Below are 144,179 nucleotides of genomic sequence, written 5' to 3' on the forward strand. Positions count from 1 at the left end.
GGCCTGGATGGAGATCCTAGCCGAGTAGTAAAGACCTGTGCTGATCAACTTGTAGAAGTATTCACAGATAACTTCAATATTTCACTCCGGCAGGGCATGATGTTTCAGGCGTCCATCATACTGGTGCCCAAGGAGAGTGCAGTTACCTGCCTTAACGACCAGTAGCACTTCTATCAACAGGGATGAAGTGTTTGGAAAGGCAGGTGATGAAGCCTATCAGCTCCTGTCTGAGCGGTGACATTGGTATATTCCAGTTCTCCTATCGTGACAACAAGTCTATGACAGATGCTATCTCCCTGGCCCTACACAAAGACCTGGAACACCTGGACAGCAAAGATACATACATCAGGATGCTTTTTATCAACTACAGTTCAGCATTTAATGCCATCATCCCCTCAAAACTGATCAGCAAACTCCAAGACCTGGGACTCCACACCTCACTGTGTCATTGGATCCTGGATTTCCTCACCTCCAGACCACAATCAGTGAGGATTGATAAGAACTTCTCCTCCACAATCTCCAGCAGTACTGGAGCACCACAGGGCTGCGTTCTTAGCCTCCTGCTCTACTCACTTTACACCTACGACTGTGTAGTTCTGTATGACAATAACACCATCTCCAAATTTGCTGACAATACTACAAAGGTGGGTTGTATAAAGGAAGGGGATGAATCAGCATACTGGATGGAGAGTTGAAACTTGGCTGAATGGCACACCCACAATAACCTTGCATTCAATGTCATTACATCTAAGGAACTGATTGTTGACTTCAGGAAAGGAAAGCTCCAGTGATCATTGGGGATCAGAAGTGAAGAGGGTGAGCACATTCAAGTTCATGGGAGTCACTCTCTCACAGGATCTTTCCTGGACCCAACACACCAATAGCATCGTGAAGAAAGCGCATCAGCTCCTCTACTGCCTCAGGTATAACATCAGAAACCCTGGCAAATTTCTACAGATGTGCAGTGGGAAGTGTGCTGACTGGATGCATCACGGTCTGGTATGGGGACACTAACATCCCTTAGTGTAAAGCCCTCCTAAAGGTAGTAGACACATCCCAGGACATCACAGGCAAAACCCTCCCCACCATCAAGAACATCCACAGGGAACGCTGTTGTCAGAGAACAAATCAACAAAGACTCACACCATCCAAGCACACGCTCTATTCTCCTGCCATCAAGAATAAGGTCTAGGTGCCCAAAGACTCGCACCACCAGGTTCAGGAGCATCTGTTACCCCTTTACCATCAGACTCCTCAACAACAAACTCAATCAGGGACTCATTTAAGAATATGCACTTTATTGATTTTCTTTGCTTTCTCTGCATTGAACCGTCAGTTTGTTTTGCATTCATTATCTGTTTACAGTTCTTTTGATTGCTTACACGTTCATGCTGTGTACAGTTTATTTTCTGCTGGACCCACAGGAAAAAGGAATCTCAGAGATGTGCGTGGCTTCATGTAAATACCCTGCCAATAAATCTGAAATCTGAAGATAGAGTCTCACCAGATGAACTTCCATTCATGTATGTTGGAGTTGATTATTTTGGACCTTTGGAAGTAAAATGTAGAAGATGTGTTGAAAACCAATATGGTGTTACTTTGACCTTTTTGGCTATAAGAGCAATTCACATCGAAGTGGTATTTTCACTTAATACGGAATCTTTTATTAGTGCTCTACGATGTTTTATGGCCAGACGTGGTCAAGTGAGAGAATTACGTTCTGACAATGATACTAATTTTGTAGGAGCTCAACGTGAGTTGAAGAAGGCAATAGAAGACCAGAATCAAAGTCAAATTTATAATGCCGTGCTCCAGAAATGAGTTAATTGGATGTTTAATCCACCAGTCAGATCATACCATGGAGGTATTTGGGAAATACTGATTAGATCAGTCCTGAAGATTCTAAGTTCTATCTTGAATGGACAGATTCTTAATTATGAAAGTCTTCAGACAATTTTGTGTGAGGTTGAAGCTATTCTTAATAGTCTTCCTATCACCGGGTCTTCTGCAGATTTGAATGACCTCAATGCACTTAACCAAACGATCTTTTACTTCTTAAGACTAAACCTTTGATCCCACCGGGGCAGTTTCAGAAAGAAGATATTTATGCTCGATGTATTTTGGATTTGTGCTGGTAGAGATGGGTGAAAGGAACATCTTCCCTTGTTGCAGGAGGGACAAAAATGGTCTGAGATCGGACGGAATTTCACGCCCGGGGATGTTATGATCATCGTATACGATTCGGCACCTTGGAATTCCTGGTTGATTGGGAGACTTGTTGATGCCATTCAAGTCAAAGGAGGACATGTACATCAGGTTCAGATTAAGATGAAAACTGGCTTTCTGAACGGACCAATGACCAAAATCTGTCTTTTTCAAGAAGCTGACAGTTTTGATAATGGACTTTTCCTTTGTTTGCATCTCGTTTATTATGGTGGCATATTCTGTGTATTTGTTTTTATTTATGATAGTAATTATTATAATTGTAGCCATAATGTCTTATTATAATAATTAGGGGCCGATGTAAGAGCTAAAGGCTTGCTTTTTACCTGTTATTTGGCTGCAGGTGTCGGCGGTGTCCTGGGGTCTGTACACCTCTTCCCATTGGCTGCATGTACGAGGGCTGGCACCATTTACAGAGCCAGAGCGTGGCAGGGCAAGCACTGTTGGCTCGGCCCTGGTGGCGAGTGGTTGGAGCCAGGGCCAGCACACTCTTCAGTTCTGTTTAACGTCCTCTTTAATTCTCCAAAAGGCTTGCGATTTGGAAAATGACATCATCCAGCGCCCTCTTGCTAAAGAAGATGTTGCCTCTGGAAGTGTGTATCAAACATCCAGCTTGACTCCAATCTGCCATGAAGCCTAAAGACGTGCACATAATGGCACAAGGACAGCTTCTTCCCCACTGCCATCAGATTCCTGAACAGTCAATGAACCAAAGGCACTGCTTTACTTTTCATGTACTATTATTTGTCTTGTATAGTAATGTTGTAAGATGATCATAATATGAATGCTTGCACTGTGACGCTACGGCAAAACATTGAATTTCATGATTTGTTCTTGACAATAACGTCTGATTCTGAACAGTTATGATTGCATTTTGCCCAAGTAAACCATCTTCAGTCACACCACATGAAGAGCGTGATGTGATTTAATTTTGAGTTCCCCTTGTCCTAGTCCATCGTAGGAGTGTGTGCATTGAGGTACCAAAGGGATTGGGCATTCATGCGTGTTTGGTGATTAGTCAATGTGATGTGCATTGAGTGATGCACAGGGCTGAAAATAGCAGACTTGCTGCTTGCTCAATCAATTGCAAATCGCACTCTGCTTTCTCTCTCTCTCTACCAAGTTTAGTCAAAGCACAGAATTAACCCAAAATCATCTAAAATGGATACAACTAAATCAATGATTCTTAATCACATTTTCCATACTGGTACCCACATAGATCAGTCTGAATACTCATAGGTATGGTCACCTCTGCACTCTACTTGAGCAGCACATTGTGTGCCAGGACCCTAGTGTGACCTCGTGACCTCCTGGTTGTGCCAGGATCCTGGTGTGACTCTGTGACCTCATGGCTGTGCTATGATCTTGGTGTGACCCCCGCCCTCCCCGAACCTCGTGATAGGAACCTGGTGTGATTCCATGACCTCCCAACTGTGCCAGGACCTTGGTCTGACCCCAGTGACCTCTAGGTGTGACTTACCTGACCCCCAGGATCCTGGTGTGAATCTGCATCCATCCTCTTATCTTTTCTGTAGCAATGAGATGGTGATACCTTCACTGTGATGGAGGGGGGTGGGGGGGAGGGGTCGGTGAGGCAGCCGCTGTGGACCGGAGTTGAGTGAGTGGGTTGGGGAGCATTCCTGAGATGCAGGGTTCAGGTCTGCCCGATGCCCAACACAATGAATATGGCTCATGGTCAGGCCAGTGATGACAGTCACTAGCTCCCAAACAGAAATCACCAACTGGAGAGACGTAAACAACAAAAGGAAGTGTGGAGGAGACGGCCATTTCCATCACAGCCAGCTGGAGGTGATGGCGTGACAGTCAACCATGTCATCTGCCAGTTCATGGATCAGGTGTAGTCAGTTCTCAGCAATGAAGGAGGGATTCTTGAGTGAGCGGCATAATTCACATGCAGAGACAAGCTGAGAGACAAGCAGGGGCTCAACACCACAGCAACACAGGTGTCCCCAAAAGAGTAAAATGCTTTGTGTCTCTCCAGTAAGGCTAATTTTGAAATGGTGTGTCCATGAATTGAGCCTTAACACAGAGAAATAAGAAAACATAATGATTTTTACTTAAAATATTGATTTGCTTATTTTTATGTTTTGATGCAATGAAAATGGGGAACTTAACATCTTGTTTCTGAATGGAAACTCTGCAACCCATTGATCTGGGTTTACATCCTCTTAGAAAATGTGAATTATGAAGGCCATAATGAGGTTCGATAGAGAGAAATCTGTCCCATGAGTTTATGTTTATTTGTCACTAAATAGTGAGAACAGTGAGAAAAGTGCTCCTGTGAGCAGACTAATCGCCAACATTCTTACAGCAATGTAAATTGCATAATTAATGAGTTCTGCGTTACCATGAAAGATCAATTAATACGAAGCAGTGTTATGGGGTTCATTCAAAAGGCTGAAGGCAACAGGGAGGAGATTGTCTTTGTCCTTGTTGGTATGTGTTTTCACTCTGATGGGAAGAGGGAGAGGTGGTGTGTTAGGTCCTTCGTTATGTTGGCCACCTTTCCTAAGCAGGGGGAGATATTCCTGGCGTCTAAGGAGGAGAAAGAAGGAAGTTCAGGTTATGAGCAGAGCAGCTCCTGCCCCCTGACTGTGATGCATCCAGCAAGTTGCTTTCGATTGTGCATCTGTGGATGTTATTGAGGGATGGGGGGAGGGGGAAGGGGGGGAAACATGCCAAATATTCTTGTTCTTCCAAGAAAGTAAAGACATTGATGAGCTTTCCTGACCATGTTTGTCCCAGGTCAGGTAGTTGGAGATATTTATTCCTGAGAACTTGAAGCTATCTACTCTTTCGACTTCAATACCATTAATGTGGAGAGGGATGTTGACCCTGGTCCAGAAGTGACCAGAGTGCAGATATTTAAGATGAAAGAGGAGATATGGCATGGTTAGAGTGGCATTTAGCATAACACTATAACACTGCAACCGTGTCTGCCTGTCCCGCATTGGACTTGTCAGCCACCAACGAGCCTGCAGCTGACGTGGACATTTACCCCCTCCATAAATCTTCGTCCGCGAAGCCAAGCCAAAGAAGAAGAAAAAGATAACACCACCAGATTCGAATCTGTTGCTGTCTGTAAGTTTGTCCATTCTCCCTGTGAGTGCTCTGGTTTCCTCCTCCCTTCCAGAAATGTATGAGGATTGTAGGTTAATTAGTGTATTGGGGAGGCATACATTCATGGGCCGGAAGGGCCTGTTATGATGCTTCATGTCTAAATTTAGAGGTGGTTTGAAGAAGGAAAGTTGAGAGAATCATCCAGAGGGTAGTTGAAATCTGGAATACGTTGGCTGGGGAGGCAGAGAGTCTCACAATTGAATAGTTGGACAAATACCTGAAGTGCCATAATGTAGCAGGCACGAGATAAATCCTGGAAACTGCTATTGGTGGTTACTTGATAACCAGCACAATCTCAGTAGGCGACCTTAAGACTATTTTTCAGAGGTGATTGAAAAGTAAACCATATATTGCTCATGGGTCTTTCCTCTTTATTTCTCACCCCTTTGTCTGTCGCACCTCCCTGTCTCCCATGCTTCCCCCATTCTGCTTGCAGATATCTCTGTCAGCTTGCTTGCAGTGATACTTATTCTCTGCGGACTGGCCCTGGCGGTGGTCTTTCTCGTTGTGTTCTGGAAACTCTGCTGGGTGCCCTGGAAGACCAAAGTCCTCTTTCACACCTCCGTTCCAGGAGACACGGTCAACATTACTGCCACCGACCACAGCAAGGAAATGGCAGACAAAACGAAAGAGTCACCATCCATGAGCATCCTGGAGGCAGCCATGAAGATCAGCCACACGTCGCCCGACATTCCAGCGGATGTCCAGATGTCAATGAAGGATCACATCCTGCGCCACACCCGGATACAGAGACAGACGACAGAGCCAGCCTCATCGTCCAGGTCAGTTCTTCACTTTTAGTCCATGATGTAGATGATACACACAATTTATTGTCAGTTTAATCAGCATTCCAGTTTAAAAGGGATGTCAAATCTTTGGGTGAAGTGCTTATTATCCTTCCTCGGCTGAGACTGATGCCAATCAAGTGACTTGATCGACATGATGGCCCTAAGCTGGGCCTTCATAGATGTTGACACCCAGTAATTTAACATTTGTTACCCTCTCCCCTGCTGACCCCTCGATTAGGACTGGTTTGTATTCTCCTGGTTCCCCCTTTCCTGAAGTCTAAAATCAATTCTTTAATTTTGTTGACAGAGAGTCAACTAGCTCAACTCAACTAGCTAACCTATATCGCTCCTGTACGCTTCCTCATTACTATCTGTGACTTTTCCGTCAACTGTGGTGTCATTGGCAAATTTGCTGATGGCATTTGAATTGTTGAGCAGCAGTTCTCAACCTTTTACTTTCTATCCACATACCACCTTAAGCCATCTCTTACTAATCACAGAGCACCTATGAGCCCAGTGAATACTTAAAGGGGTAGGTGAGTGGAAAGAAAAAGGCTGAGAACCACTGGAGTAGAGAGTGTAAACCAGTGGGCTATGCGCTTATCCTTAAGGTGTGCTTGTGTTGATGGTCAGTGAGGAGGAGATATTGTTACTGATCCGCATTGACTGTGGTCTTCCCATGAGGAAGTCAAGGATGCAGTTTTACATGGAGGTAGAGAGACCCAGGCTTTGAAGCTTACTGACTAGTACTGAGGGGGTGAAAGCTGAGCCATAATTATCTATGACTTCAAATCGAAGGCTTGTTTTGGGAAGGGACATCTGAAATAAAAACACAATGCTGGAGAAACTCAGCAGGTCAAGAAGTGTCCTTTATATCGGAAAGATGAAGATACATAACCAATGTTTAGGGTATACACAAAATGTATACAGGTGTTTGAATAAAATGCTGGGGCACAGGCTGACAGACAAAAGGTAATACATGGATAAGGGAGAGAGGGCACAACAGTAAATGGTGAGGGGAGGGGGAAATAACTGTGAATGAAGAGGTAAGGGGTTGGAGAACTGGAGAAAAAGGAGACAGAGGTGGGGAGGCTTTTTCCTTTAAGAAAGGGGGAGATACAAACGAGATGACTTGAGTTGAGAGTTAGGGGACAAAAGTTTAGAGGAAACAGGAGGGGAGGACTTCTTTACTCAGAGACTGGTGGGTGGGAGGGACGAGCTTCTAGATGAAGTGGCAGAGGCAGGCGTGATATGAGCACTTAAGGAGAAGTTAGATATACATATGGACGAGAAAGGAATAGAGGGTTTTGGGTTGAGTGTCGGTCACTGGGGATAGTTGGGAGAAAGTGTTCAGCATAGACTAGAAGGACCTAATTGGCTTGTTTCTATGATGTAATTGTTATATAGCTATCTATGGGATAGGGAAGAGATGGAGAATGGTCTAGCAGAAAATGGAGAAGTCACTGTTAAATGCCATCCATTTGGAGAGTACAAGATAATATTAGGAATACAATGCTGGAGAAACTCAGCTGGAGAAATGGGATGTGGAGTGGAGTGACTTTCACTTTTACCAAAAAAAAGCTTCTTCAGAAATGTCATGGGAGGTTCCAGTTTTAACCTGGCGCTCCTGATTAATATCCATGTCAGGTGTCCACAGGATGTCCTAGATACCTTTTGGGTTGAACTCAGAAAAATGTCCAGGGAGCAACCATCACTGGGTTCCCACCGTGCAGGATTGTAAATGGCACAAGATGAGTCCCTGGGGCTCACACATCCCCACACCTCAGTGCCTCTAACCCCATATGCCACTGATCTTCCAGCATTCCCTGTTCCTAACCACTGTTCTCCCTCCCAGCCCATCCATCTCTGTGATCTCCTACCTGACATCCTAGAACACATCCTGATCCTTCTATCACGTGCCAGCCAACGGTGGTGATGAAGGTAACGACCTTTGCCTTTGCACAGTTCTCAACCTATCTGATCGCCTCACCTCTGCTGGCCATCTCCAGACCCATCCCATCACCTGATGCTATTTTTTGTGGGACAGTGACCTCAGCCCCCACACCACCTCCTACTGCCTTGGGTGTGATCAAAATGTACAGTGGAGACTGGCTCAGCACATCACAACTTTAAGCTTTGCCCTGCACTAGAACCTGCAGGGCCTATGGGAGGGGTCATGGGTTAAGGATGAAAGTTGAAATGTTAAGGGAAACATTAGGGGGGGGGGACTTCTCTCAGAGGGTAGTGAGAGTGTGAAACAAGCTGCCAGTGAAAGTGCATTTTATTTGGATAAGTACATAAGAACATAAGAAAGAGGACCAGGAAGAGGCCACCTGGCCTGTTAAGTCTTCTCCATCATTCACTGAGATCATGGCTGATCTGATGATAGGCTTATTTCCACCTACCTGCCTTTTTCTCATATCCATTAATTCCTTTACTATGTAAAACTCTATCCAACTTTGTCATAAAAATACTTACAGAGGTTGTCTCCTCTGCTTCAATGGGGAGTGAATTCCATAGATTCACCACCCTCTGGGAAAAGCAGTTCCTCCTCATCTCCATCCTAAATCTGCTACCCTATGTCCTCTAGTTCTGATCTCCCCTACCAATGGAAACAATTTACCTACCTCTATCTTATCTATGCCTTTCATAATTTTTAATATATTTCTATAAGATCTCCTCTTATTCTTCTAAATTCCAATGAGCACAGTCCCAAACGATTCAATCTCTTAATGGATGGGAAGGGTATGGAGAGTCATGGTCTGGGTGCAGGTCGATGGGACCAGGTGGGCTAAATATTCATTGTGCTTCTTATAGATTTTACAGTACAGTACCAGGCCCTTCTGGCCCCAAGCCCATGCTGCCCAAATACAGATATACCCCGTTTTATGAATACTCGCTTGACAAAAAAAATCACTTTTACAAAGAAACTTGTGTTCGCTTTTACGAAAATAGCCTCCAATAATGGTAACTGGATCTTCATTTTATGCCATTACGGTTTATAAAAGGTTTCCAAGGAATGGTCTAGTTTCATAATGCGGGGTATACCTGTATCCCAATTAACCAACAACCCCGATACATTTTGAAGGGTGGGAAATTGGATCACTTGGAGAAAACCCAGGCTGACATGGGAAGAATGTACAAACTCCTTAAAGATAGTGCCAGTTGTTCATAGAGCTCATATGTCTAAAGATAAACTCCATCGCTTTTATTCTCAAATCGATCCTATATGTGATAAATGTCCATTGGAAATAGCTTCCCTTACACATATGTTTTGGTCCTGTCCCTCTTTACAGAATTATTGGAAGGAAATTTTTTCCATTATATCTACTGTTTTGAATATTGATTTACAACCACATCCCATTACTGCAATTTTTGGATTACCTATGATAGATTTGACTTATTTATCTCTTCCTGCGGATCGTATGATTGCTTTTCTTACACTAATGGCTAGAAGATCTATACTATTGAATTGGAAAGAGGTTAATCCTCCCACTGTTTTCCAATGGTTTACCCAAACTATACTATGTTTAAATTTAGAGAAAATTAGAAACTCTGTCTATGAATCCCCTTCTAAGTTTGAGTTAACCTGGTGACCATTTATTCAATATTTTCATTTGTGGTGAGTTGATCTGGCTCTGTTTTCTTTCTATAATTATGTATGATAATTGGGCTGTAAGATGAGATCGGAGTGATCGGCGTGGTTTAGCTATATCTGTAGGTTTTTTTTTAAAGTTTTTTTTTAAGTTTTTTTTAATTCAGATTTGTTTTTTCTTCTTTTTTGGGTTTTTTTTTCTCTTTTTTCATATATTGTTATTAATTATATCTTTTTTTTTAGAGATAGTTCACACCCTAAACTGATCTAAAATTTTTTATGATATATTTTTATTCTGTAATATTATTGTTTAATATCTCTGTATTAATTCATTACTAACTATGTATTCTTTATATCTCTTTGAACTGTATGTGTTTATAAATTATAATAATAATAAAAAGATTGAAAAAGAAAAAGAAAAGATAGTGCCGAATTCGTGTCCGGGACTCTGGGACTGTAAGAGTGTTGCACTCACTGCTACGCTGACCAATTAAAATTAGTCTGAACTAGATGGGCCAAAAAACCTGTTTCTATGCTGTAATGTTTTATGGCTAAAGGGCTTGTCCTGTTTCTCATTCTCCAATGCATCATTTGGCATGAGCTGGAGTTTCTGGGCCATTGGATCCATTGATGATGTTCATTCTCAACTTCCCTGTGAGGGGAAGATCTAGGGCAAGCGGTGACACAATTCTTTTTTTATTAAAGCAGGCTTAGTTTCATTTAATGCACTAATATTTTCAAAAAACCCATTGGATTTCAAGTATTACTCCCTCGATTATTGTGTGGGGGAGGGGGGGTTTACATAAGTTCTGAAGTTATGTAGAAGATTAGTTATTTAATAACAAGATGTAGGAATTAAAATGTAAGATAAATGTATAAGATGTATCAGATAGGATGTAGAAGATGCACAAGATGTATATGTATAAGAAAAGATGTAAGATTAGGATGACATGGTTGGCGTTAGGTTTATTTATTGGTTTATTTATTCAAAGATGAAAAATAAAGGCCGAGAACAAAAGAGATTTCAAATTTTTCCAATTTTCTGTGGACAAACAAATTGGGTTTTTTTTTGTTAAACTCTGGCAGTATCTTTCCTTTGGGACACTTAGACTTTGGAGACAAGCATCCATGTTTTTATTTTAACTTTCTAAAGAATAAGATTGGAATTTCTTACATCTTCCACCGCAACCACATTTTTTAAAAAAAGATATTGTCCAGACTATTCACTCAAAAACGAGCCAGGATCAACTGCATCAACACTGCCATCTCTGGGCACATCGTCAAATAGCAGACAGTAGGTCATAGAGACAGGGGCAGATTCATATGGAAACACTTATTGGCCTGACAAACTCATTTACATAAACCCAATTTATTTTAAATTCTTCCAACATTAATCTCTGTGGTGGTACACCACCGGCCTACTGCAGGAGGCAACCTGCAGGAGTGTAAGGGGACAGGACAACACCTGGCCGGGTGTCAACCAGTCGGCCTGAATGGATCAAGCCCCACCCGGACGGGTGTCAATCACCCTCCGGGATATAAGCCTGCAACGGCCTCCCGAGGCCTCACTCAGAGTTGCTGCAGCCACAGCCAGCCTGGCTCTGTGGAAATCTTTGTGGATTAAAGCCTGTTGTACAGTCTTTACTTTTGTGTGTGTCTGATTCTGGCTAACAGCGCACCACAATTTAATCCACAAAATTTTCCTATGGCTGCCATGGAAAAACTCCTGTGTGCAGGGAGCCTCAAAGTCAACTCACACCTCTCGGAAGCCCAGACACGCTTCGAGATCTGGCAGCATGCGGTCGAGGCAATCGTCGAGGTACATGAGGGCAGCATCCTGGACTCAGATAGGAAGAGGTTGGTCCTACTCCAGTCTAAACTGGGTTCCCATGCCTTCCAGGCAACCAAAGGTGGCACCACATACAAGAGAGCAATGGACACTCTCAAGAATTTGTACAAGCCCCCCATGAATGCGGTCTGTGCAAGGTACCTCCTCAACACCCGAGCCCAGCAACCTGGGGAAGCGGCTGAGTCTTACCTGGGACACTTGCGAGAGTTGACCCAACCGTGTCTGGCTGAACCCGGGGTAGGTGTAGAGGAGGTCAAGAGGCTGATCTGGGATGCCTTCATCCAAGGCCTACACTCAAGGGCCATCCGGCAAAAGCTGCTGGAAGACAACATCTATGCCCTAAACAAAACTGTGGAAGTGGTCCAAACTCTGGAAGCAGCAGCCCTGGACATCAAAGCCTTCAATTCCAGGTTCCCCCAGGCTCCCTCATGGCCCTCTCACACTGCAGCTGCAGCTCCAGACCGAGCTGGGGAGGAGAATGTTGCTGTGGCAGGCGCCCGGTGCCCCTGTAAGTACTGTGAGTCCTGGTGTGGGTCAGATCGACGATCGTGCCAAAATTGCCCAGCTAGGAACCAGTATTGTTCTCGATGCGGCAAGAAAGGCTACTTTCCAAAAGTGTGCCTCTCATAACTTGCTGGCAGCTCAGCGGCCCACTATGACCTCCCCTCCTCCCCCGCAGACCACCCCACCCACACATGCCATTGTCCCCGCGACGACTTCCGCCTTCCCTGACTTCGACCATGCAACATCCAGCCCCGCCAGCAACTGTCGCAGTGTGTGCCCCAAGCTCCTTCACCAGTTCCCGCCCTCGGCAGCGCCGCTTGCCGAGAACTGCAGCAACGTCACTTCCGGCTGACGTTATGTCACTGCCGCCGGCCGTAGTGACGTCACTTTTCCCCGGCGCAATGGACACGGCTGGGGATGGAGGCCAGCCACACAGCGGGCCCCCACGTGCCGCCAGCACCACAATCTTTTGTTCAGTTACACATTAGGTACAACTTGCAGTGGCCAATTAACCTGTCAACCTGCTTGTCTTTGCGAAGTTTGATGAAATCGGAGCACCCAGAGGAAATCCATGTTATCGCAGGGAGATGGAGCAAAGTCCAAACAGACAGTATCAGGGATCAGAATTGAACCTGGTTCTCTTGCACTGTGAGGCAGTGCCTCTACTAGCTGTGCCACTGTGTATCCTGAAATGTCCAGTGTTTGGAGGTTTTAGAAGGACTTCCCCACTGAGAAATAGTTCTAAAACAATGATCATTTTTGAGCGTGGATCAATGCACCAGAGGAAACGTAAAGGGGTTCCTTTATAATACATAATACTATATTTAGAATGTATTTATACATGAAATTCTTCAACTTTGTCTACCGTAAGGAAGACAGAGAGTCACCACTTTGTCCAGCGCCCCTCACAGAAATGAGGCCGCAGGGAAGAACGAACTCGCAACTCCTGGTTTACAAGATCACTGAGCTACCAGATCCTACTGAACATGATGCCATATTGATCTAAATCGCTGCTGCACGTGTTCCCTGCATAATCATGTGTCGGTTCAGAAGCCCCTTTAATGGTCAATGTTTTGGGTCGAAACCTTTCGTTAATACCACCCAGAACATTCACCTTTCAATTTCTAGGCCTGACGCTGCTGGACCTGCTGAGTTTCTCCAGCAGGTAGTTTTTTTTAAAACATAACACATCAATCACTTGTCACTGCAGCTGTGAAATGAAAAGAAAAGGAACGATCCTTGCCACACATCCATGCTGTGTTCTGCAAACATAAAACAGCCCAAACAGAGTTGTTCCAGCTTTCTGATCTGCAGGCACAATATCTTCCGGCTGGGGCGTTTGGTTTGATGTGACCTCAGACAGGTTTTCTGCAGGAAGATCCTGTGTCTCTCTTCATTCGGTGGTCCTTTTAAGTTGTCATTTAAGTTATCAGTTATTTTGCGGATGCCAAAACCAGTTCCTTATGATCTGTACAAATGGAAGTAAAATGCAGAAAATTGCCTTAACTTTAAAAATCTCATGCTGAGATTTCAGGTACCATATACCTTTATGTAAGAACATGAGCGTGTGAGCTGCAGGCTCTTTATTTTGGGTTGCACTCAATGCTGAATTTGAATAAGAGGGATGTCGCAACAGGACAGAACAACATCTCTTGCATTCCGTTCCCTCTGATACACCAAGATAGCCTTCAAGTTTGTTTTTATCCCTCTTGTTTGGATGTAGCATTAATTGGCTCGTGTAAATTATTCCTTAGCACGTTTTGTTTTAATTTTAACGATGCAACACTCAGGCTGTCATGGAGAAAAGAGAGATTGGAGAGGGCATAGAAAGAGCCTGAGATTCTCTGAGAGGGTCAGTGAATGAGATAGCTGCCAGGAAGGCGAACTGACCTGCAGAATATCATCAAATCACTGGGGATGTCAATGCGAACTCTGCAGCTCTATAAAGTCGACTCTCCAAAGCTGACGCTTTTGGGCATAAACACACACACACACACACACACACCTTTATATAACCTGTACTGCATATATGTATACCCAACTTTACGAAAGTAGAGCATTCCTATGATAACTTTCGTAAGCCAAATAACTGTAAAGCATAGACCCATTCAGTACAATTGGAAGCTATTTTCATGAAAGTGAAAAGCCATTCAAATCCTTTCATAAAAGCGAACTCAAGTTTCTTTGTAAAAGTGAATTTTCTTAAAGCAAGTATTCATAAAATGGGGTATACCTGATTTTGGGCGACACAGGTTTGAGCCAGAAGGACCTGTTACCATACTGTGTGTTTCATTTTTTTTTAAATCAAGTATTACTCCGTCAACTAGTGCAGCAAGTAAGTCATAAGTTATGAATATATGTAGAACTCCGAGGTTAGAGGATTAGTATGGGGGGGGGGGGGGGGGGGGCGTTTCCTTTTCCTTTTATCCTTTTTTTTCTCCTTTATCTTTTTCAATTTCTTTTTTTCCATTTCCCTTTTTTCACTACACGTAGAAGAGATTGCTTTATTTAGTTATCTTATCATAAATTTATTCCACGAATAGAATGTGAACCAAAGTTCTGCCAAATGAACTTCTTTTATACATGGTTACTGCATATATTGTATTGTATAATCTGCTTAAGATTCATATTCTGTACTAAGATTGACGATTATTTTTTGTTCAGTAGATGACATATTTCTTTTTCAAATTAATAATAATATATTAAAAAGAGAAAATCCATTCAAATCCTTTTAAAGTGAACGCGTTACTTCATAAAAATGTATTTTCGTTCAGTGAGTATTTGTAAAATGGCGTATACCTGTGTATTTTACACACACACACACACACACACACACACACACACACACACACACACACACACACACACACACACACACACACACACACACACACACAAGTCCCCCCTTATCCACACAAGATATGTTCCAAGACCCCCCCCAGTAGATATCTGGAATCACAGATAGTACTGAACCATATATGTACTATGCTTTTTTTTTCTCCCTATACATACCCACCTATACCAAAATTTAATTTATAAATTGGGCATAATAACTAATAATAAAATAGAGCAATTATAACTATATTAAAGAAAGGGGTTACTTGAGCACGTGTACTGTGATACCACAACAGTCGATCTGAATACTACCTGAATATGATCTGTAATGTATTTTCAGACTGCGGGAAACTGAAACCACGGAAAGATAAAGGAGGACCACTGTGTGTGTGTGTGTGTGTGTGTGTGTGTGTGTGTGTGTGTGTGTTTGTGTGTGTGTGTGTGTGTATATACATATATATATATATAGAAAGGTGAGAAACCAGTGGTCAACATCCATGTTGGTTCCAATTATTTAGATAAAAAAAGGAGATAGGGTCCTGCAAAGAGAATTTAGGGAGTGAGATTAAAAAGTTGAAGCCCTGGAATGTTATAACCTCAGGATTAAGCCCAGTGCCAATAGTTAATGAATATAGGAACAGGTAGATATTTGGAATAAGCTGTCAGAGGAGGTTATGGAGGCAGATACAATGACAATCTTTAAAAGGCACTTCAACATGTACAGGGATAGAAAAGGAATAGAGGAATATCAGCCTAATGCAGGCAAATGGAATTCACCTAAATCGGCAATGTGGTCGGCATAGAAGAGATGGGCTGAAAGGCCTACTATGCTATACAATTCTGTGATTACATAAAATTCCTCTTCAGTGGAAGGGAAAATGCCTGAACTAAGGTCATTCTACAATTTTCATCATGACCAAATCCAGATGAATTAATTAAACTAAGCACTACAGTGAGCACCTGGCATATGATCATGAGTATGGGTTCAGTGAAGTTTGTCCATTTTGTCACTTTTAAAACAAATCAGAATGAATTTCTCTCCTGTAGATTTTGGTCTGTATGGGCAAAGCTTCAGATTGGCTTTCAATTATACAAGGAACTCTGCCGATGATGAGGTCCAGTGCAATGCACCAAAGTGGTGGAGAAACTCAACACGTCATGCCTCAGGCCCAAAATGTTTATGGCCTTTTACTTCCTGCGGATGCTGTATGACCTGTTGAGTTTCTCCAGCACATTTCCGTATTGGCCCACGTCCTGATTACCATTGCGTCGGGAACTCTCTGACAGCAAAACAAAGCACTTTGTGCTGTTAACTGGTGGACAGAGGTAAAATTACATTTTTTTAAATAAAGTTTTAAATATTTACAAAAATGAAATATAAGCCCTTGGGCACACATTCCAAGGGCCTCCTTATCGCAGAGTGTGTTACAACATAGAGTGAAACACGAAAGTCTGCAGATGCTGTGATTGCAGTAAAAACACAGAAATGCTGGAGGATCTCAGCAGGTCTCACAGCCTCCAAAGGAGGTAAAGATATATAACCAACGTTTCTGGCCTGATCCCTTCTTCTAGGTATGGAAAGTGTGTCTAAATAAACATTCTTTCCACTTCCTCACCCCATCCATGACCATCTGACAGATAAAGGAACAAAGTAGGCCATTCGGCCCATTGAGTCTGCTCAATATGAGATAAACTATTCTCACATCTAGTTCCAAATTCCGGCCTTCTCCCTTGATATCCAGATTAATTAGATACCTATCAATCTCCTTCTTGAACTTCCCCCAATGATCGGACCTCCACAACTGTATGTGGCAACTAATTCCACAGATCCACAACCCTCTAGCTAAAGAAATTTCTCCTCATCTCTGTTTTAAATGAGTACCTTCTAATTCTAAGACTATGCCCTCTTGTCATGGATTTACCCACCAAGGGAAACATCTTATTCACATCTACTCCGTCCAATCCTTTCAGCATTCCAAATGTTTCTATGAGATCCCCTCTCATTCTTCTATACTCCAATGAATACAGTCCAAGAGCTGTTAGTCCTTGCATTCCAGGAATCATCCTGGTAAATCTTCTCTGTACTCTCTCCAACATCATTACATCCCTTCTAAGATAAGGGGCCCAAATCTGCACGCAGTCCTCCAAATAAGCTCTCATCAGTGCCCCATAGCGCCTCATCAACACCTCTTTATTCTTATATGCTATTCCTCTTGAGATTAATGCCAATGTAGCATTCATTTTCTTTACTGCCTTTAGCTTATTATTGCCGAGTGCCTCTCTCTCATCCCAGAGTCCAGATTTTGACTTTATTTCTTGTCCTAGCCCAGATCAAATCTGCTTTGACCAGGAATCTTCTGTTCTCTTCCCTCTGGTTCCTCTATCCAATGGAGGATTTCATGATGGAACATTGAAAACCTATTGGCCCTCACTCTTGCTGACAACTTCGATTGACATAAACCAACCTCATGAAAAGTGAATCTGTGCCATTTATTAAAGTCTTCCCTTCCTCTTTTGGTTGTTAAAGACTTTGCAAAGGTACTTCAAGATCTTAGTCCACGCTTATCAGAGAAACATACAGCCCAGAAACAGACCCTTTCAGCCTACCTAATCCATGTCATACACATCAAGTCTCTCTGCTTCACTTCCTTTCCTATTCAAACACCTTTCAAACATTGTATTTGTATCTGTTTCTACCACCTCCTCTGGCAGATCTCTCATTATATTTCACCACCCTTTGTATGAAAAAATTATCTCTTGGATCTCCATGACATCATCCCTCTCATCTTAATCCAGTTCCCTCTAGTTCTAGACTCCTCTGCCGTCCTATTTAGTACACAAAAGTGCTGGACACAATCAGTAAATTTCTCCAACAATTTAGCCTATTGCACTGGACCCCAGCAACTGCAGATTTTCTTGTTTACCAACTATCCTATTTATGCCCCTCCTACCATCATGAGCCTCTATAAAATGACCCCTCACCTTCCTGCTTTCCAGTGAGAATAAATCCAGCCTATCCAATCTCTCCTTCTACCTATAGCCTTCCAATCCATGCAGTCTTCTGAGAATCACTTCTGCTCTCTCCCTCTCTCTCTCTCTCTCTTTCTCTCTCTCTCTCTCTCTCAGACTATTCTGTTTTATAAGTGCCCAGTACGCAAATGTTCCGGAGAAACTCGGCAGGTCATACAGCATCCATAGGAAGTGAAGGGTAACTAATGTCTCGGGCACCATCCTAATGTGTGGTGGAAGTTGTTTCACCATTATGTTTCAGAAAGGAAGTTGAGAGGTGATGGGAACAATCGAAGAGTAGTTGGACTAACTGACACTTTCAAAAGACGAGCAATGGTCTGAATGTTGACCTTGTGGCATAATTATATGATTATATTACACATTTTGTTTTTGGCTTTCCTTCTGTAAAATTCTTGATGTGTTGGCCTTCGCAATCCCATAGCAACTTCCAACATTATTCTAGGTGATGTACTTGGAGATCTTTTCAATCAGGTCAAATGACAGGAGAATTGAGAGGGGGTGTTATCAAGAGTGACAATTCTGTTTTAACCAATGCTCCATCCACTGCCCATTCATCTAACACCCACCAGTGGTTGGGATGCTGCTACGGCTACAACACATGTTGATGTAAAACTTCCTGAACTTGGAAGTAACTAATTACGCATGCAGAAATTTAAAATGCTTCAATGTGGCAAGGTGCCATGTACATCTAAAAGTGTTTATGATTGACCAGGTTTGTTTTCTTCTGCAGTGTTCTTGGAATGAATTATTCATGAATGCAGGAGAGGAATTGGCATGACCTGCTGCACATCTCTATAGAGGCTACACAGTTCAGTTATTTAATGACATCCCTCTGATTACATTTTGTGGAATATTATTGAGCATTCTTCCAATAGATTCAAGGAATCAAAAGCACTTCTGCAGGTTAATTTAACAACAATAATGTGTTCATGGAGTAAGATTAATGCCCTGAAAATTTCAAAATGTTACACAGAGACATACATTGAAAATTTGACTTTGAGCCATCAAGTGAAAGACATTTGATCAAAACTTTGATCAACAAGTTAAGTGTAAAGGACTGCCTTGAAGAAAAGAGTAATCTGGAGAAGCTGAATGGTTCAGGAAAGGAGGGCCGAATTGAAACACAGCTGACAATAAGAACAGGTGTTTCCCAGAGACATAAGTGTTAGAATCTGGGGTTACTTGATCAGACTGTGCAATTAATGGAAATAGGTGGTCGGTAGTCAGAGCAGACTCGATGGGCTGAAGTACATATTTCCGTTCTATATCTCTCTGTGATTCTATGACCAGACTTAGGCGGGCACAGGGATTTTGTAAGGGAGGTAGAATTGATTATTGGAACACGGATAACGAGAGGAAAAATCATGGAGGAGGCTGAAAATGAGGATGTGAATTTAAAATTTAAAGTATTTCCAGATAAGTATCCCATGCAAACAACCCCTGAATTCCGAGATTAGTGAAGCCCACTATCGATAACCGATGTTGTGACAGTAACATTGAGCAGTTGCGGGGATGTTTTGTTGGGTTTGGCCTGTTCTCTAATGGCAGTTGACAAATCAAATGTGCCACCACAAGGATATTGCCATTCACTTTAGATATCAGCAGTAACTAAACGGTGGAGTCTTTACCTTGGAGTTACTGGTTTGTGAGGTTAAATCTGGTTCCAGAGAGTGGCACCCTGCAGTGAACTGGGAGAGAGCTGTATTGATGACTGGCCTCGCCTCCTGGCTCCACCCCCATTTACCCATATATAAACCTGGTTTACCGCCTAAACCCAGGACCCATCTGAAGCCTACTAGTGAACCCTGCCTGTTGTTGAAAGCTAATAAAAGCTTTTGTTCTCCCCCCAGCTGTGTGAGCTTTTATCTATGCTACACAAGACAGACCCTCCAATGCAAAGCCGAGGAAAGAGCTCCGACTTAGAGATGCTGGGTTCAAAATTTGTTCTCAATCATGTTATACCACTCGCCCAAAATGTGGTTCCATTGCAAAACAAGTCAAAATTGGGAGTCCACGCACGTCCTTTGTTTTCTTAGGTGTTTAGTGCATGCCAAGAAGGAGAAATCCATTCCCTGCTGCTTTTTTTTCTGTCTCTCAGATGAGATATTATTCTATTCATTATCTATGGCTGCATCATTAAGAAAACCCAGAAATTTTCCCCAAATTCTTGGCCAATATTTTTCCATGAACAAAAATCAGTAAAAAATCTATTATTTTTACATTGACCTCTTCATTGCAATTTATGGGGTTTCTCTATGCTAGTCTTTGTTGCTAAATTTCTGAGAAGGCGATGGTGACTTTAATTCAAAATTGCTCCATTTCTTGAAGAGTCCTTGAGCTCGTGTAAAGATTGATACAAGTGTGATTCCACTGAGTGATTTCTTTTTGATTTATTTGCTCCAGGCACAGCTCTTTCAAGAGGCACTTACCAAGACAGCTGCATGTGTCGAGTGTTGACTTCAGCACGGACTCCCTTCCCTACAAGGAACAAGCCACAAGTATTGGACGCATCAAGCCTGAGCTCTACAAGCAGAAATCCATGGACTCTGAAGATACAATGAAGGAAGCTGGGAAAACCTGCGGGAAAATCAACTTCACGCTAAAATACGACTATGAGAATGAAATGCTGATTGTGACAATCCTCAAGGCTTTTGACCTTCCGGCGAAGGACTTTTGCGGAAGCTCGGACCCTTACGTCAAAATCTACCTGCTACCTGACCGGAAAAGGAAGTTCCAGACACGAGTACACAGAAAGACCCTCAATCCTACCTTTGATGAAAGTTTCCAGTTTCCTGTGTCATATGATGAACTAACCAGCAGAAAACTGCACTTGAGCGTGTATGACTTTGACAGGTTCTCTAGACATGACATGATTGGGGAGGTGATTCTAGAGAACCTGTTTGAGGCTTCGGATCTCTCCAGGGATACCTCGATTTGGAAGGATATTCAGTATGCCACAACCGTGAGTCTTGCTTTCTACACTGTATACAGAAATAGTGTCCGAACACGATTTATCTTGAAAATGTAGTACCTTAATACATAAAACATTTGTGCAGTGCTTGGCGTTGGAGATAAAGGTAGAAGTGACAAACCGATAGCTCATTTTATGGCCATCCTGACTTTATTTGCCATTGCGAACATCTTGAATTATGATCAAGATTATGAGAGACATAGATAGGGTGGACAGCCAGCACTTTTTTTCCAGGGAAAACAGTAGCATATACCAGATGGCATCTGTATAACGTGAGGGGAGGGAAGTTTAGGGGAGACAGAAGGGGTACATTTTTTTTACACAGAGAGTAGGGGGACTGGAATGCGTTGCCAAGGGTTTTGGGGGAAGTTGGCATAATAGGGACATTTAAAAGACTCTTAGACAATCACAAAAAAAATAGTGTGTTATGGGTATGAGGTATGGAAGGTTTAGATCAGTGGTTCTCAAACCTTTTCTTTCCACTTACATACCACTATAAGTAATCCCGATGCCATCAGTGCTCTGTGATGAGTAAGGGATTGCTTAAGGTGGTATGTGAGTGGGAAGGGAAAGTTCAGAATCACTGCTCTAGACCAATTTTTACTGAAATATTTTGCTTGAGAAAAATTGTCATTGGCCCATTTCTTTTGGAGTTATGAAAACGCGCCCATAACGAGTCAATTAGTGGTTTTCAAACTTTTTCTTTCCACCCACATACCACCTTAAGCAATCCCTTACTAATCACAGAGCACCTATGGCATAGGGAATACTTAAAGTGGTATGTGGGTGGAAAGAAAAAGGTTGAGAACCACTGGTTTAGATTGTTGAGTAGTTTTATATAGGTCAGCAGAACATCGTAGGCTGTACTGTGCAGTGATGTTTTATGTTCTATGTTCAAACCCATGCTTGAGAGGTGAATGACATTTCTGAAGGCATGCCAGACATTTTATGATGACAATCAATGGCGAATTGTCTCTGGGAGGTCCAAGGAAGTGTACAACTCAATCAACTTTGCATGGTGAAAGACTCTTCATATCCTGCCACAGCCTGGAGTTGGGGCTTGTGGGTATTGAGGATCAGCCAGTTTGAGATGAAGATGATTAAATGGAATGATACCAGTGTAGCGGTGGCTACATTGCTCCTGCAATAACACACGCAACCAGACGGGTTGAGCTCAGTGAGCAGATTAGTTTATTGTAGGCTGCTGGGCTGCACTTATACTTCCAGCCCAGACCTGGCTGAGAACCGCCCTGGAGGGCGCTGACGTCACCTGGGTGTCATGTGGTCCCCCAGCATGGGTTTCTGAGCCCTGTGCTGGAAGGAAGGGAAATCCAAGACAGTGCCATTTTGGTCGGCTGCCCCTCCACGTGGATTACAAGCGGGGCTGGTTCACCTGCCTCGTGGTGAGCCGCCACACCAGGATTGAAAGTGTTGGCACATGCGGAACGTTGATGGATGAGGGAGGACCTCATAGAGGCATTGCGAATGCTGAAAGGCCTAGATGTAGTAGAGTGACAGAGTAGGGGAATCTAGGACAAGGGGCCACAACTTCAGGATAAAAGCACATCAGTTTAGACCAGAAATGCATAGCCAGAAGTTCGCAAGTCTGTGGAACTTGATGCCACAGGCAGCAGTGGAATCAAGGTTGTTGGGTGTATTTAAGACAGAAATTGACAGGTATTTGATTAGTCAGGGCATCAAGGGTTAATGGGAGAAGGCTGGGGAGTTGGACTGAGTGATAAGGATCAGCTCATGATTAAATGTCACAGCAGATCTGATGAGCCAATTGGCCTACTTCTGCTCTAACGCCTTGTAGTGTTGGGTTGGGCAGGGGGCTGTCAGGGGGTGGAGGGGAATCAGAAATCAGGAGAAGAGCTGGTTGTTGAGTTTAAGCAGGGGTGGGTGGACAGGCATTGAGCTGGAAAGGGGTGGGTATTTTGTGCATCAGGTGGAAAACCACCAACGTGGGGTTTGTAGCGTGACAAATTAGTGTAGGAGGTGCAGCTGTCACTGATGTTAGAGGCGGAAAAATTGGGAACAAGTGAATTTGCTGAAGAGACTGCCTGACAAGAACAATAGTCATATCTGAAACAGGTTCGCAATACCTGGGCTGGGACCTCCCTCCATACCACCTGGCTTGCAGCCAGCACTAGTGTGCATGGGGCGGAGGGAGGTACGAGCAGGTGTGCAGGGTAGGACCATTGTGCATATTCAAGGTCTTCCTTGTACTTCTAGAAGGCAGTGTTTCAATCATTTTCCCCTATGTGTACATTTCATTAAATCTGCAGGTTTCACTTTTAAAGAAACAGGGACTCTGTTTTTACAATAGATACTCTTATAATGAAACTAAATCCTCAAATATTCAAAAATTTAGAATCTGTATTTCTAGGTTTTGACTGAAAACTCTCCTTTTCCAACGATGAGATTCCACTGAGAACTTGAGTAGAAAATGGGAGTCAGAAATTGTGTCCCCATCTTCGAGACTGAGATCAGCAGATGCTGTGTTAAAGGCCTCAGATGAGACCCCTTATTGTTCTGTAATTGCAGTGGGAGACAGTCCAAGTTTTTGGCTGTAATTATCCATTCGATCTTGTGGGTTGCACCCAAAAGCTTCAGTTTGCACTGTTAAGGGAGAAAACAAAATGCAAAACATGAGTCATTTATTAGGTATGTGCCTGAAGGACAACAAAACATTGAAGACAAATTATGAACGCAAACGCTTGGGTTAATTTCGTGATTGAAGCTATTTCACCAAGAAATGCTTGATAGTGTAAAATTATTTACACATGAAATATAGGAACTTTCTGATCTAAAATGTTTAGTCATATTATTTGGTTAGTGATGTCTTTGCTTGGGTCTTAAAGCATCTGGTGGGGAAAATTGTGACCCAGAGCAGCTCTGCAAGACAATAGACCACACAAAACCATTTCACTTCACCCTAATGCATGCAGCACCACATTGAGGCAATAACAGTGTTCAAGTTCATTTATCATCTGATTGTGCAAGTACAACCCGACGAAGCAGCATTCTCCAGTCCATGGTACCACACACTGCAAACATGCATATGGGTATAATACACATACAAACTATACATATGCACAGTACTTATATATACATATATATATTTTTTTAAAATAAATAAATTTTTGTCAAATAAATAATTGAGTCTCGAAGGGTATGAGCAGTTCATCAGTCGTTCCGCAGCCTCACTGCCCATGGGAAGAAGCTGCTGTTCCTCAGCCTGGTGGGCTCTGGCTCTGATACTCCTGTATCACTTTCCTGGTGGGAGTAGCTGAAAGATGCTGAGTGGAGAGTGGTAGGGGTCCTCAATTGATTTTTCTTACTGTCTTTTGTAGACAATGATCCCAGTAAATCCCATCGATGGCAAAGTCTTCACACAAAAGCATAATAAATTTACTCACCGTCAGACAGAAATTTTCAGAGTTGCACATTTTATTTATTGACTTAAAGACTGCATCTCAATCCTGGTACTATTCCTGTTAACGATTTTACACCTGGACATTTCTGGAATTCTGCTTTGCTGTCAGTTTTGGCAATGTCTCAAGAGAGCCAATGTTTTATCACAGTTCTCTGAAATACTTAATGACATTTATGTTGCTTTGATGGTGTCTTAATGTCCTGAACGAGGAACTTCAGCTGGTTTTGATCTCGCCCTTCAGGAGAAGTTTGCCATCACAAACTGATACAGATGATGCATGATATATTACTAAGAGTGCTTGCACAGTACACATTCCAGGGCTGTTATAACAAAGACATAACGCAAGAGCAGTTTGCTGCAAACCTGTAGTTTTGGTCTGGAGGAGGAGAGAACTTCTCGCAACATTCCAGAGATAGGTGTTAACATCCCTAGTAGGCGATGACCAGCAAAATCATTTCCCTCATGTGCTTTGGATGAAGTCGATAGCATGTTCAGTTTCAAAGTGAACAAGCTTGAATATACAAAAGGTATAACAACAGACATGAAATGGTTGTATTACCATGTCTGGCAAGTTATAAGTAGTGCATTTGGCCCACAACAAATGATATATAGGCCATTTGTTAAAATGATTATATTACAATCCAGTTACACTTGGGAATATTCAAGTTGTTCACCTTAATACAAATTTATAATGGGGAGGGGGGTGGGGGGAAGGCCTGTGGATATTTGAAAACATCTTGAAAATGCAGAGTGCTTAAAATAGTATAAAAGACTGGCAATATGGTTTTAATAGGCTGGGTTCAAGTACACATTTGAAACCAACACTAGAAATCATCTATCCAGATAATACTGATTGAACTTGCATATAAATTGCTTAAATTGTGCATCTTTTTCATTACGTCTGGAATGTACAGTTCACCATGTCCCTCACAAATCCACCTAGTTCTGTTTATTGGCAAAGAGACTCTTCCAAAGTTGGATGAATGCAGGCCCGGAAAGCACATCAGACTACTTGTATTGAGCATTTGACATTCGTGTGGAAAATTTCACAGTGTGCAGGTAATACAAACACATCTGTACACAATGTGCATTGCCAGAAAAACATAATGGCATTATAGTTAAATCTCATACCTCCCAGGGACAGATGCACCAAGAAGTTTTGTTCACAGACCACGCGTGGCATCTCATGCAGTCTGAACCTTCATGGGTAGAAAATGCGTCAATAGCCACACCATTCAGTGTTGAGCCTTAAGGCGGAAGACCACGGCAAGCCTGCAAGAGCTTGCATGCATCTTGGACGAAGGCTTTTGTATGCTCTGAGGCGGGCGGAGCAGCACACATTAATTCTGTTGATCATCCGCTGAATTGGCAGCAAACTGTAGAAACTGAGTCCAACAGTCACTTGGATGAGCACATGGTCCAGGAACTGAATCCAGCGTTTGAGAGTAAGTAGACCCCGAGAACTGCCTGGTGTCCTGGAATTAATTTATGACATTACACACCTATCTTTGAGGAACTTGACAATGTATTAATCTCATCGACTTGAAAATTAATCTTGTAAAAACCCAGAGGTGAACTCAGTAACCATTACTCATTCAGTCAAACAATTACTTGTATTACTGATATTTTTTATTTATAGTAACGTCGTGAGATGGTTATAATATGAATGTTTGCTCTATGATGCAGCCGCAAAAACACCGAATTTAATGACTTGTTCATGACAATAAATTCTGATTCGGACTCTGATTCATTTTCCTCTGATGTGTTGTCAGTAACTTCCACTGATTTCCATCTGAGCAGCGCTTACACAATGTGCTACAGCCATGCCCAGAGGGGCTGTTCCTTGGATTGAAGTGATTCTTGCTGAGGATGCCGGCTCAATGTAATGCACAGCTCTGCTGGAGAAACTCAGCAGGTCATGCAGCAACCAAGTAAAGGGTAACCTTCACTCGGGGCCCGGGCCCGCCCCTCACTCAGGATGTGGGCTGCGCTGGTTGTCCATCTCCAGGGGCAACAACAGCACCTTCCGGTAACTGAGTTTATAAGTCTCTGTAAAGGAATCTATTTGAGACCGGAGTCAGTGAAGGAAAAAGTATACTGTTCTCTGAGAAATGAATAAACCAGAACTTTGATGGCAGTGGAACACCATCAATGGTCTGCAGGAGATTAAAATGATTCTGTTTCGCTCCTGGCACATGGTGATGTTTGCATTCTAGGTTTGCAGCTCATTGTTAATAGCCTCAATATAATTATATCCCCACAGTACACTTAGAGTCAAGTTACTGAACAAAATGATTTCATGACCATTACATTAAGAAGGGCAAGAGATAACTTGTAAATGACAGGAAACTAGTATCAACATTCAGCCATCTTTTGCAAGACAGCAACTTGTCCTCTGAAAGGTTTTCACTATAATTTATTTACCTTTGGCTTGGGGAAAAGGGATATTCAGCACATAATAATTTAAATTTGCAGATCAGTAAAGTGCTCCTATTTTTATCCAAAGTTGTTTATTGTTGGGGAACCAAGCTGATGCATTTGAAGACTATTAAATAACCTTATGTTTGGAGGTGCGATCAGTGGTGAAGATTATTGATTAGATTACATCAAATGGAGCTATGATCCCATTGAAGCTAACGCATGAAAGTTATGAATGAAAAAAATCTTTGCTGAAGAATAAATTGGATTTTATTAGCATATACCTATGAGTCTACAAATGACCTATTGGTGATTTATCTCTCTGGTACTCACTTGGGTTATAATAATGATGAACTCTCTTGAAATTTATGAGGCCTTTCATTTGCCAATAGTTCTATTTTTTATTAAGCCAGTTTTACAGCTGCCGGGATTTGGTGGTTGTGCAGCAGTTAAATTACTGGAGTAGTAATCCAGAGGTCTGAACTACGGATCTAGCAGCATCTGTTCAAATCCCACCAGAGCAGCTGTTAATCTGAAATTAAAAGAATGCTTGTCATTTTGCTGTCTACAAAACTATAGGATTTTAGTTCAAGTCCATCTGGTTAATCAAACATAGATCACCTCAACACAGTTCAGGCCCCTTTCCCACTATTTTGTGCCGACCTACGCTCCCTACTCCAAACTACCTAATTCTCGCCTTCTTCACACCCATAATATTCCATTTCCTTACATCCCGAAAGTGTTTCAGATGTCCCAACTGTATCACCCTTCACCACTACACTTGATGATGCATTCCAGGAACCCACCGCTCTCTGGCATCTCCCCTAAACTTTCCCCCATTCACTTTAATCAGTTGGTTAATGGCATTTGTTACCATTGGCGCAAGAAAATGGTTGCTGGCTTTCCACCCCGTCAAACTTTGATAGTTTGTTTTCCTGAAGTTAAAGAAAGGAGTTTTTTTTTGGTGTTACAACTCGATGAGAATTTGGGATTGAGCCCACGACCACCTTGGACCTTTAAGAACACAATGTTGTTGCCGGAATAAGATCTTGCTTCCAGCATTCAATATTTAATGTGCCTCAACTGGTTTGGCTCCACTCAAGGTTCTTGTTGTGGTCCATTATTTTAAAATATAAAGATTCAGCACAATTAACAGGCCCTTCCACCCCACAAGCCCATGACACCTAAATACACCCATGTGACAAATTAACCTATACACCTTTGGAATGTGGGAGGAAAATAGAGCAAGTGGATGAAACTCACACAGGCATGGGAAGAATGTCCAAAGTTGTTATAGGCAGTGCTGGATTTGAAGCCAAGTCAGTGGCTCTATAATTTTTCTTTGGCTTGGCTTTGCGGACAAAGATTTATGGAGGGGTAAATGTCCATGTCAGCTGCAGGCTCGTTTGTGTCTGACAAGTCCGATGCGGGACAGGCAGACAGGGTTGCAGCGGTTGCAGGGGAAAATTGGTTGGTTGGGGTTGGGTGTTGGGTTTTTCCTCCTTTGTCTTTTGCCAGTGAGGTGGGCTCTGCGGTCTTCTTCAAAGGAGGTTGCTGCCCACCGAACTGTGAGGCGCCAAAGTGCACGGTTTGAGGCGATATCAGCCCACTGGCGGTGGTCAATGTGGCAGGCACCAAGAGATTTCTTTAGGCAGTCCTTGTACCACTTCTTTGCTGCACCTCTGTCATGGTGGCCAGTGGAGAGCTCGCCATATAACACGATCTTGGGAAGGCAATGGTCCTCCATTCTGGAGACATGACCTACCCAGCGCAGTATGATCTTCAGCAGCGTGGATTCGATGCTGTCGGCCTCTGCCATCTCGAGTACTTCAATGTTAGGGATGAAGTCGCTCCAATGAATGTTGAGGATGGAGCGGAGACTTAACCAGGCCACAGTGGTGGCATTCTGTCTCTACCTGGTACTATGCTAGAGTCACCAAATACAAATTAAGTTTGTGTTTTCATTATTGTTGATTCTGTCACAGACTTAATCAAAACAGCTGCGGATGAGTGTGTCCCCACCAAATCGTTTGGGGTTTTCCCCAACCAGTAGGCCTAGATGAAAAATGAAATCTGAAACCTGCTGAGAGCCACATCACAGACATTTCAGTTCAGGGATCCAAATCGATACAGACAGAGCAGGTTGGACCTGCAAAAAGCCTATCTCCCCAGCAAAGTGGAGATTTCAGATGAAAAAGGAAACGACAAGGGATGCCCGACAGTTGATTTATCCCTACACCCATTTGATGACAGTCACAGTGAAGAACCACCCCTCCACATCCCCCAATTATCCCATCCTGTCCGTATCTGAGGATGATATGCATGTTACCTTCAGGAGAGTGAATCCGAGGAAAGAATCTGGCCTGATGAAGTACCTGGCCGAATGTTAAAAATCTGTGCTGGCCAACTTACCACTGTATTCATGGATATGTTCAGCATCTCATTCCACCTGTTTCAAACAGGTGTCAATCATACCAGTTCCCAGAAGAGAGCAGTAACCTGCCTTCATGACTATCGGTCAATAGCACTTACGTTTATGGTGATGAAGTGAAGTGTTTTGAAAGGCTGGTGTTGAAGTACATCAGCTTCTGTCTGAGCGGTGACGTGAATATGTTTCAGTTCACTTATCGTAGCAACAGGTGGATGGCATCTCACTGTCTCTACACAGAGCCCTGCAACACCTGGACAGTAAAAATGCTCTTTATCAACTACAGTTCAGCATTTAAAACCATCATCCCCTCAAAATTGATCAGCAAACTCCAAGACCTGGGACACAACATACTGCTGTGACATTGGATAATGGATTTCCTTACCTCCAGACCACAATCGGTGAGGATTGGTAAGAGCATTGCCACAATCTCCATCAGCACCAGAACACCAGAGGACTGCATTCTTAGCCGCCTGCTCTACTCACTTTACATTTACGACTGTGTGGCTCAGTATGATAATAACACCATGCAACGATACCACAGTAGTGGATTGTTTAAAGAAAGGTGATGAGTCAGTAAACAGGAGGGAGATTGAAAACTTGGCTGAATGGCGCACTCATAACAACCTTGCAGTCAATGTCACCAAAACTAAGGAGCTGATTGCTGACTTCAGGAAGGGAAAGCCGGAGATATATGATCCAGTGATTATTGGGAGATCAGAAGTAGAGAGGTTGAGCAAATTTAAGTTCTTGGGAGTCACTATCTTAGAGAATCTTTCCTCGACCCAACACACTAATGGCATCATGAACAATGCATGTCAGTGCCCTTACTTCCTCAGGAGTTTGTAAAGGTTTTGTATCACACCAGAAAGCCTGGTAAATTTCTACAGATGTGTTCTGGAAAGTGTCCTGACTGGCTGCAACACTGTCTGGTATGGGGATACCAATACCCCTGAGCATAAAGCCCTCCAAAAGATCGTAGATACAGCCAGGACATCACAGGCAAATCCCTCCTCACTATTGAGAGCATCTAGAGGGAACGCTGCCATCAGAGGACAGCAGCGATCATCAAGAATCCACACCGCCCAGCACACGCTCTGTTCTCACTGCTACCATCAGGAAAGAGGTGTCGATGCCACAAGACTCGCGCCACCAGGTTCAGGAACAGCTGCTACCCCTCCACCATCAGAGTCCTCAATAACAAAATCAATCAGGGCCTCATTTAAAGACTCTGACTTGGGCAATTTATTGATTTGTTTTCTCTCTGTGTATTGCACAGCTTGTTTACATTTGTTAACTATTTACATTTCTTTCTTTGGTTATATGTGTACGTTGTGTACATTTTATTTTTACACTACCAAAAAGTAGTAATTCTACCTCAACCACAGAAAAAAAATTTCAGGGTTGTATGTACTCTGACAATAAAACTGAAAATATTTGTCTGAAAATATGGATGGTTTGTGGACAGACACGATAGATTTTGACATTCAGTCTCTCAATTCTATTGCTATGGGTCACTGAGATGGCCTGTATAAATTGGCCTGATTTTACAAGAAGGCACTACAATCCTGTTCATTTGTTAACTTCATCCCATATACTCATGGTCAATTGTAGCTTGGGCCTTTCAGTTCTAGAAAAAAAACGATGCTTGTTTCTAGAGCATAACTATACAGGTAAATATTTTTGACAGAATGGTCCTCAGTGCTGGGAGATGCATCAGGCAATGCTGGCTCTCTCATTGGTGTTGACCTTCAGACGTATATTTGGCATCAGTATTGTCCTGGCTCAGTGAATGGCGCCTGCAACATCATCTCAACCATTTAAAAGAATCTACTGTGGACCAATTGGGAGATAAATCACAATGGGTTAAATGTGAATAAGAGGCATGGAACTTTAGATTCTGAAATTCACTACAAGGGCGAAGACAATTTTACCCATTGTCTTTCTTCTTTCTTTGGGTTGGCTTCGCGGACGAAGATTTATGGTAGGGTATGTCCACGTCTGCTGCAGGCTCGTTGGTGACTGACAAGTCCGATGCGGGACAGGCAGGCACGGTTGCAGCGGTTGCAAGGGAAAATTGGTGGGTTGGGGTTGGGTGTTGGGTTTTTCCTCCTTTCGTCAGTGAGGTGGGCTCTGCGGTTTTCTTCAAAGGAGGTGGCTGCCCACCAAACTGTGAGGCACATATGTCCACTCAGCTCAATGGCCAGTTCCACAGCCTTGTGTGCTATACTGTACTTAATAGTAATGTTGTTCGAGGCCACATGGGCCAACTGGCCATAAGGAAATAGAAGAAATAAATGAAATATGTGACTGTTGATACAGAAATAAAAGTGCCTGAAGATGCATAACTGGCAACAGTATCAGCCAAGAGTAACCTGCAGAGCTCCATTTGAGGCTGCCGTAGGCACGATGGACTGAGCATTACTTTTGACATAGATTTATACCGATGAACAATTGCATGAGATTATAGTGACACAGACGTGGGCCACTTGGGTCATTGAATCTCCCAGAAATGGGGACAGGAAGAAAATGCATTCATTCACCGTGAGCAGTGTTTGACATGCCAAGGAGGGAATTTTTCATTTTCTCGTTGCCAGCCTCTGTACCGTGACAAATTGTACTTCCTCTTGATTGAAAGAGATTTGTAAGTTACATTTGTCCTAATGGGCTGTTCATTTTTTCTCCTGCAACATCATTTCTACTAGGCTTCATTCTCTTTGGTCCCTCCGCAGCCTGAAGCAGCTTTTACATTCAACCATTAATATGTATATCATTCTTCATCTGAATAATCAATTCATACAGCAGGGACATGTTTGCTTACTTAGTGGAATCAATAATACATCAAAAAGCTTTGGAAATATTTTCTAACTGAAAACCAACACAGCCACAGCAATATTACAGACAGGTTACAACATTAGAAAATTACTCAGACATGGGGAAAATAGTGTAAACAAATCAGCCATTTAACATATGTTGAATGCCAATCAATGGCCAGCAGAATGTACCTTATCTTATAAAGCTGCTTTGCATTCATCTGGAGTTTGATGGGGAAAAGAGCCCGTGAAACTATTACATATTCCATGTAATTGCATCAATTTGATCTTTCCCAGCCTGCTCATTTGTTGTGTTTATAAGTATTTCAAAACTCTTGGCAGAAAGCTGTTGAGGAAGAACTTTTCACAAACTAATGAACAGCACATCATTCATTCAGTCACAATTGCCATTGTGGGCCTTTAAAGAGATGTCTATCATCAAGGCAGAGAAGATTCCGTATGACTTGTCATACTGAAGTGAGATGAGATTGTATTCAGTTGGAGAGATTTGGGTTGATCATTGACCATGGCAGAGGATTAAACGGTCATGAAGACAACTCAGTTTTGGATGAAAGGAGCAATCTCTCAATGTCCTGATTGCTTGGCACAAGTTGACATACTTTGCTGACTCTATGGAACCTGTGCAGAATGATGGTTGGCCACTTTATTGGCAATGGTGCTATAAGTGGAAGTACATTTCAAGACCTTTTCTTTCTTTGGCTTGGCTTCACGGACGAAGGTTAATGGAGGGGTAATGTCCACGTCAGCTGCAAGCTCGTTTGTGGCTGACAAGTCCGACGCGGGACAGGCAGACACGGTTGCAGCGGTTGTAAGAGAAAATTGATTGGTTGGGGTTAGGTGTTGGGTTTTTCCTCTTTTGTCAGTGAGGTGATGTGGGGGGGCTGGTAGTCATGGTGGGGAGCTGGCTGATGGAGGACCTCAGTTTTCTTCAGACTGACTTCCAGGCCAAACATTGTGGCAGTTTCCGCAAAACAGGACGTCAAGCGCTGAAGAGCTGGCTCTGAATGGGCAACTAAAGCGGCATCGTCTGCAAAGAGTAGTTCACGGACAAGTTGCTCTTATGTCTTGGTGTGAGCTTGCAGACACCTCAGATTGAAGAGACTGCCATCCGTGCGGTACCTATTTGGTACTGAAATATCAGAGTTCTTGTTTGTCATGGTGTTGATACCTCATGTTTCAAGAGACCCAATTCTCCCTGAGATCATGTTAGTTTCTGCTGAATCCTCCGTTTTCTTTTCCTGCACCTTAACGATTTGATGGACTATTGCAAAATGCACCTTAGCATAGGTAAACATCAAGAGGAGCATTGACAGGCATGTGTAGCAGAGGTGTAGCAATGTAAGGAGAAGGGTAATGGGACTGGTGGCATTTTCCTGCTGGAAGCTAGAATCAAACCAAAAGACAACACAACTCAAGAGTTGTGTTGTTTCAATTTGTAAGAAAGTAGCGACATTGACTCCGAGATCAATGGTTTTGATTGAGACAGGCTCAAATGTATCCAATCCAGGTATTTTGTAGGTTTGAGAGTTAATTCAAGGTCAGCTGGTCAAATCATACTTAAATTATACAAGCAAAGCAGTCCTTTGTAGTTTTGATATCATCCTGAGGTATTGAAAACCAGTCTATTTTCCTTAAAATTAAGGCTTTAATTTTTTTCACTCTATTTTTAACCCCTCCCTCTAAACAAGGTTATCTGTATATATTGTAAATATGAATTGAATAACGGCCCCCAGACAAGGAATCCTTGGAGAATCCACATTGCTTTAATTCTCAGATTATGATAATAATCCATGAATAGGACCCACATCTTATCAAATTCACACTTTGCATCTTTAATATTATATCTATTTTTTTTCCAAATTTAAATAAGACATGACATCATGTAACCATTGAATGTGAGTGGGTGAAACGTTATCGTTCCACTTCATCAAAATTGCTAGTCTACCTATCAATGAAGCAAAAGCTAAAGGTCTTTTTACACCGCCGAGTACACGTGAGTTAACCTTTCAAATCGCGCCATGTGAAAAGAAATAACCGGGAAGGGCGAGTCAATTTCTACCAGGCTCTCAACTCTGCATGGAGCAGGCTTGAGAGTCCAGCCAAGTTAACTCGCCATTCGCCTTCTGGCAGAGTGAAATGACAACCAATCCTACCAGGTATTATTAATGATGTTAGGGCCTGTGTGCTTGTGCCAATCTGGCAGGTAAATTTCACAGCACAGTCAGCTGCGCTCCAACAGTCCCGCCACCCGCGTTCTGACAGCCTCTCACCCCACTGCCTTACTGACCCCACTCTGGTGCCTGAACCGTTTCCCACAATAACCAAGCACAAATAGAGCTCCCCTCCATGGTTTAAGTACCCTGAAAGCAGCCATCATTTCCTGTTTGAATAACAGGAACCTGGGGAAACGACGTGAGGGGAGCAGGCAGCATGAGGGAGCAGGATGGGAGAATGGGCAGCATGAGGGAGCGGGGCAGGGGGAGTGGGCAGCATGAGGGGGATAGGGCCCAGTGTGAGGGGAGCAGACTGGCAACACGGTGGCAGTGGCATCCCTCTTGCAGGAAATGAGATGGACCCCGAGTGCCACCATGGCTGGAGCGGAGGTCTCTCACGCCGGAACCCACCTGACCCTGATGTCCGGCCTTCTGCCCTGCTTGGCGGCCGGCTGCTCATTCACCACTGTGAGTGTGGTGGCCCAGGGAAAATTATTGATTAGTATTTAGAAAGCAATCCATCGAAAACAACACAAAAAGTATTTTTTGTAAAGTGTACAGATGCTGTTAACATTTCCGCAATAAACATTTAGTCAGCTGGCTGTCAGAGCACTGTAGGTTAAATGTCACTCCTGGCGTCACCGCTGGAGGAGGGACCCCCCCCCCCATCTGACTTAAAATCCTGAGTAACAGAATTCCTGGCAAATAACGGTGCAGTGTGAAACACTGCTGGGTTCAGCCAAGCCCTGCAATTTTTCCCATTTCCTAGGCGGGTCAGCAGTGAGAAAAGGACTTCTGATTCTCTGCTGGATTAAGGATGGAGATATATCCTCTTCGAGAGAACAACCAAATAAAGCAATCAAAGGACAAGGCTTTAATTTATGGTTTTCCTGCAAACATCTTGTGTTCTTTTTCCCCACATTGTAATACCTGAGTCTAAACTGTATTCCATCTAAATTGGAGCACTAAACGTTTGCTGTGTGGATATCTCATGCCTGCTGCCGATACTGCTGCATACCATCGTGATCCAGTGTGAGGGCGGCGATCTGCATTTTGTAGTGGGAGCCGCTGCTTTTAAAATCATTATTGATTGGACACATTGCGCCTGCAGCCTCTCCTCGACTGACATGTCTCTAATGGGACTTCTTGCAAACCAAGACACAGCTAGAACTGTATCCTCCGCTTTAACATGGACGGTGCGGTTAGCGCAACACTGTTACAGCACCAGCGACCGGGACTAAGGTTCGAATCCGGCGCTGTGCGTAAGGGGTTTGTATGCTCTCCCCACATCTGCGTGGGTTTCCTCTGGGTGCTCCGGTTTCCTCCCGCTCTTCAAAACGTACCGGGGTCGTAGGTGAAATTGGGCGGCACGGACCTGTGGGCCGAAAGGACCTATTGTCATGCTGTATGTCTTTTTTTTTTAATTAGCATGTTTGCGGGAACAGAGTAGGGCACCCTACCCACCCACATCACCCCCCGCACTTTATTTGTTCGGATGATGACATTAACAAGATGAGATGGACCTCAGGATTCCTGTCCCTTGCATCAAACAGTGGTAGCAGGAAGTTAGTAGAGAGGTTGCACCCAGGAACAAGTCTACCCAGACCTAGATGCAGTGCAGGAAGAGATCCCGAGGCTTCGAGGTTTTGCCTGCATATCATGCGCTCCTCAATCTCAACCCACATCCACAGTCTGCTATCCCACTTCTACAGGGTCCTTTCATTCTTGTTATTTGTTTATGTAAAAGGGACAAGAGCAAAATCCTAGGTAAGCACGGCACATCCAATATACATGACCAGCACCACACCTAATTATTGAACTGTAAAATTTAACCATTTCATGACAAGTGTTTCAAAATTAACCTCCCCCTTTGTTTCACAGCATAAAGTAACCCAGAACTGGCACCTATCCTGAACTAGAAGAGTCATGGTCATTGGTAGCTTCCAAAGGAGAAAAGGATCAGTACTTGACATGCAGGTATTGCCAGGATAAGGGAAAAGACGAGAAAAAGTCTAATTGGACTTGTTCTTTGAAAGAAATGGCACATACTTAACATCAGCGTGGCTCCCAGCTACACAGCTGTATTTAATGATTGGACAAGGTTTGAATGCAGTCCTGTGTAACAATATAAAAGATGTGGTCTGGGGTAATACAATAACTGATGGAAGCACTGGAAGAAAGCCAGGGCTGTGACAGCACACTTACAATGTGTACTTCATTAGCCACATTCTAATGACCTGCTTGCTTCTGAATCTCATGTAGTAGTCATAACAGTCCTCAGAAAAGTAGTTTGCAGACTGGTTGCCATTCCTCCCTGGTTACACTGATCCTTGCCCAGTTCAATCTCAGGGAAAGGAGTTCCTCGCTTAGAAAGAAGGGAAGCTGGCCACTGTTGTCATCATTATGTAATAAAATTTGCTTTTATTGTGGGGGGGGGGGGACCATTGCAGTGCAGATATTGCGATCAATTACATTCCAAAATAAAGAAGCAGTACAAGAAAATAGGAGAAAGTGAGATGGTGCATGTGCGTATTGTCCATTCTAAAAGCTGATGACAGGGGAAATAACGGTCCTGCAGCTGAATGCTCCTGTATCTTCGTCCTGAGGGTGGTAGTGTGAAGAGGGCATGGCCTGGTTGATGGGGATCCTTGAGACCAGAGACTGCTTTCTGAAGGCACAGCGTCTTGTCGATGTCCTCCATGGAGGGAAGACTGGCGCCTCTGATGTCATGGGCGGAGTTCACAACTCTGTGGAGTGTCCTGTCCAATGGCACCTCAGTGCTGGCACCTCCTCTCCACACCTGTAGACATTTTCAAGAGTCTTTGGTGACAAACCAAATCTCCTCACAAAATATAGCCACTGGCGAGCATTCTTCATGATTGATGTGGAGGCTCCAGGATCCTCGGAGACATTGGTGCCAAGGCATTTGAAGTTCTTGACTCTCTCCACTGCTGACCCCTCAATGAGGGCTGGTTCCTTCTCCTGATTTCCCTTTCCCGGTCCTTGGTTTTGCTAATGTTGAGTGCAAGGTTGTTGCTGTGACACCACTCAGCCAGCTGATCTATCTTCCTCCTTTAGAGGCTTTCTCATTGCATTCTGTGATTCTGCCGACGACCATGGTATAATTGAAAAATTGGTAAACAGTATTTCCAGTAGCTGCTTGGGAAAGCCATTGTGCCATCTGCTTTCACCCTTCTTTTATAACCATCCAATATTGCTCTCCTCGACCAAATGGCACTCTTCCATCTTAAAAGAATGAAGAATACTTGCGGGTAAAACATTCTGCTCAGCAAGTGGAAATCAATACTGAACTGACTAGCAGAGCGATGCTTGTCATCAAATAGACAAATGAAGCTGCTACTTTAACTTCTAATTAGTTCCATAAATCCCATGCTAAGCTAAGGATGTATTGTTGTTGAAACTTGCAACCAAATCTGATCAAGAAGAATTATGTTTGCTGTAAAGCAATGGCGTGAGAGATTCCCTCTGAGATCACTAAAAATAGTGGCTATGATAGTCCTACCATATCTTGTGTAACGGAATATAGACATTTTTTTTGGGGAGATAAATTGGGGCAGGTATGTTAGTGCAGGTCACATACAAACACTTTAAAACAGATCTTATTTAAAATACTGGAGCTCTGCTTATGAAAGACACGTCGGGGCCTCAGAGCCTTTGCAAAAGCTTTGGAGAGTGCCCAAGAGACTTCACTAATGGATTGTTGTTTACAAAAAGGCAATAGATGAAAGAGCTAGTTGGAGCCACATTCTGTATAGAAGGGAACTTGCTGTTCTAAGAGGGTCATCTGGTTTTGTGAGCAGCGAGGGTCAAACAGGCTTTCTCCAGTACCTCCACAACTGATTCCTTTTGATCAGCCCCCCTTCTCTCTCTCGCTCTCTCTGAGAGAAAGCCTGTTTGACTTTCTCTGCTTGAAAAACCACATGACCCTCTGAGAACAGCAAGTTCTCTTCCATACAGGATGCAGCTCTGACAAGCACTTTCATCTGTTGCCTTTTTATAAACAACAATCCATTAAGACATAACCTATCCTGGACACATCACATCTGTTTCCTTGTCAGGAAGGCTCAACAGTGACTGCACTTCCTTTCAAAGTTGAGACGGGCAAGGCAACCAGCCACCATCCTGTCAGCTTTCTACAGAAGCTCTATTGAGACCATCCTGGCTCTACTGCATCACTGTGTGGTACAGTTGCCATAAAGCAACGAATCGGAGGTCAATCCACACGTCTATGGAAGCAGTAGGGAGGATCACTGAGGTCTCCCTCCTTCCCCTCCCCACCATTGATGTGATTTTCTGGGATCGTTGTTTAAAAAGAGCTCACCGTCAGGAAAGAGGTAAGGAAGTATTAGAGCCAGATCCACCAGGCTGAGGAACAGCTTCTTCCCATGGGCAGTGAGAATGCTGAACTGCTAAAACAACTCCCCGTGACTCTACTATTTATTAATAATACTTATTTTTAATATATGTGCATAAGAAATGTACTGAATATAGATTCTATGTACCTGCGTATATGTATAGCTATATCTGTATGTGTGTTTGCACTTTGGACCGGAGAAAGTCATTTTGTCGGGTTGTACTGGGACAATCAGCTGATAAATCAACTTGCACTTCACTGGATCTATGGGTCTGAATGATTCCCTAGTTACACCCAGCAGCCTTTGCTAGATCTTATGCAGCTGTCTGTCAAGGGGCCTCATTAAAACTATGCACCATTTTCACTGCCTCACGCAGCGTCGCTCCCTTCTTCCACCATCTCAGAAAGAAAAGACTGACGGTGTCTTCAGCAGAATGACCTGTCACTGACCTCTATTTATTTATCAAAATCTAAATATTTAAATTTTCAAATGTTGTTGCGCTAATGCTTTGATGGATCCACAAAAAAAACATTCTAATCCAAAGCTTTGTTCTAGCATCGGGCTATAAAATTCAATAGAGTATAGAATCAAGGGACATGCTGAGTAGGAGGCAAGAGCCTCTTTAGACTAATGTCTCCATTGTTAGATCAGCCTCTGGAAATGTCAGTGATTACTCCCCAAGCCTTTTGCTTTATGCTTTAATGCTGCATAATAATTTCATAATATTTGGAGAACGTTTTAGCTGAGAGGAAAAGCAAATTGTGTGGAGGGCACAGAGAATCAGATGGGTTAAGTGAGTGGGCAAGGATCTGGCAGATGGAGTATAACCTCACTGAATGTGAGATCACCCACTTTGGATGGTAAGATAGTAGATTGGACATTTACTTCGATGGTGAAAAAATGCAACCTGCAATTGTGCAGAGAGATCTGGCATACTTTGTACAGATATTGCAAATGGGTAGTTTGCAGATGAAGGAGATATCAAGAGGGAAGATAAGAAATGAGATGTTGACCTTCATTGCTAGAGGGATTGAATTTAAGAGCAGAGGGTACTGGTCAGGCTGCACCTGGAGGACTGGTCAGGCCGCATCTGGATGACTGGTACAATTCTGGCCTCCTTACTTGAGAAAGGATATACTGGAGATGATGCAGAGGCAGTTCATCAGGTTGATTCTGGAAATTAAGGGATTATCTTATGAGGAGAATTTAGAATTAGAAAATTAAATGGTGAATGGTGGAGCAGGCTCAAAGGGTCAAATGGCCTACTTGCTCTCTCTTTATTATGTAACATGCAGGTCTAGAAATGGCATGTTAAGAGGCATTTCATTTCTGTGTGCTGATCTCAGGCGAAGAAATTCTCAAGGTCCAAGGCACAGTTGATCGTACCTTGTGAGTGTAACTTGCATAACAGCCAATCCACGTCTATGCTCTGCCATTGTGGGAAGGAGACATTGCAGAGGCAATGGGCTGGGAGACAAATGGAGTTATTTATGTTTTCTCAGATAGAATTTGCGAGATTTTTACTGGTCTGAAGAATGTCCGATGTCTTCGCTTTGGTCGTTCACACATGGATGACCAAAACTCGAAATCTCCGTTTCCTTACACGAGTTTCGACCGCATTCTGGAAGTGTGATAAGTAAAGAGGTGGGACTTGCAACACGCTTCATCGATATGTGCAATTCATTAACCCATTGTTCACGGAATGCCTGCAGTTAACTTCTGACTGCAGGCATTCCGGGAAATTTACTCGGGGTCTAAGAGATAAAATATTGGAATGGGAATAGCACCCTCATTCCCGTTCCCACCTTTTTACACAGTGTGTGTTCCAGGAAAATGCCAATAATTTCCTGGAATGCAACTGTTGTGTAAAAATCATAAAGGTTGAGGTGAGATGATTGTGTGCCAGTGATTATAAGATGGTTAGAGGGTGTGGATTGGTTGGACTGATTATCTGAAATAGGTGAAGGGAATGGTGATGGAGTATTTGTAGAAAGCAGGGAATTGATGGAGGTAATTATCAGGAAAACAAAGAAAAGGACTTGACGCTTCATATTCAGTGGCTTTTAATTAACTGCAGGGAGTTTCAATCCTCTAAAGAACTGGTTCATCATGCAAATCCCATTCAGTTCATATGTGCTTGACAGCACTGAGCATGCCTGAACCTTTGAGCCTACATCTAATTGACAGGGTTACAATAGGAATAGGTCTTAGCTCTCAGATTTTTAAGCTATTCCTTACAAACTATCAAAAATATTGTGCAAAATAACAAACTGCTGGAGGATCTCAGTGAATCAAGTGGTATCTGTGGGTAGAAATGAATTAATTTAAAAATACAGCACATAAACAGGCTCTTCCACCCCACAAGCCCATGCTGTCCAAATACACTGATTTTCCTACATACCCCATCTGCTTTTTGAGGGTGGAAGGAAAGCAGAGCACCCAGAGGAAAAGGACACAGGCAAGGGGAGAATGGCAAGCTCCTTATAGACAGTGCAGGATACAAACCCAGGTCACTGCCACTGTCGACGTTTCGAGTGGAAACCCTGCATCAGGGCTGAAAGTAGGGAGGGAGAAGATACTTATTATAAAGAAGAGGTGGGGTTGGGGGGATGGGAACAGGAGCCAGAGATGATAGGTGGACAAAGGAGGAGGTGAATATTTTCAGGCAGAAGGAACCAGGTGAGAGGTGGATTGGAAAACAGAGGCAGGTGAGTGATAGCTGGAAGGGAGAAAGGGAAAAAAATGATCCAGATGGAGGGAAGATGAAGGCAGCAGCTGGAAGGAGATAGTGGGAACACAAAGCATCCAGTGCTGCAATCTGATAAGAAAGGAAGAGTGATAATGGGAACCAGTCGGGGAGAGAAGAGGGGCATATGGAACAAGATAGTGGAGGACATCTGATGAGTGAAATATGTGCATATTAGGTGGGTGGAACCAGGAGAGGAACGGGGAGTAAAATGCACGATGGGGAACTGGAAGAAAGATATGGGAAAGAGAACTCAATAAAATGGGAGGACCAGAGGTGGATTGGAAGCAGAGAGAAATGGTTGGGGGGGGGGGGGGGGGGGTCATCCGAATTCAAGGTTCAATATTCACACCATTGGGCTGCAGACCGTACAGGGGGAGTATGAGATGTTGGATGCAAAAAAGGGGGTGGATGGACAAGTCAATGCAGGAATAGAAAAGGATGCTGGTGGCATTCTTTTTACATTTAAAAAAAAATTAAATTTAGACGTATTGCACATTAACCAGGCCCTTTCAGCCCATGGACCTGTGCCGCCCAATCACACCTAATTGATCTACAACCCCCAGTATGTTTTGGAGGGTGGGAGGAAATCGTAGCCCCCAGGAAAAACTCGTACAGACTCGAGGATACCAGACAAACCCATTTCACACAGTGCAGGATTCGATTCCCATCCTGATCGCTGGTGCTGTAACAGTGTTGCACTGACCGCTACGTTATCCATGCTGCCCTTTACTGGTTCCTGGGTATGGCCACTATGTAGAGATCACAGGAGCTCTGTGAAACAGTCCCCAAATCCATGCATGTAAGGGAGGCCCACCTCAGTAGACAAGGTTGGAGCAGAGACGCATTAAGCTTTGCCTCACCTGGAAGGGCTGTTTCGGTCCTGGGATAGTAATGAGAAAGTGTTGCAGGAGAACGTGTCAGGGAGGGCTGGATGGGGATGGAGTCGCAGAACAGGGAATCATGGAGGAAGAGTCCCTGCAAGAGGCTGAAAGAGATGGGGAGGAGGAGATGTGGATCGTGGTTGGATCCTGATGGCAGAAATGAAGGAAAATGTTAAGTCAGATGGTGACAATTTCTAGACTTAATGATACTTGAGGTGTTATTAATAATTTGACATAGAAAATGTTTCAGATGTGAGGTTTTACAGGGGAACTGCATGAAAGGCTTCTAATGTACTTGATCTTCACAGTAGTACTCAGATAATTCATTAGGTAATGATTTAGAAGGCTTGACATCTGACTCACCAGGTGAAGTTTGCTCTGATTCTTTTATTCATCAGCACCTGCAGATCCCTTTACATTTACTGAGCTCACTAGAATATTTATTATAATACTGTGTAATATTAAAAAAAGTGAAATGAAATTGTGCTCAAGGATACTTATTAGGATTAACATCCGAAGTCCAGAAATTATCCCTATCTGGCACTTTCTCTTTAGAATTTGTTGAATAGAAATGAATTTTTAGATTCTAATGAGTGCTTTTTGTTCATATTCTACAATCCTTGATCTTTTTTATTCACTACTCTAGTATCTATTTAACACACTTTGCTTCTCCAAAGTACAAACATTATGATTTTACTTTTGTCAAAATTTAGAGGAGTTTATATTAAAGATTTTCAAAGGCATAACTGAAAGGACATTACTTTTGCTTGACGTAACTATTTAAAGGAAGCCTTGGTCTTTCTGTTCTGATGCCCAGCACGGATAAATGAAGATCACTTATTACAGCAAATACAGCTTCAAGTAACTCCTTCGTTAATATTCGTTTTAAGGTCCCAGTATAATGAATGCTGTATCGTGACCAAGTGCAACTGAAAGGAATCATGGAATATATCAACCGCACACTGTAATAGAAAGATGCAAACTCATGGATAATTAGTGTGGTCATGGGGTCTCGGAAATGTGGGTAGGCAGAGAGATTGATTGAAGCCAGCTTCAGGAAGTGAAAGGAAGCCTGTCTCCTTTTCTCAATATGTGTGATAATTTAACTATTACTGAGGGGTTTAAAAACATAATGCTTGCATCTGTATTCTCCTTTCTTCTGTGAACCAACAAACTAAATCTGCAGGGGATAGGTTGTTTCTTGTTCCCGATACCAGCATCTGCATTCTCCTGCATTAAATCCTATGGATGTTTTACATTCAGTAACTCCTGCAGATTATCAAAGTAGTTAGGAGGGCAGGATGCACCTGAAAGAAGCTCTCCATGTGCCACACATTGTTAATAATGTCAATATAAATCTGGCACATGTACTTCAATCCTTTATTTCTGTGGTAAGCAAAGCATTTTAGAAACAGAATGAAAGACCAAGATATTTTTTAATATTTATGAACTGCAAGCAGGACTGCTCATGAGTGTAACAAATCCCACCCTCCCTCATCTGGGGCTCCAGAAAAAAAAGGAATTCAAGTTGAAAATGTATTCATATAGACAAGTCCCCAACCAAGCAGTAGTCTCCTGTAGGTAAGAGGATAAGAAATAGGAGCAGGAGGTCATCTGACCCAGCGAGCCTGCTCCACCATTCGATCTGAAGATAGACTCATCTCCCCCTATCCTCCTTTTCCCTGTATTCCTTAATTTCCCAACTATGTAAAATTCTATCCACCTTGTCTTAAATATATTAACAGGGGTAGTCTCAACTGCTTCAATGGGCAGCGAATTTCATAGATTCACCACCCTCTGGGAAAAGCAGTTCCATCTCATTTCCGTCCTAAATCTACTACACTGAATCTTGAGGCTATGCTTCCGAGTTCTAGCGTACCCCACCAATGTGAACAACTTATCTATTCCTTTCATTATTTTATACATCTCCACAAGGTCCCCTCTCATTCAACTAAATTCCTGCGAGTACTGTCCAAAACGACAGTACTCTCCTCACAGGCTAATCCCACCTCTCCCCCACCCCCATCCCTAGAATCAACCTGGTGAACCTCCTTGGCCCCGCCTCCAGCCAGTACATCCTTCCTCAAGAATTGGATGCAGTACTCCAGAGATGGCCTTGTGCAGTCACAGCACAACCTGCCTGCTCTGAAATTCGATCAAGAGTGTGTCCAACTTGAAACAAAAAGGCACTCTGTGGTAACCTGAAAGAAAGAGGTTATCATCTGGAGAACCTTGAGGGGGAAGGTTTATTTGGCAAGACACAGAAGTGGCTGATTTAAAAAAAAAAGAATCAGTTGTGGGTGCCAAAGTTCGATAAATCTCCCTCTGAAAACCGACAAGAACCTTCCTGAGTGGTAACCATTTACCTTTCAGGCACCAAAGCCTGGTGAACTTTATAAATGTTAAATTCCGTGCACAGTATAAGAATTGCCTGCTACCAGTGAACTTGGAGGAATGAGAAGTGAGATTGGACTGTGAACCAAAGAACTTTTCTGAACTTACACATACATTACATACACGTGCGCTTAGAATTAGAAGGGGGTTAAGTTAGGTTAGTTAGGTTACTAGTGATAGGTTAAAGTGTGATTCTGTTTTTATGTTTAAAGATAATTAAAAGCAACTTTTGTTTAAGTACAAAAAAAGAGTGTGTCCAACTCGTGCTGCCTACAAGTGTAAAGGAAGTGTATGATTGGCAATGAGAGAATAAAATGTAAAGAAGTCCAGACTAACTGAAAGGTAGAATGAGGAGGAGAAAAGCTGAAGAAGGGATGAGACCTTTGGAAAACTGTACCCCCATTCTATTATTTTTCATTGCTTAGTCAGATACAGGAAGGCAGATCCAACTTTTTATACCTCTGTTCACAAGCAGCACCATGAGAGCTCAAACAATGTTTTATAAAGGACAGATATCTACTTTATTTGACCAAAAGACAGCTGTGATATGGGGTGATATGTTAAACCATGGGCCGATGTGCCCCATCAGTCAGACACAAAACATCTCACAACTCTGTTAGGAGCTGAGCTCCCCTACTATGCTGGCAACAGCTAAAATAAATGTGGTCTTTAGATTGAGGGAACTTTCTGTGGTGTATGTGACTGGGTAGCTGGCCCATCTCCCTCACTGGTGTCTCACTCCCTGGTAGCTCCTCCCCTTGTGACCCTGGAATAAAGGTCAACCTCCCTCTCCCTGTGCCCAGTCAAGCACTTGCAATCGGGCCAGTGCAATGAAGCCTATCGTTCCTCACTCTGCGACTTTGGAATCATTGATAGAGCCTTTCATTTTATTACACTTCAAACTTGTAGCTGGCCCGATTCCAAGTGCTCGACTGTGGCGGCAGCGGGGTGGGCTCGGGGCATCCCTGTATGGAGGCGGACTGTGACATCGTGTCCCAAAATAGCTGCGCCAGCGGAGGGCCAGTTGCCGACAGTGATGGATTCCACGTGGCGGAGGGTTGAATCTAGAGTCTCAGCGAGCCGGAGGGCTCTCTGCAACGACTGCCTGTCTTCCTCTAGCAGTCACTGCACACAGACCGGAAGTGTTTCTATCTATTTCAGCAGATTGCAATCAGAAACCAGCCTGGTACTTTAAAGTTCATCAAAGTACTTTAACTGTGAAAATGTGTCTTTTTTAATGCACATTTTTGAAATGATTTAATTGTAAATCATTTGTAATGAGTTCATTAGTATAATCTGAAGCGAAGGACTCAGTTTGTAGCCCGGAGATTATCTTGCTGGTGAGGCTCCTATCAACCTGAGAACTCTGGAGGAATATTTTTCAGAATCAATCTCCAATCTTCTCTGACAAATGTTCCTTCTCCAGGATAATCTAGCACGCTTGGGAGCTTTTCAGGAAGGAAGTCAGCTGCAGAAGGCTGAAGCCCATTCCCGCATCCCCTTTCCTGCTACCCTGCTGTAGCGCATCGAATGACTCAAAGACTTGCCTAGTACATCGAGGTCGACCAGTCCAGACTGACCTGGGTCGGGTTGGGAGCAGCCCTTTATGACCTGCCAGATGACGTGGCTTCGGCTCTCAGCCAATCACAACAGCTATATACAAATATATACAAATATATACATTGGTGATAGAATCCTGTACTATCACACCTAACTATCACCCATGCCTTCCTTTCTCCCACTCACCAAGCCCTTCTTTTCCTTCCTCTGCCTCAACCTCCAAGCTTGTTTCTATTTTCCATTCCCCCCCCCCCGCCTGTACTTACCTATCACCTGTCTGTCCATGCTCCAAACCTTCCCCCCCGCCACCCTTTTTTATTCAGGTGGCTTCTGTTCCTGTTGAGAGGTTTCCACCTGACGCGTTGATGCTTTCCATGGATGCTCCAACATCCGTGTTGATCCTCGTAAATAAGATCATTCTCTTTAACTTCGTATTCTAGAATCAGCATGGAATATTCACAAAAAGGATAAGGTAGTCACATTGTCAATGACTTAATTGCAATATATATAATGCAGGCCACGTCAGAGTATACATCATTTGTATTAAAAGCAGCAATTTTGATTTCAACACAATCCTCATTTCAGAGGATTGACTCGAGATGCTGCCCGACTTTTTCAAACCACGTCTCCTTCAATCAAAGAGCAAAGGGTTTTAAAATTAGCACCTGGAATATCAAGTGGGATGGTAAAGATATGGAAGCTCTCCACTCAAACAGTCTTCTTCATGGCACCCAAATGTATTTTTGATGCAAGGATTTTAAAGCATAATTTTATGCAATTTAAGTTCCTAACACAAATCTTTCTTTTTAAGAAGGAATGAATATTTTTATTTGAGACTTTTGGCCCATCATTAGAAATAAAGTTTCACCAATCACTGTTTATCTAGTGCTCTGGCAGATTAAAAAAAGAAAGCCTAGAAATTGTTCTGGTAATTTTTAATAGCTTAAAGAGCTTTATATCATTCTGTTGGTGATTGGTGTCGGCACTGTGCAATTACTCAGCCAAAGAATGTGTCAGGGGCTCCTTCCATCCGATAGCCTACAGGTCATCCTTGGGCAAAGGGTAGTATCTGTTTAACCTCCCAATCAGGGTCACATGAAGCCATGGACTGCAGATGGTGCAGGGATTTTACAAGCAGATTCTGCAAATTGGAATTTATGGTTGTAAAACCAAAAACGCTGGACAGATGAATCTGCTGATCAATGGCCAAGGATTCCCGTCCAGTGTGGACACTGCAACTTGTAATGCAAATAAAAGCTCTCAGAACTGGAGAAAGAACATATGCTTTTTATTAGCTTATAATTGAGGATAGGATCTTACACTTGTCTTCAGAAGGGCTCAGGGTTTAGGCGGGAAATCAGGGTTATATATGGGTAGATGGGGGCGGAGCCAGCCATCAGTACAACACACTACCAGTGAATCTCAGTTCACTGCATTCGCCCCTTCCTGCAGAATTTAGGGTCTGTAGATGAAGACAGAGAACATGGATTCAGAAAGAAAAAAAAATCAAAAATTATACAGTTATTTACAAATTTAAGGGGTCCCGAGGTCTCGAGATCCTGGTGGAGCGCCTCAGCACTGGGGGGCCTTTGGCTCCTTGGGTCTCTTGGTCCCCTTGTGAGGGGGGAGCAGTGGGCTGAGTTTCTGGCTCTAAGATGGAGGGCGATGCAATTTCCTGCTGAGCTGGATCCCCTGAGGCCCTGACTGGGGGGGGAGTAGCGAGGATTAGCTCTGGGCTCGTAGGGCACTTGAGGCAACAGACCCTCTGTTCCAATGGGTGCCAGGTCCCTGATAGAGATGCTGTCCTCCCTGCCATCCAGGTACTCCACATAGGCATACGTGGTGTGGAGTAGTTTCACCCTTTCCACCAGGGCGTCAGTCTTGCTTCCCCTCACGTGCTTCCCAAGAAGGACTGGACCAGGAGTGGTGAGCCAGGTTGGGAATGTAGTTCCCGATGCCGAACGTCTCTCAAAATTAAATAGGAGCTTGTGAGGTGTAGCGTTGGTTACTGTGCATAGTAGCAACTGGATGGAATGGAGCTCCATAGGTAGGACTTCCTGCCAGAGTGAGTCTCAAATGCCTCTTGACTTCAGGGCCAGCTTGACAGCCTTCCAGACTGTGGCATTTTCCTTTTCAACTTGTCTGTTCCCACGGTGGTTGTTGCTAGTAGTCCTGCTGGATGTGATGCCCCTTACCAGCAGGTACTGGCATAGCTCTTCGCTCATGAAAGATGAGCCCCTGTCCCTATGTATATAGCTGGGATACCTGAACAGGGTGAAAATGAAATCTAGGGCCTTCATGACTGATGAAGTGGACATTTCCGGACATGGGATGGCGAAGAGGAAGCAAGAGTACTCGTCAATGATAGAAAAGAAAAATGTGTTCCCATTCGTGGAGGGGAGAGGACCTTTAAAATCGACACTGAGCCATTTGAAGGGCCTGGATGACTTAATCAGGTGTGCCTTTGCGGGGTGGTAAAGTGTAGCTTGCACTCCGCACAGACCTGGAAAGACCTGGTCATTTCCCTGATATCCTGCATAGAGTGGGGCAGATTGCGGGCCTTGACAAAATGAGCCATGCGTTTAACCCCTGGATGGCAGAGCTCATTATGTATAGACCACAGTTGGCCACTGTGTCCAGAGGCATAGCTTCCTCTAGATAAGGTATCGGGAGGACTCCTGGCCAATAGGCAATATCATAATTGTAGGTGAAGAGCTCGATCCTCTGCCTAGCAATTTTGTCATTCTTAATTTTCCCCCTTGACGTTATCAAACATAAATGCGACAGAGCATTGGTCAGTAAGGAGCATAAATTTCCTACCAGCCAGGTAGTGCCTCCAGTGCCTCACAGTTTCTATAATGGCTTGAGCCGCCTTTTCCACAGAAGGGCTCGTGGCCTTGCAATGTCCGAGAAAAAAATGCAACTGGCCTGCCTGCCTATTCGAGGATAGCAGCCAGGGCTACGTCCGAAGCGTCGCTTTCCACCTGGAAAGGTACCTTTTCACATTTGGTTTTGGACATAATTGAAAGCGGTTTGAGCTTCAGCCAAGAGGAAAAATTTAGTGGCTTTTAGGAGGGGAGAATCTTATCAGCGTACTGAGGGATCCACTGGGTGTAATATGAGAAAAACCCCAGGCATCTCCTCAAAGTCTTCATAGTCCTGGGAATGGGGAGCTCTAGAAGGGGCGCATCCTATCAGGGTCGGGGCAATGATGTCATTCTCCACCATGTCGCCAAGGACAGCCAGACGTTTCGTCCTGAACACACATTTGCTGGAGTTATAAGTGAGGTTCAGGGCTTTTGCTGCATGGACAAAGCTCTGAAGATTGGCGTCATGATCTTCCAAGATATGGCCACAGATAGTGACATTGTTGAGGCAGGGGAAGGTAGCCTTCAACCCATACTCTCACCATTCTGTCCATCTGCCTTTGGAAGATAGAAACCCCATTAGTAATACAGAAAGCGACCCTCTGGAATTGATAGAGATGGTTGTTGGCCTCAAATGCTGTGTAGAGATGGTCCTCGAAACAGATTGGTAACTGGTGATAAACAGCTTTCAGCTCAATGGTCAAATAGACCCAATACTGCGCTATATCATTCATCATGTCCGAGATTCGAGGGAGGGGGGGATGCATCCAGGACTGTGAAGCGGTTAATTGTTTGGCTATCGTCAGTTACTAGCCTGGACTTGTTTTCCCCTTTTACCGCCACCACTTGCACTCTGGTGCTAGGTTCAATGATACCTTCATTGAGTAGATGTTGTGTCTCAGCCTTATGAAGTCTCATTCAGCTGTGCTGTATCACCTGCTCTTGGTAGCAATAGGTTTGCAGTCTGGGGACAGATTGGGGAAGGGGGAGGGGGAGGGTTCGATATTTAGTGTTGAGAGGCTGCAAGTGGGTTCTGACTTTAGAGGATCTCCGTTCAGAACTGTTATGGGAGGGATGGGACCAGATTACTCCAAAGTCACGCTTTTAAGGTGACACATGAAGTCCAGACCCGAGAGTACTGGAACACACAATTTGTTAAGGACATACAGGCTTATTTTACAAAACTCCCTCCCCCCCACTTTCAAACGTTCATGAATATGGGTAGACTGCAAATGGGACATGAGGAATATTTGATAATTGGAAGGAAACACCCTTCAGGTTGTATTCTTTGTATAAGTCCGTGACTGAAGATTTCAGGAGAGCCTGTGTCTTTCGTTGGAAAGAGGTTTCCTGATGGACATGGTCAACTGTATCAGTTTCTTCACAGCACTATTCTATTAACTCATGACAGGTGCCAGCATTTAGCCAAGCAAGTAGGATATCTGCATCCTTAGACTAATTAAAATACAAGCAGTGCATCTCCTGTTACAACAGGACAGTTCTCCTTATTGAAGGGATGCTCTAATGGTGAGAGGAGGATGGGAGAGTGCTCTAGGATTCAGAAGTATCTGTAAAGGGTGGTGAAGAGCAGTAGTGTCAGGAAGCATGTTGCTTGTGCAGGGGCATCTTGGAGACCATTCAGGGCTACAGCCAGGTTCTCCTGGCAGAGGATGTCCTGGAAGGCCTGCGACTGGTGATATTGTGGGCAAGCTTACAATGCAAAAACATGCGGGAGCCCACTCGAGCTCTCCTTTTGGAATGAAGGAACATTGGACCAAATATCCTCGATTTGAGTCTGGAGTTTAGGTGACCCTCGGTGCAGCAATGAGTGTCAGGATGTAAGATGAGGCAGGGGCTAGCAGCAGAAGAGCCTCTGTGCTCCACCAGCAAAACAAGCCAGGTTCACAGGTGCGACTGTGTTTGAGGTCACAGGATGAGACAGATCTTAGGCTGTCACTGGTAATGGGGAAAAGGCTGGAGAATGGGGTTGAGGGGGAAATACATCAGCTATGATTTGAAAGACAGAGCAGACATGATGGGCTAATTTGCTCCTATGTCCTCTGGTCTTACCTCAATGTCAACAGAAGAGGTTGAGTGTTGACTCTTAACATAGAGTTATTAATATCTGGTGGTTCCCTGAAAACCCTCATTGCCTTTTGATGTTGTTGTCATTTTTTTTTAACTGAAATAAACATGCCTGGGTCAACAAAACTCTCACTGATAAAAGATTTGAGTTTCCCAAGGAAATGAACACAATATACCTCTATGTTGTGAATTTTTAAGATACACACAGGATAGTTCAGGGTTGAGGTCGTTAACCATCGTGGACCTGGAGGTCTTTGTCCATCATGTACGAGTCTTCCTGGTATGCTATTTCCTCTCACATGCCATTTGTGAATATGAAAGTAGGCCTGACCCAGAAATCTCACACAGAGACCTTTCCTCCATTTCCCCCAGCCTCTACCAACAGTGGAGATTGTGCAGGTAATTTAGGAGTGAATTATGCTGGTGAGGGAGGGGCTTGGATTGATGGAGAAGGAGTGAGAGAAGACCACAGGATAAATGGGAAGGAGAGAAGGCCACAGACTGGTGTTATAGGGAATTCTGTGGATTCCATTGCACAAGCCACCGGGTAATCAGAGACAGGAGTGGTTTGCCAGCAAAATCTAGCAGGGAACTGGCTGCAATGATAGTTGGTTTGGGGGCTGAGTTTGGCTTTGGAGGTTTTTGGAGAGCATTTATGTCAATGACTAAGAGGAGCTTGCATTTGTAGGATAATCAGTGGTGTGGGGGGAGCATTGTGAAGTCAGTTTGAAGGATGGGACAGTTTCAGGTAAATGGCTAGCAGTGAGCGTAGCTAGGAAACTGGATCTTGGGAGTTGGGAAGGGTCTAGTTTCTGGAAACAGTAGCAGTGGAAAGTTATAGAAGAGCTAAACATCTTCAGACCTGATCCTGGGTGATGGGTCCTCCAACAAACTTCAGAGCAGGAATCTGCGCCCGCAATTCCCTCACACCAAGACTGGTTCATTCCTCACACTGCACACTCACTTCACAACCACGATATTATTCGGGCCATGATATAGAGCCCAGAACAATCATCTGAAGTCACTAACACACCATTAATCCATTGCTGAGAGGCTTTTCAATAAAGTTCCATCCTATAACACCTATAACTATTAGTATTTCGAAGTTCTTGAGCCAATTTGCTGAAACCATATTCAAGCTCAGAATAACTGCTGAATGGAGAAAAGATCAGAAAATTCACATCATTTTTTAACATCCCTTCAAGTGTCTTTGACATGTCTATTACTAGAGGTGTATCCTGTGCTGAGTCAGTCAATCATTTTTTGGCAGTTATAAATGATAGTGAATCTGGGTGTCAATGGCTAGGCAGGAAACAAGAATTGCTCCCACTCACCATTAAGGCTGCCTGTAGGGAGCTACTGGAAAATGTTGAGTAATTATCAAAAGACAGGATAAATTTTGGCACTTAATTAGTTGAGTTGGTTTAGCTTGGAATGACAGCAGCAGTGCTCCCTCTCTGTGTTTCCTTCCATTGACAATAGACAATAGACAGTAGGTGCTGGAGTCAGCCAATTGGCCCGTTGAGCCAGAACCACCATTTTTCAGATCATGGCTGATCATTCTCTGTCAGTAACCATTCCCTGCCTTTTCCTCATAACTCTTAAATCCCATGCCCACAAGAGCTTTATCTAACTCCCTTTTGAACATATCCAGCAAATCTGGCCCTACCACCCTCTGCGGCAAAGCTTCTCTGGGTAAAAAAAAATTCTCCTCATCTCTGTCCTAAAGGACCTTCCCTGTATTCTTAAACTATGTCCTCTAGTCCTAGTTCCCAACATTGGAAACATCTAATCCGAATTCACCGTCTAACCCTTCGATAATCTTATATACCTCAATCATGTCTCCCCTCATCCTTCTAAACTCCATCGCATATAAACCCAGCCTTTCTAACCTTTCAGCGTATATGTCAATCCTGCCATCCTAGGAACCAACTTTGTAAATCTGTGCTGCGATCCCTCTATAGCGAGTATGTCCTTCCTCAAATTTGGGGACCAGGTCCCTGTACAACTGCAGGAGGGCATCTCTGCTCCTATACTCCAATCCCCTCTTTATGAAAGCCAGCGTGCCATTTGCCCTCTTCACAGCTTGCTGAACCTGCATGCTAGCTTTTAGTGACCAGTGTACGAGTCCACCCAGATCCCTTTGCACTACCCCACTCCCTAGCTTGACTCCATTTCAATAATACTCTGCTCTCTTATTACTGCCTCCAAAATGGATAACCTCACATTTGCTCACATTGAACTTCATCTTCCATTCCTCTGCCCACTCCCCCAACCTGTCCAAGTTCCTCTGCATTTTTCTGACATCCTCCTCATACTTTGCGCCGCCACCCAGATTAGTATCATCTGCAAACTTGCTCATGTTGTTAATAATCCCTTCATCCAAATCATTTACATAAATGATAAACAACTGAGGACCCAACACCGAACCCTGTGGTACCCCACTGGTCACATCTTTCCATCCTGAAAATGACCCGTTTATCCCATCCCTTTGTTTCCTATTTCTTAATCAGTTTTCTATCCATGTCAGCATTTTATCCTCATTGAGAGGGAGCTCCTGATATCACCCCTTACTTAGAGACTAAGACCGTTCATCTTGCTGGCCAGTTAATCACAGTCGTTTCACTGTCGAGCGGCCAACTTCTGCCCACCTTGCTCTTCCATGGTAAAGGGTGGCACGGTTAGCGAAGCGGTTAACGCAATGCCATTACAGCACTACCAACCCGGGTTTGAATCTCGTGCTGTTTGGAAGGAGTTTGTATGTTTTCCCCGTGACCTGCTCTGGTTTCTTCCCACCTTCTAAGTAGCACTGGGTTGAAGGTTAATTTGGTGTAATTAGATAGCAAGGATTTTGTGGGCTAGAAGGGTCTTCTACGGCGCTGTATGATTAACATTTTGAAGAAATTCAATGAAAACTGAGCTTCAGATTGGGTAAGAGGTGGGACTTCTTATTTTTATGTGAAACAACCAATCTGTTTGACACCACAATGTAAACTGAGAAAAACATGCCTTTAAATAGCCTTCTATTTGAAATAGCAGAAGATTGAACAGAGAAATCTGTAGCACAGTCCAAGCCATTCCGCCCACAGTGTTGTGCAGTCCTAATGACCTACTCTAACAACTGCTGAGAATTTCTCTATTGCATTAACTACAATGCATAGATGGGGTGGACAGCCAGCACCCTTTTCCCAGAGCGAGGGTGCCAATCACCAGAGGATATCTGTACAAGGTGAGGGGAGGAAAGTTCAAGGGAGAGGTCAGGGGTAGGAGAGTGGTGGGTTCCTGGAATGCATTGCCAGGGGTGGTGGTGGAGGCTGCTCCAATAGGGACATTTAAAAGTCTCTTTGACAGGCACATGGATGCAAGAAAAATAGAGGGTTATGGGTGTGAGGTAGGGAAGTTCGTTGTGTAGATTTATATAGGTCAGCATAACATCGTGGGCCAAAGGGCTTAAATTGTGCTGTAATGTTCATGAGCCGGGCAGATTTTGTACAGAGGGTGATGGGTCCCTGGAATGGGCTGCCAGGGGTAACAGTGAAAGTGGATATGATAGGAATGTTTAAGAGGTTTCCTGATGGACATGGGAATGTGCAGGAGTTAGTGGGGTATGAATCATGTGCAAGTAGCAGATATTTAGTTTAATTTCAACACCATGTGCAGCACAGACATTGTGAGCCGATAGGTCTGTTGTTCAGCTTTATCGTTCCATGTTCTCAAAGCACATTAACTCTCTCCCTTTCACTGTTATCCAGATGATTAAACAAAATCGGGAAACCCATTTGCAGACCCAGTGTCACACAGCCCTGTCCCCAGAACTATGAGGATGAGGGATCAAATTTCACATGAGATCTGGAATTTACCCTTAGAAGATGGCAAAAAAAGCTGGAGTGGGGTGTTGGGAAGGTAGAAAAGATGTGGCAGAGTCCACCTGAGGGACTGAGGAACAAGTAGACTCTTCGGGAGGTGAAAGGAAACCAGAGCATCTTGTGGAAACTCATGCATTCACTAAGTCAGGAGTCTTGGGTCTAACCCCGGGTTCCTGGAGCTGGGTGCACTAACCACTCCTCGAAACCCATGACCTGCAGGACTACAGATCACATGGGATCAGACTGAGGAGCTCTTTGAATGATGACCATGAGGCTAATGAGACAAATGACTTTCTTTCTATAATTCTATGTCACCATTTATCTCAAATGAGAGTCATCAGTGTTTCTTGTAAATGTTTCTTGTAAAACCATATTGAAACACAAAATAGATAACACCACCAAACTCATCATTAGAAAAATGATTTTTTTTTGTCAATAGAGCTATCGAAGACCTTTTGTTCACAGAACTTTTGCTTCAGGCAACTACAGTCAGGTGAAGCTTTATGTCAGTGAGATCCATATTATTGGATTAAATAATGAAGGCCTGGATTGAAATCATAGACACTGACTGGAAATATGGCTTTGTGTAGGGGAAATTCTACCTCACTGGTTAGGTTACATTTATTGAGGTTGTGAAAAAAAGGTTTTGGTAAAGATAGAATGTTAGATGTTGTCTACATAAACTTTAGTAAGGCATTTGACAAGGTCTTGCATGGTAAAATGGTCCAGAAGTTGGTAATAGGAGGTAGAAGATAGTGGTGGAAATATGGCTTCTGATTGGAAATGTCCTATAAACTAATGGCTTGCATGTGAATGCAGAAGGTAGGAATTTTTAGCTCATAGATGACATGGTGGTCTGGAGAGAGAAAGAGGAATGTTTTTCAAGATTCCAGTAATTGGTTTCTTCCATACTTCTCTCCCACTGACTGCTTAAAAAACATGGAAATTTTTAATGATTTTAGTCTGTGGCTCCCCCTTAAATGTGCTGTGGTCCATATAGCCCTGTTGAAAATGGCTAGTCTGGAGGGAGGTACAATTCAAAGAAGTTAAATATGATGTAACAACAGGATATACAATGCCGCAGCTGCTGGAAAGTTGAAATAAAATAGGATTAGCCATCTTCTTATAATATGGGGGAAAAAAAGCAGGGGTCACGTTAGTGGTGACATTTTATCAGCACTGTTCAGTTCTGATATAAACGGCAAATTTGAAGTCATCTCTAATTTGGACCACAGGATCATGTCTTTTTCACCCCACACAGTTCTTCCCACTTCACCTTGTCATCCTCTCCACACCCCTCTCTGTTCTTCTGATCCTCTCTGGTCCATTTAACCCTCTATCCCTCCTCCACAATCATAGCCTCCTTCCCCATTCTGATGCCCCAATCCAAAATCCCCGACAAGATGTGCCACGGTGGAGCTTATCGATGAAGGACTTTGTTTTGATGTACAAACCTACGTTGCAACTCATGGACAATTGATGGAGATGCTCTTTCACAAAATTGCTTGGGCCCACCCCAAGCAGGATGAGCTAAACATGCCTTTTTTATGTAAGGTGTCACTCCTTGAGCAACTAATTGGCAAAATCAGGAGGGATAGATAGAATCCACAATGCCTCCAAATGGCATTTTAATGTTTTATTTTTAATGAATGCGGGCATCAGGACGATCACTTGCTTTGATCTATTATCTGACTTGGTTGGGCCTTGAACAGAAAAGGCAATTAAGAGTTAACAGCACCGATGAGACTGGAGTCACAAATATGTCAAACTGGAGAAATATGGCAGATTTTCTTTATTAAAGGACATCAGTAAATCAGATCCAATTTCAAAATAATCTCCTGGCTACTATTATTGACTTAAACATTTTAGACCTTCAGAATTATTTAATTAGTTATATTTAAATTCTTCAGCTGCCTTGCTCAGATTTGAATTGATTTCACTTGATCAATTGTCCACATTCTTGGATTTTCATTTCACGTTTTAATAAGTCAGTGCACTCAATAAAAATGGGACTGCCATCTCTTTGCTCCATGTGTGAAATTGATGGTCTTCCTGTCAATTGCTATCAGTTTATCTTGTAGTTTTGAACTTCTCACAGTGTCCTGAAACAGTCCCAATATATGAGGGGGGTCGACCTGTTGAGGATATACTGGCTCTACCAAAAAACAAACCAGATTGGGTGTTCCACTTGCCTCTCCTTTGCTCAGGCCTCTGCAAACCATTAAAGTTACTGATCTATATTCCCTTTAGATACCGCAGTCCAACTTGTTAAACTTCCCAACACTGGCAGTACATTCCTCACTTTAATTTTGATTGCATAAACCTTTTTTTTTTAAGCATGCCACTTTTGGTTCTTTGCCAATGCCTTCATTGTATGTCACCTGGTTTCTGATGCATCAGCCAATGAGAATAGTTTCTCTCTTTTGACGATCAAGGTTGCATGGTTCGGATTCAGACTGAGGTAACTGCTGCAGTAATGCAGAACCAGCAGCTTGGGCCGTGATCCAATGCTGACTCTAAGGAGTTTGTACGTTCTCTTGGTGACCTGCCTGAGTTTCCTCCGGATGCTCCGGTTTCCATCCACCCTCCAAAAGCATATGGGGTTGGTAGGTTAATTGGGCAGCATGGGTTTCAGGGGTCTAAAGGGCCTTCTACCATGTTGTACTGTTCAAATTAAATCTAAGAGCCAGCATGGTCTTGTAACTGTACCTTCAACAATGTGTGGATTTTGGTGAATAAGGAAATTGTTAAATGAAATTAATGTCTTCACGCAGACATGGAAAGTCAATGGCTGTGTTGGCTTTGTGGGAAAAGAGACAAGGGATCCATAGCAACCACATCTTCACCAAGAGGCTGCTAGAAAGAAACATAAAAACAGATTCTAAAAGCTGCTATTGATATGTAAAAATGAAAAAAAAGAGCAAAAATTAATGTAAGACCCATAGTGACAACAAAATGGCAGAGAAGTAGAACAAATAGCTTAAAATCTGTCTTCATGTGAGAAGATGTAGAACCCCCCCCCCCCCAGGAATAATGATAAAGTGCAAATAAAGAACTCGTAAAGTATCAGTGCTTGAGAAATTACTGGGGCTAAATCTCCAGATCCAAAGCACTTACACCATGATATTTTGAGAGAGATAGCTATCAAGTAAATGGATACACTTGTTGTCACTTTTCATAATTCCATAAATCAAGAACAGTTTCAGCAGATTGGAAGATAGCAAATACAACTGCTCAATTTAAGAAGGAAGGGGCCAGATGGCTGGAAACTTGAACGCTCACAGGGCACTGGGAAAATAGTCATTGGATGGGGCAGAGTCCATTTGGGTTCATGAAAGGGAAATTATGTTTACAACTGGTAGATTAGACTTTCATAAAGGCCTTTGTTACGAGCCCAGAGGACTCCAAAACCCAGCAGCAATAAATATTCACCAAGACGAAGGTTACTTAAACAAAAGTTGCTATTAATTATCTTTAAACATGAAAAAAAGAATCAAACTTTAACTTATCACTATTGACTTAATTAACCTAACTTAACCCCCTTCTAATTCTAAGTGCACGTGTATGTAATGTGTGTGTAAGTTATTTGGTTCACAGTCCAATCTCATTTCTCATTCCTCCAAGTTCGCTGGTTACAGGCAATTCTTATGCTGTGCACAGAATTTAATATTTATAAAGTTTGCCAGGCTTTGGTGCTTGAAAGGTAAATGGTTACCACTCAGGAAGGTTCTTGTCAGTTTTCAGAGAGGTTTGTTGTTCACTGGACCCCACAACTGATTTCTTTTTAACCAGCCACTTAAGTGTCTTGCTGAAGAAATTTGCCCCCTGAGGGTTCTCCAGATGATAACCTCTTTCTTTCAGGTCACCACAGAATTCATTTTTCTTTCTCCTATTCCAAGTGAAACATTAGACAGCCAGTCCTCTCCTCTTCCATGAGCCACAAGGGCTTTGACCAGGCCGTCTTCGAGCATTCCACGAGCTTGAGCTTGTGCTATTCCAGACCCAGTTGAGGTCTACTGGCTGTAACACTGCAGAACTGATGTGTGTGTGTGTGTGTGTGTGTGTGTGTGTGTGTGTGTGTGTGTGTGTGTGTGTGTGTGTGTGTGTGTGTTTGACTCTCTCTCTCTATGATTCCCTGAGAGAAAGCCTGTTTGACTCTCTCTGCTTGTAAAACCACCTGACCCTCTCAGAACCTTCTGAAATCCAAGACGTATAAGGCGGCAATTACAAAGGCATGAGGAGAAATATTAAAAAATTAGGTTAAGTGTGATGTAAGTCATGATAGATATTTTAAGAAATAATTTATAAGTCTCAATTGTAAAACTGATTCATCTATGCTAATTAAAAAAAACTAGCAATGGTCTTTGATGAAAAGAGATTGAGATTGTAAAAATTGGCTTCAGATTATTAGGAAGATGAATTAGAAATTAGTAAATGATGATAAAGAAGTACATTTTTAAAAAGCAAGAAAATTGAATATGAGCATAAATTAGTAAAAAAAAACCCATTGCAATAACCTCTAATGGATGCGTGGTGGAAGAGTTCATCGAAAGTAAAACTTTGTCCATTACAAGTTGTCTCAGAGGAATTAATCATTGGAAAATAAGACAATTTTGCATAGAGATTAAATACATATTTTGCCACATGGTGTGATGACATTTCAAAAATAGAATGAACTAAAGGGAAAGACTGACCGAAGAAGCAAAAATTTAAAAGTGTGAGTGCTCAAAAGGAGGTGGGTGCAAAGAGAGTGGATGTATTGGATATGTGTTTTCTTCCAGAATTCCCAGGATTCTGAAACAGTTCCAGTGGATTGGAAATAACAGCAAATACAACACTGCTGTTCACAAAGTGGAAGGAGTGAGGAAAAAAAAGCAGAAACGGGAGACTAGTTAGCAAAACAATAGAGATAATGGTTAAATTGTTATTATCTTCCAGGATTCTGTTGATCCTGAAATACTGGGGACTTAGTGTTAAAGGAAAGACATCATTGTTTTAGAGGCTATGAAGGTTTACAAGGATCTGAAGCGGATGTTGTGTTATGATTTAAAAATTTGAGAGCGATCTTATAAAAATATCACCGCACCCCCCCCCCCCCACCACCCCAAGATGAAAAGATAGATGATGTGAGGTTGGAGACCTCTGGTGGAGATTCTAGAAATAGAGAACTTAGTCTCAGAATAATGGATCAACCGATTTAAACTGAATGAGGAAGAATTTAGTCTCAGAGAGCCGTGATTGTTAAATGGCTAGATTCCTGTGGTTACTGAGTCATTAAGTTTAAGCGAGGTGTTTGGGTGTCATGAATGATCAAGAAATGGGAGGATTCAGCAGGAAAAGAGAAATAATGCAAAAGAGCAGTTTGGCCGTGGTCTTGATAAATGATGCAACACATTTGGTTCATTGGACATCTTTCTGCTCTTATTTTCTTATGTTTATATTCACAGGAATAAGAATAGGAAGAGGGCTTTAAATAGTCCCAATTGACTCAGGTTTGCAACCACAGACACAAAAGTATTTGACAGGACCCACAACTAATGACCTAAGCTTGAAGAACAACATCATATTCCTCCTGGACTGCCTTAAACCTAATGGCATAAACACTGAATTTTCTAATTTCACATAACCCCTACCCACATCTGATTTCCCTGTTTCATTTTCTTTTATATCTACCCCGTGTAATTATTTACTTATCTTTGTCTGTCTGTCTCTGTGCCTCAATCTTCGTACCTTCTGCCCTATTCTCTATCACCACTGGGCTCCCCCTTCACCTTATTTCCTCCTTTATATATGTATCTTTACCTGCTCTATCCAGGGATAAGAAAAGATGCTGAGTTATAGGGTCATTCTCTGAACTGGCTACTCTGTGTCATCCACTCCAGTAGGTCCATTCTTCTGGTGAGACAGGGATGGTGACTGAGGAGTTTTGGATTTTCATTGAAAAATATGTCTCAGGATAAGTAACAAAATGTCAGGTTATTCCCAATTTGGGCATGAACTCAGATGCCAATGAAGAGTATTCCGGAGGGTTAACAGAGCTGGGTATCCTTTGTTGCCTCAGAACTTGCCACCTGGATCAATAGTGGATGGTGAATCCCGTTCTATTCTAGTGTGTTATCTATCCCCCCCCCCCCCATTCTTCCCTCTTTCTCTCTCCATTCTTTATTTACATTCCCTCCAGTTTTTGTTTACACTTTGAAGAAGGACTCAGCCCCAAAACATTGGTAATATTATCTTTACCTCCTGCAGCCACTGCGAGACCAGTTGAGTTCCCCCAGTATTACTGTGCGTTTTTACTACAATCACAGAATCTGCAGACTTCCGTGTTTCATGGCAAAGCAAAGGTGCTCAACGAAGTGATCTCCCAGTCTCTGCCTAATCTCTCCGACGTAGTGGAGTCCACAATGGGAGCACCAGATGCAGTAGATGACCCTTGCAGATTCACAAGTGAAGTAAAAACACACAACGCTGGAGAAGCTCAGCTGGTCAAACAGTGGGACTTTATACAGCAAAGATAAAGATACACAACCAACATTTCAGGCTTCAGCCTTTCATAAAGGTACCTCCAGCATTGTCTTTTTAGTTCAAGCAGTGGTATCTGCAAACGTTTGTGTTTTACTTCACAAGTGTTGCTTTTACCTGTAAGGCCCAAAACTTTGGTTGTATATCTTTGCCTCCAATTGATGCTATGGGGCCTGCTATATTTACTTCATTTGTCGGTTGTGTTGCCGTTGGTTCAGTCATGGATGAGACACAGTGATTGAAGATTTGCTCCTCCAACGACATTACAAAGTAAATCTGCTTCTTTTTTTCCCCCAACAGTCACCATTAGCTTTACTATCTTTCTGTTCCCAATTTACTCAACAGAATTTAAGTTCCCCTTTGCTGGAAGAAGGTTTAAGCTCACATTCTAAGATTGTGGATCATAAATGCAGGCTACTTTTCCCATGCAACCATACTCTGAGCCATTTGTTACATTCCCATTTTGCCGCAATTCCTTCTAATTCTTCCAAAAGGTCAATGTCCACAACTATTAACGTCATTTTACACTCCACAAAAATATTGACGGACTTGTCTCAATAGCATTTTCTGTTATTTTTAATTTAGATTTGCAATCAATAAGTTGTCGGAAACCAGCAAAATAACTTCAAAATCAATTTAAGTGTTGAATTGTAGATTTTCTTTTCTTTCTACATGTGTCAGTCAAGCCTACAGGCAGGAATCCAAATGCCTGTGGAAGAAACACTTGCCATTGTGGTGCACTGAGGTGGCAGCAAAGAAGCAGAAACTCAAAGACTGTACAACAGGCTTTATTCCAGTAAAAGTCTGAACACCAGTTCATGCATTGGTGGCTCCCCATGTGACTGGCTCAGGAGGGGCCGGCTCAGGTCTATATTCAGGTCGGCTGATTGACAGCCGGCCAGGTGGAGTCAGCCCCTTAGGTGGTCTAGTCAGGTCAGCTGATTGACAGCCAGCCAGGTGGAGTCAACCCCCTTAGGTGGTCTTCCTGCTGGTACAGAGATCTGTACAGCACAGCCACTAAAGTTACCTCTTTCAAATGCAAACCCAATAAAAGGAGATAATATGATTATTACAATAGGAATAAGAAATATGAAATTTAAAAAATATTCAAGCTGAGAGAAACTGTGGGAGGAAGAAACGCTGAAGGCGCCACAATCACTATGAAAATAGTAGTGTATTCTAAGGAAGGAGATGAAAAGTGGAGCAGCTCACCTTGTGGGAAACTGTCAGGGGCATCAACTGTGAAATTAAGCCAGATCATCGGGTGGAGGATATTCAAGAGCCAAAGGGGCTCCTGTCTCTGATGTTTTTGCTTTGAAAGTTAAATTGAGAATGGAAAGTGAAGTTGAAACTTGGTTCCCTCCACGGTTTGGAGATCAGTCTCCGATCAAGTGAGAAATACAAAAGCTGCTGATGCTGGGACCTTGAGCAAACAAAGAATTGCTGGAGGAAGTTGACAGGTTCCATGGGTAGAAATGGTCAGTCAGTATTTCGGGTCTGAAGCCTCTCTTCAGACTAAGATAGTACAGGTAAAGATACACATATAAAGGAGGAAATAAATGGAGGGGATGCCCAGAGGTGATAGAAAATAGGGCAACAGGTATGAAGGTGGAAACACCGGTAGAGGGTGGAACCATTAGTTGGGGGGGGGGGGAAGAAATATTAGTGAGGGAGAAAGGAGTAAATAAGTAGGTAAGAAGGTACGGAAACAGACGAATCAAATAGGGGGTATAGGATAATGTAAATTTTTAAAAAATCAGTGCTCATGACATTAGGTTTAAGGCTGTCCAAGGAATATGTTGTTCTTTAAATTTAAGTGATTAGTTGTGGGTCTTGACAAATACCTTTGTTCCTGTGTGGTGACAAATCTGAGCCAACTGGGACAACGTGCAGTCCCCTTCTATTCTTGCTCTGACCCTTCTTCCTCTGTCAGATAGGCATTCTTGTTTTCTTTTGTTATTTCTTGAGGGTTTCTCCCTGAGAGGCTGTGTCCATGAATACATTTCCTCATCTCATTTTGATTATATTGAAATGACTGTCTATTTCTGCTTAGCCCTGACAGAAAGAACGTGGAGGTTTTAGAAACAGGACAGAAGAGATTTTCCAAGGATGTTACCTGGATTAGAAGGGATGTCCTTTAGGTAAGTTTAGTCAGATGGGTTGGTTTCTCTCAGGCATCGAAGGCTGAGGGGAGACCTGATAGAGAGTTATAAAAGTATGAGAGGTATTGCTAGGGTCAGAATATTTTTCCCAGAATAAAAATATCACATGCTAGAGGAGATACATTTAAGGTGAGAGGGAGTAAAGTTTGAAGGAGGTGTGTATTTCTTTTAAGGGAGTGGTGGGTGCCTGCAACGGGCTGCCAGGAATAGAAGCAGACACAGTATTAGCATTTGGAGCCTTCTAGATTGACACACCAATAGGTAGGGAATGGCGGAACACATATCAGGTGCAAGTAGCAAAATCAAAATTTTAGTGTAAATTGATGCAGATCTGAAGGGCCTGTTCCTGTTCTGGACTGGACTGTGTTCTATGTTCTTGCTTGACAACTCTGGTGAAAAACTTTGTATCCAAAATATGTTATTTCAACAATAAACTAACCACATCATTGTCAGAATTTCCTCTAACTAGTATCCAGTGGTGAACAGGCTTGTTCATTCGATCAAGTCCAAGGGTCTACAAAAAATTATTGTGCCAGGTTATACTTTTGAAGAATGGATCAATCAGGAGATCATTTGCATTTTGTCAAGGGAGTTGGTGGAGAGGTTAGAGTGTCAGCGATCAATGAGGCTGGTGAGGGAGAAACGTTCAGGGAGATGGGAGTTAGTGAGATCAGTAAATTCAGGGATCAACAATCGTGGATTGAAAATTGCCAGATGGTGGGAAATGGCAGTCAGGAATGGGATTCTGAAGTGCAAGTTCCCAGCACCATGTGGTTTTCTGAAGTAATGGAGCCAATGGTGGTTTTCTGAAGTAATGGAGCCAATGGTGGCTCTCAACATCATGGTTATTTGCTTCTGCCGAGCACAATGAAAACATGCTTGATCTGGGACTAAAGACTCCAGGACAACCTGGCCCAATTTTCTCAGCCATGCCCATAAACTTACTGCATGCCTCACATGATGTTTGCATAATTCACATTGCACAGTACCTTGATAAATATCCTGAGTTGGTGGAGATGGAAGAGCAGACCTGGAATCTATTGTCCTGCTGTTGGAGAAACCAAATGCAGATTGGATATCTTCTCTGTGGAGCACATCTGCATAGTTCACAGGAATGGCCTTGAGCTTTCAGACACCTTAACTCTCCAACTCACTCCTATTCTGACCTCACATTTCTAAGAACACCTTTGCATCCATTCTTCTGGCCATCTTGCAAACGTTGGTAGACACAGCCCAAGTCATCATAGGAAAAACCCTCCTGACCGTCGAGAACATCGACAGGGAACGCTGCCGTCTGAAAGCAGCAGCAATCATCAAGGGTCCGCACCACCCAGCACATGCTCTGCTCTCACTGCTATCAAGAAAGAGGTGTGGGTGTCATAAGATTTGCACCACCATGTTCAGAAACAGCTGCTACCCCTCCCCCCACCCCCCACCATCAGACCCTTCATCAAAAAACTTCAGGGACACATTTAAGGACACTTACATTTGCATTTTATTGATCTTTTTTCTTTCTGTATTGCACAGTCAGTTTGTTTGCATATTTTTGTTTACAAGTGTGCATTGCGTACAATTTGTTTGCATTACCAATATGTGGTTATTTTGACTCACCTGCAGGAAAAAGAATCTCAAGAATTGTATGTGATGTCATACAGTTCAACTCCAATGATCCGAAGTGGGCTATGTTGGATAAATGTTTTTTGGAGAATTAGTCTTTTTTTTTAAAACAGCCCAATAGAAATAGCAAATCACTTCTAATAGTATTTAAACAACAACAAGCAACAAAGGAAGGCTTTTTAAGCATTAAAATCATGTTTAATTCTCACCAAAAAATGCTGGCCGATCACCAACACCTCCCCACCGAGGTCCCTGCTTCCGTCAGGAGCCTGAGGTCCCCACTGCCGCCAGCAAGCCCAATGTCCCCGCTGCCACCGGCAAGCCCGACGTCCCCGGCCAGTTCGGCTCCAAAACATTTTTTTAATTTTCGAATAAATGAGGATTTCGGAGGATCTGATTTTGGATAATCGGAGTTGTATTATATAAGTACGCTGACAACAAATTTGAAATTTTGTACCCTTTGAGTATTGAGTTCAACAATTTCAGATCCTCAACCATTCATGTTTGTGTCAGAACTGGTCAGTTTTGATTCTAGGTCTCTCCACGCACTCTCTCCTGCCTCCTGGGCCTTTACAGCTTAATCCTTTATTTCAGGTTTCAAGCAACACCTGTTTTCTGCACCTCACATTTCTAACGTGTTCTTCTATTTATTCCTCTCTCTAATTGACCTCAGTCATCTGTTAATTCAGTGCCTTTGAAAGGATTCTGTCACCTTGGTGACACTCATCACTGATAACTGATCGGCTGATCAGATATTCCCTTTGTTCTCTCTGTTCCCCTCTCCACAACTTAAAAGATGTTTGTTTTCTCATAGGACTTAAAGGGGCAGTGACCTAAAACATTAATAATGCCTTCTCTCTTTCCATTGATGTAGCCGAATTAGTTCAATCTTTCCTTGCTTATTTCAGATTTCACTCTATTATAACTTTCTATCTCTCTTGCACAGTTGACTCCATTTCTGATTTGCTCGTCTCATTGGTTATTTTATGTTTTTATCAATCAACTCAAATCCTGAATCTTGCTCACAACTAATTATTTCCAATATCAAATTCACAGAGCTATATTTTCACCTTACATCCAGCTGAGGAATTGTCTCTGGTTTTACTGCTGCCGTTACAAGTCTTGCAAGTACTGAGGGGAATGGAAAGTTAACCGACAAGCCAATAAAGCAAAATGAGCATGACTAAGCAATGGGTACAATAAGAAAACGTGACATTGTGTCTTGTGGAAATAGAAAACAGCTCCTTTTATGGTAAGAGTGCAGCTTGCTTGAGACATAATTCATGCTTTGTATGTGCTGAACATGCTGTGGTAGTGGGGATCTGCCATGAACCTGGAGTATCTCCTTGTCAATTACAGCCATACCTCGATTTAACTCCTAACCAAGTAACATCCGATGTCTGAGGTTACCATAAGGGCTTAATAAAAATTTACGCTGGTACCAATGCTGGCAGATGTTAGCGGATGTTAAGTTACGCATCACGCATTCAACACATGGGCTCAAAAGCCAAAACAAAGCAATTGGGCTGCCAACCATATAATGGTTACACAGTATGCACCAAACTTCTAGTACAGTACATATATGTAAATGAAATCTATAACATATATGTACTTTTTATGTTATTGTGTTACAAGCCCAGAGGACCCCAAAACCCAGCAGCAATCGATATTCACCAAGACAAATGGTTACTTAAACAAAAGTTGCTTTTAATTATCTTTAAACATGAAAACAGAATCATACTTTAATTTAACTAACCTAACTTAGCCCCCTTCTAATCCTAAGCGCACATGTATGTAATGTGGGTGTAAGTTCAGAAAAGTTCTTTGGTTCACAGTTCAATCTCACTTCTCATTCCTCCAAGTTCACTGGTTGCAGGCAATTCTTATACTGTGCACAGAATTTAACATTTATAAAGTTCACCAGGCTTTGGGGTTTGAAAGGTAAATGGTTACCACTCAGGAAGGTTCTTGTCAGTTTAGAAAGAGAGATTTGTTGTTCCAGGACATCCACAATCGATGTACTTCCATCAGCCACTTCAGTTTCTTGCGGACGAAACTTGTCCCATCAGGGTTCTCCAGATGATAACCTCTTTCTTTCAGGTCACCACATAGTTCCTCTTTGTTTCTTTTATTCTCCAAGTGAAACATTAGGCAGCCAGTCCTTTCCTCTTGCATTAACCACAAGGGCTTTGACCAGGCCATCTTCAAAATGAGGACCAGACGTGGCTCTGCTGATTCCATCTTTTTAATGGCCTAATGTTGGAAGTGTTTTATTGCGAAGAATGTTAATGAGAGAGAACTGGGCACATCATGATGAACTTAAGTGAAGAAAATTCGAACAAGTTAGTCAAGAATGTGCTATTAACTATTTCCCGTATGAGAGCTCGATGAAGAGAGCAAAGAGATGGAATTTTAACGGAGCTCTATGGGGCTGTCAAGAAATTTTCACCCGATGTCCCTTGAGATCTTTCTTCTCGTGAGGTACCTTGATCGCAGGCCCCAATTTACTATTAATTATTTAATCAGCAAATCCTGGATCATCTTAACCTTGTTAAATGTTCTGTGTTCGTTGTCTACTTGCCACAACCATTAAAGGATGGGATTAGACTTTGATAACACTGCTCGTTGTTGGGTTGCACCTTCCCTCTGATAACTAACCTCTTACGATGCCAGATTTTGTGAGCGCTTTCCCTTTGGTCTTTACTCACATCGGTCCACCCCCCCCCCCCCCCCCCCCAATCCAAGAATAGAAACTGTGAGCAAAGTTGTTAGTGTTGCTCTTGATCTTGTTGCCAAGACTCCACTAATAAATATTGGCCATAAAACAAGAGCTTGGTCGATTGTTCAGTTGTAGTATTGCCAGTACGCAGGGTGAAAACTGAAAGGAGGGTTCTCACTCTGGATTGAAATATTTGATCTTAAATTGGTTATATTCCATCTACTAAAACATAATTGGTCCCTGTTCTTAATCAATTTCAGATGGCCACTGACAGTAAAACATCTTTTTAAACTCCCTTTAATTTCTCCTCCGAACAGAAACTTCCATGCTGGCCTCTTCTAATCATACCTCGACTAATCATCATTGCTAGACCCCTTCAATCTACTCCCCATTCAATAGTCCCGGACCCCTCCAATTAATATCCCTCCCTCTACTTCCATCAGTGTTAACTCACACCGATCCTCCTCCCCTTTACCACCAGTCCCAAATTACTCTGATTCCCATTCTTTCCCCAACTTCCAGAGCCTGGCTCACTTCAGTTACTCCTCCCGACATTTATGCTGTGCCTAGCGAGATTCCACACCTGCCAAACTCACATTGATCATCCCTTCATCCATGCCAGTCTCCACCAACCCTTCACCCCTACTTCCAGTTACACTGACAAAGGGAACAACCCCTACCAAACCTGAAGGTTGCAGTGGGTGGTGCGGAGGGATATTGACACCAGGAGCAGCCTTTGAACCCATCCCCAACATCCTAAGGCTGCTCCAGGATCACATAATGAAATTTGTATTTAACCCATTGGCAATGCACCTGCAGCAAGTTGAATTAGTCCCTCCAAATGTATTAATGCTCTTCCTTTGGAGAGCCGTAATTTCTCAGATGTTCAGAATGGGAAGGAAAAGTAAGGAACTAACTGACTTACTATCGATTGCTCAGTAGCAAAGCTGTAAAGTGTAGTCTTAGTATCCCAGGATTTCTCATGTAATGCCTTGATTCCCATGGCCCCATCCAGAGTAGCCTCAGTATCCCATGGCATCTCATGCATTGTCTTGGTTTACCATGGACCCCTCCAGTGTAGCCTTAATATCCCAGGATTTTTCTCACCATAGTTCCCATGTCCCCCCCCCCTCCCCCATATTGAACCCTCAGAATCCAGGACATTTCCATTGCTGTCTTGATACACCAGAGATATACCAGTTTGGTGCCAATGCCATAGCCATCACCTCATGCTGTCTCGATCTCTGGGCTTTTTCCTGAGCGGTATCAATGCTCCAGGCTTCCACCAGTGCTCTTTGATGCTCTGAGCCAGTTTCAGTGTTGCCTCTGTATTTGTGGAACCTTCCAGGACTCTCTCCATCCTCCAGGACTCTGAATCCCTTCTTCAGTAATTGAGCTTCTCAAATGGTCTGTGTGAATGTACTGTGTATTTTATTTTTGTAAATATATGAATCATGATTAATCTCAAATCACAAAAAAATCACATTGTTATAATTTTATATTTCAGTAAAAAAGAGATTTGTACATGGAATTATCTTGAATTTAATGAATTTCATCAATATTCTTTAAACAATATTCCACATTTAAGTCATCTAATGCAATTATTGACTCAGAAATGGGTAAATATTTGCCATGACGCAGATCACACACTTTATTAAATCCATCAGTATCCCTTACTACTATCAATAATGAAACACCGGTGAAACAAATATCCACGGGTCTTGCATTCTCTATCTCTAGTGATTTGCCTACCTCATGCTCTTTTGGAGTTTTAACAATGTTTTAAGTCCAGTTAGCACTGTGAAAGGTTGGCTTAGCTTATACTGAGAGCAGAACATTGACGCACAGAACATGCTGGGTTGTTGCCACCAGGTCATGCCATCCACGAGCTGTGGTGAGTTTTCTGTGTGGCATCTTCCATCCGTGTTCTGTGCATTCTTACAGTTCTGAGCAAGTAGCACAGGGAGTTTGCCAGCAGTGTGTAAAGAGCCATTCTACAACTCCAGCAGGACTCTTTCAGCTGCAGATGAGTATTCCTGCAATTGTCTTTGGCTTGGCTTCGCGGACGAAGATTTATGGAGGGGGTAAAAAGTCCACGTCAGCTGTTTGTGGCTGACAAGTCCGATGCGGGACAGGCAGACACGATTGCAGCGGTTGCAAGGGAAAATTGGTTGGTTGGGGTTGGGTGTTGGGTTTTTCCTCCTTTGCCTTTTGTCAGTGAGGTGGGCTCTGCGGTCTTCTTCAAAGGAGGTTGCTGCCCGCCAAACTGTGAGGCGCCAAGATGCACGGTTTGAGGCGTTATCAGCCCACTGGCGGTGGTCAATGTGGCAGGCACCAAGAGATTTCTTTAGGCAGTCCTTGTACCTTTTCTTTGGTGCACCTCTGTCACGGTGGCCAGTGGAGAGCTCGCCATATAACACGATCTTGGGAAAGCGATGGTCCTCCATTCTGGAGACGTGACCCATCCAGAGCAGCTGGATCTTCAGCAGCGTGGACTCGATGCTGTCGACCTCTGCCATCTCGAGTACTTCGACGTTAGGGCTGTAAGCGCTCCAATGGATGTTGAGGATGGAGCGGAGACAACGCTAGTGGAAGCGTTCTAGGAGCCGTAGGTGGTGCCGGTAGAGGACCCATGATTCGGAGCCGAACAGGAGTGTGGGTATGACAACGGCTCTGTATACGCTTATCTTTGTGAGGTTTTTCAGTTGGTTGTTTTTCCAGACTCTTTTGTGTAGTCTTCCAAAGGTGCTATTTGCCTTGGCGAGTCTGTTGTCTATCTCATTGTCGATCCTTGCATCTGATGAAATGGTGCAGCCGAGATAGGTAAACTGGTTGACCGTTTTGAGTTTTGTGTGCCCGATGGAGATGTGGGGGGCTGGTAGTCATGGTGGGGAGCTGGCTGATGGGGGACCTCAGTTTTCTTCAGGCTGACTTCCAGGCCAAACATTTTGGCAGTTTCCGCAAAGCAGGACGTCAAGCGCTGAAGAGCTGGCTCTGAATGGGCAACTAAAGCGGCATCATCTGCAAAGAGTAGTTCACGGACAAGTTTCTCTTGTGTCTTGGTGTGAGCTTGCAGGCGCCTCAGATTGAAGAGACTGCCATCCGTGCGGTACCGGATGTAAACAGCGTCTTCATTGTTGGGGTCTTTCATGGCTTGGTTCAGCATCATGCTGAAGAAGATTGAAAAGAGGGTTGGTGCCAGAACACAGCCTTGCTTCACGCCATTGTTAATGGAGAAGGGTTCAGAGAGCTCATTGCTGTATCTGACCCGACCTTGTTGGTTTTCGTGCAGTTGGATAATCATGTTGAGGAACTTTGGGGGACATCCGATGCGCTCTAGTATTTGCCAAAGCCCTTTCCTGCTCACGGTGTCGAAGGCTTTGGTGAGGTCAACAAAGGTGATGTAGAGTCCTTTGTTTTGTTCTCTGCACTTTTCTTGGAGCTGTCTGAGGGCAAAGACCATGTCAGTGGTTCCTCTGTTTGCGCGAAAGCCGCACTGTGATTCTGGGAGAATATTCTCGGCGACACTAGGTATTATTCTATTCAGTAGAATCCTAGCGAAGATTTTGCCTGCAATGGAGAGCAACGTGGCTCTAAAGGCTGTGTACGGCCCCTCACCCCAAGTCCAAAGCCCGCTGCGCAGCTCAGACGGCAAAGTCCTCCTCAGCGACAAGATCTCCATCCTCAACCGATGGTCAGAACACTTCCAATCTCTTTTCAGTGCCAACCGCTCAGTCCAAGATTCCTCCCTGCTCCAGCTCCCTCAACAGCCCCTAAGGCTAGAGCTGGATGTGGTTCCCACCCTGGATGAGACATATAAGGCAATCGAACAACTGAAAAGTGGCAAAGCAGCAGGTATGGATGGAATCCCCCCAGAAGTCTGGAAGGCTGGCGGCAAAACTCTGCATGCCAAACTGCATGAGTTTTTCAAGCTTTGTTGGGACCAAGGTAAACTGCCTCAGGATCTTCGTGATGCCACCATCATCACCCTGTACAAAAACAAAGGCGAGAAATCAGACTGCTCAAACTACAGGGGAATCACGTTGCTCTCCTGCAATTGTAGGAGGTGGTTTATTGTCTGAGTGCATGCGTGACATTGCATACAACCCTGAGATTCCTTTTTCCTGCGGGAGCGGCAATAGGCAGTACAAAAAAAACTGTACACTGCGTAAACAAAGAACAGATAATGAATGTAAGCGAACTATGCAATACAGAGAGAGCAAAAAGAAAATCAATAAAGTGCCCAAGTAAGAGTCCTTAAATGAGTTTCTGATTGAGTTTGTTGTTGAGGAGCCAGATGATGGAGGGGTAGCAGCTGTCCCTGAACCTGGTGGTGTGAATCTTATACCTTTTTCCTGATGGCAGCAGAGAGAACAGAGCATGTGCTAGGTGGTGTGATGATTGTTGCTGCTCTCTGACGACAGTGTTCCTTGTAGATGTACTCAATAGTTTTGCCTGTGATGTCCTGGGCTATGTCCACTACCTTTTGCAGGGCTTTACCCTCAGGGGCATTGCTGTCCCCATACCAGACCATGATGCAGCCAGTCAGCACACTTTCCATCACACCTCTGTAGAAATTTGCCAGGGTTTCTGGTGTCATACCACAAACTCTTTAGGAAGTAGAGGCACTGACGTGCTTTTTTCACTATGCCATTGGTGTGTTGGGTCCAGGAAAGATCCTCCAAGACAGTGACTCCAAAAAACTTAAATTTGCTCACCCTCTCTACCTCTGATCCCCCAATGATCACTGGATTGGATACCTCTGGTTTTCCTTTCCTGAAGTCAACAATCAGCTACTTAGTTTTGGTGACATTAAGTGCAAGGTTGTTGTTGGTGCACCATTCAGCCAGAGAAAACGCCAGGCTTCAATCTGCAATGTTAAATCTGTTTCTCTCCCCAGAAACACGACCTAATTGAGTGTCTCCAGCACCTTCCATTTTTATTTTCAGTCTCTGAAAGACATTGGAATAGTCGCTGATCGCTCGCAAGCCCTGCATACTCTGCCTGCTCCTGTTGGAGGAAGGAGAACTAGATGAAGTTTCCTCTCCTTGGTTCAGGTGTTGAGTGATTTCTCTGAAGCAGCCAGTTCATGTGATGTTTCTAAAGCAACAGTCAACAGCTGACTGAGGTATGCCGGTCTGCAATGACCCTGAAAACAGGAAACTGAGAGTAACAGTGACAGCAAAAGAAAATTCCAGGAAGCATTTAAGGTGGCTGCAGAGAGCAGGAGCAGGAGAGTTACACTATCTCATTAAATGGAAAGAATGCAATTTGACACTGGCCCAATAAAATAGCAATTTCAATGAAACAGATTTGGTGAATATTTGTTGACTTGCCCGTAATAAGAATAGCTATTTTTTTCACAGCAGTGAAGTTGAAATTCAAACGTAGATATTGTATGGAAGAGCTATTAGAAAATGAAGATTACAACAGGAACTTTGAAAATGGGTCAAGGAATGGCAGATGGAATTTAATTCAGACAAGTGCACTTTGGTATGTTAAACCAGGGCAGGATTTTTTTATATGGTGATTGCCTTGGAGGGTGGGGTAGAATGGAGACTCTTTGGATTATGATATTTAGTTTCATTAAACTGGTGATGCATGTAGGCAGGGTGGTGAAGATGATGTTTGGCAACTTGTCTTCACCAGTTATCACATTGAGTACAGAAGCAGGGACATCATGTTACAACTGATCAAGATGTGGGTGAGACCACAGTTGGAGCATTGTGCACTGGTCTGGTCACCCAGCACTTGGAAAGATATTATTAAGCTAAAATGGGTGCAGAAAAGATTCCCAAAGATGTTGCCAGGACTTGAATTATATGGAGAGACTGGATAGGGCTGGGACTTCTCTCCCTGGACTGTAGAAAGCTGATGGTTGTCTTTAGAGAGGGGCATAGATAAGGTCAATATTTTTCACCAAGGTAGGAGAATCTAACTAGAGGCCATAGGTTTAGGATGAGAGGAGAAAGATTTAAAGAGGTCCTGAGTGGCACCTTTCTTCACACAGTGCAAGAACTGTCAGAGGAAAGGATGGGTACACGGATAGGGACAGATTTGAGGGAAATGGGCCAAACATAGGCTAATAGTTCGGGCAGACAACTTGGTCAGCATGGACAATTTGAGCTGAAGGATCTCTTTCTGAGCTGTAAAATTCCACGACTCCATGTGAAGACAAAGGTGCTGAGATGCTTAAATATCTTGACAAAGTTTCTCTACTCCATGTGAACCCAATCTTCGGCCACTGATGTTTTTCTGATGTTGTGTGAACAAATTTAGCTCTTTCTCTCAATTTCTCGCATTATGGTTCAAGTAAAATTCAAGAAAATAACATTCAGCAATCTCCGATCATTCTCAAAGCAACATTGTGTTATATTTTCCTCATGAGAAAATCTTCAGCCAGCACTTTGTGTTGTCAAATTCCCCATTGTGTGGGACATCAATTTTTAGTTGAAAGTAAACCTTGATTTTATATTGTTTTAGTTCTAGAAGGGTAAACTTTTCTATCATTAACAGGCTTGAGGACTGGGCGTTGCATCATCCCAGCATCCTTCGGCAGAGGATGAATGGACATGCTTCCCAAGTTTCAGTTGTTCCAATGGCACAAAGTGCTGAACAGAGTCCTTCAATCTTCTCACCTTTGCTAGCCCTGGGCTGAGAGGGAAGGATTAAGGGAATCAATTTTTATATTGCTCTCTTGTATCACTTTGAAAGTAGACTATTCAAGATTAACCAAGCTTTAAAGGCGTGGAGACTTATCGTCATAGTTTTGCGGCATCAAAACAGTGTGAATGGTCTCTCTAAACCTGATCTGCCTCAATAAACTCCAAAGAGATAAAGTGCGAGACTTGGTGGCTCCAAGCCCTAAATCATGTTTGCTGGCTCCCTCACGTCACACTTCTTTGCTTTAGGAATGGCGAGAGTTAGGGAGTTGAATTTCTTGGAGAACTTGCACCTTTATTCATGGTTCTGGGAGCCTTTAAATGATCGCATCGCATTCAACAAGAATGCGGGAGTGTTAGGAAGGGAAGTCTCAAAATTATACCACATGGAAGCAGCCCTTCAGCCCATTGAGACTGCACATCAACCACCTGCTTGCTCTAATTCTACATCAGCCTGTTTTTAAAAAAATTCTTCCCATGATCTCATTGTCTCCCACCAGATTTTACCACACACTTTCACACTTTGCAGTGGCCAATGTGCCTCTATGTTGTGGGAGGAAATTGGAGGGAACCCATGTAGGAGACATGGTTACTGGGACCATGGCTTGGGTTGATGGACAGGAGGTTGGTAGACGGTGAGGCAGCGTTATGATGCTATGTTTTCTCCCACGAATGAACAGCTCCAGTCTTGATTCATGACAAGATGGTGGTAAACCTTGCCACAAAATGCTTTTGGGCATTATACCAGTATTAATGTCATCTGGATGAGCTGGATACGAGGAGATCGATTGAAGCCAAAAAAAACATCCTTATTGACGGTTTCAGCTATCTCTCTCAGACACTTGAAAAAATGTTCCACGTGACTTTTGTTGGCACAGCATTGGCTTCTTGGGTGTTGAATTCCTTGGCCATTGTGGACATGGGTTTATGGTGAAGAATTACCTGGAGGAACAAATGACTGCTCTGGAGTTCCTCCCCAACAATACTGATATGTAATCCTGGAAAATATCATGGGTAATGTCATCACAGGCCCAGGAAAGTAAAGCATCTGGAATCTTCAATTCCTTGCAATCCTAGAGGATGATCTTGACATCTCATTGCCCCTGTTTCCTTGTCCTTCTCCCTATTGTAGCACCTTCCTCGGTGTTTAACTCACCCCAGCAGTGTGAAATTCTGTTAACCCAGGAGGAATCTGACACAGAAACTGGAGCAAAAGTAATTAATGTGTGCCTCACAGACTGTTTCATTACTGATTTGGTTTCTTTACCCCCACTCATCCATACCCTACTCCCCCCGATCCCCACCCCGAGTCCTCACCACCACAGACACTCACATCTCATGCACACACACAATCCCAATGAGCATTAAAAGCCAGGCTTTAAGTACTTTTCCAGAGTTGATGTTTATTACCTGATGAGACATGAGAGATTACCGAAAAAGCATGTGACTTTAATTGTCCATGATATGTGTGAATAGAAGACAAATTACCTGTGTGTTTTGTGAGGATAAATCATTTGGTTTAGTCAGTGAATTACTGTCAGTTGATGTGATCGGTCAGCTTTTATTGAGCACATATCGCCTTATTACGAGCCAGCAATTCTCCAGCTGAACTCTCTCATTATAGCACTAATGGATCCATCCTTAATCATATCATCAATCTCCTCGTTCTGTAAAGTATATTGGAGGGAGGAGACAATTAGGTTTGGGGCCATTTGGTTACAGTTTTCTACATCGCACTCTGGGACACTGGAGATGAAACTGCATTAAGCTTTTTAGAAATAATTACCAAATGCATTTACAGCTTGTTACCATCCAGTGATCATGCATCCAACCTTCTCGCCTTGGGATTAATGAAGGCAGGACTCTGAAACCACAGTTAAGTCATCATCCACCAGTAATCAACAGCGGTGGCTTCCTGTAAGATTCATACCACTGAAATTTAGAAAGCAGAATGGCAGACGGAAGAATGAGGTGAGGAAAGTTTCGGGTGAGAAGTTTAACTCACGACACGTATCACTTGCCTGGTAGGCCATATCTGTAGAAGGAAGAGAGAAACACGAAAGTTGTAGCTACTGGAATTTTGAGCAAACGATTTCTGGAGGAACTCAACAGGTCAGGTCCGTGAAGACGAATAAAGGGTCCTGACCCAAAACATTGACTGGCCGTTTCTACCCATGGATGCGAGCTGACCTGGTGAGCTCCTCCAGCAAATCATTGTCTGCTCGGCTTAAAGAATGTTTGCTTACATCCATTGGAAAGCAATGTTTACAGGAAATTAAGACAGGCAGACCGGGCTCGTCAACTCATTACCGTTCACTTAACTTGAGGGAAGTTATGGAACTAAACTGGGTAAAAGAAAAATAATAATTGGTACGTCAACTCACAGCTGGCTGTCCTCCCATTCCAGTTTGTGGGTGGACATCAACTGAGGCAGCCTGAATTTAGAAGTAGTTGTCCTGAAATCTGTCAGCTCCCCAGCTTTTTCAAATAGTATCATTCCCTGCATTAGCATAAGATTCTTCCACTCATTGTTCCCAAAAATAGGACGTCAGAAAGGAGTCTTTGGCAATTGCATTTGAGGAGATTCACATTTGTTTTAATTTGAAGGTAAATGGTTTGGAAATATTTTAATTTCTTTCTGACTCAAATGACTGTGAGTTGATTATTCAATGATCTGAACTGCAGGGAACCACAATAATGCAAGTCTTTGCCTCATTCTAGTGACAGAGTGGTGAGCTACCCAGAGCTTCCAGCTCCAGCAACCAATCCTGAAAGGCAGGATGTGTGGGGTTTCTCCAGATGCTCCTGTTACCTCCTGAAGGCAAGCAGGCTGATAAGTTAATTGGCCATCATAGTGCGTAGGTTGTGTGGCAGAATCTGAAGGGAGCTAACGAGAATGTGGGAATAAATCTGGATTTGTGCAAGTGTATGCGCTCGGTGGGCTGAAGAGCTTGTGTCTCTGCTCTATGACTGGCTTAATGACTCATTTTCACAGGCCAGAAAATAGTAGAAGGAGTAGAAGGTGTCCAGTGATCAAATAAAGGGAGTCTATCCTTGCATGGAGCATGGCAAATTACAGCACAGTACAGGCTCTTTAGTCCACAATTTTCTGCCAACTGATATAAACCTATTTCAGCATCAATCTAAATGTCCATACCTCATATCTCTTAGCCCTTTCCTGTTAATTACAATCATGTAGCTATCAATGAGTCTTTTAAATGTCCTCATTGTAGCAGCCTCAACTACCACCCCCGGAAATGAATTCTAGGCACCCATTATACTCTATGTTAAAAAAAATTCTACCTCTGACATCTCCTCAAAACTTTCCTCCACTCCCAGCTGTAAGAGACATGAATGTGAAGACACTTCTGAGCTTTTTAAAATCTAGTACAAACCAACCATAACCTCTTTATGTACAGACATGTCCTTAATGGCTCATTTTTTCATTGCTAATCCTGCACCTCCCATTCCATCATTTTCTCCAACTCTCCCACAGTCCCTGGCATCCTGTGTAATGAGATCTGATACTCCTGTGGAGCATCTCAGGTGTGGCCACAATGCATAGAATCCTCGAGCATGATCATGGACCCTTCCACTCCCATAAAGGTAGACGATGGCCTTAAAGAACCATACTAATGCTATTTCACTGCTCTCGGCTTGTGGTTCCTCATGCCCTAACATTTCAAGTGCTCATCTGAATATTTATTCAATGTTGTGAGAATACCTGAATTTACTGTCCCTACAGACAAAACGTTCCATAAATCAACTCCCCCCGGGTGAAAAAATTCTTCCTCCAATCCCCTATAAATTGTCCATCTCTTCTTAAATCTCTGCCCACTGGTAAAAGACACCTCATCTCATCACTTTTCTCTTCACCTTCTCCGCTCTATGGAAAACAGATCTCGCCAACCCAGTCGCCTCTTGTAGCTGAGGTCTTTCATTCCCAGCTACATCCTAACGAATTTCCTCTGTACCTTCTCCAGTGCCATCACGTCCAAGTTCTTTTTCCTCTACATGTATTCTCTTCTAATTTCCATCAACTTCCCTTGGTTTTTGCCATTCATCTGTATACCAGGGCCAACCTACAGCAGTCAGTTAACCTGCCACCCCATTCATCTTTGGGATGTGGGACAAGACTGAAGCACCAGGAGGAAACCAAAGTGAGAGCATGCAAACACCACACAGATTGTTGCTTTAGACCATCATATTTAAATGGGTAGTAAAAGAACAAGCATGATCAAATGAATATGAATTACTCCTGGACATGATCATAGAAGTTACAACATTGACATGAGTGTAAATGTTGCAACATGCCAGCATTTAGAGCTGAGTAAATGTCCAGGCCAACGTTTGTCAATCAAACACTGGGGGAGATTACCTCACATTTATTTCGTTGCTTGAATTGCTTAGTATGGAAATGATTACTCTTCACACACCATCACATACTGAAGTACAATTCAAAACTATTTAATAAGCTATAAAATATTTTGGAGCAGAATTTTGACCATTGTGTTTCTCTACTTTTTAAAAGTTGTTCCCAACTAAATGTGCAAGCTTTACAAATTTACCTCTTAACTTTAAGATTTTAGATTTCAACCTTACTGTCAGAGCATATACATGACATCACATACAACTCTGATATTCTTTTTCCTGTGAACGAGGCAGAATTACCACTTATTGGTCATGCACAAAAAAAATCTGTACCCAATGTACACATGAAAACAAATAAAGAAATGTAAACAATTGCAATACAGAGAGGGGGGATAAAACAAAGAATAAAGTGCTTAAATGAGTCCCCGATTGAGTTTATTGCCGAGGAGTCTGATGGTGGAGGGGTAACAGTTATTCCTGAACCTGGTGGTGCGAGTCTTGTGGCACCGAGACCTCTTTCCTGATGCCAGCAGCGAGAATAGAGCGTGTGCTGGGTGGGGTGGATCCTTGATGATGGCTGCTGCTCTTCAACGTCAGCATTCGATAGGGAAGGTTTTGCCTGTGATGTCCTGGGCTGTGTCCACTACATCTTGCAGGGCTTCACTGTTGGTGTCCGCATACCAGACTTTCCACCACGCATCTGTAGAAATTTGCCAGGGTTTCCGATGTCATACCAAACCTCTGCAAAACTCCTGAGGAAGTAGAGGTGTTGACGTGCTTTCTTCACAATCCCATTAATCTGTTGGGTCCAGGAAAGATCCTCAAAGATAGTGACTCCAAAGAATTTAAATTTGCTCACCCTCTCCACCTCTGATTCCCCCAATGTCCACTGGATCATACACATCTGGTTTTCCCTTTCCCTAAAGTCAACAATCAACTGTCAACTCTTGGGTTTACTTTGTCTCCACAGTGTTTATTTTCTTCCAGATAACATTAAGGCAACCTAGGCCACCCCAGCATTCACCACACATTCTGCTATTGGCCAATTAGAGGGCAGAGAAGGAAAACGATGGTAGGGGATATCGGGGAAGAGTGAGAGAGGCTGAAGAGAAAATGACTACCTCTTTTGGCCCCGCTTGATCTACTTTAACCGTCTGGCATGCTTTCATGTTCAGACAACATATGCTCATGGCCGGGACTTACTCAGAGTTGACATTTCTGGGCACAGTGCATGTGAACATAGGCTGCATTGGCCTGCATATAATGGCAGATCATCTGCAGTTCCTGACCTGAAGGTGTGAGAGTTAGGGCTTCAGTGATTTGGAACTGATTGATAATTCAAGGAGCTGTACAGTGTGACACCTGTTGAGTGTTGAGTTCTCAATCAGTCTGATGGGGATCCACCGGGAGACTGCGAGTGCTGGATCCTTGAACAACAAACAATATGCTGGAGAAATTCACCTATTGGAGCAGCATTTGAAGGGCTCCATCCCTCCCACTGATGCTGCTCGATCCATTAATTTCCTCCGGCAGAGTGTTTGCTGCTCCAGTCACCCTCATATATAGTTTCATTGACGTAAGCTGTTTTCTTGGTATGGTTTTTTTGTGATGCAAGTGTTTTAAATGCATGACTTGATGTTATTTTCCTTCATTTTTTTAAAAGGAAAGTGTGGACCTGGGGGAAATCATGTTCTCTCTCTGCTATCTGCCGACCGCTGGGCGCCTGACTCTGACAGTCATCAAATGCAGGAATCTCAAAGCCATGGACATCACTGGGTATTCGGGTGAGTGCACGTTGTTCTCTGCTCAGTCTTCATTTTGAAATATTCAAACTGAAAGAAAAAGTCCACATTCATTCCGATTCAGCCAAATCAATTGGAATTAAAACATCCACAGTCAAAAACATAAAGAGGATCAATGAAGCTGTTGAGAATATCTGAATGAAGAGTAGGAAAATAGCGCAGCATTGTAATGCTATATATCTCCTCGTGAGCAGGAAAGGGCTTTGGCAAATACTAGAGCGCATCGGATGTCCCCCAAAGTTCCTCAACATGATTATCCAACTGCACGAAAACCAACAAGGTCGGGTCAGATACAGCAATGAGCTCTCTGAACCCTTCTCCATTAACAATGGCGTGAAGCAAGGCTGTGTTCTGGCACCAACCCTCTTTTCAATCTTCTTCAGCATGATGCTGAACCAAGCCATGAAAGACCCCAACAATGAAGACGCTGTTTACATCCGGTACCGCACGGATGGCAGTCTCTTCAATCTGAGGCGCCTGCAAGCTCACACCAAGACACAAGAGAAACTTGTCCGTGAACTACTCTTTGCAGATGATGCCGCTTTAGTTGCCCATTCAGAGCCAGCTCTTCAGCGCTTGACGTCCTGCTTTGCGGAAACTGCCAAAATGTTTGGCCTGGAAGTCAGCCTGAAGAAAACTGAGGTCCTCCATCAGCCAGCTCCCCACCATGACTACCAGCCCCCCCACATCTCCATCGGGCACACAAAACTCAAAACGGTCAACCAGTTTACCTATCTCGGCTGCACCATTTCATCAGATGCAAGGATCGACAATGAGATAGACAACAGACTCGCCAAGGCAAATAGCGCCTTTGGAAGACTACACAAAAGAGTCTGGAAAAACAACCAACTGAAAAACCTCACAAAGATAAGCGTATACAGAGCCGTTGTCATACCCACACTCCTGTTCGGCTCCGAATCATGGGTCCTCTACCGGCACCACCTACGGCTCCTAGAACGCTTCCACCAGCGTTGTCTCCGCTCCATCCTCAACATCCATTGGAGCGCTCACACCCCTAACGTCGAGGTACTCGAGATGGCAGAGGTCGACAGCATCGAGTCCACGCTGCTGAAGATCCAGCTGCGCTGGATGGGTCACGTCTCCAGAATGGAGGACCATCGCCTTCCCAAGATCGTATTATATGGCGAGCTCTCCACTGGCCACCGTGACAGAGGTGCACCAAAGAAAAGGTACAAGGACTGCCTAAAGAAATCTCTTGGTGCCTGCCACATTGACCACCGCCAGTGGGCTGATAACGCCTCAAACCGTGCATCTTGGCGCCTCACAGTTTGGCGGGCAGCAGCCTCCTTTGAAGAAGACCGCAGAGCCCACCTCACTGACAAAAGGCAAAGGAGGAAAAACCCAACACCCAACCCCAACCAACCAATTTTCCCTTGCAACCGCTGCAATCGTGTCTGCCTGTCCCGCATCGGACTGGTCAGCCACAAACGAGCCTGCAGCTGACGTGGACTTTTTACCCCCTCCATAAATCTTCGTCCGCGAAGCCAAGCCAAAGAAAAAAAAAAAAATACATCTAAAAATTACATTATCTTTCTTTTCACTTTGCAAATACTGTGTGATTTGTGGATAATTGTTGATGTGGGCAGAGGGTTAGTGTTGTGGTCAGCACAGTGTTATTACACCAACAGCGACCTGGGTCCCAATCCGACACTGTCCATAAGGAGTCTGTCGATTTTCCCCATATCTACATGGGTTTCCTGCAAGCACTCCAGTAATTCCTCCCACCTTCCAAAATGTACATGGGTTTTAGGTGAATTGGGGTATTTGGGTGGTTTCACAACTATCCTCCTTGATAGTTGCTTGGAGAGATTGCAATGTCCTTGTTTATGACTAATTCAAGAAAACTTCATACTAAAATTGCAGTTGAGTTTTTCACGGTTACTACATGTCCATTACTTTCTTATACAATTAAATAATGCTTAAAATATACTTAAAGAATACTTAAAACAGTCAATAAAAGTTTTCGGTCTATCCCAAGACCCTCCATCTTTACAGAAAAAGAAAATTCAAAACTAACAGTCTTATCTCAAAATGCAGAGAGAGAAAGAGCGAGCGAGCTAATCTTGAAGCATGATTTCAGTCAACATCTACTGGCTAGTTGCAGACTTTCCTTGCAATGTGCATTTTAACCCTTACAGGTTGTGGATCAGATGGGCCTGTCTAAATGTAAAAATTTCTATTAATCTTATTGTTTTAACTCCATATGAACTAACTGACTCTTCATATGACCATTTTACTTCCTAAATGTTAAGTTTATTATTCTAAATCCCTCCTTTAATAGAGATCATTTTTTGCATATTATAACACCAGACAAAATGTCTAATGGGTTCAGGCAGAGTATACAAGTGATTGCTGGCTTTACTATTCTAGGCTTTTCGTCATGTTTCACAGGAAACGTTGATGGTTTCCATCCATCCAATAGAAAGGATGCTACATTTGGGGCGATATTGCATATTTGTGATTCTTCCAGTGGAAGTGGAAAAGAAGCCACTGTAAACCAACTTCAAGGCCTTTCCTTTAATTTTCACTCAACTATTTCATAAGGGCTTATTAGAGGAAGAAATTGAACTCAGTGTCAATGTATGAAATCAGCTGTGGAGAACTGGATCTCAGATCTCACTCTTCATCTGTCTCGTTTGCTGTGGCCCCTTCACCCAACTATACACGTGAAGTACTGAAGAGCTACAATTATTTTGAAATTATTTTGAAATCAAGCATCTAAAATCTTGTACGTGCTTGAAAAAGAATTTTTTTTTTATTTGTGAGACATGAAAAAAACAACTAGAGTGAGGGTACAAGAGGCTTGAGCGCGCGCGCACACGCACACACACACACACACACACACACACACACACACACACACACACACACACACACACACACACACACACACACACACACACACACACACCCAACCCCTCCCCCTCACAAGTACTTCTATCATCAAATGGCCTCCTGTCCCTGGGGAAAGTAGAGTCCTCTTATAGGAGAATCCAGTAATACTGAATCAGTGAATAATCGTTGCAGCCGTAATTTGGCATTGAGGAATCCTGTTTTGCCCACCTGGAGACCAATACAGAATTTGTGGTACTCAAAGCAAACGCGAGTGTTGTTACCAAGTGCAGTGCATATGTGACAGGCATGTGTCAGTGGCAGTCAGGAAATTGCTGGAAGGATTCAAGTTCTTTTTCAATGCATGGATGAATGTTTAAACATGGCGAACAACACAGGGCAAATTCTGAGATAGCAATTGGAAGTATATAAATGTAAGCACATTTTTATATACAGTAAAATCCTAGTTACCTGAATTTCAAGCAACTGGCAGCCTCAAGCAACCAGCAAGAAAAATGCAGAAAATAAATAGGTAAAAAAATGAAAAAGTTTAAAATTGGCTGCCCCTAGCAGTCAGTTCACCAATCCATCCAACATACAATCTCAAGCAACCAACAAATCCGCTTATCTGGTATTTACCAGTCCCGATAGGTGCTGGATACTGGGGGTTGACTGTATTTTCTTCCATCATTGTGACGTGGAAGGAGGCCATTACAACTCATCAAAACTCCATTGGCTCCTTGAGCAACCCCATTTCCCCACTAATTTTCCCTGTTCCTTATTTCCCTTACTTTCCAATCAATACCCCCTCCATCACCAACAATGGCTGGTTAACCCAACCCACACATCTTAGTGAAGTGGGAGGAGACTGGATTACCCTGGCAGAAACCTACGTGGTAACAGGGAGAATAAACATCAAATCGACAATCGCGAAGGCAAGGATTGAACCCAGGTTATGGAACTGTGAAGCAAGAGGCCAGTCATGGTAGACTCCAGCACTGGTGGCAAGAGTAGGCAATAGCCCTGTCATGCTAAACTGTTCCACTGGTGCAAGAGTAAGCCACAGATCTGTCATGGTAGACTGTGATACTATTTATTTGCATTTCGCAGGTGAGACAAGTTGCAGGTGACATGACTAAAAGTTCTACAAATACAATTCTTCAACATTGTATTTGTTGAAATTAACATTGGGCAGCAAAAGTGGACAAAGTTTTGTCCTCCCAGGCTACATCCCAATATAGATCTAGACTTAGAGCTACACAGCATGGAAGCAGGGTCTATGGCACAATTCAATTGTGTTGACCAAGTTGTTTCCCTGTGCTATCTCATTTGCTTGAACCATATCCCTCTAAATCTTTTCTATGTATGTACCTATATAAATGTCTTTTGAATGCTGTAATTGTACCAGCCTCTACTACTTGCACTGACAGTTCGTTGAATGCACCCACCACCCTTTGTGTGGAAAAGGTGCCCCTCAGATCCATTCACAATCTTTTCCCACTCTATGCCCTCTCGTTATCAACTCTTCTACCCTCGGGAAAAAAGACTGTGACCGTTCATCCTCTCTACACACTCGAGATTTTGTATACCTCTACTAGGCAAGCCCTCAGTCACCGACACTCAAGAAAACAGATAACAGTGAAGTACTATCAAAAACTGTCTATAATTTCACCTGCGTTTATGGTTTTTATACAGCTGCTGCGATAATTTCCCGTCAACAATTTTCATACCTACCAAAGTGGCCGTTAATACAGGAATGATGTTTACACTAAATACCTGAGTTGTGGTATTTTCATAGGCTGAACATGGGTCAACGTCGACTGTGACATAGACCCTGCATGCGACGTACAGCGTAGACGTCATCAGTGACATCACTCATCTGCGTCCAAAAAAGCCTCCAGACTAAAGAGCAAAATGGCTCTCAATCCACAGATCATGTTAAAGTTTGCAGCGAGTATGTATAGCATTCTTCAAACGAACCTTAATTTCATGCATTTCATGCATGCACATTTAAAAATCCTGCGTTGTAGTGTCGTGGGCCGAATGCATCATCGCAAGTCAACATATATGCTGTGTTCATTAGCCCATTGTGGCGGATGGCCTGCAGTTCAGTTTAGGTCTGCAAAATTGTCTAGGCTGCCACAGGATAAACTTCGGAACAAGGAGTCGCTCATTTCCATTCCGAACTTCTTACACTCTCTGCGTTGCGGGAGTTTTGTGAAAAATTCCCGTTACGCAGTGGCTGCGTAAAAACCAAAACAGTTTTGCCTGGTTATAATTTCCATTGTTGTTACAAAACATTAAATTAAATTGCAGCTTCGTCTGGGGAAATTAACATAACAGAATGAAAAGGGCATACAGTGGGTGGTGGGTTGGAACTAATGAACTGAGAATTATTTGTACTGTCATTATCAGTGTTTGTTAAAGAGCCATTAGACCCAAAATATGTGGCTGCATGATGAGAATTGAAATGATATTTTGGTCTCATTAGATAGAGAATAGAAATACCTCTAGTAAAAACACAGAAATGCTGGAGGAACTCAACAGGTCTTGCAGCAGTACCTCCACAGAGAAACGCACAAACGACAGACGGTGGAACCTTGAGCATGTGAGGGTCAGGCACCAGGCCATGGGCAGAAATGGTCAGTTAATGCTTTGGTTGGGACCTCTCATCCAGACTCATGTAGAATCAGCTAGTGCCTCAGGAACCAAGTTTGCTTAATGGAAGGATGATGAGAGTGAGGGTGGGGCCGCTTAAGGACAAAGGAGGCAGCATGTGCCTTGAGGTGAAGGATGCTGGAGAGGTCCGAAATGAAGATTTTGCTTCAGTATTCACCAGAGTAAAGGACCTTTGTCAGCGTGAGGTCAGAATAAAGCAGGCTGGTGTGCGAGACAATGCTGAGATTAAAGGAGAAGTGTTGGATCTTTTTAAAAATATTAAGATTGATAAGTCCACAGGGCCGGACATGATATACCCCAGGTTGCTGTTGGAAGCGAAGGAAGAGATAGCTGGGCCATTTGCTGTGATCTTTGAGTCCTCCTTGGTCACAGAAATGGTGTTGGAGGATAGGCCATCCCTGGCCATTAGTCCCACCCCACTCCCTCCTGTATCAGTAGCATACAACTCTCCACCCGCCCCCAGTTTTGTCACTTCCATGCGTCAAGCATCAGTAGCGTCTAGTGAAACGACACAAATAAAAAAGGCGTCCCACGTTGGGGTCGGGGGGAAATGGCTTTAATGACAGGCAGGTCAGTCCCCGCTAGCCCCCTCCCCCTCCTTTGACAGGCTGGTCCCCCTTTCAGCACTAGCTCCTCCCTCAGCACCCTCCACATCACCCCTCCCCCATCAACTGGTAGGTCCCTGCCCCCCCCCCCCCACCTTGCTATTGCCCCCTCTAACATATGGTCTGCCATCGACCCTGTAGTATTCTGCCTGGAGGTTAGTGACTACTGGAGTTCTGCAGGGATCTGTTCTGGGACCCCTGCTCTTTGTTATTTTTATAAATGACTTAGATAAAAAGCAGAAGGATGGGTCAGTGCTTGCCAATTATATTAAGTTTGGAGGAGTTGTGGATAGTCCTGAAGGTTACAAAAGGATGTAGACAGGATGCAGTGTTGGGTGGCAAAAATGGCAGATTTAATTCAATTCAGATTTGTGAGCTGATGCAATTTGGAAGGTCAAACCAGAAGGCTGAATACAGGTTTAATGGTTGGAAACTTAGTAGTGTGGAGGAACAGAGGGGCCTTAGGGTCCAAATCCATGCATCTCTCAAGATTGCCACGCAGGTTAATAGAATAGTTAAGAAGGCTTATGGGATGCTGGGCTTCATTAGCAGGGTGATTGAGTCATGTTGAAACTCTACAAACCTCTGGTGAGACCACACTTTGAGCATTGTGTTCAATTCTGGTCACCTCATGAAAGGAAGGATGTGGAAGCTATGGAGAGGGTGCAGTGGAGATTTACCAGGAATTTGCCTGGATTATAAAATAAGTCTGATGAGACAAGGTTAGCAGAGTTGGAACTTTTCTCTTTGGAGCGTAGAAGGATGAGAGGAGACTTGATAGAAGACTTGAGAGGCAAAGATAAAGTGGACAGCCAGTGCCTTTTTACCAGGGGAAGGAATAGCAAACACCAGGGGACATTTCTACAAAGTCAAGGGAGGGAAGTTTAAGGGAGATATCAGGGGTATGTTTTCCTCCCAGAGAGTTGTGGGTGCCTGGAATGCCTTGCTGGGGATAGTGGTGGAAGCTGAAACATGGGGGCATTTAAGAGACTCTTAGGCACAAGGATGAAGGAAAATTAGAGAGATTCGAGGAAGGAAGGATTTAGGTTTTATTTGGTTGGAATATATAGGTTGGCACAACATTGAGGGCATGTACTATGCTGTAATGTTCCATATTAAAACTGATTTGCAAGGAAGCATGGCTTCTCCTCCTAACCCAACAAGTTTGAAATCTTTTTTTTTTGCGTAGCACCCAGGAAAAGCCGCATTGAGGCACCTGTCACACTTTGTGCTGCATGAAGTAGCAGTTGTATTGCTGCCTGACCGCTCCAGTGACGTAGGCTCAGCCATCACCCCTGGTGCTATTTTGTACAGTCGCCTTCCTGACTGTGTGGGTTTCCCTGTGTATTCTGCTGGTTGGTAGGGGAAGGGGAAATGAGGCCAAGTGGCAGGTCAGCAATGATCATGTTGAATGGAAGGTCAGGTTTGAGGGGTTATGGCCTCCTCTTGCTCTTATGCTCCATACTTGTTTACATGGGTTACTGCAAATTACCCCACATGTGAGTTGTTGTGGAGAAGTTATGAGAGACAATGAAAAAGTATGAATTAATGGGAATGTTCTGAGAGCCAGCACAGACACGATGGACCAAATGGCTTCCTTTTATGGAAACATGAGGAGCCTCTATGATAATATTTATCCTTTTAATTAGTCTCCTCACAAAGTGCCCAGTCCTGCAGTTTGCCTATTTTTAGATGATCATTAAATAGTATCTGGTGGGCCTTGACCATCCCCAATGTCCAAACATTGTGCAGCTTATGTAGAAAAACTATTCACTTTCCACCATACTGAATGCCACTGTTGATCTATGATCGCAAGAAATATCTAACAATTTAAAAGCAATGTCCTTGTTCTGAATTTTTATTTCTCCTGAATGATCAATAAACTCATGATGGGAAAGGTTTCATTGCAAAGTCCTTTGTTCTTGGCAAGTCACGAGAACAGTTGAGTTCCTTTCTCCTTCCTCTGAGCTCCCTGATGGGATTTGTAGATTTTCAGTGATGCTTATCTGTGAAATTAGATGCTACGTGTTCAAAGTCTGTACATTACCATTTATTTTCTCACTCCCAAATCATTGCCCAAAGACTCCTCCCTCTGAATCATTGAACAGGAAGGTCCTGCAGAGATGAACAGTGGAAAGGAATTTCATCATTCTTTTATAAGCTGGCACCAGGTGGGATGATGCGAAATTTAATTAAGGAATGAAATTTAATTCCCCAATGTACCTTACGTGGCGTAAAGTTGCCTCAAATTGATTGTCGGACAAGGAAATGTTGTGGCTCTATAGAATGTTGTGGAAATGTACAATTTAGGAAGGTTCCCTGCCCTTTGCTTCTCCATCACTGAAGCTGTAATCAGGGAGCAACCCTGATGGTCCATTGTGTTTCCCGCTATGAGCAGAGACTCACAGTGTTCATTACTGAGGACCATTTCCATCAAATTGCTTTTCTTACCAATGTTATAAGATTCCTGGAGCAGAGCTTTACTACTGTGTACCATGGGGGAATGGTGGGTGGGGGTGGGTAGAGATCAGCACATCCTGATCATTACACCCTTGCGCATCTGCTGAAAAATTGGATTGACCAGAAATCTGGTTCGACTATCCTCCCAATACAGGGTATGAAACATCCAACGTATTTTGTATAAAATGTCCCCAGTGCTGAAAGAGCAACTGTGCTAATAATGAAATCTCCATTCTTCTCAATATTGAAATAAGCAGATTATCTTAGCACTGACTTGTCAGGAGAATTAGCAGTCCTGGCTGAGTCCTTGACAAGACAGCACCCTTCGTTACTTATGCAGGTATGTTATATAAAACCTCTTTTATCTTTTCTAGATCCATATGTTAAGGTTTCTTTGCTCTGTGAAGGACGGCGACTAAAGAAGAAGAAAACAACCATAAAGAAAAACACACTAAATCCGACTTATAATGAGGCAATTATTTTCGACATTCCTCCTGAGAACATGGACCAGGTCAGCCTGCTGATCTCAGTCATGGACTATGACCGGTGAGTAATGGAACCCACCCTGCGCTCACTGGCTCCCTGCCTATGAGATTCCACTTCGATGTAGCAGCACCCCAGAGGCAATCATCTGGATACCAGACTGAAAGATTCCTTGTACCTGAACGAGATTTTTTTCCTGAAGTGTTTGACATGAGAGGGACACGAGGGTGCCATGTACAGTCCAGGGCCCCAAACAGGCCTTTCAAGTGAAGCAGCACTTCACTTGTGTATCCGCAGGAGTGATTTACTGTAACCAACTCCCTTTGTGGCCTTCTCTGCATTGGATAGACAGGGAGATCGCTGAGCACCTTCGCTCTGTCCGCACCAGTGACAGGGACCTCCCAGTGGCCATTTCTGTTCTGTGTCCCACTTCCATACCCACATGTCTGTCCATGGCCTCATGTACTATCCCACCAAGTCCACCCATAAATTGGAGGATCAACACCTGACTTCCAGCCGGATGGTATTAACAATGCCTTCTTCAGTTTCTGCTCACCTGATTGCCTTCCTCCCTCCCTTCCCTTCTCCCTGTCTTCTTTCCCTCAGCTCTCCACCCCTTCCCTCTCTATTCACCCAGCCATCCCTCCTCCCCCTACTTGCTGCTGTGTCCTCCCTCCTCCACATACTACCTCCTGCCTTTGGGACTATGTCTCCCCCTTACCTTTTTGTTCAGCTGCCTGCCAACAATTTTCCATTACCTTGATGAAGTGCTCAAGCCCAAAACGTTGGCTATATATTTTTACCTTTGCTATATAAAAGACACTGTTTGACCTGCTGAGTTTCTCCAGCATTGTATTTTTACTTCAACCACAATGTCTGCAGACTTCTGTGTTTTACTTCTGCAGGTATATGATTCTTCATTTGAATTATTGTTTTGCCGTGCAAGCAACAATCACCAGATAAATCCTTAATCGTTCTTGAACACCAACACTGCACATTATTTTTACTTTCATCTCTAATGCCCTGACAAACTGACGCAGATCCAAGCTTATCATCTTCTCTGCTGCAGGCCATTACTGGCCCTCACTCTATCTACTCCAATTCACCATCCCTGCTCCACCTCTCCCACCACACCCCCCTCCCCCCCGCCCCATTTGTGCTGCTCTCCCATAGCGAAGCACAAAACCATTGGCACACAACATGAACAAGTGAATCGTAAACAGTGGAAGTTGAGAATGTGGTGCAGAGAACTGTTCTGTTAGGCTCTTAATGTCTCTTGCATTTGGAAATTGAAGAATACATATTCAAATAAATGAGATAAAAATCTAAATCTAAATGAATCGAACTAATTAATGGAGTAACAACACCTGAGGCATGCGAAAGATGGATATAGGCAAATTGAGGAGGTTTGAGTCAGAGTTCTAAGCTTTGGAATCACCAAGCATATGCCGCTTTGTAACAAAGCTCTGTGGATGCGTTACCTCAGGAAATGTTCTCAGGAAAAAGAAGATGGAACATCACCACAGGTGGTGTTGGGGTAGGGAGGGGGGTGGGATCCTCTTCCTTCACTGTGAAACATCAATCAAGGGAAGCCCATCAAATTTGTGCTGGTTCTTTGCACAAGCCACCTAGTTAATACTGCTTTTCTGTCATCTCCTCTTGGCCCTGAATTCCTTTTCCTTCCGAATATTTAATGATTCCAATTTTGAATTGATCTCGCCTACCCCATCCCAGCAGTGCATGTTACACCCAGCCACTCACTGCATCAAAAGTTTAGTCTTGCATCATTTTTAGTTCCTTTCACAATAACTCCCAGAGTCCTTGGATCTTCCACTGATGGGAACATGGGTGATATGTTTCCTCCATTGTATATAGTTATTGTTGGCTACTGTATATATGGAGCTGGCCCGCCCACTGATGACTCATACCCTAAGACTCCTCCTCCGTGGTCCTGAGCCATAAAGGTTGAGCCAACTCTCCCTTTCCTCCATTCCTATACCTGGATCCGGGCCAGCAAGGTTCTTTTGTACATTAAAGCCTATCGTTCCCTCGGCCTAATGATCGTGCATTAAAGAACTATTACCTTCCATTTGGTTTGTCTTGACCCTTTGAAATTTTAAGTAATATCAGGTTGCTTTGCAAACCCTTCTGTCCCAAGGAGAATACCCCAAGGAGAATGCCCTAGCTGCTTGAGTATTTTCACATAAGTGAAGACTCTCATCCCAAGAATAATTTTTGTAAAATGGGATGATTGTAGATTTTTGCTTGGTGGTCAACATTGACTCAAAGGACCAATGGGCTTTTTCCTGTGCTGATTGACCCTACGTCTGTGAATCTTGTCTGCACTCTCTTCAAAGGCTTCATGTTGGGTGGTGCAGTTAGTGCAATGCTGGGAACAAGGTTCAAATCCCATGCTGACTGTTCTCATGTCTGCGTGGGTTTCCTCTGGGTGCTCTGGTTTCCTCCCACCCTTCAAAACCTACGGGGGGGGGTTGTAGGTCCAGTGGATGTAATTGTGCGGCACAGGCTCGTAGGCTGAAAGGGCCTGTTACCGTGCTGTATGACTAAATTTAAGGTTAAAAGATTAAAATAGTTCCTCAGACGAGGTTTCTGGAAGTGTGCATTTTTTTTTCAATTTTAGCCAAACCTTACCGTTCTCACAAAGGTGTGTCCGGACTTTGCCACAATAATTGCTGAGGTGAATCCAAATATGAACTTGAGGAACGACACATCACATTCATCCTTAGCAGCCAATGTCATGAATATGGAGTTTTCCAGTTTGGGTAACTCCCCTCTCTCTCCCCCCCCCCACTGCCCCACCACCCCCCCCCCCCCCCCAACTGCAACTTTCTGCCTTACCCATGCTGAAGATGTATGTTGCACCTGGATTTACTATGTTCCCCATCTCCTGGCATCACTAAGGACATCACCCCATGGGTAGAGAAAGATGACAAAAATCCTGTTGTTGTGGTCTATGTAGAAGCATTGGTAGAACAGGAAGGAAGGACTACAGATGAAGTTTGAAGTACAAATTAAAAATGCCAAATTTGAAGATTGCTACCTCCAAATCACTCCAAATGACACTGGGTTAAAAATAATAAAGGCTTAAACATAAATGAAAGTGAGTGGGGAGGCAAAGAGCTGAATTCTTTGTGCTCTGGAACTGCTGGGATGAATACCATTAGAGTTAAATGTCTGGGGATTTACATAACCAGGGTTGTAGAATAATCTAATAAAACAGCAAAAGGGTTGAGTAGGTGTCTGAAGATAAATGTGTAGGTTATAGAGCAATTTAGTGCACAAAAGTGCTGGAGAAACTCAGCAGGTGCCCGCTGCTTTCATTAGGAAGCAAAGATATATAACCGTTTCAGGCCTGAACCCTTTGTCAAGGTATGAGCAAAAATCAGGTAGGCATCTGAATAAAAATGTGAGGGAAGGGTATGGGGCAGTTTATATTAATGGATTTCCTCATTGAGACAGTGTGGTGTTTTGGTTATCGTTAATGAAATAAATCATGGATATAGTAACATGCCATGCTGTTTACCCCAGAATAACTACTCTTGTTTGATTATCTTTTGTCTGTCACAGTTAATATAAATATAATCTCCCAAAACTTTAGTAGTATCACCTTAGGAAACATAACAAATGATTGTAGTTTTCATAATGCTGACAGAATATTAGCAACCATAAGAGAAAATAGCAAAAAAAAAATTAAATGTCTTGTATCTAAATTTGCAACACACTCGTATGAAGCTGGAAAAATTAATGATTCAATAAGCATGTTTGATTTATTTGGATGCGGATGAATTTGAGTCAATGTAACATGGTGTAACCCTGAGAATAAAAGAGGTGACAAAAATTGTTGAATGAAAAGAAATCAGTATGGATGGAAATCAACTACTCAACTGCAAAACATCCTCCCTAGATTCCTTTGAATTTCTTCTTCTCTTCCATAAACCCTGCCCCATCAAACAACCTTTCTAACTTCTGCTTCTGGTTGTCCACTTTTCACCTTTGTGAAATTCTATCTTTAAGTACTGTACAAATATAAGCTGACTCATGGGTCATTGGAAATCTGCTAGCCATGTAGCTTGCTTGGATCACCTCATCCGTTGGCTTTGTTAAAAGGCAGCCATAAACAATATTTTTTTTGCCAAACCCACTGCTACATCTGCATTTGTAACAGTGTTCCCCCATTTCAAAGGCCCAAAAGCCAGTTTGGTTGGGGGCTGAGATCTAGCATCAACGATCACATTATTTGACCTAATTCCCATCAATTTGCCTTTTGAAAATGCAGGTCCTCATCAACTTAAGACCGTAATTCAGATCGAAGAATCGGTCGTATCTCGAAATGGATGTATATCGGAATTGCGTACATTTGTTAAAAAATATAAAGAAAATAAAATTTGTGCAGTTTATGTTGTATTTGACAAACTATAACAGGGATGTAAGAGCCAAAAATATAGAGAAAAATGTAAAATTTTACGTGGTTTATGTTGTATTTGACCAAATATAACAGGGCATGTAAAAACCAAAATGTGCATAATTACCTTGTTAGTTGGTGTCCTGGGCTCCACAGGCTTGGCGCAGCTATCTTAGCTTCTGTGCTCATGTGTGGTGGGTTCAGTCAGCGCATGCGTGGTGGGTTCGCATATTGAAGTTCAGTTGGCACATGCGCCAGAGTTACACCCTAATGATATTGAATTCACATCCTTAACTCTCATGCGTGCACGAGCTGAATTCCAATACATGAACCACGCATGTGCCAACCAAAGGTTGGCCGCGCCCAGCCTACCGATTCCGGGACACCGACTAACAAAGTAATTACACACATTTTGGCTCGTACATGCCCTTTCCCCATTATAGTTTGTCAAATACAACATAAACCATGTAAATTTTATATTTTTAACAAATTTTCGGTCGTATGTGCGGATGGACGTAAGTCACATAGGTCACAAGTGAGGAGAACCTGTACATCTGATCTTAACCAAGCACAGTGGAGATGACACTGAGGAACTGCATTTCACCCATTGTACTATTCTAACTTAGGACAGTTCATGTGGGGATAGTTTCATTTGAAGTTATCCTCCTGCCCTCTTGACAGACTCTGACATGCCGGTGCAGCTCCTTCCCAGTACAATGGACAAAAGTCTTTCTTCAGTCAACTGTAATATTCTCTTCTGCTGATCTACTTGAGGTTAGCTCATGCTTATTTCAAATGGAAACAGACAGGGGCCATTTCAGCCATTATATCAATGCTGAATCACAGAGCAATCCAACTCCTCACAGATTTCTCCTGTCACCTTTTCTCCTTGCATTTCCATCAACCCTATCTCCGACACCTACACGTTCTACCATTCACCTCCACACTCAGAGCAGTCTTACAGCAGCCAATTAACCGACCAACTTGCAAGTCTCTGGGATGTGAGAGGAAAACGCCCAGAGAAAGCCCCCTCAGTCCTGCAGATAACATTGGAGCGTGGGAATGAGCACAGATACTGGATCAATGGGGCAGTGATTCTACAAGTTGTCTCTCTGTGCTGTCCTCCTAACTGCACACAGGTCCTGGGTTTGAAGCATTGCCCTGAGTTCTGACCCTATTTCCACACTGGGAACTAATTGCGTACTCAGGCATCAGATGCAGTAGGTCCCGTCTTTCTGGTGTGAGGCATCTCAGGTCTGTTCTTGCTGCTGTGTATTGTGGAAGGTATGCAAAGAAATACATCTTAATGGGCATTTCTTTCTCCTCATTATGGTCAGTGTTGGGCACAATGAGATCATCGGAGTATGCCGTGTGGGCATCAATGCAGAAGGCTTGGGAAGGGACCACTGGAATGAGATGTTGGCATATCCACGCAAGCCAATTGCCCATTGGCATCCACTGGTGGAGGTAAGGGAACATCAGGCTGCTTTGTTATGAATAGATAATGCATACATGTGCTTCAACAATCCTTTATGCAGCCTTACAGTTCAATCTAAGCAATTTGTAAATTAAACATCCAGCAGGGTAACAGGTCATTTTGGCCCATGGGTCCATGCTGACCAATTTACACCCAATTAACCTACACCCCCAGTATATTTTGAATGGTGGGAGGAAACCGGAGCCCCCGGGGAAAACCCACTCAGACACGGGAAGAGCATACAAACTCATTACAGACAGAGCGGGATTTGAACCTCGGTTCCAATCACTGGCTCTGTAAAGGCATTGCACCAACTGCTACACCAACCGTGCCACCCCTTTATATATAAGCTTATTTATATGCTATGGCTAGACCTAATGAATGAGTTCTAATAAATTCTATAGAATATCATATAAAGGGACAGATTCTGTGTGAATTTGTAAAGTGTTGACAGAATACTTTTCATTTAAAGGATGCTCATTTAATTCTTATTTTCGCCATTGAAGCAGGAAACTGCCTGTGAAAACTTGCCTTGCTCTACATGTCTGCTTGCTTTCTGTCAGTCTTCTGTCACAGTGTTGAAGGTTTACATTATTCCTCTTCATTTCCCCGCATCTCTATTTCTTTCATATCTATTCCCATAACTTGAGGCTACATGAGTGACCAGCTTTACCTCTGGCCAGGGGATGTGAACCATTTTGTTCAATCTTTCCTTCATTTAGCTCCCAAACTCTCACCACATCTCAAATATCCTTTTCTCGATCTTACTGGATTTAGCACTGAGGTGTACAGTACTTTCACCTTCTGAAATACCATGTGTCCTATTCTGCAAGGTAACCCAATTCATGTTGAGGTTGTGACCATCTTCCCTTTCCGCCACTGTCCTCTTCTACTTGTGACCTTCACAATCACTCAATCTGTTGGTTTTCGATTTTAAACTAGGCACGGCATAATTTTGCTTTGTCTCACCTTCTTTTCCCGTATTGTGACTGTTTCTGAAAGCCTTGGGTCTTTATCTAAATTTCTCACTCAAAGTTGTTGTTGAATCATGAAAGATTAGGCCAGCTAACTCTACTGTAAAGCACAGCCTCACTCGCAAGGGAAGATGTGGGTGGTTCTGATTTGATATTCTATTTTCAGTCAAATTCACATAAGGCATTGACAGGGGATGCCAAGGCTTCCCTCTGTGGATCTTGTGAAACTCTATGGTACACTATTTCCAATGGAGTGCCAAAAAAATGAGGAAATATAAACAAGAGAGCAATAACTCAATTTTGGTACAGAACCAAAGGATGAGTCAAGAACACTGAATGCTGCATTTAGGTTGATTCTAAGGTGAAATACAATTCTGCTTTAGTTTCAAACACTTGTTACACAGGAGAATAAGTGATCCTATTTCAGAGTTCGCCAAATTCCTTTCTCGTGCATTTACCTACCCTATTACTGAAGAGTCTCCAGGTGCCTTATTGAATGTGAACGAATCTGGAACAGAATCAGGGAAGTTTTACTCTTTAAAAAAATTGGATTATGAGACTACGGAATCTACCGTTCAAATTCACTGATGAAGAAAGAAATCAGGACAGGATTTAAGAGTAGGTTTGGTTGTTACATGAAAGAGAAAGGGAACAAAAAAGGATTTGTTTGATGATAAATACCAACAGTGGCGGTCGGGTATGGGGACCCCTGTTAACCTTTCTGTGTAATTTCTATGGAATTTCAAGAATTTTTGTTGCTGGGAGGAAGGTTACGGATTGGTTTTTTTCCTGTGCATTTGTGCAAAAGTGATCATTTCTAAATTAATTACAATTTTAATATCTTGGTATTATCTGTCCAAAAATATGAAAGAATTATTTTTTGCTAATCTGACAATAAAGAAAATACAATGTCACTTTATTTATTTAAAAAAACTGATTATGTAAAAGTGGAATAAATCCTTCTGGTAAACACTGAGGGGATGCAACAGCTGTGCACAAAATCAAATGATGTCTGTAATGTTCGTGTATAACTATAACTTGAAACATTAAACTACTCAGAGGAGGGACTGAATGATGCATCCAGCAAATGTATGTCCTTCATTGGATTTGATCTCAGTCAAGCTTGTTTTTAGGGATCAATTGTAATACCCACCCCACCCCCTTCCCATGTTGCTTGGAAACCCAGTCGATAGAGGAAACTTTCTCCATATTGTTTCCCTCCCACCCCACCCCGATCCAGCCCATGACAAATATACACCCACTAAAACAGCAGTTCCTCTTTAAATATGCACACTGGTCTCCAGTGGAATTGTTCAGACCCATTCTGCTGTATCAACTGTAACTGTTTGTATTAAAGCAGAGTAGATGTGTAAAGCCCATCACTCCAATCAATAAGGGCCATCCTCTACTTCCAGTCTTTGCAGTTATAAAGAGTTTGCGATCGTCTTTTATATATCTAATACTTTAAAGCATTAAACTTCTTGCTTTGTGACCAGATTTCTTTGTGCTTTCCTCAAACATCAGTGATTCAAAAATTCCAATTTTTTTGTGCAATGGATTTTGTTCTGATTTCTCCAAGTGAATGCATGTGCAAGGATTGAGAAGTGAAATTAAATATTATGCCACATCCAATTTGGCATCGCTTGTGCATATTTATTCTGTTCATAGAAACCCATAAATGATTCAGATCTTGCTTGCACACGGACTTACTTTGTCAATTCTGGCTGGTTTCCATTAAAAAAAACACTTACTTTTTAGTATTCCCTCTCCTGCCAATGTCCCCTGGATCTCTTGTCAACTCCAGGAATGACCATTCCTTTATCTTCAGGCCCAACAGCCAATATCCTCTCTAAATGAGTCTAATACTCACCACACACCTGACCTCCTGCCAACATCCCCTTCTCACTAACCACTTGTCTCCATCTACACTAAAGTAGATTACCCATTTTACTGATCCTCTGGCAACTTCTTCCTCTTCTTTCAACCTCACTAATCTCCTCAGCACCCACCCTCACCCCAAAGGACAAGTAGTGGCAGTGGCTTGTGGAGCAGATGTTTTTTTATGTAGCCCATTCAATCCAAAACAACATCTGTGAATGATAGGATATTGCTGGTAATATCTTTACATGGAACAGTGTGGGTCTCCTATACATCCAGGTCTGTTCAGGCAGAACATAAATTCAGCCCATTATGCATATCACCTTTTGAAAAAACTCAAATTCATCCCATTCCGCCTGTTCTTTCATTTTTAAGCTCTTTTATTTCTTTTTCTATGTACCTCCAACTTGTTTTTGAACGTCGTAAATTCTGCTTCAACAGTGCTTTACTGAAATATGTCACAACTTCACAGTTCCCATGTTTTTAGCTGAAAGAAAACATGCTCCCTTCCAAGTTTTGGCACTGTCGTCCTCCTCTCAGTGCTGTTTGGGTCCAAGTGAGACCTGTGCAATGTCCAGGAGAGCCTGGTAATATTCTCCGCTGTGCTCTGTTGGATTATCTCATTCCTCGGTTCTGCTTTGGCTGCTTCTGTTACAGGTAGCACTGAGATTACATTTAATGGACATACTGGATGAAAGTCTCTGCTTAGCCATCTCATATAGTGCACCTGAGATACCAATTCCGCTGCAATCTTTTATTTATTCATCGGCAATAAAATACAAAAAAAACCCATAACTACTCTCCAGAATTTACAATGTCTGACCTTCATTTCCAACTGCTTGTAGCAGGTCAAGTTTTTCAAATTGCTCTGCCTACTCTCCAGAGATGACAACCCTCACCACTGGAGGGTTTCTCGACACTGGTGCTAAATTGGGGAGGTAACAATTGGTGAAGGACACAAGAGATGCTGGAATCTGGAGCAAAAATCAAACTACAGGAGGAACTCAGCAGGTTTAACATCTGTAGGTGGTTGAGGGTGGGGGGGCTGGACGGAAGAAATCTCAATATTTTGGGTCAAGAAAAACAACCAGAGCCTCAACATGGACAAGACAAAACAGACGATAGTGCCCTTCAGGTGGATGAAGGACCACTCCCTATTACATATCAATGGCTCTGTCGTAGAGAGAGTGGGTAGCACAATGTTCCTTGGTGTCCATTAAAGGATGACCTATCCTGAACCCATAATACCTCCTCATTAGTCAGAAAGGTGCTGCACTTCCTAAGGAGGTTGAGGAGGGCAAGGCCACCAACCACCATCCCAAAGTCGTTTCGCAAGAGCACAGTAGAGAGTGACCTGCCTGGCTGCATCATAGTGGGGTAAGGTAGCTGCAAAGCATCAGATCGGAGGTCAGTACCAAGGGTGATTAAAACTGCAGAGAAGATCACTGGGGTCCCCCTTCCCTCTATCAATGATATCTACAGGTAGTGATGCTTAAAGGGGGCTCAGAGAATCATTGAGGACCCTTACCATCCAGACCACTGTATCTTTGAGACACTAATTTCAAAGAAGAGGTACAGGAACATAAAAACCAGAACTGCCAGGCTGGGAAATGGCTACTGGCAGGGGGTGAGACTGATGAACAATCCTAGAAATCTGTAAATTATTTTAAATATATTTATTTTGGATTGCAATGTATATATGTTGTGTGTGTGCAGGATGTACTGCGTGCCTGTGTATGGTCTGGAGATGTGCTGTTTCATCGGGTTGTATATGTACAATCAGATGGCAATGAACTTGAACAAGGCCCCTGCAACAGGACTAAGATTCGAGAGAGAAGATAGCCAATCGAAAGAGGAGGAGAGAGACAAGGGTCCACAGTGGCTGAGGAGGGTGAACATGGGGGAAGCGGGAGGGGTGTGGTTAGGAGAGAAGGAGGCTGGTGATAGGTGGAAGCATGCTAAAAAATGGGCAGATGGATCCAGGTTGTGGAGGGGAAGATGAAGGAAGAGACAGTGGCTTCAGGAACCTGACAAGGAAGGAAGGCAATCGTGGAAGAGGTGAAGGCGGATGGAACCGGATGGGAGAGAGGATATGGTGGATGAAATGTATGGGTAGTCAGCGAATGGAATAAGGAGGGGGGATGATGGGGGAACAAGGAGGAGAGATAGGAAGGGGAACATAAATGAGAGAACTGGAGCTGAATGAGAAGAAGATAGAGAGGAGAACCCAGAAGGTAAGGGTTACCTGAAGTTGAAACATTTTGCACTCATACACTGCTCAGGTCCTATATAAGGTGTGTTCCTCTAGTTTGTGTTGGGTCTTACCCTGGCATTGGATACAGCTGAGGACCGACGGGCTGATGTGGGAACGGGAAGGAGAGTTGAAATGGCTTGCAACCAGGAGCTCGGGATGGCCATTGCAGACAAAGAAACAGGTGCTCTCCAAATTGATCATTGAGTCTACATTTGCTTTCATCGATGTTGAGGAGGCCACATCGGGAGCTCCTCCTGCAGAAGTCAAGGTGGCAGGAGGCTAACCTATAGGGCTGGTTAGGCCCCCGGAAGGAGGGAGATGTGCGAACTATGATTGCACATCCTGTGGTTGGAAGAAGTGCAGAGGGGGTGTCAGGAAGGGGCAGGCAGGGAGGGATGAGCAGACCCAGGAGCCATGGAGGGAGGGGTGCCTGCAGGAGGTAGAAAAGGGTAGGAGGGCAAGATGTGGCTACTAATGGGACCCCTTAGCAGGTGGCAGAACTGAGAAAGGATGATGTGCTGGATGTGGGATCTCGTGTGGCGAAAGATGACGAGTGGGGGATCCTCGCTCTTTTGTTTGGAAGGAGGGGGTTCGAATCAAAAATGCAAGTGGAGCAAATGCAAGCGAGGGAGGGCATCACTACCCACAGTGGTGGGGAAGCCCCATTCGTGAAACAAGACATTTCAGGTGTCCCAGAAGTGGAAGGTCTCATCTTGAGCTGCGGCAGAGAAGGAGAAACTGGGAGGAAGGAACAACATCCTTACTTGAGATAGGGTCAAATGAAGTGTAACTGTGATAGCTGTGGGAGTCAGTGGGCTTATTGTAAATGTCGCTGATAGTTTCTTTCAAGTGAGCTGGAGGCAGAGAGATCTAGAAAAGGGAGTTGTGTCAGTAATGCCCCAAGTGAATTGGGCAGCGAGGTGAAAGATTGTAGCAAAAGTGTTAAAATTGATGAGCTCTGCACAGAGCGGGAAGCAGCTCAAATGTCACCCTCAAACTAACAGGAGGAGAGTTGGAGTGTTGTAGCAGAGAAAGCTTGGAGCAAGGACTGTGAGACCAATACAAATGCCCTTAACTACAGCTTTGCTTTGTGGGAACTGTGAGAAGTCAGAAGAGGAGTTGCCCTGGGTAAGAAAAAGAATAAGTTCTGCCAGGCCAACAGGAGTGTTGACGGAGGCGAACTGCTTGATCTCTCTTGCAGAAAGATGTGGAGAGTTCTGTGACCTTCCTGGTTGGGTTGGAGATGTATAATGAGTGGGCCTCCATAGTAAAGTTGACGGGGTGTGGGTCATGGAAGTTGTCAAGATAGTGGGAGGCGATGCAAGGTGGGAAGAGAATGGACAAGGGGGGAGAGATGGATTCAAGGTATGAGGGGTAGATGTAAAGAATAGATGGTAGAACTCAAATACAGGACTAACTAATATCATTGTACCTACAACTTATGACTCGTTGACTCCCACAGAAGTTGATAAAGAAAATTAAACTACATCATGGTTATTTTACATCCTTTGCCAGGAATCTAAATATATTGTTGCTTTGATCGCTTCTCATTCCTTCCTTTGCACATAATGGACCTATATGAAGAAGGGAGTGGGGTCCCCTACTTTCACCAAAAGTGAAATATCTGCTTGGTTACAGAGCCAGAACTCTGTTCCCTGGTATGAGGATTGTGTGGAGGGGGTTCGAACCTGGAACCTCTCTGAGAGTCAGGAATGCCACCACACATCCGAATGCCCTCTTAGCATATTCAAGCAATGACAAATTATGTGTTCTGCGGGAGGAATGGCAAGAGAAAACCAATGAGTTGTGTGACCAACCTCCATCTGTCACCACCCCTCTTCTCCCTGTCTCCCATTCCTTCTCCTGTCCCCACCCCTCCAATTTACTCTGGTTTCCTCTTGTCGGCCATTGATTCGCCTTCATTTTCTCCTTAATAAATAGAGTAAATGTCGCAAAAGCCTTTGTTGTATGGAATGTTAGTGAGGTGCAATTAAACATTCCTTCATGGCGGGGGGGGGGGGGGGGGGGAGGTGGGGGATGATATTGAGTGCAGGAATTGAGCAATTATATATCCTGAGGCTTTTAATACTTCCTTTGTCTTAGGCTGTGAGTGAAGGCACACTTGCAGGGGAAGGAAGCGTTTGTGAACGGTATAGTGGCACCTCCTGCCCATTGCTGGTAAGTGGTAGGTGGTGTTCAATGCTGTGAATGGAAGATGGATTGAAATACAAAATGTCCTTTGACAGTGTGATAGTCTATGCTCCCCTTGGTGACCCTGGTGAAAGCATTAAACCTCTTCCATCACTTACAGTGATGTGGTGGCAGAATGAACTGCCAGAACCACCTCCTTCCACTCTGCAGGACCCTTTCTTTCACTGGTCTCTTCTGGGCTCCAGACAACTCTTGTCCTCAGCTGAATGACGTTGAGAGATTCCCTTCTTTGCACCCTTCTCTTTCAAATTCTAAATGTTTGGTCTTCTTCTCTAAACTGCTGCCTCTATGTAAGTGCCACAGCAGTGCCAGAAGCTGACTGGCAGTGCAGGTGATGCAAGGAATTGCCTCTAATAACGATGGCGAGTCTCCTTTTCCAAAGTTTGGCCGAGGCATATCCGGGACAGGCCAGTGAGTGAAAGTGCAAACACAAGAGACCGCAGTTGCTGGAATCTTGTGAGTAAGTGGGTAGGCCATTTCATGTCAGGCCTCAGCCTGGAGGCCGGTTACAAGAGCATATCTAAAAATTAAAACTTACCTTTCAGACAGCAGCCCTAAAACGCTGCTCCAGCATCACATTCATATTGAGAGGCGCCTTGTAGCGCCCTCCAGAGCCGATGGAGGTGGAGAAACTGGTGCCGTAACATCACCCTCATAAATATCCGGCAGAGCAATGGTAGTCTTCCCTTCTCATAATCTCCCAAGCAGCTGGACCCACTCTGTGATTCTCAGAACAGTTCCAGCTGTGTAGAGGATTATAGGTAGGGAAGACTGCCATTTCTCTGCTGCATTTTTAGCCGCAGAGAGTGATCCCGAAGGCTGAATCGGCCTGGTGAGGCTGTCACAGCCTGAACCGGCCACTCCCTAATGGCTCCTGGTTACTCCAATGGCTCACACTGCCCCAACGGCTCCTGCTTCCCTGACGGCCCCCACTGACTGCTCCCACTGACCCCGCCACCCTGAAGTCTGCTCCCCGCTGCCCCTGCCTTGAGAGGATCATGGAGGGAGAGGGGTGAGTGAGGAGATGGGTCATGGGCTGATGGCATCATCACCCCTGCCCCACACCAGCCGCTTGTAGCGGCTGTACGTTCAGGTCAGGCAGCGGAGCGCTGCGCTCTGCCAATTATCCTTCCCCGAGAAGGGTTGGAATCAGCGGCTCAGAGCCGGCCACGGAACATTCAGAGAGGTATGTCTTCAGATGTAAGAACCTCCACCTTTACAGACAGGTGTTTCCCCTGCTTGGAGGTGCTTAGTGAGACACCAGCCCCCAGATAATTCTAGCATGAAGCTTGGTGAATTGGAAACTACAGCCTTAATTGGGTGATAATGATCCCTGGAATAGAATTTGAAATTAAGTCACCAAGACAGCATTTTACAAAGAGAACATTTTTTTAACAATCTGATTTGCAGCTTTGGTTGATTTTCAGTGTTAGTGGGTTGAGTTCTGCAGGAATATTTATTCTTTGACTCATGGTGAAGCAGGCACCCTCGCTCACAGTTAGCCACTGTGCACGAATTAAAAGAGGACATGGCTTTTCACCATCTAAATTATCACGGTGGCTGAAGTCAGAGTGTTGATTAAAATAAATAAGAAATTCAAGAACATAAAAAACAGAAATGTTATTGGTGTACATTATTGCTATGAAAATGTCTAATTTTGATTGACATCCTTTTTGTCTGATCCCATTGATTGTCTTTCAATTATATATAAAACTTGAAATCATTTCCCAGGTTTATGATTTGTTGGCATTGCTTCCATCCTCACGCCTCCAGTGGCTTGCTAGGCAGTTTGCAGCCACACATCCTTGAGTCGTGTGTCTGATTCCATGCATTCTTCCCCAAAACATCAGCCTCCCTCCCTACCACACTGTCTTCCATTTGTCCGTTCAACGCTGCAGCCTCTCACATATCAACCTCCCCGCACTCCCCACAGAAACAACTACCTCACACGCTAGTGACTGATCCGATCCTCTGCAGAATCAGGGGAACACATGAGAAATGGCTGTTCTTTTCTCTACCGCCGAGTTCCTCCAGCAGATTGGTCGTTCCTCTGCAAAATTGACTTTGACCTAGATACAGCTCTCTTCGCTTTGAGTGTTCCTGATTTTCTCAACACGTCTTTAGTAAGCTGCAAAGCCTTCGGGCTGCCAACAAGATACTTGTGCTTGACTTTGAGCCTCCATTTGCTACACATTTCTAACTTTCAGTCCCATCTTCCAGTCTCTTTTAGCCTAATTAGAGCCTTTTATGCACTTCCCCCATTTTGCTTCGCCTATACTGAATGCACACACACACACACACACACACACACACACACACACACACACAAAATCTCTATCTCTCTCCCACTTCCTGCTCTCATTTGAAATCCCAAGGAAATATTTAGTCTGCTTCAGCATCCATTTTCCATGCATCTTTGTGTGTGGCCTGGGATGTTTTTCTTTGTTAAATTAATTCCATGAATGTAAGTTGTTGTTGCATCAGAGTGTAACACAAGGATTTTCTGTCTTTTCTTTTCAGTGGCAAGGCCGCACTGCCAGCTTTGACAGCCAAGGCTCTTGTCCATCACCCAAACCTCCGGCAACACCGTGAATTCCAGTGCTGAGAGGTTCTAAGGATCCTTTGATGTTCTGAACATAATGTAATGTTAGTAGTTCAGTCTTTCCTCACAGGAAAACTGCATTATACTCAGCAAAATGGCACGTGTATCATGGAGGTAGATTTTCCTCACTTGGATAGAAATCAAATCCAAAAGTTGAGGGAGCTTCAGAAGTTGTAAATGTCAGAGGCAGGATTATCATTATGGTGTAAATAAGGGAGAGGCTCAAGAGACTGTGTTCTCAGCCAGAGAGAAGCTTGAACCAAATGTTGCCAGGCAGAAAATGAAAATCTAACTCACGTGTATCAGCAGCTTGAAGCAATTCACAAGCAAGAATTGGCTGCCTGGAAAATGATGCTCACCTGTATAAAAACTTGTTTTTGTGTTCTTCCTGTTCTGCATTTATTATAGTTTCTCAAATCTAACAAAAAAAGCTGAAGACTTACATGATAGCAAAACTTGTAATAGTTGAACAACCTCAGGCTATCAAAACATTGGTCAAGGAATTAAATTTTCACTGCTTTTATTGCCTGGAAAACTTCTTGATTTAACAAATATTCACCACACTCCTTATTGGCAAAAAACATGCTTAAAAGATATGGCTTTCCATGAACACAATCAAAGAAAGAAAAGAGATCACTTTAATGATCTACTGGTATCGAGTTAGAATTGCATGACCTTGAGTAACACAAGTCATTGACTCCATTTAAGGCAGAGATTGATAGTTTCTTTATCAGCCAGAGTATCGAAGGTTATGAGGAGAAGGCCATACTGGGGGGCTGAGGGGGGGAAATGGATCAGCTCTTGATTAAATGGCGGGGCAGACCCGATGGGCTGAATAGCCTATTTCTGCTCTTGTCTTATGGTCACGTTCTGAAATCAGGATGTGCACCTGATATAATCGTCAAATCAAGTCATTGAAAGAATGCTTCTTCAGCACGTGTATGGTCTCCGTCTCCTTTGTCCTTCCCCCATCTCCATACAAGGCCGAACAACCCACTGTGTCTCATTCCGTGTCACAAGATCAATCAAAGAGGAGGAATACCCGCTCGTATTGGCCAAGATCGTGTCTTGAGATTGCTTAGGCTGCTACCCTGACATTTGAAAACAGATTGAATGTTCTAAAATAGTTATTTTTTTAACCAAAAAACTAAGCACTATAAATATTATTTTACTTTCTGCAGGCCACCTATAACAAACAAGTCCTCCAGTGGGGAAGAGGGGTGGGCAGGCGGGTGGGCCTGCAAGATCAAGACTCTTCCCAGCCCTCCAACGAAATTTCTGTTCTGGTGGGAAAATCTTTTGAGAAGTTTCACTGATTTTGTTCGCAGATTTTCATCCTCCCTTTTATGTATCCGTTGTTTATTATGTCAGTGATGTTTATCTCCACTAAGGACCATCTCTGAAAAACCAATGTACTAGCAATGGTCAACCGGCCACACATTGGGAAATACTGTACCAAAGGTTCAGAGCAGAGCTCAAAGCAGGAATTGTGCATAGGTTCCATATTTAAGTCTTCATTGTTTAAATTTGAATCAATCTCATTGGGTTGAAAGTGTTTTCTTTGTACAACATTTCTAACGCCAGATTAATTGTGGTGAAACTTCACTTGTGTTGATGGAGGATTTTATTTGTCTTCACTGTTTCACGAAAAATGAATGAGGTTTAATGCCCAAGAGGTGCAAAATCCTTTGTGTAACAGTTCATGTACCATTGCCGCAGTGATGTTTATTCTCCTGTCTAAACCTACCGTTGAAAATTTACAATACTTGACTCCAACTCAGCTTTGATTCTCTCTCACCAAGATTCTTTCTTGCCGAAAGTGCTCAAATTCTTCCTACTGATCTCTCCGATTAATGCAGGACTATAATTTTGTAATTTGCATTAGAATTGGTCAGGTGTTCTTTCTCCGATTCATTCACTGTGTGAGTTGAATACAGTATGATCCGTTCACATGGTCATCATATTCTGAAGTTATTTGTGTTTTCTAGCTTGTATCATAGACCAGATCTGATAATTGCAGAAACACTGCAGGATTATCCAGGAGTTGCAAGCATGGATTCTTTCACTTGCGGTGAGGTGAAGTAAAGTGGAGTGGAAATCTATTCCAAAATGATCAGTTTGTACAAATTATTTGCAACCATGAATGATTGCAGTGTAATTGGGTTTTAAGCTATTTTTCATGTTTGGTCCTGGTTCTCTTGCATCAGTTCACTGAGCCCAAACATTAGGAGAGAAAGAGGACATACTGGTTCTCAGCTCATACACCTGATAGTATTGTTGAAGTGGTGAAAATGAAGATAAGTCAAGCCTTCTGACCCAGTGGCCTGAGCTAAATGAAAACGTCACTGCCGTAATGGCAAATAGTAAAAGTTTTCTCCTGCCTTAGTCATGTGATATGATTAGTGTTGGTGATTTAATCAAAAAGTTTGGAAACTATTTTGAGTCGTTTTTATGTGCTACATGAAAGAATTTGTTCTAAAGCCAGTTAGAATCATAGAATTTTACAGAACGAAAACAAGCCCAACCCATTCAAGGCGACCAAGTCGCCTTCCTGAGGTAGTCCCACTTGTCGGCATTTAGCCCACATCCCTCCAAGCTTTTCCTGTCTAAATGCCGTTCAAGCATTGACATTGTACCTGCCTCTACCATTCCCTCTGGCAGCTCATTCCACATAACCTTCACACTCTGCGTTCTTTTTAAGTCTTTTCCCTCTCACCTTCAATCTCTGCCCACTAGTTTTAGATTTCACAGAACTTTTAGAACAGTTTTAAAGGTTGGCTCACTGTTCTCTGCGTGTGTTTGCTCAACATTCATCTGTGCCACCCAGACCACTGAGGAGCACCTCACTTCATTGAAGAGATAAGGCTTGTTTCTAAAATTGACAAGCCTTAGCTGATCTGTGTCCAGGAATGTAAGGCATGAAACTGCTTGGTGATTCCACTAAAACTGTTTCCCTCTGCCCTCATTCCCTCATCCATCTAAACTAATAGTTCTCAATCATTTTTCTTCCACTCACATACCATTTTAAGTAATCCCTTGCTAGCCACGGAGCACTGTGTTCTGTGGTTAGTAAAGGATTACTTAAGGTTTGTGAATGGAAAAAAAATGATTGAGAACCACTGATCTAAGCCATTCCCCCCTGCCCCTGTCTGTGATCTGCTCCCAGCTAGTTTCCTTTGGTGTTCTCACTTTTATGAGCAAGATTTAATCTGCCACACAGAAAAGTCAAGCTGCTGACAGGCATCACACAAAACTGGTGATTTAATGAGCTTTGATCAACATTGAAAAATTTCGGGTACAATCTGTTCCATCATTGCATCCTTCTCTTTAATGAGCAATGATCTTGCTTAAAAATAAATACACAGCTTGTCATCTTTACATTTCAAATCCAAAACATACTGTCAGTTAATCTAATAGGTCATTAATACTAACTTCAGACTTCCACAAGTGTTCAGTTTGTTCAATCTACATGGATGCAAAAACTTCGAACATGCTGCACAGTTTGATTTGTGTTCCACAAGTTCATTCTTAGTCACCATTATTGAAATGCACAACATGAATATTTTAGGATTTAGCACAATAATTTTAAAGGAATTTTGCTACTAATGGTATGTCAAGATTATTTCATTTACTCCATTGTGAGTGACATTTATTCCCCTGAAGGACACATGCTTATCATATTCAGAAGATTGTTTTGAGGTTGGCACAACAGTGCAGAATGAATTAATTTTCATAGGATTAATGAATTAATCTTCTTGGATGAGGAAATTCGACATTTGCACTTTATCAATCGTGACATGAAAGCGGCCTTGTCTACTAAATTTCTTGACACTGAGCTATCTTAAGATTTGCAATTGCCAAATAGTTATTGCCATGGTAATAGACTGCTGAACCACCAATAAAAGAGGCCCATGTGACTGAGAGGGAGTCAAAAGACAGAAAGGTAGAACCGTGAGCTCAAATTTCAAGATAACAAACAGTGGGAAAGAACCAAGGAGAGAAAGCTTCAGTGGTTTGTAAACTTGCCTTTCCTTCACCAGCCAAGTCCTTCATTTCAGAACCTCACATTGAAATAAGTTGGCACGATGCACCATCTATAATCACAAAAGACTGAAGTTGTGAAACTGATCGGCTTTTATTTAACTATAGCCTGGAACAGCCGTCAACCTCATTGACTAATCAAGGCAGAGTGAAATGGGGAGCATGCAAAGGGCTATGGATTGGATCGGTCTAAGGAGGCGTGTCCAGCCTGCAGCAGCCAATCATAGCGTAACAGTGGTTTACCACATGGCACAATTGCCATTCGAGGGACTGAAACAATGGGAGATCAAGAGAGAATCAGCAGAGATGTGGGTGGTTGGCCTTGAGTGAAGCAGCACTGAGACAAGAGATTTCTAGTCCATTGACTATGGTTAGTCAGAAAACCAACATACTGGGTCTATTTTCAGCAGAAAAATGAGAAGAGAACTCATCGAAACAAACAATGTTGTCCCTGACTTGGGAATCTGGAAGGTGAGGTCGTAATCTCAGGATGTGGAGAACTGAAATGAGAAGAAATTTCTTCACTTAGGGGGTGGTGAACTTGTGGAATTCTCTATTGCAGGGGTGTGCATCAGTCAGTGAATAATATTCAGAAGGAGATAGATTTTGAGGCTCAAAAGGCTTCAAGAGATGTTTAGTGAGAGTGGAAATATGAGATTGAGAAAAAGAACCAGCTGGTGATTTTATTGATTGGCTTAACAATCTCAGAAAACTGAATAGCATATTCCTGCTACTATTTCCCTGTTTTATATCTGTAATACTCAACTCACAAGAAACTTTTTACAAGAGGTGGACATTTTACTATTTATTTTGTTGCATGTCGGATGGTTTTCACCATTAAGCAGACTAAAACCTTCTTGATGCTTTTGTGGTTCAAGCTGCTGTTTTAACTAGTTGCCATGAAAAAGGATGTGCATTGGGAGGTAACCACTGCTGCCAGATTATCTCACTGGCACTGCCCTTGACCTATAAAATGCGTCAGCCAGAAGTAGGTAATCCTTTCATTGCAGAGTCATGCAACAGAGAACTAGGTCTTTTGGTCATCTGGGCCTGTGATTCCTTTTTGGAAACACTCCAAGGCCTTTCCTTCTCAAATAATCATCGATTTTTCCTTTGAAAGTTGAAGTCATATTTTACCATCCTTTCGGTTAAACTATTCAAGATTATAGAAATTCACTGGTGGAAAAAGTGAATGGCATACAATCCTGTTTTTTTAAATGAGCCAAGAGACACTGGTGGAGCTCAGCGGATCAGGCAGTATCCACAGAGAGAAGTAGTCAGCCAACGAGACTGATGAAGGGTCCCGACCCAAAACGTTGACTAACAATTTCTCTCCGTGGATGCTGCCTGACCTCCGGCATCTCTTTGTTCACTCAGCATCTGTTTCCTTGCTTTTTAAGTCACACCTTAAGAAATGTTCCTTACCTTCCTGTCACTGCAAACACCCTCTCACCAATTAAACACCTCACAATTTGAACAGCTACATAAAAACCTTTTGTGATCTAAGGAGAAGAATCTTGGCTTTACTAATCAAGTCAAGATAATTGTCATCTAACCGTACAAGTACAACCCAACGAAACAATATTCTCCAGTCCTCGGTGCAGAACAGTCAGACACAACACACCTACAGACAAACAATACATATGCAGGACAAGTATTTCATCTATACAAATTAATAAATAAATATTGTTTTATATGAATGAGAGTCTTGGATGGTTAACGTGAGCAGTTCCTTTGGGCGTTTAGCATTCTCACTGCCCATGGGAAGAAGCTGTTCCTCAACCTGGTGGAGCTGGCTCTGATCCTCCTGTATCTCTTCCCCGAGGGGAGCAGCTGAAAGGTGTTGTGTGTAGGGTGGAAGGGGTTCTCAATGATTTTGCGCACCCTCTTCAGACAATGATCCCAGTAGATCACGTCGATGACAGGGGGTGGGGGGGGGTGGGGGTGGGTGGAGGGAGACTCCAGTGACATTCTTTTGTGTAGCATGATGACCAAAACTCAGGCCACAATACCCCAAATGGGGCCTCACCAACATCTTATACAACTGCGACATGAGCTTCCAACTTCCATACTCGATACTTAGACGGATGAAGGACACTGTGCCAGAAGACTTTTTGACCACCCTATCTACCTGTGATGTCACTTTCAAGGCACTATGTACCTGCACTCCTAAATCCTGCTGCTCTACAACACTCCCCAGATCCCTACCATTCACTGTGTAAGTCTTATCCATGTTGGACCTCGAAAAATGCAACACCTCACATTTCTCATTCCATCAATTTTTTTTCTGCTGATCTTTTACCTCTTCGTGGTTCTTCTTTTATCTCAGTGCTACTTTACTTGAAGCATGCAATGCCTATTACATTTTTAATGTATTGTTCTGTGACAATCAAAGGAACCTTGAACCTTGATTCACTTAATACCTAAAATTTTATTGTCGGGATAAGATGGAGAAAAAAAATGTTAAATGCCTGGCCATCCTATTCCCAGTCGTTGGCTGACTACTTCTCTCTGTGGATACTGCCTGATCCGCTGAGATATGATCAGAAATAATGTTTTTCTTAAAACAATGTGTCCATTGAATGTGGTTAAATCAGATGACTTTTGCTTAAATCCATTGCTTACCCAGGATTATAAATGTGGCCTCTAAATTAATGATAAATTATTATGTAAGAACATAAGAAAATGGAGATGAACTAGACTGATCTGCCCCTTAAGCCAGCTTTTTGAAAAAGTTATAGAAGTTTCAGAATCTGTCAATTTTTCCCCAGTCATCACCTGCAACCAGAAACTGAAAAAGACAGTTGAATGTGCCCTAGTGGTAGGTACCAGAAGACTGGTACAAATGGAAGTAAGGCAATAAGTCTGCTCAGCTGAGGTGGCAGGCGGAAAGATCAGTAGATTAGCAAGCTTTTTTTTTGTGACTCATCTGTACAATGTCTTGGTTTGAAGATTACTATTTGGGCCACAAAAGTCTCATGTCAGTCCAAGCATGGAATCAAATGATCATGAAAAAGAGAAAGCCAATGGTTAAATGCCGGGAGTCAAGTCAGGGATTCAGTCATGGCTTGAAGCTTTGAATATAGCCTTCTGTCTTGTTGATTGAGCAGGACCTCAAATAAGCTCAGAGACGGCAAACAATTCAGCGAACTCGAAATGAGTGACCTCCCTGGGGGAAGGAGCAAGTGGAAGCAGGTCAAGGTGTGATTTAGGGTGCCTAGCTGTGGACGAGGTCTGAGGCCAAAAACGGAGGAGGTCGGTGAAAGAGAATCCACCGAGCTGGGATGTATTCACGGAGCAGCACTCCCATGGTGAGTCTGTCTCAGACATTCACTTCAGAGATAACCCACTTTCAATCAAGTAGCCTTGAGAGGAACACCATGCACAAGAAACCAATGAGCCTTTTAATTAGCACTTTACTGTAAGTACTCAGAAATATCTTCAATGCTATTATATGTAATGAATCTGCCCACTTAATTTCCACACTGGTCCCCATTGTCCTCACAGCCATAATACTTGTGGCCCAGGCATTAATTCATTGAGATGGCTTCACGATTTTCTATGTTAATTCTCACGAATGAAATGTAATGCAATCAAGCTGGTTATTAGGGTTTATGATTTACAGCCAAGTAAATTTATTCAATAAACCAGCTGATAATCAATGAATTTTAAATGAGGTTTAGATCAAGGTGGATATTTAACAAAGTCAAAAAAGAAAACTCAGTGAATTCAATCGTTTTGGCATCAACGGTGTAATTTTGGTATTTTATCGTTGATTTGAACTCCTGTTATGCACGACAGAAGTCAAAGATTCAAGAGGAATCAAGTTTTAGACTCACCAGAAGGTCCCAGTTAATAGTTAATCAGGGACTAGTGACTGCATCCAGATTGGCATGAATTGGCTCCACATTGCTTTAGTAAGATGCCTCACTAACCCACAGAGCCAGTGGGTTGGCATCACCAGGATTAACATCAGGGTGGCACCTTTTAACATGGTAAAGGACACCCTTGACCTCAAACTCGTATTGCACGAAACTAATTAATTTCACATATTAATGTTCATCTGATCAATAAAAGTTGATAGAATTTCTTGTAAAAGTCGTACAAGGAATATGAATGTCAACATTTAATTGTTTCTGGACTAATTAGCATTAGAGACTGAGGTTCTTTGACTAAACATTATCACCTCAATCACGTAACAACCATTTCCAAAAATAGGTTAGAGAGATTAGCTAAATCGATCTCCACCTCATATTCTCGCTCACATGGTAGCCTTCGTTATCCTTTCCTAGAATCCAATAAGACTTCATACTTCAATTGAAGCTGCAGTGTATTGTACAGTTCTGCTTCCAGTATTATTCCAAATATTGCTCTTGGGGATGTCAACCTTTCAACATTGCTTCAACTGAGTGTATGCCTGTTAAGTTACAAAGGTAATTTTATTGGTATCTGGTCCACAGAAATCTCTCTCTGGTGTAGGTGCAGAATGAATGAGTTTGTCTTTCCCAAAAAGGATATCTGGGGATTATGTAGATGAGTGAGAAGTGTTTTCCAAACGGTACATTGTGCACTGTTTTTATTCCCGTTTTGATCTGCCGTTTTCACGAGCGTTCCTGTCGTGGTCGACTTTGTTCTTTGAGTAGTGCAACTTTATTACATTTCCATCCAAGAATTACTTGGCTTGTGTGAATCTTGCACGCTGACACTTTTGGAAACCTCCCTATTTATGAAAGAACTTGAGAATTTTGTACTAAAGCGATTATTGTATTTGTAATATGAATGTTTGGGTCTGTATTTTAAATAAAATGAAAACGTGTTAGTTCTTCAATTACATCTTCCTCAATGGAGTTAGACATTTTATTCAAAGCTTTCAAAATGGAATGATATAATTGGACCAATAATTGCAAGGATATAAGAGATGAAAATACGAATCACTACAATGGGATAAATTTATCATCCACAACTCTGCAAGGTTCTTCCGTTTTAAAATTCTCCGGCATCATGAATGACACGATAAAGGCATTCCCACAATGTTTTAATGCAGATTTGTCAAAGTGCATTTATCATTCATGCTCAAGGCCAATTGTTGCTCTGAGGCTTGGATCCCTTTTCCAATCATTGTAAAAAAAAAACATCCTCACCCACCATTAAGAAGTTGTATCAGGAAAGATCTACTGATTGGAAACAAGCTGGGGTTTAAACTGGGAATCTTCGTAATATGACTTGGGTTTAACATGGTTTATTGCCTTTCTCTGCTCTCTTGGACCACAAATAACTTGCTTTCCTAACCTGGAAAATCATGATGGAACTCTTTGTAAGAGCCAAATAATATTCTTTCTGCCCATTTCCCTACAGAAATGTTCGATTTCAAGTTATTATTCAATCCCCCTTCCTCACTCTCCCCCACTCTCCCTGGCCACCCCGAATCAAGTTGAATTACTTTCTCGCACTCTCATAGGAAGTACATTCCAGATATGAAATGGCAAACATAAACATGACCACTTCAACTTCCCTCTTGGTGCAACTAATTGGCACACATTTGTACCTCATTTGTATGTGTGCTTTTCACTTCATACTTGGTTATTTTGAAATGGTGTCCATTCCAATCTCTGAACCTGAAATTTCACTGTGTTGACGGGTGCTTCTGCACAAAAAAGAGGCACTTTTACACAGCCAGAGCCAGGGATACGCAGAGCGGTTCCAGCTGCGTGTGGGGATCATGGGTAAGGAAGACAGCCATTACTCCTGCATTGAGCCAGCTGCTGCCTGATTCTCTCCCATCGGGTGCTGGGGGCCAAGTCACCTTTCCACCAAAGGTAAGAGAGCGCGCCCATGGGGATTGGGAGCAATGGGGATCAGGTCGATCTACCCCCACCTCAAATGTTCAGCCTCCGAAAACACCGCAACTCCAAAATCACCGCAACTGCAGAGTAAATGGCCTGCCTGTGTGAATGGCCATTTCGGGTGTAAGTATGCTTATTTTTTTCAGTATTCCTTCTGTGTAAAAATGTTAACTGCCTGGCCATCCTATTCCCAGTCATTTCTGTTTTTGTTTTGATTTTGAACACACCAGTGTTCATTACTTTCGGCGTTAATGCTTAAGGCTGGGGATTCAAACATATCGTTAGAACAGAGTGGATGGAGACTGCAGAAGTACACTCATTGCGTGCTATGATTAAACTTGGGATGGGCCAAATAAATGTGTTCATCTCCTTCACCAAGAGTGCAAATTGGATTTATGAAGCACCTTCCCCAAGGAACTCTTTGAGAGTTATACAGCTTTAAACAAACAATTTAGCTGAAACACACATCTGAATTTTTGTCAAAAAGCCTGCCAACATTTTTCCATATGTTGATGAAGGGCTCAAGCCTGAACTGTTGGTTATATATCTTTATCTTTGCTATATAAAGTCCACTTTTTGACCTGCTAAGTTTCTCCAGCATTGAGTTTTTACCTCTGACTAATACTTCTTAGAATGTTATTATAGTTTTATAAAATATTGCTTCCAAAAGAAGCACAATTATAATCTCTATCTTAAAGGAGGTCTCAGACATGAAATGTCAGTTATATATCTTTACCTCCTGTCGACACTGTGAGACCTGCTGACTTCCTCCAGCATTTTTGGGTTTTTCTTCCAATTATGATCAATGCCCCTCTAATAAAAACCTGAAATACATAAACAAATTCTCTGAAACTGATACCGAAAGATCGTTTTTGCGGATTGAGATCTTCCCTATATTTCCTTTCCTGGGAACTGGCTGTTGTTGAGTTTGAATGTTATAGGAAGCTCAGAGCATTTTTTTCAATGGATGTCCTTCCAGATACCAAATCCCAGTTGGTTTTCCACCAGGAACCAGATATTTCTCTCCATGAAACCTAAATTCAGGTCTAGCAATATCTGCCAAGCATTTGGAGGCTTTGTTCAAACAGAAAAACTTAAATTCATTTGAATCGACAGGGAAGGATTAGATGGATAATGGGCCAAACACAGGAAAATGGGACGAGCTTGGGCTGACGACTTGGTCTGTGCTTAAAACTCTTTGAATCTCTGACTCGAGGATTCAACCAATCACATTCTGGTGATCGCTGAGCAAAGCGCATGTCAGTCAGTATTCAAAAACCCCCGTGATTTGCATGTTCCTATATTTAATATGCAGCTCAAGATGGAAAACATATTATTCTGTTCAGATTTGGAAAGGCTGGGATATCTAAACTGGTGCATCAGTAGTTAAAATGAACAATTCCTGAAGACAAAAGCCTCACTTACCTATGTAAAGCAGTTCACGAATCAGTGCACCATTGTAAATATGTGACTTAAAATTTGCAGGTGAAATTAAATTCTTCACAACATTTACAAATCGAACTTAAGATTGATTTTTTTGCTCTGCAAATAAATCAGTCAACTCACTGGTGGTTGCGTTTTGCACAAAACCATTCATTTTACTCTGGTGTGTCCATTGAGAAATGTTGCTTGGAAGAACTAATAGCTGGTGTTACCATGGTATTATCCCATTCAGGTTAATGAGAAGAGCATCAGAGACTGCCATTCTCCCCATTCCAACAAATGCTCCAATGAGCATCATTGCTCTCTGGGAAAACTTGTTTCAAACTATTAAGAATTTGTTGCCCTCAGGATAACGTGAATCAACAATGTGAACTTCAGGGATTGGAAATTCTCACAAACTTTCTGCACTTTACTACCCCCAGGAAACGCTGCATCCACGTAACATACAGATTATTTTGCAAATAGTTTCTTCTGGTTTAAACCTACTGCTCACGGCCATCAGAATGTGGCCTATCATTACACTGATATAAACTGGCATTCTGTCCTGTTTCATAACGTCGACACATTTGAATGGCATTGCGTAACGATGTTGAACTAAACAGGCAACAACAAATGCCTGGAGTGCAACTGTCCAACATAGCAATGGATTCAAATAACATAACCACTATTTGTAAAATATAAATGCTAATAGGTACTGGAACAAATTAAATGACAAACTGTTTGTGTCATAATTAATGAAAAAATGTTTTTAGGTTCCTGCTATATTTTCCTTATAATTTCTTGAATTCTCAGGGATACCAAAAGCTGGGCATTTCAATTCATTAGTAAAACTACGAAAGTCTCCAGACATGGTGGCTGAAGTAAAAACACAATGCTGGAAAAACTCAGTTGGTCAAACAGAGTCCTTTATAACGCATAGATAAAGATACATAACCAACATTTCAGGTATGAGCCCTTCATCAAACTATTTCAATTCATTGAAAATTAGGGCAAAACAGTTAAATCTCATCAATTAGGACTAGTAAAGTTGTTATGTTCCTGGTTCAATGTAGAAATGCTTTCTCATAATAATTGCCATTAAATAAGCTAAAGATTTCTATGCTTATCACACACAGATAACTACAGAATTTACTGAAGGAAGCTTTTTGATATGGTTCAAAACCTGAATTGCATAGCAACTATTTTTTTTCAGTCCAATCTGAGTTAACTTTATTCCACATGTCTGGCTGCGTGTCACAGACTATGCAAAAGATAAGCCCACTTCGACTTGCCAGATTGATCAGTATCAGGTATTGGGGAATTCACCTGAAATCACTCAATCTATCCTTTTGTTAGCATGTCTGATACCTTTCATTTCTCTGACATCACATCATTAGCCAGAAAGTAATGCCAAATCTTGATTGGGGTATCATTATTTCCTCTTTGCTTCTCTTAACCTTGTCAACAATTTATTTGGACAAAAAAAAACTAAGTACTGGAATATTGTGTAAACATGAGCTACTAGAGGGAATTGTTAATCTGTGGGTCAAAGCAGTCAGTCAACATTTTGGGTTGGGACATTTTATCAAGACTCAATTAAGCGTCCCGCCAAACATTGCCTAACTTGCTGAGTTCCTTGAGCATCTCATTGTTTGAACAACATTTTATTTGGACCTGGTGACTTAACTACTTTCAAAGATGCGTATGTTTCCTCACTTTTACATTATATTCCTCCCTCCCCTTTCCTTTTTCTATGAAGACTAACACAAAGTAATTTTGCACCTCAATTCAACATGTAACGTTTAGATCAATATTATCTTCTTCCCGTTAAAGTATCTCTTAAATATCTTTCCTCAATCTTGCTTGCCAAGTGCTTCATACATTTTCTTTCCCTTCCCAGCTTGCTTACTCTCTTACTTTCTGTGTACATTCATGGTATCTCCTGTAAGATTCCTTTTCTGGGAGGATTATTCTTCAGCAACCAGATTGTGAGGTTATGTGAGGCTAGAAAGATGGGGGTGATCACGAAGGAGGGATGGGAATTGGGGAGGTGGTAGAAATGTGGGGGGATATAACTGCTTTGGATCCACATAAGCATATATCTCATTGCCTCGACAATTCATCTTCAGGCAATTGTTTCCTGTTGATTTGCCCTAAATTGGGGTGACACATTTGGTGAGGCAGTTAGCCCAACGCCTTTACAGAGCCAGCGATCGGGACCGGGTTTAAAATCCCGCGCTGTCTGTAAGGAATTTGTACATTCTCCCCGCGTCTGTGTGGGATTTCGCCAGGGGCTCTGGTTTCCTCCCACAGTTCGAAACATACCAGGGGAGATGGTTAATTGGGTGTAAATTGGGCACCACAGATTCATGGGTTGAAGTGGGCTGTTACCACGCTGTATGCCTAAAAAAAAAAAATTTTTTTAATTTAAATCATTCCCCAGTCAAGTAAAATTGACCTCACCCCAAATTGAGAACATTTTACTTCCTGAAATCCCTTTGTGCTTTGGTCGCTCATCAGACAGGATATAGGGATAATGGAATCAAGTGTGGTGGGATGATTTAATGGAAAGGTGGAACTCTTTTGAGGGACCTCAACTCCTAAAATAGATAAATTGGGATTTGAATATAAATAAATCTTGAACAGTTAAATGCCGTTTTCTATAAACAATAACCATGTTATTTTTGATGATTAAATAGAAGAAAATGTGTTAAGGGTTAAGATTGCAGGCTGGTAATCATTGTTAGTGTGCAGAGATTAAATGTTACTGCAATATAATATAATAAGGCATTTGAATAACTGAAAGACTAATGATGTTTCATAGCTCACTCAGATGGTTTTCATTGCTTGAAAACTCCTTATACATTCGCAATGTGAATGTGAAGTGACTTCTCAATTCCACACAGTTAAGGAATCAATTAATTATATTGCTAACATGCTATGCACTCTACACCCTCAAGTTCACCTGCTGTTTGACTAAGCATTCTCTTGATTTACTTTTTTTCTCTTAATCTCACTAGACTATTGACCATGAGGATAAGGAGAGAGTTAAAATTTGAGAAGTAATGTTCGTGGATGATCTACTGAACCATTTTCTGGAATAAAATGTGTAATTGGTTGGTTACATGACATAGATCAAGAAATTTGATTGGAAACATTACTTCTCTCACACGGAGAACTTACCCAGGATGGAGAGAAACAAAACTCTGTCTATTTTGGAGTTGTCTCATGTTACTCTTGAAATTCAGATGGACACCCCCTGAATGGGAGACACAAGAGTCCGCAGAGGCTGGAACCTGCAGCAACATACAACCTGCTGGAGGAACTCAGTGGATCGAAGCACCATCAGGGAGGGATGGGGAGGAAAGGGATTGTCAATGTGTCAAGACTCGACAGTCCTAATCCACTACTCCCCCCCCCCACCCACCACCCCTACTGCTTGACTCACTGAGTTTCTCCAGCACATTAATTCTTACATCTTAAATTGAGTTGTGCTTCTGTACCTGACACTCTCAATTCCTGAAACAAATCCGATGATCTCATTCTTCGTTAGGAGTGATTTGGGAAAATTACATGAAATGGACATGGGACATTCTTCATTCACAGGACAGCCTATGTTCAGAGCCTTCTGCTGAAACTAACACCTCCACAGCTCACTGTTAATCAACCTTCTGTAGGTTTATACTTGCGACCCCAAGATCAAAGGTCTCTCGCTCTGACCTTTGATCATCAGATTTCTCTACAGGCCTAGCAACCTCTGATTTCATACCCAACCCTCCCCGTCCCTGGTCTTCTAATCACCACTGCCTCATGCTCCTGGGAGCCCAAGGGCCACTGTTGTCAGTTTTCTCTCTCCGCCCGCCCACTCCACCTTCCCTCCTTTCTCACCCCAAAATCCACTCATGGCAGTCTACAAATGCTAAACATAGCATCTTTCCCTGTCTGGGCCCCTAGTATTCAGGGGAATGCCAATGTTTGGAAGATCAATGCCGAAGTGGAGGTTGGGTTTTCCTACAGAGATATCAAAGGAGTGGAACCTTGCTGGAATAGGACCTTGGAAAATCAGACCTTAGGAGTATCCAGGCTTTTGGCCATTGAAGCATCAGGGGCTTGTGGCCATTAAACCATTGGAAGGTTTGTATATTTAGTGGATTAATTAGTGGCAGAACTTCCTGAGCTTTAACATAGCTATGGACAAGGATAAAAGCAGACAAAATAGAAAGTGGTCAACTGGGAAGGACTAATTATGATGGGATGAGGCAGGAACTAGGGAGAGTAAATTGGGAACAGATGTTCATGGCATAAAGCACAGAAGTAATGTGGAGAATGTTTCGGGACCACTTGCACCAGGTTCAGGGTAAGTTTGTCCCGCTGAAGCAGGGAAAATACAGTAGAAAAAGGAAACCATTGTTGACAAAATATTTGAGGTATGTTAAGAGGAAGAAAGAAGACATATTCAATTTAGTTGGCAAATTAGGAAGGGTTCATGAGAAGTATATGGTCGCCAGGAAGAAATTTAAGAGCTTGAAGGGGGCTTAAGGCCTTGGCACATAGAATTAAGGAGAATCCCGAAGTGCTCTAGGTGTATGTGAAGAGCAGAAGGATGATGAGAATGAAGGTGGGACCGATAAAGGAAGCAACATGTGCCTGGAGGCGGAGGAGGTTGGAGAGGTCTGAAATGAAGACTTTACTTCAGCATTCACCAGAGAAAAGGACCTTGATCAGGATGAGGTCAGAATAGGACAAGATTGTACTGAACAATATAAAGATTAAGGAAGAGGAAGTATTGGACCTTCTTAAAACATTTGCGATACATCCCAGGTTGCTGTGGGAATGGAAGGAAGAGATAGCTGGGGCATTGTGATTTTTATGAATGACCTAGACGAAGATGCAGAAGGATGGGTCAGTAAATTTGAGGATTATATGAAGGTTCAAGGAGTTGTGGATAGTTGAAGGTTGTTGTAGGTTACAAAAGGACATAGACAGGATACAGAGTTGGGTGGAAAAAATGGCAGATTTAATTCAATTCAGATAAGTGTGAAGTGATGCACGTTGGAAGGTCAAACCAGAAGTTTGAGAACATGATTAATGGTTGGATATTTAAGAGTGTGGAGGAACAGAAAGTCCATGTCAATACTTCTCTCAAGGTTGCCACACAGGTTGGTAAAATGGTTATGAAGGCCTAGGGGATGCTAGGCCTCATTAATAGTGGGGGGGGTTGAGTTCTGACTGTATGTATGCAACCCAATGAAACACTGTTTCTACAAACCACAGTGTACCACATACACACAATACACTTCTCACACTGCCCATAATAATTGCATACATACATAAAATATAAAATTAATTCTGGAAAATGTCACTCAGTTTCATTTATAAGAGACCCAAGGTTATAGGCTACTGGTCATCAATCTCACAGCATGCAGAACAAAGCTACTTCCCAGCTTGACAGACCTGATTTTGATGCTCCTGTACCCCCTTCCTGATGGCAATAAGTGAAAGATGCAGTCTGATGGATAATAGAGATCCTCACTAATTCTTTGAGCCCGATTTAAGCATAGCTCCATGTCAATGTTGTCAATAAAGGAAAGGGAGACACCAGTGATCTTCTTGCCCGTTTTAATGATCTTCTGCATTAACTTCCAGTCCGATGCTTTGCAGCGACGTAACTGCAGCCAGACAGGACACTCCCAATTGTGCTTCAGTAAAATGTTGCCAAGATGAGGGTTTGGTTGACTCATGAGAGGTGAACAGTGCGAGATATTCCAGAATAACATGGACTAATTTTTTTTTTCACCAGTCCTCCAAAAAGAATCTTTCCCAGTGAATGACATCATGTTGTGTGTACCTGAAAATAAAATTAAGTCAATCATGCAACTCGGGTAAGGGAGTCCCCAGTTGATTTACGTATGCTGACCGAATCTGAAGCTGTCATTGGTCCACTCAAACTGCTTCTTTGGCCATGCAACACTGAAATTTTGGCAACGTTGTAGCGGTTAGCTCAATGTTACTACAGTGCCAGTGACCCGGGTGCAAATCAGGTGATGTCTATAAGGAATTTGTTCATTCTCCCCATGACCTGCACAAGGTTTCCCTGGGTTCTCCGATTTTCTCCCACCCTTCAAAACGTACGGGATTGTCAATTAATCGGGTGCAACTGGCCAGAATTGGCTTCTACCATGTTGTCAATAAAATTTAAAAGAAATTAATTGAATTGATTTGCGATTGAGTTTGAAGTGAACTCTAATTGAATTCCCAGACATTTACATGGAGCTTTTCCCCAGGACAGGAGTTGCTCTAAAATCACAGTACAATTATCAGCAATAATAATCCATATACAAGTTACAAATCAATATGATAACATATACATAGCATATAATTAAAGTAAATGCTCAATATAACAAATTTTAAATTTCATACCTAATTGTTAAATGATTACACATAAAAATCAGATAAATGAAATTATAAAAAAACCTCTTTATACCTTAATAAAGAGATATCATCTAGGATCATTATAATTAAACCCCATAAATCCATTTATCAAAAAGAAAAAAACCCTAAAACTAATACTAATCTAACCCCTCCCTCTAATCAAGTCACGACCTCCAGAAGAGGGATGGATCAGCACTGGAGCACCCAAATCCTCTAAAACTGCCAATTATGTTAATATTCTATAAATGGGCCCCATACCTTTTCAAACTGAAACTTTTTATCTGTTATATCTAATTTTCTATGAGCTTAATATTGTCATTACATCATGAAACCACTGTGTGTGAGTCGGTGGGAGTTCATTAAAACTGCTTGCCTGCCTATCAACGTGCTAAAAGCTAAAACTTCCTCTTGAGGTGCCTGATAAAAGTTTATCCAGTTCACACGAAAAAGCAAACACAGCAACTAAAGGACATGGAATCTTAAAAATCATTGATCAAGACTGAAAAAACATTCTGCTGATATCTTACTAATTTAGGACATTCCCAAAACAGATGAATCAATGAGGTTTCAAAACTTTTACATTTTTTCACTAAATGAATCAACATCCAAATAGAAACAGGTTAATTTGGGTTTAGTTATGTGTATTCTGTGTATCTCCTTAAATTCTAATAAACTGTGCCTTGCACAAAATGAAAATTCATTGATCAGACCAAGTGGAATGCATCTGAAAAAGATATATTAAAATCACACTCTCAATCATTTTTAATCTTAGCCATTGGGGCCGAACTTAAATCCAATAGATCATTATAAATACGTGATATCAATCTGCTGTGAGCAAATCGTAGATCAAAAAGTCTATCAAAATATTTGAATCTGCAATTTTAGGAAAAGCATTCAATTTAGACTGAACAAAATTCCTAACTTGGAAATATATTTAAAAAATCTATTAGAGATCTTAAATTTAACTGACATTTGTTCAAAAGAAGCGTAGTTATTTCAAATAAATAAATCTTTAAAATTTTTAATACCAAATTTGTACCATTCCTTAAACCCTTCATCTAATACTGAAGGTGGGAATAAATGGTTATCTATTACAGAATTAGCAAAAGGAAAATTATTATAACCAAAAATTTTCATAAATTGAGCCCATATTCTCAATCTAATTCTTATTAGATTATGCATCAATTTAGAAAATGAAATGGGTAAAGGGGAACCTAATATTGCCAACATCGACAATTTCTTCGAAACACTTTGACACCACCTCATATGCCAGAACATAATCTAAAACCAAAAGAAGGAGTTCAAGTCATGCTCTTCAGGAATTTGGATCCACTAATAATACCCATGGCACATAATTATCAGTTCCAAAATTACTACCGCATGTAACTGAGGCTACAGTAGTGACTGGCTGGGTGAAATGACTTCATTCCTTAAATACCAATTACCCTATTTGATCTCCCTTTTCAATTCAAGAGACTTTGCTTCCTTGCTCAAATAAAACTTTTAAAACAATTTTTTAAAATGTAAATACTTCACCGGGTTTGAACTCGGACTGCTGGCACTCTAAAAGTGTAGCTAATGGCTACACTAACCTCATGCCGCCGGTTACTTTGAGTATTAGCAAGGAACAAACATAATCGCTGAAGTCATTGGCCTTAATCTTGAAGGTCAGTGCTTTTCCCATGCTCAATGACAAGTTGGTTGCTCCAGAGTCGAAAATAAAAATGATCTATGCATTTCTATACTGGATTTGAAAAATCGCATACTCTGGAACACTCCGACATTGACAACAAGTAAATTCACACATTGGGCATAGATATATACCTGCTCAAAAAGAACAGCAATAAATGCTGGAGAACTCAGCAGGTCCAACAGTGTATTCATCTGGTAAAGGTAAAGATAGCTGTGACAGAGTATATCGAGTATGTAGATATGTTTTTGGGAGATAAACTGGAAAAGGCTTGTTGGAGTGGGTCACATACAAACACTTTAAGGCAGATCTTGCTTGAAGTGCTGGAGCTCTGCCCAATGCTAGACATGTCGGGACCTCACAGCTTTTGTGAGAGCTTTGGAGAGTGCTCAAGGGGTTTCACTAATGGATTATTGTTTGCAGGTGGCAACGGGTGAAGGAGCACATTGGAGCTGCTGCTGTGTTGTAAGAGAGTCATGTGGTTTTGCAGGCAGGGAGAGTCAGGCAGGCTTTCTCATACACAGAGAGAGAGAGAGAGAGAGAGATCACTTGTACAGTGTTACAGTCAGCAGAGATAACTGAGACTGGAACAGGACAAGCTGGCAAGCCCATTTGGAGTACGGCCTGGTCAAGGCCCTTGTGGTTGATGCAAGAGGAGAGGACTAACTGTCTAATGTTTCACTTGGAGAATAAAAGAAACAAAAAGGAACTCTGTGGTGACCTGAAAGAAAGAGGTTATCATCTGGAGAACCCTGAAGGGGAAAGTTTCATCAGCAAGACACTGGCTGATGGAAGTAAATCAATTGTGGAACTCCTGGAACACCAAATCTCTCTCTCTGAAAATCGACAAGAGTCTTCCTGAGCGGTTACCAGAGTACCAAAGCCTGGTGAACTTGATAAATGTTAAATTCTGTGCAACCAGTGAACTTGGAGGAATGAGAAGTGTGATTGGACTGTGAACCAAAGAACATTTCTGAACTTACACACACATTACATACACGTGAGCTTAGAATTAGAAGGGAGCTAAGTAAGTCAATAGAGTTAAGTTAAAGTGTGATTTTGTTTTCATATTTAAAGATAATTAAAAACAACCTTTGTTTAATAACCATTTGTCTTGGTGAATATCTATTGCTGCTGGGTTTTGGGGTCCAATGGGCTCGTAACAATACAAAATCAACACTTAGGGCCTGACCCCTTCATCAAGTTGTGAGCAAAATGTAGGCAGGTGTCTGAATATAATGGTGGAGGGGAGGGGCAGAGGGAGGAGCACAAGCCCACAGGCAAGAGATAATAGGTGGATAAGGGAGGGAGGGAATAACAGTAAACGGTGAGGGGAGTGGTGGCTGATGGCTCTGTGAATGGAGAGGGAAGGGGTGGAGAGTTGGAAGAAAGGAGTCAGAGGGATAGGGGAGGGAGGGAGAACGGGGAGTGGTCTAGCAGAAACCGGAGAAGAAGATGTGAATAGTAAATAAATATTAGAGTCAAAGTCGATACTAAATTTGTACACGTATTCATTTCCTGTGTGTGGTTTTTTTAATTGGTAACTTTAGTGAAACAGCATATTTTAACATTTTAATTATATTGGTCATGGAATAATTGTATTTCAAGTCAGATTGTATTTCATTTACAAGGAGCGTTATAATCCCTGATTACATGGAAATGAATGCAAATATTATGATTGCCTTCACAATTATGGTGCATAAGTCTGCTAGTCATTGTAAAAAATGAACCAATACACAATTTTGCTTTTTTCATTGCAGTAAAATCCCATATGAAATCAGTGGGCCTGCAGATCCAGATCTAGCCAGTCTGCTTTATTTAATTTTATTCAAACTCTTCTCTCCTGTCAAATACATTTATTATTTTCCTCGCCGTTCTCAAAGCCTGTCAGATTTATCTTTTTTTGTACTCTCATTCTCAAAAGAATAACTAGTTCTGCAATCTAATGATTCTCTCACAGCACAGCTTAAAGTAAGGCTTAATATGCTCTCTCATTTCAGATAACAACAATTCCAACCACAGAATATTATTGGAAATGTGTTTTAGTACAATGGTCTACTCCTTATTCAGGTCTCCAATAAATATCAATTTACTTGCAAATTTATTGAACTTGTGGAACTCACTGACACAGAAAGTTATTGAGGCCAGTTCAATGGATAAATTGAGACGAGAATTAGATATGGTCCCACTGCCGAAAGGGATCAAGGCATTTTGAGAGCAGAAGTAGTATACTAAGGTCATATGATCAGACGTGATTATATTGAATGATGGTGCAGGCCTGAAAGGCTGAATGGCCTTCTCTGCTCTTATATTCTATGATTTAGTCAGAGAAATGCCCCTTCACCATGACCCTCTTACTTCTAAGGGCAATTTATACCCCATCACAGTGGGGTACCTCAAAGCTGATGCTGTGTAACCCAGCCGATGCGATCTCCATCAACCTGCCTGTGGGACCTGTTGCACATGCATTCAAGGTAACAATCAAATACCGGTGAGCACTGAAGAGTCTCAGATAGTTGGCTCAGAATGACGTCGGTCCTTGATCATAGAAAGAGGATATTTGGTTCATGATGTCTGTGTCCTTCTTCTCAATGAGTTTATCAGTTACGCATCCATAACCTTGCAATGCTCATATTTTTTAAGGAGTGATTGAATTCCAGTTTGAATTTGTTTCTAAACCCCTCGATAAATTCCATATCGTAACAACTCAATAATTAAGAATAATACGTGTTCCTGGCCTTTCTGCCAATCGTTTTTAATCTGTGACCTCTGTTACCAGTTCAACCAGCCACCAACTTTATTTTACAAGACCAATTGCTTTTTGCGGATGATTTTTATAAGGGTGTCAGACATTACAGGTCTGAGTAAAGCTTCAGATAAAGACTGCCCACAGCAAAATTTCTTTAACCCTTTGACTATCCTCAATGCATAACTTGCATGTCAGAAAATCAACTGAATTGCAGTGTTAATACCAGCTGTCACCACACAAAGTAAGGGTGTTTTTATGGAGGAAGAAGTATGCAAGTTTTTTTTCATTACCCAACCCTTGTTCATTGATGAAGAGCAAAAGACTTGTTGTGAAAATAACAACCACGAGGTTTCCCAAATGGGTTGCATTATACATTGAGTGTCTGCTTCATTTTTTTTCCGTCAGGAGTGTTTCAATCGCATCAAATTATTGATCTAATGAAACGTATTAATCTGCTACCGTCCTGCCACAAGGCATAGGAAAGATTTTTCAGATGGTTTAAATCGCGGATGCTCAGCCTGGCAGCCTAATTGCACTTTAGTTGGGCTGTGCAACATCAGCAAAACATTATTTGTGGTCAGGAATAAGATCACAATCACATCAGATTCAGAGCAAATGCTGAGTAAGGTCCAATAAAGGTCAGTTCTCAGAGCACTTTTCTCTGGTGTAATAAAGGCCAGAAACCCAAAAGCAACCACATTTACTGATGCCTCACATTAAAGTGCCTGGGAAAGTAGAATAACAATAGATTTAGATCAGTTGGCCATGCTTGAGTTTATTAGCAATTTTGTCCCTGTGTTGGATGGTTCAAGTTTTTCATCCAATTCCACAGACTCCTGCAGGGAAATATTTACCCTCATCCTCCATCAAGGAAATAACTCATATGGTCATTTTTTTCTTTATTGTCTCTCAAGGATCAGCTATCATTTTTTTTCCATTAAATAACACTGGACAACAAATATTTTGCTTCCTGAACACTTTTGGGTGTATTTTATTGATCTTGTGATGCTGATTCCAAAAATCACCATAACATTTTCCTATCATTTACCTATTTTTGTGATTTCCTGTCATATTCTAAGTCTCTTCTTTGGCTTGGCTTCGCGGACGAAGATTTATGGAGGGGGTAAAAAGTCCACGTCAGCTGCAGGCTCGTTTGTGGCTGACAAGTCCGATGCGGGACAGGCAGACACGATTGCAGCGGTTGCAAGGGAAAATTGGTTGGTTGGGGTTGGGTGTTGGGTTTTTCCTCCTTTGCCTTTTGTTCGTGAGGTGGGCTCTGCGGTCTTCTTCAAAGGAGGTTGCTGCCCGCCAAACTGTGAGGCGCCAAGATGCACGGTTTGAGGCGTTATCAGCCCACTGGCGGTGGTCAATGTGGCAGGCACCAAGAGATTTCTTTAGGCAGTCCTTGTACCTTTTCTTTGGTGCACCTCTGTCACGGTGGCCAGTGGAGAGCTCGCCATATAACAGGATCTTGGGAAGGCGATGGTCCTCCATTCTGGAGACGTGACCCATCCAGCGCAGCTGGATCTTCAGCAGCGTGGACTCGATGCTGTCGACCTCTGCCATCTCGAGTACTTCGACGTTAGGGGTGTAAGCGCTCCAATGGATGTTGAGGATGGAGCGGAGACAACGCTGGTGGAAGCGTTCTAGGAGCCGTAGGTGGTGCCGGTAGATGACCCATGATTCGGAGCCGAACAGGAGTGTGGGTATGACAACGGCTCTGTATACGCTTATCTTTGTGAGGTTTTTCAGTTGGTTGTTTTTCCAGACTCTTTTGTGTAGTCTTCCAAAGGCGCTATTTGCCTTGGCGAGTCTGTTGTCTATCTCATTGTCGATCCTTGCATCTGATGAAATGGTGCAGCCGAGATAGGTAAACTGGTTGACCGTTTTGAGTTTTGTGTGCCCGATGGAGATGTGGGGGGGCTGGTAGTCATGGTGGGGAGCTGGCTGATGGAGGACCTCAGTTTTCTTCAGGCTGACTTCCAGGCCAAACATTTTGGCAGTTTCCGCAAAGCAGGACGTCAAGCGCTGAAGAGCTGGCTCTGAATGGGCAACTAAAGCGGCATCATCTGCAAAGAGTAGTTCCCGGACAAGTTTCTCTTGTGTCTTGCTGTGAGCTTGCAGGCGCCTCAGATTGAAGAGACTGCCATCCGTGCGGTACCGGATGTAAACAGCGTCTTCATTGTTGGGGTCTTTCATGGCTTGGTTCAGCATCATGCTGAAGAAGATTGAAAAGAGGGTTGGTGCGAGAACACAGCCTTGCTTCACGCCATTGTTAATGGAGAAGGGTTCAGAGAGCTCATTGCTGTATCTGACCCGACCTTGTTGGTTTTCGTGCAGTTGGATAATCATGTTGAGGAACTTTGGGGGACATCCGATGCGCTCTAGTATTTGCCAAAGCCCTTTCCTGCTCACGGTGTCGAAGGCTTTGGTGAGGTCAACAAAGTCTAAGTCTACTTCACGCCTACAAAACCATGAAGTGCAGCGTGTCGTTGCAATTTCATTTCCTGCATTCGGACTTGGACGTCTTCCCTGCTGATCTTGGTGCAGTCAGTGACGAACATGATGAAAGCTTTCACCAGCACATTCTGATCATGGAAAAGAGGTATCAGGGCAACTGGAATCTATCAATGCCGGCCGACTATTGTTGGACATGAGAGGCATCAGATGCTGAGTACAAATGAAAATCAGCGGCAAAACATTGTTAGGTCAATGTGTCAGCATCAATATGCAATAAAGCATGCTAAATTCAATAAAAGTTCACATCATGTTTTTCTGACTTGATACATGATACAGCATATCTTTAATTATCATTGTGTTCAATTTGAAGTTGTCTATCATAATCTTCAATTTTTTTTCAGAAAGCAAAGCATTTGAAAACAAAAACTGTTGTCCAGTGATAATTGAATAGTTTTCTGGGGGGGATGAAAACCCAATTATTTAAGTATTAGAAGCATCTTGTTGTCATAAAAGATTGTAAGGCTTGGTACGACAATTACGCCATCTACAAATATGCCAACATTACCACGGTAGTGTGCTGTATAAAGAAAGGCAATAAGTCAGCATGCAGAAGGGAGATCGAAAACTTGGCTGAATGGTGCACCAACAATAACCTGGCACTCAATGTCACCAAAAGAAAGGAGCTGATTGTTGACTTCAGGAAGGAAAAACCAGAGGTCTATGATCCAGTGATCATTGGGGAATCAGAAGTAAAGAGGATGAGTAAATTTAAGTTCTTGTGAGTCACTATCTCAAAGGATCTTTCCTAGACAGAGCACACTAATGGCATTGTGAAGAAAGTATCTCAGTTCCTCTACTTCCCCAGGGGTTTACTACGGTAAACCTGGTAAATTCCTACAAGTGTATGGTGCATCACAGTCTGGTATGGGGATACCGATACCCCGAGCATAACACCTTCCAAAAGGAGGTGGACACAGCTCAGGACATCACAGGGAAACCCTCCCATTACCAAGAACATCTACATGGAATGGTACCGTCAGACAGCAGCAGCAATCATCAAGGATCCGCACCACCCTGCACATGCTTTTTTCCCGCTGCTGCCATCAGGAAAGAAATATAGGTGCCACAAGACTCGCACCACCAGGTTCAGGAACAGCTGCTCCCGCTCCACCATCAGACTCCTCAACAACAAACTCAATCAGGGACTCATTTAAGGGCTCTGACTTCTGCACTTTATTGTTTCTTTTTAGTCATGTGGATACTGACAATAAATCTGGAATCTGAACACCCCCAACTTTTGCTTTATTCGGTGTCCCTTGGTCTCCACTCTTTCACTAATATTCCCTTTGTTCTTTTCCCCTTCTCTGCAACTTCAAACAGGCCTATTTACCAAGTTGATAATGATAGTGAGTTTATTGTCATAGACATAGGTACCATGTACATAGGCACCAGAGCTCACACTTGCTGCAGCCAAATCAGTAATTTGTGAAAAATGAACTCAACTTCAATGGGATATATTAAAGTACCCCAAATGGAAAGAGATAATAAATATAAAAGATAAATAGATGAATAATAATAGATAAATAATGAATAGTCACAATTTCAAATTGATAGATAATGAGTATTCACTGTTGCAGTTAGTGCAAGAAAAATAAAAAGTTCATTCGGGTTTTTTTTTAGTTTGAGTAGTTAATGATTCGGGTGATAAGGGAAGGTTCAAGAGCCTGATAGCATTGCAAAAACATTTTTATTCAACCTCAGGATACTGGCCTTCAGGCTGCTGTACCATGCTCCTGAAAGGAACAGCAAAGAGAGGTTGTGACCAGGGTGATGTAGGAGGATCAGAGCCAGCACCACAGGCAGTGAGAACACCGAACGACCAAGGGAAATGTTCACACTCACCATCCAAAACTCAAATATTCATGAAACAATGATTATTTATTAATGTGTCTAGTCCTGCGCATGTATTATTTGTCTGTAGGTGTGTTATGTCTGGTTGTGTGTCTGCGTGTTTTGCACTGAGGTCTGGAGAGCTCTGTATCGTCGGGTTGTGCTTGTGCAATCAGATGACAATAAACTTGACTTGCCTTGAAACACCATTTTTACTCTTGCATTAACTGTAACTGTGAATATTTATTTATCTATCCCTTATATTAATTTACTCTTTCCATTATGGGATAATGTGATAATATGCCATTTAGTTGGTATACCTTGCACACCTGTTTTGACTCAAGAAGGGAAGAATTTTAGTGCATAAGTACATTGTACTTATGTGTATGATAATACACATTGCTGTTATTATCATTTGATTGATTCATCAAGGCGGCAATTGCTATCAAGCTCTCTGGAAAACAATTCTGTCAGGAATCACTGATTCCTAATGGAAAGCAGAGAATTCAGTAGAATTAGAAACATTAGTGGGGTTAACACTTTTCAGATAGTTGAATCATCAATCCTGTTAAATTACCTACATTACACATTACATTTCCATCAATAGAACCTATTTTCAATAATGTCTTCTCCCAATGCACTGCATATTGTCATTCACAAGGCCAATCTTGGCAGAGATTTTGATAACTGTATCCTGCAGTACCATAAAGATTCTGAAAAGTCATCAATTTCACAATGCCTTCTGTCAATGTCAAGGTATCTACATTGCAGCAAAGCTTTCAGTTGGATTTGTTCAATGATTATTTTAATGAGCTCTTCATTCACCAATACAATGACTCAACAATTAACAATGTCATGAACATTATTTTTTTTCCTAATTTTAGGTAACTTCTATCCCCATCTGAATCCACTGTTCCTATCTCTTCTTTAAAAATTTCACTCTCCCCCAACATGGTCTCTTCATTGTGTCTCCACACACTCTATCATATCTGAGTTGCTCTCCCAGCTTCTTTTCCCATTTATATCTACAATTTCACCTATTCTAACTTAGTCTTGGTTAAGCATTTTAAATTTAGATTTTGTAAATTTCAAGATACAGCACAATAACAGGCCCTTCTGGCCCACAAGCCCATGCTTCCCAAATGCACCGATTAACCTACAATCCCCATACGTTTTTGAAGGGACGGTTGAAACTGGAGCACTCACAGGAAACTCACAAAGACATGGGGAGAATGTACAAGCCCGGCTCACTGGCACTGCAATGGCAACGCTATGCAAACTCAGGACTGTTGCTGAAAGAGGAAGGTGTGGGACTTGAGAGAGATGGGAGTGTCAGGAGCCAGCTTGAGGTGAGTGCCTTTAAAAAGAGAGTTAAGGATTAAAAAGAATGGTGATTAGTGGGAGGAGGAGTAATTAAGATAAAGGGCAGTGACAAATAAAAAAAGGTAGCTCAAGGGGAGTGGCCAGTGTGTGAGTGGTTCAGGGTAGGAGTGGGACTTAGAGGCTATGGTGAGCAGAGGCTGAGGATGAGCTTGATTCTGGTAAGGTACTTGGGTGGCACATTTGGCACAGAGGTTAGTGCAATGCCTTTACAGCACCAGTGATCGGGACTGAGGTTCAAATCTCATGCTGCCTGTAAAGAGTTTGTATGTTCTCCCTGTGTGAGTTTTCCCCAGGGGCTCTGGTTTCCTTCCACTATTCAAAATATACTGAGGGTGTAGGTTAATTGGGTGTTAATTACTTTTTATTTCTAATCTTGAGACTTCATTGCTTTCTATGCTTTCTTTAATTTCTCATTTTAGTCAATTATCAGGTTATAAGTTAAATCTACATAAGGGTGAACTTTTTCCTTTGAATAATCTGGCATTAATAAATGTTAACCTTCCCTTTAAAATTGTAAGAAATCAATTTACTTATTTGGGTGTAACGATCACTAAAAAGTATAAAAACTTATCAAAGAAAATGTTCTCATTTTAATTAAACACGTGAGAAAGGCGTTATCAAATTGGTTGCCCTTTTTATCATTGGTTGGTCAAATCAACTCTATTAAAATGAATATATTACCAAAATGTATATACAGTAGATTTTCCTGGATTTGCCTGTTTTTATTGCTGTTGTAGCAGCTACTACAGTAGAGCTACTAAAGTAATACACACACACACACACACACACACCAGGTTAGTCAACACAAGACTGTTTTATTTAGACTTTACAGGCTCCTTTTATGTACCTCATGGCCCGGGCTCCACAGAATGGGGTGGGACATCATTATGAGTTTGCTACCAATCCACGGGAACGGCAGATTTAAATTAAGCACAATGAGCGTCCTTCTGGCAGGAGACTCCGTAAACCAACGTGCAGCCCCTTGCGGACCATTAAATGGGTGAGTATAACTCCACACACCTGCCGAAGAACCATGCCTGCGACAGTTCGCAATACCACACTGTGCGCCCACTATCTTTTTTTTATTCCCTTGAATCAATCTTATCTTCTAATATATGGAGAAATAAATGTCCTCACCTAAACAAAGTTGATTTACAAAAACTTTAAAAAATGGAGGTTTAGCCTTACCAAACTTTAGGTTCTATTATTGGGCAGTCAATATACAAAATCTTACATTTTGGTTTTATTCTATTAACTGTGAAAACTGTCCAATATGGGTCTTTTTGGAATCTAATTCTGTTACAAAATTTTCTATTATTCCCCTTCTTGGATCCTCACTTCCAATATCTTTAAATAAATTATCTGACAACCCGGTGGTTAAATATATTTTGAGGATCTGGATACAATTTAGAAAACATATTGGCTTATTGAAATTTTCTCTTTCTAGCCCTATCTTTCTAATGATTTTTTTAAACCTTCCATCCAGGTTGGCTGATTGACAGCCAGCCAGGTGAAGTCAGCCCTTAGATGGTCTTCCTGCAGGTACAGAGATCGCCCCCTGCAGTAGGCTGGTGGTCATATCACCACACAGGCCCAAGAGCCTGCTTCTGCACTGTGCCTCTATATCTCTATTTACCACACCAGCTGACAACTCTGGCATTGCAACACAAAATGAAATCAAATTTTTGTGGCAAAGGAAAGGAACCAATTTTTAGAATCCAAATCAAAAGCTGCAGATTAAGCAGTCCTAGTAGAATGGGAGTTTGACCGCAGCGATCTTTCCCTTTGTCGGCCTTTTGAATTTCGAAAGCAGGAAATAAATAATCTATGATTTATCTGTCAAAATGTAATGGACTCCAAAGTCAAAATGCAAGGGATCGTCAGTACAAGAATTTTTATTGATAGTGGCCTTGTGGTTTTTGGTTGAGTTTGCACCTGTCTTGGGATTAATTATTCACTCAACTTACAATTTTTTTTCCAGCTTTATCCTCAAATTCTGTAAGTAAAATTTGGAGGCTATAAAAGGACAGCATAAAATATTGACAACTTTATGTGCAATTCTTATGGAAAAATATGACTGAAACTTAAAAAGTTCTGCAAGTGACGGAGATGGCAATCAATGCACCATGTTTCCACGTTCCCCCTTGGCACTGGTAGAATTAATAAATATTGGGCTCTTGCATCCTTTCTTCAATAGTACTAATATGGTTGTGGTTTATTGTTAATTAAGACTGGCATTTTAAATAAAAAATCTTCTGTGACTATATTAGAGTAGAATGAGAGACTAACTATTAAACAGGTTGCGAACAGATTCAATGCAATGGACAATAAACTATTTTTCTGGAAGTCTTCCCATCATATTGAGTGAATAAACTGCTCCTTCCCAGCTTTAAGAAGCATAATTTGTTCTTATTTGCCTCATAACTCTTCAATGTAATGATTTATTGCTGGTATGAACAACATCCAGTGCCATTAACCAGTGATAGTCATGTCGTGGCACCTTGATGCATGTTTCAAATGGATGAAGAACTTTATTAGCACCAGACCATCACGTTATTTCTTTAGGCATCTGTTGTGCGCTCAGAGAATGGTTTGAGCAAGGGTGACTGCATAATGTGTGCAAGACTAAATGGAAACTAGGAGCAATGTAAAACCGATTGGCAGATTATAAAGGCATCAGAGTCCTGGAAGAGAAGATTGAGAATCCCTGCTCTAGACCTAATTGTTATTGAAATATTTGGCTTGAGAAAAATTGTCATTTGGCCCATTTCCTTTGGAGTTAGGAAACTGTGCTCATAATGAGTCAATGAGGTACAATTAAAACAGCGGTTTTCAAACTTTTTCTTTCCACCCACATCCCTTGCCTTAAGCAATCCCTTACTGATCACGGAGCACCTACAGCATAGGGAATGCTTAGAGTGATATGTGAGTGGAAAGAAAAAGGTTGAGAACTACTGTAATAGGTGGGAGTGTAGAAAAGAAAGAAGCTGAGAAGTGATATTGATTTCCAGGTTCCTGACAAAGGGCTCAGGCCCAAAATGTTGTTTGCCTTTTACTTCCTCTAAATGCTGCATGACCTGCTAAGTTTCTCCAGCATGTTTGTGCATTCCACTGTACCCCAGCATCTGTAGATTTTCTTGTTCAAATCCATCCATGCGCATTCCATTTACCACTCTTTGGTCTGAAGCCTTCTATACCTTGTCAATTCAAGTGCTTAAAGTATGATGCGATGTTTTACACCTGCACTTAAACCTAAAATACCACCATAATTTGGATACATTTTTACATCTACCCAAACAAGCAACACATCCATAGAGAAGATTGCATAAGTGAGTCTTGGGGATCAGAGCTCATCAAACCATGTGAAGTCCATAATGACTGGTGGCACTGATTGACATGACACCTTCAAGGTTTAAGGTTCCTTTTATTGTCATGTAATAATACATTAAAAATGTAACATGCCTGATGTAATTGAGCTGTTGCCTGCCATAATTTAAGAGTCGCCATTAGTATTGCCCAGCACCCCTTACAGTACGAGAGAAAGAAAAAATTGCAGGGTCCCTTCAGAGTCACTGAGTGTCCATGGGTTCATGCCCAGCACTCCTGAAGCCTCTCCAGCTGCATAGCCTCCTGTGCAGTTAATCAGCCACTTGAGCTCCAGATCCAAACCTCCAACATGATCAGGAAGCCTTCAGCACCCGAAGCCATTCTGATGCCTGGTTCCCACGAGCTCCAGCAGCCTGTGCAGATCCTCTGACCGTAAGTCGTCCCGAAGCCTGTGTGGGTCCCTCAGCAGCTGAGTATCTCGCTGGTCCGCCAACATGGTCACCATCCTGTAGGATTGTCTCCTCTGCCACTCCTTATCAATGGATTGGGGGGGGGGGGTGTTCTCCCCATTCCTGGTGCCCTGTGACAGTCCACTGCTCTCTGGAGTCTGCAACCCCTCATGGTCAATGCTGAACACGTTGCAGGTTGTTAAAATAAAACACCATTGACTCCTTTAACAGACCATTTAAAGACTGTACAGAACCATCAGCATTAGGACAGGAGGTTGAAACCTTCAGAGCAGCGCTATGACTCCGCACTCTGCTTTCCCACATTTACATGAGCGGCATCACCGCCATTCCAGCAGTGTTGCTATCTCGGGTGTGGCAGTTCCATTCCTCCAGATGGGAAGGGAAATGCAATGGGAAATAACCATCACATGAATTTTAGCACTTTAGAGGCAAAACAAATCTGGAGTTTATTCAAGAGTTCCTGAAATGGTAGGTTCATAGTCCATGTGGACACCTTGCATTCGATTAATGGAAGAAATAGAGATAAAGTCTTTACACAATTGGTGAGAATGTTGGAGAGAGCAAGGCACAAAGATGTCTTGTCAAATTTATAAATTATAGGTAGAAAGAGACAGTCAGTGAATAAAACAGAATAGGTCAGAAGGTTGGAATATTAAAAGGACACCTCAGACAGGATACTTGAAACATTTCTTTCACTTACAACCTTGATACCTGCTTCCTCAAGAAGGCCTCAGATTTTGGGTGCTGTGCACATATTTATTTCATAGGTTACAATATTATTTGTCTTTCTATAATCGAATTATTATCACTCCCCATGGTCCTGTTGGATCCATCAAGAAATCAAAGAGAGTTGTCTGAATGGACCATTTCTGTCTCTTTGCAAATACCCATCTGGAAAAATTTGACTGCAGAAATGCAACAAATGAATTCTTAAAACATAGCTAAATGCCATTAGCTGAGGAGGAGTATCTGATAAAGTTGAGCCCTCTTACAGATGCACTGACTTCAACGGGATGCATAAGAGTTACAAATGCCATCAGCATTACACTACAGATGAAAGTGCCTTGCACTGCTGTGCTTGTTTTAACACTCATGGACTAAGATTGAGAAGGCACTTCTTTCCAATTCTAGGATGTTTCCAGGTACTGGACTTAATTAAAAATTTAGAGGGATGCATTCTTGTGATGCCTTACCAACTCATACTCTCAGTGCTCCAGAGACCATAAGGTATGCTTGAAGTGAAGCTGTAGTAAAGCAAGCCCCACAAACAAAAATGTGATCTGAACCAAGGTAATCAGTTTCTCAACACTTGGTCACAGACACGTCACCCTAAATGGGAGGCTACAAGCTCCATACCCTGGGTCTGACAGGAATCAGGACGGCGGCCACATAATAAAGATAACAAAAAACCAACTCATACAAGAAAACCAAGGGTCCCCAGAAAGTTTGCCTGATGTTTTTCATTTAAAAGTTTTTCAATACAATTATGGGGATAGTTCAGGAGTTAAGGGTTGTATTTGGGCCATTTGTTCCTCTCCTTGAATGCAGCAAGAGGGAATGGTCCCTACACTGAAATCTAGGCTCCTTTTGAAACAAGCATTCCTGTCATGGATGTAAATGCCTCTGAATATATAAACAGTCCACCATTTTCCTCTACCAGGCAAGTGAACTGAGGCGAGCATGGTCAGGGGTTAATGAAAGAGCAGCAGGATGGAGCCGGGTATATGAGATGAGGCCAGCGAACAGGCAGCAAGGTGTAGGAGAGGGCCCTAAGCTGGGTCTTCTCCAGGCCAGCTGGCTGCCAGCACCCAATGCAATCAGGCTGAAGCGGCCCTTTTTGTTTTGTCCTGCCAGCCCACTGTGTATTTTGATTTTGATGTTAAACCACCATAAATAATACTCCTGATGACAGAAAACCGTGCATGGGGAAAGTGATGCCCTTCTGAACAGTTTTTGTCAATGTCATGTGTGAGTGTCTTGATCACCAAGTGCATATTTGCAGAATCCACACAGAAAGATGTTCTGATGTGTTTATCAACCACCTAAGGAAGCATAGATGGGTCATTTCTGCCCTTCCAAGTGCTTGTCTACTAGATGTACTGTACAGATCCTGGCTGTTTTTGTTAAATCTCATTTGGCACAAAGGATGATAGTAGCCCAAAACCTGGGCTTCAATATTCTACTGTGTAATAAGATCCTGGATTTCCTCACCTCCACACTACAATCAGTGAAGATTAGTAAGGATATTCAATCCCTATACCCCTCCATCCTCCATATCAAAGGCCTTATTGTCCTTCTGGGCAATAGACACAACCAGCTTCATCCAGCTGACAGAAATTATCCTCACCCTCCTTTGACTCATCCCACTTCCTCCAGGTTAAAGGGGTAGCCATGGGTCCCCTCAAGGGCCCCAGCTATGCCTGCCTTTTTGTTGGCCATGCGGAGCAATCCATATGCTACAAACCCACACAGGTGAGGCCCCTCAACTGTTCCTCCGCTATGTCGATGACTACTTTGGCGCTGCCTCCTACACCCACGATGAGCTCATTGACTTCTTCCACTTTGCTGCCAATTGCCATCCCTACCTCAAATTAACTTGGTCCAACTCAAGCAACACTCTCGCTTTCCCCAATATCTCTGTCTCTATCTCAGGAGATGAACTCTTGACAGCCATCTTCTACAAACCCACCAACTCCTACAGCTACCTCGACTACTCCGCTTCCCACCCTGTCCCCTGTAAGGATTCCATAATGGAAGGCTTGTTAGCATGCTCTATGTCTAAATTTAATTTTTTTAATATTTAAAGTTTTCAGAGATTGGGTGTGACATTGCAAACCTTGGCAAACTTCCACAGATGTGTAAGAGTGCTGATCTGCTGCATTACAGCCTAGTATGGGGGCACCAATACCTCTGAGCAGAAAGAACTTCAAAAGGAAGTGGACATAGCCCAGGACATCACAGGGAAAATTCCCTCTACCGTCAAGAAAATCTACATGGAACACTGCCTTCAGAGAGCAGCAGCAATCTTCATGTATCCATACCACCTCGAACCTGCTCTGTTCTCACTGCTGCCATCGGGGAAGAGGTATTGGTACCACAAGACTTGCACCACCAGGTTCAGAAATAGTTGCTCCCCCTCCACCATCAGACTCCTCAATGACAAACTCAATGGCAGACTCACTTAAGGACTTCAACATTGCACATTATTTATTACTAAAAATGTATTTTAAATTAAATTAAATAAAGTTTATCTTCACTTCCTTCTTGTTTGCATTTTTCTCTCATGTGTACGCATCTGTTCTTGAGTACAGTTATTTTTTTGCACAACCGATAAGTAGGAATTCTGCCTGGCCCATCGGAAAAAGAATCTCATGGTTCCCTGTGACATCTGGCAATAAATCTGAACTCTGAACTTTGATATGGGCCATTCAATGTGAGTGCGAATGCCGACTCAAGTTGATCAGTGTGATGGATAAGTGGTTGGGAATGCAGGTGAGTCAAACTGAGCTCGAGTGTAAATAGTGGCTGGGTTCTCTTTCCATTGCTTCTGACTGACTGGCTGAGTTCTCCCAGCATTTTAGGTTGCACTCATTGTGGGTATAAGTGAAAATCGATGCTTAACTAAGATGGAATTTTGAGTGTGAACAGTGATTATAGGATAGTCAATGAGAGGGTTGAGTGAAATGTAAGAATAGAGGTGAACGCAGATTATAGGAAGAGATCGCATTTCTGGTTAATATCGTATGTTTCGATACATGATTTTTATTATATGTGACTATTATTTGCCTTACTCTATTGAGCAAACAAGAAGAGCTTAGGGTGCTCAGTGCTCTATTCCACATTGGCACTTAAAATATCCAGGGATAAAACTTTTATCCTCAGTCTATGAGTATTTTAACACTGATAACCCCTGCGCCGATCACTCTTGATTGTCGTGCACCTTACTTTCATGTCACGAGCAAAGCTTTCTCCAAAGTGCATTCTTGTCTTCAAGTGTGTTGGGTATTTTCTTCAGAGACTTCATCAGTGCTGTCCATTGCTCAGTCCATTTGCCCATCCCACACAACAGTTTTGAGCAAATAAAAATGTTGAAGTAATTTCAATTCATTTAAACTGTGCAAATTACCCCATACTTATCCTTCTCTCCTGCAGCCATTCCCCTCCATTCCTAGAGCTGGGCTCATTCATCCATGCTCGGACTAACTTGGCAGAGGCTCAGTGAACAGTTTCCCAAGTTTTGTGTAGTAGCTTTCAGCAAATTTGTGCTCTGCCGGTGGACCCCACGAATGGAGCTGGGAAACTGTCCGTGAAAATTGTTCAGCGCTTTCACATTCAAGCTGGAATCCTGCTACTTTGGGTAAAGGGGGTGCAGAGAAGCCAGATGCTGGCAGCTTGGTCCTGAACAGTCAACAACTCCCGGCCTATTATCTCCCATTCATTTCTAAAGGATTTAAGGCTTCCCTTTTGTCAACAGAGAAGCAAAAGTTCTCAGAAGTTTCCACCGATCCTCTATTTCATCTCCCTTAGTAACATTTTGGTTCCAGCAGGGTTCTCCCACACATTTTAAGAATTGCATAACCTTATTTACTTGAATGAGGAGGTCATTAAAATCTCTCTGCCATATCACCCTTCTTCTCCTCCAGTTTCCTCACAAAACTTGATTCAGGTTGTTCTTCCTCGCTAAAGTCGCACCACTGTTTTATCTCAGGTCTCTGACCATACTGATCCTCACAGAGATTTTTCTTTTTGTCCTCAAAAGCACGCATTTCCTTATTCGCCCCTCCTCCATTCTTACCAATACAGTTCTTCCCATAAATAACGTAACCTATTACTTTCTCTTCCTGTCCAACGAACAGCCAAGCATTTGATAGTGCTCCGCTGCCCTGTGATAGAATTGCTTCCCGTGATAGAATTGCTTCCCGTGATAGAATTGCTTCCCGTGATAGAATTGCTTCCCGTGATAGAATTGCTTCCCGTGATAGAATTGCTTCCCGTGATAGAATTGCTGCCCTGTGATGGAATTGCTTCCTGTGATGGAATTGCTTCCCGTGATAGAATTGCTTCCCGTGATAGAATTGCTTCCCGTGATAGAATTGCTTCCCGTGATAGAATTGCTTCCCGTGATAGAATTGCTTCTAAGTCTCCATTTTATTTTCTGCATTGTAAGAAATTATTTTTATGGCTTTTTGGTTGCTGTTTAAAGTTCACTATTTCCTTTGATTTTTATTTTGCCCAAGTTAACACTTCCTGTCATCGTGGTCTTACAGCTTTTCAATTTAATTTTGCTCCTCTGCTCTCTATATTCCTGCCATATGCCGCACTTTACTTGTATTTGGACCATAGTTAATGATGTACTATCTGAATGCTTTTATTTTCCTTCCCAATTTCCAGGAGTTGCTGATCACCAACTGCTTCAGCCACAGGGATTCTTCAGCCCAGCGCTCTGTGCTATTGCAATCACTTCGTCAGTGACCTCTTCCTCGTTCCTTCAGTAGAAGGGTTATTAAGTCATTGCAGTTACATGTGCAACCCTTCACACAGCAAAGTTCTCCATCTTTTTCCTGAAACAAAACATGGACAACATTCATAGAGGTAAACATTCATAGAGCAATGACAAATGTAGATCCCTTCTGTTGAAAGATACCTGACCTGAATCATTAACTCTGTTTCTCTTTCCACAAATGTTACCTGACTTGTTTGGTTTTCAGCATTTTCCATTTTTATTTCAGATTCACAGTATCTTGTGTTTTATTTTTCAACATTTTTATAAGCATATACTCCTGGCATGGAATGGGATTGCAGACAGTGAATTTTCATTATCAGTGGTCTGGGACTCAATGTTGGCCAGAGGCTTAACTCATAAACATGTGGTTGCAACCACGAATTTGGGGCTGGATATTCAAGTTTAAGTTTATTATCATCTGACTGTATATATGCACCAGGTGAACAGACTTGAAAAGCCAAAGGGCCTTCTTCACCATTATATCTCTTTAAGTCTATTTACCACACTGGCTAACCACTGCTGCTGCATCTGTGATGGGCCCAGAGGACATCAAAACCCAGCAGCAATAGATATTCACCAAGACAAATGGTTACTTAAACAAAAGTTGCTTTTAATTATCTTTAAACATGAAAACAAGAATCACAATTTAACTTATCACTATTGACTTAACTAATGTAACTTAACCCCCTTCTAATTCTCAGTGCAAGTGTATGTAACGTGTGTGTAAGTTCAGAAAAGTTCTTTGATTCACAGTCCAATCTCACTTCTCACTACAAAAAGTTCACTGGTTGCAGGCAATTCTTATACTGTGCACAGAATTTAACATTTATGAAGTTCATAGGCTTTGGTGATTGAAAGGTAAATGGTTACCATTCAGGAAGGTTCTTGCTGGTTTTCAGAAAGAGATTCATTGTACGCTGACACCCACAACTGATACCTTTTTTAAATCAGCCCCTTCAGTGTCTTGCCAAATAAACATTTTACCCCCTCAGGGTTTTCCAGATGATAACCTCTTTCTTTCAGGTCACCATAGGGTGCCTTTTAGTTTCTCCCTTTCCAAGTGAAACATTAGACAGCAGCCAGTCCTCTCCTCTTGCATGAACCACAAGGCCTTTGACCAGGCTTCCAAATGGGATTTTCCACAAGTTTGCCAGCTTGACCTGTTCCAG

At 42.6% G+C, this 144,179-nt stretch overlaps 1 protein-coding gene and 1 long non-coding RNA gene across 2 annotated transcripts; both read left to right on the forward strand.

Annotated features, from left to right (window-relative positions):
- Positions 1-5,379: 5,379 nt before the first annotated feature.
- Positions 5,380-106,323, forward strand: LOC138765540 (synaptotagmin-6-like). Its single transcript, XM_069942571.1, has 8 exons — positions 5,380-5,392; positions 5,801-6,146; positions 20,369-20,927; positions 80,763-80,883; positions 89,873-90,044; positions 95,742-95,871; positions 103,091-103,165; positions 105,719-106,323. Exons 1-8 carry the CDS (start codon positions 5,380-5,382, stop codon positions 105,788-105,790), a joined length of 1,488 nt encoding a protein of 495 aa, XP_069798672.1. The 3' UTR covers positions 105,791-106,323.
- On the forward strand, positions 46,390-76,686 carry LOC138764975 (uncharacterized). Its single transcript, XR_011358394.1, has 3 exons — positions 46,390-46,700; positions 66,404-66,599; positions 76,530-76,686. It is a non-coding gene; the product is annotated as an uncharacterized lncRNA (long non-coding RNA).
- Positions 106,324-144,179: the final 37,856 nt, after the last annotated feature.

This window comes from Narcine bancroftii, chromosome 5 (assembly GCF_036971445.1).
Source record: "Narcine bancroftii isolate sNarBan1 chromosome 5, sNarBan1.hap1, whole genome shotgun sequence".
NCBI lineage: Eukaryota > Metazoa > Chordata > Chondrichthyes > Torpediniformes > Narcinidae > Narcine > Narcine bancroftii.

Excerpts from the sequence above, each read along its gene's own strand:
- LOC138765540 (XM_069942571.1), top strand. Across the intron at positions 80,884-89,872 it reads GGACATCACTGGGTATTCGG|ATCCATATGTTAAGGTTTCT; the intron begins GTGAGTGCACGT and ends TATCTTTTCTAG. Across the intron at positions 95,872-103,090 it reads ATTGGCATCCACTGGTGGAG|GCTGTGAGTGAAGGCACACT; the intron begins GTAAGGGAACAT and ends CCTTTGTCTTAG.